The sequence below is a fragment of the Strix uralensis genome, chromosome 5, assembly GCF_047716275.1.
Source record: "Strix uralensis isolate ZFMK-TIS-50842 chromosome 5, bStrUra1, whole genome shotgun sequence".
Taxonomy (NCBI): Eukaryota; Metazoa; Chordata; class Aves; order Strigiformes; family Strigidae; genus Strix; species Strix uralensis.
Window position 1 is genome coordinate 81,640,887 of NC_133976.1, and position 139,440 is coordinate 81,780,326.

General features: G+C 46.0%; 8 protein-coding genes across 17 annotated transcripts; 3 read left to right on the forward strand and 5 right to left on the reverse strand.

Moving 5' to 3' along the window:
• The first annotated feature begins 1,176 nt into the window (after positions 1–1,176).
• NRIP2 (nuclear receptor interacting protein 2) lies at positions 1,177–24,310 on the forward strand. Of its 3 annotated transcripts, none has more exons than XR_012629324.1 (7): positions 1,177–1,644; positions 6,599–6,775; positions 12,855–12,937; positions 13,402–13,529; positions 16,403–16,455; positions 17,260–17,412; positions 18,133–24,310. XR_012629324.1 is itself a non-coding variant. In XM_074871955.1 (6 exons), exons 1-6 carry the CDS (start codon positions 1,414–1,416, stop codon positions 17,350–17,352), a joined length of 765 nt encoding a protein of 254 aa, XP_074728056.1. In that variant the 5' UTR covers positions 1,177–1,413; the 3' UTR covers positions 17,353–24,310. The 3 variants fall into 3 exon arrangements, 1 of the variants encoding a protein (XP_074728056.1); XR_012629325.1 differs by having other exon boundaries at positions 18,155–24,310; XM_074871955.1 differs by having other exon boundaries at positions 17,260–24,310.
• Positions 24,311–24,660: 350 nt separating this feature from the next.
• Positions 24,661–39,645, reverse strand: ITFG2 (integrin alpha FG-GAP repeat containing 2). 2 transcript variants are annotated; one of them, XM_074871953.1, is made up of 12 exons: positions 39,428–39,645; positions 37,983–38,078; positions 37,491–37,532; positions 36,460–36,637; positions 36,012–36,151; positions 35,422–35,570; positions 34,221–34,315; positions 31,674–31,727; positions 29,903–29,994; positions 29,262–29,379; positions 28,536–28,709; positions 24,661–28,376 (listed from the first exon to the last, which is right to left on the reverse strand). In XM_074871953.1, exons 1-12 carry the CDS (start codon positions 39,521–39,523, stop codon positions 28,228–28,230), a joined length of 1,383 nt encoding a protein of 460 aa, XP_074728054.1. In that variant the 5' UTR covers positions 39,524–39,645; the 3' UTR covers positions 24,661–28,227. The 2 variants fall into 2 exon arrangements, with proteins under 2 accessions (XP_074728054.1, XP_074728055.1); XM_074871954.1 differs by lacking the exon at positions 37,491–37,532.
• A 400-nt stretch (positions 39,646–40,045) lies between these two features.
• Positions 40,046–60,236, reverse strand: FKBP4 (FKBP prolyl isomerase 4). Its single transcript, XM_074871956.1, has 10 exons — positions 59,993–60,236; positions 56,257–56,401; positions 54,852–54,994; positions 50,711–50,831; positions 50,015–50,171; positions 48,651–48,741; positions 48,225–48,308; positions 47,303–47,488; positions 46,536–46,775; positions 40,046–42,486 (listed from the first exon to the last, which is right to left on the reverse strand). Exons 1-10 carry the CDS (start codon positions 60,074–60,076, stop codon positions 42,388–42,390), a joined length of 1,350 nt encoding a protein of 449 aa, XP_074728057.1. The 5' UTR covers positions 60,077–60,236; the 3' UTR covers positions 40,046–42,387.
• An 89-nt stretch (positions 60,237–60,325) lies between these two features.
• Positions 60,326–84,937, forward strand: TCAF2 (TRPM8 channel associated factor 2). 5 transcript variants are annotated; one of them, XM_074871962.1, is made up of 10 exons: positions 60,326–60,912; positions 61,329–61,720; positions 66,908–66,983; positions 70,557–71,190; positions 73,516–74,486; positions 76,464–76,558; positions 77,561–77,774; positions 78,603–78,842; positions 80,678–81,015; positions 83,370–83,839. In XM_074871962.1, the coding sequence occupies exons 4-10, from the start codon at positions 70,574–70,576 to the stop codon at positions 83,391–83,393; spliced, it is 2,499 nt and encodes an 832-aa protein (XP_074728063.1). In that variant the 5' UTR covers positions 60,326–60,912; positions 61,329–61,720; positions 66,908–66,983; positions 70,557–70,573; the 3' UTR covers positions 83,394–83,839. The 5 variants fall into 5 exon arrangements, with proteins under 5 accessions (XP_074728063.1, XP_074728059.1, XP_074728060.1 ...); XM_074871958.1 differs by having other exon boundaries at positions 60,327–60,912; positions 83,713–84,937; XM_074871959.1 differs by having other exon boundaries at positions 60,327–60,912; positions 70,561–71,190; positions 83,713–84,937.
• A 3,359-nt stretch (positions 84,938–88,296) lies between these two features.
• On the forward strand, positions 88,297–99,782 carry LOC141944168 (TRPM8 channel-associated factor 2-like). Its single transcript, XM_074870273.1, has 5 exons — positions 88,297–88,423; positions 88,612–88,720; positions 93,052–93,267; positions 98,030–98,366; positions 99,624–99,782. Exons 1-5 carry the CDS (start codon positions 88,297–88,299, stop codon positions 99,780–99,782), a joined length of 948 nt encoding a protein of 315 aa, XP_074726374.1.
• A 12,821-nt stretch (positions 99,783–112,603) lies between these two features.
• LOC141944789 (C-type lectin domain family 6 member A-like) lies at positions 112,604–116,535 on the reverse strand. 2 transcript variants are annotated; one of them, XM_074871964.1, is made up of 7 exons: positions 116,232–116,535; positions 115,468–115,563; positions 115,156–115,248; positions 113,930–114,081; positions 113,584–113,714; positions 113,114–113,310; positions 112,604–112,832 (listed from the first exon to the last, which is right to left on the reverse strand). In XM_074871964.1, exons 1-6 carry the CDS (start codon positions 116,266–116,268, stop codon positions 113,151–113,153), a joined length of 669 nt encoding a protein of 222 aa, XP_074728065.1. In that variant the 5' UTR covers positions 116,269–116,535; the 3' UTR covers positions 112,604–112,832; positions 113,114–113,150. The 2 variants fall into 2 exon arrangements, with proteins under 2 accessions (XP_074728065.1, XP_074728064.1); XM_074871963.1 differs by having other exon boundaries at positions 112,604–113,310.
• Positions 116,536–121,871: 5,336 nt separating this feature from the next.
• LOC141944790 (C-type lectin domain family 4 member E-like) lies at positions 121,872–127,497 on the reverse strand. The gene is made up of 6 exons (XM_074871965.1): positions 127,116–127,497; positions 126,352–126,447; positions 123,710–123,802; positions 123,175–123,326; positions 122,831–122,952; positions 121,872–122,433 (listed from the first exon to the last, which is right to left on the reverse strand). The coding sequence occupies exons 1-6, from the start codon at positions 127,150–127,152 to the stop codon at positions 122,289–122,291; spliced, it is 645 nt and encodes a 214-aa protein (XP_074728066.1). The 5' UTR covers positions 127,153–127,497; the 3' UTR covers positions 121,872–122,288.
• A 3,843-nt stretch (positions 127,498–131,340) lies between these two features.
• LOC141944791 (C-type lectin domain family 4 member D-like) lies at positions 131,341–136,720 on the reverse strand. 2 transcript variants are annotated; one of them, XM_074871967.1, is made up of 7 exons: positions 136,646–136,720; positions 136,082–136,346; positions 135,607–135,702; positions 133,251–133,343; positions 132,550–132,701; positions 132,262–132,383; positions 131,341–131,665 (listed from the first exon to the last, which is right to left on the reverse strand). In XM_074871967.1, exons 3-7 carry the CDS (start codon positions 135,671–135,673, stop codon positions 131,581–131,583), a joined length of 519 nt encoding a protein of 172 aa, XP_074728068.1. In that variant the 5' UTR covers positions 135,674–135,702; positions 136,082–136,346; positions 136,646–136,720; the 3' UTR covers positions 131,341–131,580. The 2 variants fall into 2 exon arrangements, with proteins under 2 accessions (XP_074728068.1, XP_074728067.1); XM_074871966.1 differs by having other exon boundaries at positions 131,341–131,725.
• Between the last annotated feature and the right edge of the window lie 2,720 nt (positions 136,721–139,440).

The window sequence follows — 139,440 nt, forward strand, 5'->3', positions numbered from 1 at the left end:
AGTGTTATATTTTTATATGCAATCTAGAACATAGAAATAATTGGTATTAGTAATGTTGGAATGTTACATGCTACTAAGCTGGGAAAAAAAAAAAAGGAGCAACAGAAAGCTTCCTTTTGCTGTAAATTTTTTAGTCTGTTGTTGCTATTCCTTCTATGTCATACATGAAAGCTCTTTCACCCCCAGGTGATATTTACAGAAAGGTGATGCTGTCCTCAGCTTCACAGCTGAGTAAAACTCTAGTTTCCTCCTCTGTACACGATGTCAGAATGGGTGCTTACTGGGGCAGCGCATTCACCAGCGAACAGGGATCAAAATAAAGCAGCTTCAGTTCAAGTTGAAACTTATAGTTTCAAGCAGGATAACGTGGAGGCAGAAAGTTGAAAAAGTGAGCTCTGCCACGTCCTGTCTCCCCTGAGAAGAGAAATATCTGCCCTGGTCCAGACATCCCACACTGCAGCAATGTCAGCACACTCTTAGTGTAAACAGGGAGTCAAGTCCACTGGTATCAACAAGCCAGTGATTTTAGGCTTCTGCAACTTCAGGGAATTGCTCTAGATGGAGAGGGGTGAAAATGAGGGTGGAGTCAGGCCCAATACATTTGCCCTGGCTGGGAGCAGAAACAAGGCCTTCAGCATTTTGTTCAGGCTACGTGGTAAAGTCCTTCAGTGCAGCCTATTGCAAATGCACGACACTCTGCAGAAGTGAGACTGGGCATGCCTGCCAGCAGCCTTGAGGCGGATGCTCTCTCCCATTTACCAAGGCACTGCATCACCTCCCGGGCTGAACCGTGTTGTTGCCAGTATTTACAGACTCACTGGGATGCATCAAATCCCTGCCAGCAGTGACACCGAACTGCACAGCCTGTCACAGAGAGATTTGCTGTCTGGGAACAGGCAGCGTGTGTGTACGTACACAGACAGACATACACCCCACACACACGCGTGCGCGCACACAGCCCAAGGGAGGTAAGTCCAGCCCACAACAGCGGGGCCATCCTTCTGCTGCTGGATTTTTCCAGCTGGAGCATCTTGCCGGCTCTGCTGTAATTTATGGAAATTGGTTTCTGACGTAGGGCTCTTTCTGTTACAACAGGGACCCACCGACCGGAGGAGGCAGAGCTGCAGGCAGGACAGAAGAAGAGAGGGAGAGGAAGAGGTGGGGAGCAGAGGGACACTGGGGGAGTGGAGAGGACAGAGGGAGAAAAAGGCACAGAGACACTTCAGAAATGGGTGAGTTATAACTAAGAGAGCAGGAAGAAAGGCAGAGAAAGGGAGAGAAAGAGAGCTGTGGGGAAGGGAAAGGGAAAGGAGCTCAGAGACTGAGTCAGCCTCAGGAGAGCAAACACCAGGAAACGAGTTCAGGGAACACACCACCGTACAAAGAAGGACCTGTTCTGTCTGAATTTTCACCATGAGCACAAGGAAGAGCTGCCCCCTGCCACTGGGGCAAGGAGACCAGGAGGAAAAACAGAGTGAAGGTACTCCTGACCTGGAGCGAGAGGAGTGCGAGGTGGAGCTGAGGAACAAAGCTATTCTGCAACAGAAGAGGCGTCTTAAACAGGCCACCCAGTTTGTGCACAAGGACTCTGCTGACCTGCTGCCCCTGGATGGCTTGACAAGGCTTGGCACGTCCAAGGATCTGGTGAGTCCAGCGGGATCCCCTTTGGGAGCGGGTTCTCCTAATAGCCTTCATCCCAGTTGGGAATTGCTGTCAGGGTTTGTGAAAGGGTCATGGGTTCAGCAAAGATGAAACTTCCCTTCAGCATCATCCTAGGAGCAGGTCAGGGTGAGGAGAAGGAATGCATCACCCTTTTTTTTTGCATTCATCTTCTCATGCATCCCCATAGGGACAGAGGCAGGCAGACATGGACTGGAAGAACTCTCCAGCATCCAACTTCCCACTCACCCAGTACAGATATATATGTTCATCTGACATACATGTTTCCATGTGGGATATCTCTGAAAGCTACCTTGTATTCCTGCATGATCCATCTCAAAAGCAGACTCCTCCCTGGATTAAGCAGGGAGGGAAGCACAGTTCATGAAACTCTGAGAGTTATGTTTGACCTTGTCACCTTTTACCATTATTCTCTTTCCCCCTACTCTTTGGATTTCCAGAGGGTCTAGCACAGGGCAGGATGGCTAGCCAGGCGTCCAGGCAGCTGCAGTGGCCAGCACCCATGGATGACACCTCTGGGGACGAGGCATGGGAGTAAGGCCTGTGGGCATCTCCTTGTAGAGACATGGAGAAGGAGGCATCAGGGAAGGGATCTGTTCCAGGAGCCTGGGCAGTCTGTGGTCTGAAGGGACTTTCCCAAGGCTGGGAGCAATTTTCCATAGGATCTCTTGCTGGCTTAACTGCACGCATCTCCCCCTTGCTCTGGCAGTTTTGCTGTCTAACTTCTCTCCACTGTGGAGTTTAACTGCTCAAGGATGGAGAGGTCTAAACCATTTTCCCAAAAGAGGCCCCGGGTCTGGCCAGTGATGGGGGCACAACCACTTATTCCAGCTGTGCCAGGGAGTGTCATAAAAGATCTTGCCCCTCCCTGAAGCCTGTGCTTCCCTCTGTATCCTCAGACCATCACAGCAATACCACAGATGCTCATGCATGAGTTATCTCCTCTGGTTGTTTCCCAACTGCTGTGGCAGGCCCCACCACTGCTGGCAGCGAGGTGCTGGGGCACACAGGGACACATGTGTGCAGGACAGGCAGGGTCCCAGGCACTGGGCCTGGGTGGAAGCTATCCTCCTTGCTAAAACCTTTGGGTGCAGCAGCTCTGCCATGCGCAGATGAGGGGTCAGGACTATGTTCCTGTGCTGGCGCACCCTCCTGCTCCCGCCACCCTCCCTGCAGCTGCTGAGAGTCTCTGGCTCAGCAGGGTCAAGGGTGGCTCCTCAAAGTCACCCTGAGCTGTTGCCTCATGCTCTGCCTGTCCTTTGCAGCCGCACACATGGCTGTCAGCAGGGACTGGTCTTGAGCGTCCCTTTGGCCCTGAACACGGTCGCTGTCTGAAGTACAAGAGGGGAGTCACGTAGGTGTCACGTTAGCAAGGAACAGGGCCTCTTCTCCATGCAGGGAAGGAGGTCTGGCCACACCGGAGCCCAGGGGCTGGCAGCACAGGCAGGCTAGCATTGGACCTTCATGCCCTGCCACACTGCAGCTGAAACATCTCCTCAGGAGGGGATAGCCAGACATACCCCTGGGCTCTTCCTTGTGCAGCTTTTGGCAGAGAACAGGGAGGAGCCACTTTTGAGTCTTTCAGTGCATGTTTGCTGAGCCCATCCACAAAGGCAGAGAGAAACATGTCCACCTGCTTTGCTTTGGAATCGATTCCTGTGACACTATGCCCCAAAATGACAAGTGTGGTGCCAGCCAGAGGCCTCTGCGAGAGTCCTGCACAGTATGGGTGGCAGTCTTGGCCCCCAGAGGCTGGCACTCTGGAGCCCCAAATGTGCTCTAGCAAGACAGGCCTTGTCCAAATTGCTTGCCACGAGCAGCTCTCCTGGTAAAATTAGCCATTCTAGGCAGGACACTTCCTCACACGCAAATGGTGTTCGGTCACTGAAAACTACTAAATAGTTTGTGTTTGGTCCGTAACAGAATGGCTGAAACATTTTTATCGTGGAGCTAGGGAGCACTGAATAAAACATAACATCTTTTCTGCCATGGAAATTTTGTTCTGGTGTTAGAAGGCACAAAATAAAGTGTGGCACCTGTGCAAAGTTCACACGCACAGTGCTATACCTGGGGTCAGTGTGGTACCTGCAGTACCTCTGTTTCTCGTTTACCTTGGAGGAAGAGAAGAACCAGGCCTTAGATTTCCAAGAGCAATTCAACAGTCCCTGCAACTTGACAGGCCGCTGTGATATTGCTGTGATGTTTTGGGGGCTGCAAATTAGAGTTCAAAATATGCTTTCAGGCACTCCTCCAGCCCCGTTTCAAACTCCATCTATGTTTCCTAAATTGACCTGGCTCCCTCCTGGAGGACAGGCATGCAGGGCTGAAAACAAAGCAACATCAGGAAGTGCTGGAGAGGTTCATCTTGGAGAGAGTGCAAAATATCCCAGAGTCCTATAGCACTTACACTGGGAGGAAAGTTTAATTCCCCAGAACATGTCTCCGTTGACAGTGCCAGAGACTTCAGCTGTGGCAGCCCTGCATGTCCTAAAATTAGAGCAAGGCATCATGTCATTTAAATAAACCACAGGTTTTCTTATACAAAGTCAGGCTTTTTGTCACTCTTTTCTGTGTATTCTGTGTGTGCAGCTCATGCAATGCATCCAGCAGCATATGGCATCTGATGGGCCCATCACATCTCCAACAATGAGAAATTATATTTTTCAGTGGGGACTCACATTTCCAGCTTTATAACAACTACAAGAATGACACTTTTTTTTTTTTTTTTTTTTTTTTAAATGGCAAAAACCCCAAAGAAGTAGCTGCATTGACTAAAACATTCTGAAAGTACCAGGAAGATCCAAAGATCTGACTTCTCCACTCCCAAAACCCAAGATTCCCAGCTCATACCACTTCACTAATCATAACAAGGCCTTGAGATTTCACATTGGAGAGCCTGAACATGATGGAACTGGGAATCTGCTCTGATCCTTCTAAGAGTCCTGGAAGGGTCTCCCTTCCAGCTGCTGGCCACAACTCTCTTCAGGTCCTCCCTCACCATCCTCTTCATCTCATTGCTTCTTATCAGCCCAAGGAGTCTGCTCTTGAATCAGATGCCTCCACAGTCCCAGAGCTCAGCTGCTTGTGAGTCCTTATCAACGCTTGGCCTCTTCCCAGCCTGAGTGACAGGAAGGGGACAGAGGTGGCAGCTGCAAAGGGCCTGCTCTTTCTGTGGGAAAGGTTGCAGGGAGAGGGAAAGGTCCTTTGCATGCCAGATTGTGAGAGGAGACAGGAGGGAGGGTGGGAATTTGGAGACCTGCTGTCCGTTCCCTGCCCTTTTCCCATGGCCCAGATGTTAGCTGGCAGCCAAACGGGCACTGTGCTCAGAGTATTTAGGGAGTGAAGTACAACAGCCAGCTGTGCTGTGTGCCTGCACAGTGGGCTGGGAAAAGACCAGGAGCAGAGGGATATTTTTACCTCACCTTTTCAACTACCGCAGTGTGTCTCATGCAGCATGTGAATGATCTGACTCTCGCTGCTGGAGTGACAGGTAAACAGAGGCATGGGGGACTTGGCACCTTGCGAAGAACAATACTGAGTGCAACAGAAGAGCCAACCATTAGGCAAAACTAACAAGTCAGTGTGCTTCGAGTTGCAATCGACACACTTCCCCGGCCTCAGCCCTCTGACCAAGCATAAAGCTAGTCTGAAGCACACACACTCTGTAGGGTTAATACAGCCTGGCGCATTGGCAGGTCTGGTCTGGTTCAGATGTTTGGCCTGCACATTGATAAGATCCTACATCAAACTGCTGCACCATCTGGAAGTAGATTTTTTTTTTTTTTTGAGAAAGACAAAAGCAACGGTTTACACTGTAGCACATGAGCCCCTTTAGATTCATCGCCTTTCTTCACATAGGCAGTCGTTACTGAGAACGCTATTGTCAGCTCTGAACAGCTGCTCTCCTGGAGAAGGGCCATGAGGCTGAGTACATGGAGAAAGGACAAAGCTACCTCCAACGGGCCTACTCCACTGACGCTGCCCATTGTTGATTCAGTAGCTGTGCAGGGATTGGAGGCACTGGATCCACATTGGGCAAAAACCAGAGCATCAAGCTGATGGTGAAGGGAGCTTTCTTTCCAAAGCAACAATTTCCTCTGTGTGTATGCAATGTTGGGACAAGAAGTTTTTCACAATTTTTCTTTCCTTTTGGTGCACCTCCCCTTCTTCTGCCTGGAAGAAAGGAGATAGGAATGAAATAGGAGTACAAGATACATGAGATTGAATAAGATGATAGGAATAAAGGTCCTTCAGCTGTTGATCTGGCTGATGGTGTTCCCTTCTAGCAGTGAACAACAGAGGGCTTCATAGATGCTCCCCCAACTAGGAAGGGAGTCAAAATAGTATCGCTTCTGATGGAGGGAAGCAGAGACAGACTCCAAATAACATTAGAAGCTAGTTTTAGTTTCCTATGCACGGGAAGCTTCTTGCTTCACTATAAATAATTGCTTGTACACCTAAAATTTGTGGAGTCCTGTGTTCTTACCCACATGTACATCACACACATGCTGCGTGCCCCATCCCCTCCCACATTAGAAGGTGGCTGTGCCTGGCTGGATGTCAGCACACACCCACCAGGTAGTGTAGTGCAGTACCTGAACAGGTATGAGGCTGCCAAGTGCATGTTTAGCTGAAGGAACAGATACATGTGGGGAGAGCATGCATCAGGCATGTTCTTCTCCTCCAATAACTGCATCCCAGAGACCTGCCTGTCACAGATATCCCAACATTTTAACGTCACCATAGTGGCTACAGGAAAAATCTTGGTATTTAAAGGAAGTTTTCTGGGATAAGCCTGTCTTTCATCAGGAAAATCAGCTAGGTTATGTATTTACAATCTGTTTTCCTGGGCTAGTACATGTCCTTGTCCTCAGCTCCATACTTAGCTGAGATTTCTCTTTCTTTGTGATGGAGACAGCAGCCACATAGTGTGGTCCAGCGGCGCCTCTTGGAAGGCAATCTGAACAAGCTGCGGGGCGAGACCAGGGTTCAGTCTGCACGGGTTCAATCTCCGCTGGCAAAAGACCAGGATGAAAAGATGGGAAAGGAAAAGGACAGGAGGAAAGAGACTTCATCCCTGCTAATACAGTGCCAGGTAAGGCAACAACATGGTGCTGCTGATTTCACAGTGATGGCAAATGCTCAATGAGTTCCAGCTGCCCCACTCCCAAGGGCCATGATAAGTTATTAATTGCAAAGGCAGCTGCAGCCAGAGAGAGCAGATTTCCTACATGGCCTCTCCTAGAGTTTGGATTCAGCTCTTCCAACAGACAGAGGAAAGCCTTTCTGTCACATGCATTCTAGTTGTCCGTATTTGAAGACAAATTACCTTAATGACATCTCCTTTCTTTGGAGGCCAGCTTTCCCATGATACGAAGTATTTCATAACTGCATACAGAAACAAGGAATGTCTCCTTATCACTTTAAGAGAGGTGTCCCTAGTTGATTTACATTTACTGGATTCAGTCTGGTCTGATTCTCTCAGGTGTCAAAGGACCTCCTAAGAAAATGGCTAACTGTGCTCTGAATTAGCGCTGTTGCATTTCTTGATGGAAGCAGTATTTTTAGCTCCCTTTTCTCCTTATATCCTCCCATACAGCAGAACACACTCCTCCCTGACCCCTGTAGGTAAGAAAGCACATCCAAAAGCTGTGCCCCATAAAAGAAGGCTGCATGGTTAGAGCTGTTCAGTAATACGCAGATATGCGACTCACCAAAGTATAGACTTGGTATACGAAATCCATTTTAAGCTGGGTTTATTTCAGTTACCTGTCCTAAAGAACATCTCACATGTTAGAGTATAAAGTCTACACTTCCAGGAAAAACACATATACCTTTGAAAATTCAGTTGGCAAGTTTCTGAAATGTTTGGAACCAGTGTTTCAGTACCAGGTCTGGTTTGTTTCCCAGCCTTTACTGTTGCAGTTAGGCGTTGCTTACCCTGGATTTTAGACTGATGTAACTAGGTTAACATAACCATACTCGGGAAAACAGACTAATAGGATGAATGGCTCTCAGTGTAATTTCTCCAAATAGCTGGAGTCTTTTTTTTTTAGCAAACGAAGGTGTTTCTTTTTCTTTAGTTGTCAGTCTGTATTGTTCTGTAAGAGGAAACTCACTGATAAAGGGTGGGGTTTTGCCAGGCGTGTACATCAAACAAGGACTGGCATGCATGGGTATCATATCCCATGGGCAGTAAGTAACTCAGCGTCAGAGTCCACTAATTGTTCCCCTTTTGTGTTTCTAATGGACTGTACCCCAGCTATCCCACACATTATATTTTCCTCCATGGAGGAAGGTTAATGAACATCACAGTCAAGGAAATAGGTCTAACACTGCACTTAACTCTCCCTAAACTCAGTACCTTCTGCACAGGCATTTTTCTCTTTTTCTGCCCTTCTTAAGAGACAGTCATTATTTGCCACACTTAATCTTCTTACATCAAAGGAAGGGAAGCTCTCCTCCCATTCTTTTTAGTCTTGCTGCTTTTCATGTTCACATTTGTGAACTTCAAAAAGCCTCACCTGTAAGTAACAGATGTATGGCAGAAATAGCACTCAGGATGCCTGTTCATTTTAACCAGAGGTGAGCTGGTACCTTTTGGAGAGCTGCTTGACTATGGTGCAGTTTTTATTAGAAATAGAACACAACCCCAGTGAAGTCTCTTCTCTCTGACAGCAGTTCCCGAGAAAAGATCATCTGCCACTCAGGGAGGGATGCTGAAGATTTCAAAGTGGTAACAAGTGCATCTCCTGACTAGTAGCTGAATTTGGTTAGGAAATAAATCTGAATATATGTAGACATCAGTGATACAGGGAGATTAAGGCAGTAAGTGTTTTTACTCTAACAGGTTATAATTGCCCTGTGCCTAAGGCTTTTTTAAGTTTCAGAGATCACAGACAGACCCAGTCTATAACAGTTATACTGCAGAGTCACTCACCTTCCTATTTACTTAGATGGGTTGCTCACATGGTACTTTAGCAGAACTGCCCCTTTTTGCACAGTTTTTGCAAAGCACTTTGGAAAGTTTGTCATGACTGGCATCTGCATCATAAAATCAAGCTGTAATTTTTTTGTGGTGGGGATTGCCTCTCATTGACTTGGAAATAGATGCTGAAAGATTCCACTGCTGTCCAAGGCTGCTTTTCCTCTGTGCCAGAGGAACCTGGGATTAATCAACCTTGGTTGGTTAAAGCAGCTTCTTGACTTTGGAACTGACATTATTTCAGGAAACAAAGCTCTTTATAAATGGTGATCCTTACTGATTCCACTCCCCTCTTTCTCTTTCTTGGAAATCCCCATAACTGACTTTTAGATAATGACTAATGGTGACTAGTAGTAACAGACTGAAAATTTGGGGGGGGGGGAGTTGAGAATGGGTAATGTGTAGTCCAAGAAGGCTTGGAGTGCTCATCAGCTGCCTGTGTACTCCTTACCTAATCTGCATTGTGCTTGTGGTATGCTGGACCAGTGACTCTCCTCGGGCTCCTGGGGAGTTCTCTGGGCAAATGGTTAGTGTTAGTGTCTTCTGTTTCTGAAGAGCTGATACAATGCCTCTTCTGTAGCTGGGCAATGAACAGCTGGCTTCTGTGCTGGTTGGTTAACTCTTTCCCAGCAGAATCCATGTCTGTTAATGAGGAAAAGCTGATTCAGCTGGACACTGTTGGCAGGTTGCAGTATGGGGAAATGTGGGAGCATACCTGACCTGATGCTTATGGCTAAGATACCCGCTTAGGTACTGAAGAGGCACAGAGAAGCCTCTTCTGTGAAGCACAGTACAGAGGATGAGGAGGAAGATACTTAGCATGTATCCGCACTTTGTGATTTATTTTGTCTCTCTGCTTATTCTGGCCACAGTCCTTCTAGGCAAGACTGATGTGTCAGTGAGGACCAGACAGCACAGACATTACAGAGCTCTAAAAGCAAAAGGGAAGGCATTTTGTCATAGAATCATAGAATGGTTTGAGTTGGAAGGAACCTTAAAGATTCAACCCCCCTGCCATGGGCAGGGATATAGGACTGTTCTCTGGGTCCAGTCAATTTCTAGGTTATTTCCTCTAGAAGCCTGGACTTTGTAATACCAGCTTTTGCCACAAACTGTTGTTGTCATGAGGTAAGGTGAGATCTCTCCAGTTGGCCTTGGGGACCTCTATGGGCAGGGACTAATCCTAGTCCTGAATGTTTAAACTTGACATGCCAGGCAGCCTGGACCCATGGTGGCAATGCTTTTTCTTGAACAAGCACAAGTATTGCCAAAGCCAGGAGCTTCTAAATAGAGTGCTTTGCAGCTCTCCCCTTTCTGTGAGGCGCTGGCATGCTCCCCCACTTGCTTAAAACAGATTTGTGCCAAGAGGCAGAAAGGCAAGAGAATGGATGTGCGTTCTGGGAGCAGAGAGCAGCACAGCTGGGTCTCCTACCCGCTCTGTCATGTGTGATCTGTATTACCATGGGACCAAGCTGCTCCACAGTGAAAAAGGACTGCTCATTTGTGAAGAAGCTGGGGGAATATTCCTGTATGAATGTGAAAAGAACTGCAGGAGGGCTTCTGGGGGCTGGTTTCTCTGTGGCCTGACTCTGTTTCCTGAATCTTCCAGCTGGTATCAAGTCAGTTAAGTTTTGTGTTCTTCCAACCTGTGACTTCGTAGTTCTGTGGCAATTCCACAGAATCACAGAATCATTCAGGTTGGAAAAGACCCTTGGCATCATCAAGTCCAACCACTCTACAAAGTTCTCCCCTACACCATATCCCCCAACATCTCATCTAAATGACCCTTAAACACATCCAGGGATGGGGACTCCACCACCTCCCTGGGCAGCCTATTCCACTGTCTGACCACTCTTTCTGTGAAAAATTTTTTCCTAATGTTCAGTCTGAACGTTCCCTGCTGAAGTTTAGATTTCCATACCATGTGCTAAAGAACAGCTTTGGATTGAATGTAGATGTTAGTGTGGCTGAGACTCTGAGAAGCACATGATATAATGGGGAAGGCACAGTGCTGATAGCCAGAAGTTTGAGAGATCTGTCTTGGCTTTGGCTTTCTTAAAGTATTTAACATTATATGCCTCACTTGGGTGTTCTAGGAAGCCACAAGTGTTTGCAGTCACACAGGATTGTGAATTAACTGGGCATAACTCTTTATGAATAAGACATGCTTTTTTACATTAAAGAATAAAAGGTATAATAACCAAATCAGGATCTGTTGAAAATATGCATCTGTGCATATTTTCTGTGTAGATACTGCTTGAACACTGTTCTCTTTGTTCCTGGATGAGGCCACACATGGTGAATGTTCTTCCTTCTAAAACCACTCATGTTATTTAAATATACATCATACGTATGAGTCTTACATGATTCTTGGTGAAGTCTGTAAAACCATATAGGTTGAGATCTCTAGCTCCAGTAGCCTTGCAGTTCCTGAGAATTTCTCAACTAAGTGGCCATTCTAGGAACATGGTGTATCTAAATGTTCAGAATGATTAAATTCTCTACACTGAGGTACTGCAGATGCAATTTAGCCCAGAGGAAGAGCTCCAAGACAAAACAGACTTCAAGTTTCCAGTATGCGCTGAGGTTGCCTTGAGTGCAATAAGCACTCAAGCTACTATTGCTGTTGTGTCTGTTGGCAGCATTCCAGTATTTCTCACAGGAGGTGTGTTTTCCTTTCTTTTTATAATAACTCACAAATAACACGTTTGAAAATGAAATCTTGGAAATACTGGATGTAGCTCTCTGTGATGATTAGCCCATGTAATAATCATAAACAAATTTAGCTAAGAAATCAGGAAATTGAGAGATTTTCCTTGACCCTACTGATTCTGCACTGAGTCCCTGATGGTCATGCTGATCTAGTTCAGGTGTTCAAAGCATTTAGGAATGAGCGTAAGGGTAGAGGAGCTGTGGGAGGTCTGTTGCCTCTTCTGAGTGGCTCACGGCACTGAGTGCCATAGTGGATTGAAGAGAAGGAATCGCAGGACAGATACAAATGATAGCAGGAGGAAAATGAGCCTCCCAAAAGGGAAACTCTGTGGATGGGGGTTTTTTTGGGTGTTGGTGTGAGACATAGCCTTGAAGAACTAGGCAATCAAGAATGGGAGTGGTTAGGCACTATAGGTAGATGCAAGCCATATTTTGTAGATGGCAGTTACTCCATCTTTTCCAGCTCGTTTACTAAGTCCTGCTCCTCCTTTTTTTTTCTGAACATAACTCTTACTGATGTCCTTGATGACGCTATTTTTTCAGACCTCTACCATATATGAAACCTGTTGTTTTCAGCACCTCTGTCCTGCCATTAAGGACCTCTGTGCAGAGGGGACACAAAACAGATGGCAACCACACCTCATGTTCCCTTTCAAGTGCAAAGGAGTGAAGAAATGAAATGGGCAAGGTGCTGGGGATTATTCCAGTAAGATCACACAGAGGTGACTTGGGTGCAGGGCATCCAGTCTCTCCCTTTGCTAGATGACACCAGCTGTGAATATTGTAGTTGTAGTGTTCATGTCCTATTTCCCTAAAGAGCTGTCTAGGAACTTAATGTAAGTCCCACACAAAATAGACACCTCTTTATTAGGTTGTTTCTTGGATTCAGGTGTCACTTGGATGTGTCAGTTATCTTGGAAACTGCCTTAAATTCAAGCTCTTCTCAGGGATGCTTGTCCTGCGTGCTCCTGCTTCTCCCACAGACTTCTCCCTCTGGAAACTGTTCAACTGCGAACAGACGTCTAGCCCTGGAACATTGTTCCTTGTGACACTAGAAGAAATGGAGAGAAGAAACCTACAAAGGCTGTAGTACATGCTTGTATTCCTTTAGAAGCATTTGTCATATCAATTATTGCTCTGCTAAGAAAGTCCGTGTGTTTTTTCTGAACAAATTCACTAGTTATTCATCTCTTGACTGGAACATGGCTAAGTTAAAGTAGCTAATAACAGATAAGTGTCTGGGCAATCAAATACAAATTAAAGAAGACAAATTAAAAAAGAAGCATTTGGCAGAGGTTTGCAGAGCACTTGGGAGACCACCATTGTCTTGGATGAGTCTCCTGCCTTCTGACTGCTGCCTAAAACACCACGTCTTTGGCTGTGTTGTTAAGGAAGGCCTAAGGGATTGTCACACTGTTGGAGGAGTGGGTATGCCAATTTTGAGCCCACAGTAATTATCTGTTGTTGTTTTTTCTAGTGCCAAGGTCAGGTATTGAAAGCGACTGTTAACACTGGGTGTCTACCAAATCTCATCTCCAAGAGCTGTTTAAACCAGCTGAGGTAAGTCTTTGCACAGTAGAAAAGGAGGGGTGGCTAAAAGAAAACCTATGGCAAGAACCTAGGCACTCTTGATTCCCAGCCCCAGTGATAATTACTAGCAGCTTTGCATGTGCCATGGCTGTTGAGGAGAAGATGCAGAGGGTGGGCTACAGGGCAAGGCAGCAGGAGCCCTGGCAAAGTTGTGTGCAGACCCCAGACTAGGAGGCAGAGCTGTGTCATTCTGTCTGTGTGTACTGTAGGGCAAAGCTGCCCAGCTGATGTTTAGCCTCAGCGGTGAGGAACCCAAATGGATAACACCTTATGGTTTTGCTGGTGGAATCTGCCTCCAGACATGCTGTATGGAAAAGATTCCTCCTCTTGTGGGCCTGTTCCCAATGAGACCGAGAAGTACTGCCATCAGTGAGAAGTCCTGTTTTTCCTCCTCTTCCCCCACTTGAGGCAATAACACCTCTTGTGTCCCACAGGCTGGAAGAAGTATCTGCCATGGACTGTGGAGACTTCCCTCTTCCCATGCCCAGCGTTGTTGGCCGAGTAGAACATATGGAGTTGCAATTTGGCCAGGAGACAGTGCTGTGTTCAGCACTGGTTGTAGGTGAGAGTGCCAGCCCCTCCTCTCCCCCAGTTTTCCTGTGTCCCTCTTGCCCTGCCAAGGGCATTTAAAAGGATCTCTGGGAAAGTGTAACGCAGTGGGAGGTCGGTGATGTGGTCACCCCCACTGCTGGCCGAGATCATTATGAGCTGTGAATATCCTCCATGTAACCAAAGGCAAAGGGCATAGGAAGAGAACAGAGAAGAGAGAAGACATTGAAAATGGGGAGAAATTAGGTGCTTTTGGGTTTTAACACAGGATGTAGAAAATCCTTCTAAAATGGACCTTTCTTAAAATTATCCAGGCTGCTTGATTAGTCCTCTGGTGCCTTATGTTCTCCTATTGAATGAGCACTTGTGTCTTTGGCTGGATGGAAGTCATCAGAGAAACGGACAGAGGGTACATCTTATTCCCCAGAGTGTTTCTCTGTGTACTCATCTGCCTCTGCTGCACGGAGCACCCTGGAAGAACCTGGTAGCCTCAGAGTGCTGAGTCTCCCTCCGTGTCCTGAGGCAGGACCCTTTGAAGGAAGGAGCCGTAGGAGACAAGGTCAAGTCAGCAGTCACTGGGGCACACCCAGAAAACAACAGAGAGGCTGCATGTTCTGCATTTACATCAAGCTGTGCACATGCTGAAAACAACTTAGTTGTCTTTTTTTCCCCCTGTTCTTTCTCCCTATTAGTCTTCCAGCTTTACCCTCTTGCCTTTATCTGTCTCCTCATCTTCGATGAGTACTGTTCATCTTCCAAGACCTCCTGTGCTCCCTCTTTTCATGTCCATTCTTTCCACTTTCCTAGTCATCTAGAAAGAGCTTCTGCCTCTTCCACACTCCAGCTCACTTTTCTTCCCTGGTTTCCCCTCTGCTTGTTCTTGCCCTTCATGGGGAGTCTGTGTTAGTACCAGTACAGGTGAATTTAGTCCAGTAGCACCTATCCATTTTGCTGGGATGTGGAAATGGCTGCCTGGAAGGAGCAGGATTGCTACATCTGTGCCTCACATCTCCCTGTGCACACAGTGCTCTTGCTTATGTGCTTATAAATAAATTACAAGATACAGCCACTGGTTACGGGGCAAGCAGGCATCCAGGAGGCATGGGAAGTGTTAATGATGTTACTGGTGGGTGCTGAATCCTGCAGACTCCAGGACCTGGGGATTCTTCCTTCCCTGCCACTGAAGTACAGATGGATGACTCTAAGACCCTGGGGATCGCTCTCACCCAGTCCAATGCATGTTCTTAGTGGCAGGTTATACACTGGTAAGGCTGAACATATATTCCAGAGAGACCCGTACAGAGAGCATGCAGACCAGGCCAGCCATACAGATTACCACACATAGAACAGTGCCTTTACCAACACTCACATAAACACCAGCACAAATAGCCCAGTCCCAGTCCTCCTCTCTGGCTGACCAGGATTGAAGTTCACTATCAGAAGCTCATACATCCTCAGTCTCTGGATTCACAAGTGCACTCACATTCACAGAGTCTTCAGATAACAGCACTGCTTCTAGGTCTGTCTTATACTCATGTCTGGACCCTGGGCCCCTTACATAGCCACTGACCCAGACACTGAGTCTTTCCTGATGCAGGTGTCCTCTTACTTACTGGCTAGACCAGACTGAAGTTTTCTAGCTGATTATATATACAAAACCACAAGCATACAAACCTGCGAGATTAAATTCACTGGGGAAATAAAAACACACCCAAGTCTTTCTAGTTAGTGGCATTTACACCTCTGACACATATGCTCTGTCCTCTTCAGTTGCTGGCTTATAAACCTAAGGGCCCTGTGACCCTGGTCAGAGCTGGCACCCAGAGCTCTCTGGCATGTTGATCTCTCCAGTTGCTGGCACCTAGACCTACAAGCTCTGTGACCCATACTCCTTCCCCAGTTACTGGAACTTAGACCTTGCAGCACACACTGCAGTTCCTTCAGTTGCTGGCACCCCGGTGTCTAAGCCCTATGGCCTGTACTCCCTTCCCCAGTTACTGGCACCCAGACTTCTTTTGCACACTGGTCTCTCTAGCTGCTGGCACCTGTGAGCCACATCCCCTCCTCCAGTTGTTGTTACAGATCTATGAGCCCTAGGGCCTGTGGTCCCTTCAGTTATTGGCACCTCTCTTGCATGCCAGTCCCTCTGGCTGCTGACATCTAGAGCTATTTGCCCTTTAACCCGTGGCCACCTTCTACACTTGCCAACACTGAAGACTTGCAGCAGTCACATGTAGGGTAGAGAGGTTACACAGAAAAAAATTACTTAATAAAATTATTTAGTAAGAAGTTCAGATAGCTTGCAGCCATCAGTCGCAGGGTGTGGTCAGACAAGTGAACTGACCAACAGCCTGCTCGCATGTGACTGCCCCCCTTAACCCCTCTCCTCTCCATTTATCCATGCTTGTTCTTCCCTGATGCACCCTGCTGCTTGCCTTCTCCTGCCTTTGGCCTTTCCCCTACACAGCCCATAGTAAGTTTTACACAAGCCCCTTCTGATATCTGATAGCAAGTTCCAATCCCACAACCCCCCTCAAATATCTCATAATACTCATGATAATCATGGTTCCCTCCTCTTACCAGCTACAAAGTTCATTTGGACCCTCTTCAGGGCTGTGCCTGAGTAGCTCCTTTAATGGATCATCAGTCAGTGGCAGAAGAGTGCTGGTCTTTGTTATTATCACTGTTACCACCTGCTTGTTAATGTTTGTGTGTCTAATTCATCACTTTCCTTTGTTATTTGTTATTCACTTTATACTGAATAACCGTCTAACTTTATGACCCAGATGCTCTCATATTCCACATCCTCTTACAGGAGAGACATGCTTTCTTTAGAGGGGCAGTATATATAGTCTTAAGCCTGATCAGTCTCTTCTCTCTTCTCAGATGACGAAATGCTGGAGTTTTGCATTGGTCTCCAGACACTGTTGTCTCTCAAGGTAAGAAACGGGTTCTTGCTTATTGCAGGGTTCCTCTCAAGAAGTTCTCCAAGATTTGGTTGCTGTAAGCAACAGAAATACTTGCATCCAGGTCTTCCAGGGTGCCACTGGCTGGCTGCAGTATGCTCTGTGTCACAGATTCCTTTCCAGTCCTTCTTATAGGTTTTAAGAAAGGAATCACCCGATAGGACACTATCACATCTCCCATTCTTCGTATTCCTGACTATAAGTTGCACACAGGAAGAGGAGATAAGGCAAGGCACACTGTGTCACGAGTTATATCTGTGTTGCCTTTTGAAGGCAGATATGAGCAAGCTCTGCTCTTGCTTTGAGCCACATGAAGCTGTATGATCACATTCAGTGTCCGACACCAGCTGGACACAAGTAGGAACAGTCGTCTCCTTTTGTCAGCTCAGCTCAGGGTTAGTGTTCTGCTGTGCCTGGCTTGTGGGTGGCTCAGAATACGGCTGCAGCAAGCTTGCTTCTGCTTGTCAAATATTTGTAGCTACATGTTGGACTCATAAAGCAGGAAAAGACTGGCCTGAATGGCTGAGTGGTGTGAGGACATCACCTCTGGGGCAGTCATGGGAAGAAGGGAGGGGAATGGCCCTGTGAAGGGTTTGGGGAGGAATTCATTGAAGAGAACAGGAGCAAAGAGCCAGCATGGCAAACAGGGAGGGGAACTGTAAGGTCTTTACAAATCCAAAGTGGGGTGGTTTGATGTTTATACAGGTTTTCCCCATAGACATCGTGAGATTTGCTATCTGGAATGTTCAGCAAGTAACTGGCTCTCCCCTTCTTTAGTGTTGCATCGACCTGGAGGAAGGAGTCCTGAGATTTAAAGCACTGAGTCAAGAGCTGCCTTTTCTACATGCCTCTGAAGAGCCTGGTCAGTGAGTGGCTGCATTCCCCAGGTCTGGGGCTGAGGAGACTTGCTGCCACGAGAGAGAGATGAGGGTGAGGCTCACATGCCCCTAACCTTGCTGAGTTCTAGGCTGAGGCATTCGCTGGGGAGTGAGAAAAAGGCAAATGGGTGCTGGAAGCTGCTATTGCTGGGAGTGCCTCACCTTGAGAGATATCCCTCCTTTCAGTGGACCCTCTTGCTTGTCCCCATGTGCCAAGCGGGCATTTTGTTCTTGTTTTTCTATCGGTCCCTGGTCACTCCAATTTCTGCTTCTGTACTAAATTCACCCTACCCTTTTAATGACTTCACAATAGCCTCTGTTCATGAGACAAGAGGGCCTCCGTGAACAATCTCCAGTTGTTCTGTGGACAGGAGGGCAGCGCTTTCCCCAAAAGCCTCCAAAGATTGCCACGAAGGTTTCCCTTCTCTTTGCCTCGATGCGAGCGGACTTCACTCCGCTTTCTTTGTGGGAAGGGCTCTGTGGCCGGTCCCCTCACCTGTACTCTGGGAAGCTGGATATTGTTACTTTTTGCTGGCTCAGAGCAGAACAGTAGTATTTTCTTGGAAAACACTTGCAGCAACACTTTTAGAGTTCTTAATTCTAAGAAGCGTTTGCAGAAATGCTGAGCATAGACGCCTACAGTACAGTGGACGCTCACAGGGGCTTGGGCTTTGCAACTGCATCCTTGGCCACTAAGCTATATTATATGAATGGCTATGCTTATCATCTCTTGGTGTTATACACAGTAACCAGACTTGCACACTCTGACCAGGCCTCTCCTCTCTGAACTCCAGCTGCTAGAGCTACAATTCCTATCACCTCTGCTGTATCGTCAGAGATCCTGCCACCCAGTTTAAATGCTGCGATGAATTACAGTACCCAGAGTCTTCTGCTCTGTCAGCTCCTTTCTTTCAACTTGAAATCTAGTGATTGGACACAGATACATCATCAGCCTCAAGTCCCAGCATCTCACAGCCCATCAACTTTGCTACTCCTGCATGAAACAAGAACTAGACTTCCTTGCAGTATCAGCTCAGGTCAGAGAACTGTGAACTCATCTGGGATGACCAGGGTGGTTATTAAGTCACTTAGTTGTTGGGTTTTTGGTTTTGGTTGGTTTTTTTTTATTTGCATCCTAGAGCATAGCTGTATGATAAATACATAGTCTATTCTTTACTAGCTCTAGGAAAGATACACCAGATCAGGGCTTGTTCCATGTTTCATGACTACTGATTCACTATCCAAACTCTGCACAACATCCCTTTGTCCACCCTTAGGATGCCATGACATCCCCATTTTGCCTGTCTTCCTGGATTAAACACTACTGGCTCTCTTCCTTTTTTATCAAACCACTCATTGTTTCTGTTGTGCTTCTCAAATAACTTGTGTATGCATTTTTGCTTTTTTCTGTTAGTTCTTTCCTAAATCAGATGCTGTATGCTGTAGTTCAACACATGCTAAGGACAGCAGAGTACAGCCTGGCTGATATGATTTGGGATGCACTTACAGTGTCAGTTGGTGTGATTGGCATCTGCTCCTCCTACAGGCAGCACCAGGCTAGTGACTTTTATTGTTAGTCATCATATCTTGCAGCTTCTGATCTGTTCCTTGTCTTCTTAGCCATTCTTCTACTTGTGCATCTAATTATTTCTGGCTGCATGAACTGTTTTCCATGAATCCCCTGAATGACACCAACAGTTCTCTCATTTATGTCAGGACCCATCTCTACCCGATGAGCCTGTCTTTCAAGGTACCAGTAATTCCTCCTGGATTTGTGTCACTTGCGTGTCTGACTGGCTTCTCAAACCCAGGGGTCTTTAATGACAGTTCAGACTTGTACTCAACCATCCTGTGTGTCAGATGGAATCTATGTGGTACTGGGGTCAACTCTGCTGAAAAAACCCTTGTTTGCGATAGATGAAACACCTGTTCCTATGTGCAGCAACTCACCTGGTTTCCAAATCTCGTTGCCCTCTAGAAATGGCATATGGAACTATGGCAAATAATCTGCTAAAGATGACAGATACAATGTCTGTTACATCTCTTACTATTCATTAACTTTTAAAAAAGTCTATTTAAAAAAAAAAAAGACAAAACCTAAACCCTAATCCTAAACATTAAAGCTAACTCTAGCCCTAACCCAAACCCTAAACCCTAACCCTGACCCTAAATCTAACTGTTGAAGCTAACCCTAACCCTAACCCTAAATTCTAACCCTAACCTCCTAAACCTAACTCTAACACTAACCCTATTACTAACCTTAAGTAACCCTGACCCTAAACCAAACCTCTAACCGTACCACTAGTCCTAACCCCTAAACCATAAACCTAACCCCAACCCTAAACCCCAACACAGACCCTAACTCTAAACCTGAAACCCTAACCATAACCCTTAAACATAACCCCCTAACCATAACCTTAAACCTAATTGCCTGACCCTAGCTCTAACCTCAAAACCCTAATCCTAAATCAACCCCCTAACCATAGATCTATCTCAAACTTTTAAACCTAACTGAAACCCTATTCCTAACCTTATCCCCTAACCCTATCCCTCACACCTAACCCTAACCTTTAATGTAACTCTTAACCCTATGCTAGACTAAACCTAACCCTAATCCCTAACACAAAACCTAACACTAAACCTTAATGTTAACCCTAATGCCTAACCCTGAACATAACCACTAGTCATAACCCCTGGCCCCTAACCCTAAACCCTAACTCCCTAAATCTAACCAGTTAACTCTAACGCATTTATTCTAACCCCTTAAACCAAATTCCAAAACCTAACACTAATCCTAAATGTAATGTTAACTCTAACTCCTAATACTAAACCCTAACCATATTCCTAACCCTAAACAGTAACCCTAAACTTAACCCTATCCCTAACCTCAACCCTAACTGTAAACCTCACCCTAACCCCTAATCCTAACCTCTAGCCCCTAAACCTGAATCCTAACCCTAAACTGCTAAATCTAACCCCCTAACCCCCAAACCTAACCCTAATCCTAAAATTAATGCTAACTCTAATCCCTAAACCCTAACTCTGACCCTAACCCCCAACCTTATTTCTAACTCCTGACCATAACTCTACACCTTAATCCCTAACCCTAACTCTAACCATATCACTAACTGTAACCCTACCCTAACCTCAACCCTAAATTTAACCCTAATCCTAATCCCCTAACCATATAACTAAACCTATTCCTTAACCCTAACCCCCAATCCCTTACCCTAACTCTAAACATAACCCTAACCCTACACCTAACACTAACGCTAAACCCAACCATAACCCCAACAACCTAACCCTAACCCCATCCCTAATCCAAACCCTAACCCTATCTGATGGCTTCTGCCAGTGCCCACAAAGGGCCCTGCTTCCTTCCAGAGTGTCCCAAAGCTTTAGCCAGGCTTTGCTTTGGCCTGCAAGGGGCCCTGTTTCCCTCCAGAGTGACCCAAAGCTTTAGCCAAGCTTTGAGGAAGCCTGCAAGGGGCCCTGCTGCCTTCCAGAGCGCCCCAGGGCTTTTGCCAGGCTTTGACGATGACCAGACAGGTCTCTGCTGCCTTCCAGAGTGTCTAACAGCTTTCCCTGGGCTTTGCTGGTGCCCACAAGCGTCTGCCAAGGAAAGGGGAGGGCCACCAACAGCTTTCAGTCCTGGCCACTTCTGTGTGACAGCCATGCCTGGTGGGTGTCCATTTTGGAGCTGGGCTCTGGCTAGGGTGAGGGTGTAGGTGAGTAGGAGTCTTCCTGAACTCATACTGAAGCCAACAGGAATCTTTCTGACTATTTAAAGGGTGCTGGATGGGATCCTACAGAAAATTGGCATGGTTTTGAGTTGACAATTCTATTTTGACTAGCACCTGTCACTTACAGCCCTGCAGATACTTGCACACTGGCTGCTGTTGGAATTCACCAGATGCTGCTCTTAAATGTCAGTCTTGGGATAACTCTGCTTTTGCTCACCTTCAGAACACCCTCCAGTCCTTCTGAAGCCTTTCTGAGATTCACATGCCTCATTTCTCAAATCACCAATAGTTATGTTCCTCTGCGAATTAATGCGCTACAGTAGATGAAAATCATCAGTCCCATCTGTCCCTCTCTGCATAATGAGCTCTTTGCATCCTCCTTACCTTCCCCCGAGTGAATTATTCATTCTTCCACACTGGTAAGTGACAAATTTGCTTCTTCCAAAAGGGATTCTTTCCTTTTTAGATAATCCTTTTAACGCTTTCCTGTTGCTGATACACTCTCACCTTGCGCCACTATCTTGCCAGCCTTTCCTCTTTGTTGTTAACAATTACATGCATAAATGTAGACTGTGCCACTTGTCAGTCACAGAGAGGATGTTTCTGAACAAGCACTAAACTAGCGTATGAGAGCCCTTCTTTTCAGCTCTGAAATCAGCTCCAGAGGAGACATGCTTTCCACCTTCCTCCTGTCAATGTCAGTTGAACATGCAGGTTCACACGGTAAAGGTCTCTTCCACCCAGACATTGAGGAATCTGTTGCCAACAGTTATCCTGGAACCTCCCCATCAAGCTTTGTTGCAGGCAGAGCTTACAGAAAAAAAAAAAACCCAAACACATTTACATGACTAAATGAGAACTGCAGGTCATAACACCATGGCTGACATCCCACGTCAACTAATTCCCTAAATCACAGTCTAACCCTACAGCATCAGTACCTGGTTTCCTCATCATCAAGCACAATTCCTGGTGGGTTTCCATCTCCCAAAATTCCTTGGAATTAAATGACATGCTATCACTGACCTTAACACATTTATTTGGAATTCTTGCCCAAACTGGTGTTTTCTTCAAAGACCAGTGTTTTTGTGTCATTACATGGGAATCCCAGCTTCCATTGTGAAAGACAGGAATCTTACCTTTAAAAGATGTGATTATAAACCAGGACTGACAACATCTCAAGGAAGCAAACTCAACTCCATCTACAAACATGGTAATTTTTAAAAGTCTTCCTACGTTAGGGAGCCCAGTAAGTAATTTTTAAGAGGGTTGGCAAGGCTGAAGACTGTCTCAATTGTAGTTTCTTTTGGAAAAGGCTATTATACAGATACACTTCCCTACCCCCAATTCCAGTCATCTCTATTGCTTCTGGGGGACAAGGGAAAAGAAGGAGCTATCTAAAGGTTTTTTCCACCAGAGATCAAAAAATGCTAATACTTTCATATGGAAAGTAGAAATTTAGTACAGACTACCACCTCAGAGCAGGACACGGGCACATCCTGCATGTGTCTAACACTGGCTTCCTCATGATGAGGCCCATCCCTTCAATATAGACAATGGAATGTTGCTATTTTAGGGATAATCTCTCTGAACCGCCTTGGTGGTCAGCTCCTACTAGGGCTACTTTCCAGTAGAGTGGACACAGCAGTTGTGAACAGTCTGCAGGGAAGTGTCTGTCACAGCAAGTCTTTGGAACAGAGAAGTGTCACATGGCAGGTGTGAGATATGTATGGCTGAACGTGCCCGGGGATGGGGAGATGGACTTCTGAGGCCCCTTCCAAGGCCTACATGCAAGAGAGAAACCTATCCCGAGAACATGCACTCTGCCGAAGCCATAATCACGACCATTTCCAGGAGCTTGGGGTCACGTGGTTTTAAATGGAATGGGAGCTCCAACCATCCATATTCCCAGAGGCCTGCTCCTTCTTTCACTACCAGCAGGCGAGTTACAGAACTGAAAACCACTGAGCCACCTACATACGTTTGCAGTCAGTCCTCCTTTCAAGAGACTCCACTGGCAAATGCCAGGATATACCTGAAGAGTTACAGAAATAACTACACTCAGCAAAGAGATCATAAAAATGAGGCCAAGGATGGCCAGCGGGTTTATTGTCTCAGGAAAATAAAGCAACCCCCTCCCTTTATTTTCTTGCTAGTAAATTGAGCATCACAACCAAAGCCATGAATCATTTATCTGCAAATACCCCCAGTGTCTGAGAATGCTGTTGGACCCCTCACTTGCTGTGTGCTGGCACTAGGACATACAAACACGTCTTGCAAATCCTGACATTGAAAAGCTTCCTGGCACCAGTGGGTATGCCAATCTGCTGCGGAGTAGGATGCAGCAAACAACATTTTCTGCTGCGTGGGAAGGAACAACTTCTAATTCCAACTCTGTGGCTTGTGTTGGCTGGCAGGAACAGGCAATGAGTTACAATGAAAGTGTCACATAACTCCATTAGACCAGAGACAGAGCCTACGTGACTCCTTCTCTGAGTAGATGTGTACTTCACAGAAAATTGTTGCCAGTGGAAGTAGCCTGAAGGGTTGACTTCAGGAATTATTGACTGTAGCCAGCCTATTAATTGTCACTCTGGAGTTCAGGGCATGAAAAAAGAAGGAAGTTATGTTTTGGCCAAGAACAATACCAAAGTTCCAATTAATTCTTGTGTAGTTTTCATTTTCTTTTGTGCACAAGGGGCACAGAAGCAAAATGCATCTGCAAGTTATTACGTGCTGTAAACAGCATAAAATTGTCAGGGGAAAGTCTCAAACATTAGTGTTTTTCCTCTCAAATAGTTTTAAGAGCTGAAGAGTTTTGGGGAACGGATGATGTGTAGTGTCCGTATCTTCTCACCTGTTTTCCACAGCACAGCATGCGCGGGTCTGCACAGCACACAGCTCTGTCATCCTCAGGCCAACAAGAGGAGGGCTAGGTTGCACAGGTTGCCCTGTCCAACATTTACACTGGTTTTGCCTCATTTTCTTTTAAAGATGGTTCTTCAGAAAATGTCATCTCTCCCCCCTTAATCCTTTCCTGTTCCTTCTCAACAATTAACAGTGCAACAGTGGATCAATTTGACCTTCCTTCCTTGGAAGTCATTTGACCTGTACAGAAAAGTTTGGTTTGCATAAAACAGTTTCAGTCACACAACGATTTGTAGCCCCCTTGCGCTTCTGTTGCTAATAAAGGTTTATATTTGGCATGGACAGACAGCACTGAGCTGTTTTCTGTTATGAGCATAGACGATCCTGTTTTCTTGTTAGGCCTCAAGAAGGAATTACAATATAGGAGCACTGCAATAACCTGTGAGACCCAGCTACCGGGTTAGCTCAGCCTGGCCCAGCTCTCAAGTAAAATGCTCCAGGAACCTCTGGGGTCCCAGCAGCAGACTGTTGTGGTTTGAGCCCAGAGGGCAACTGAGCACAACACAGCCATTCACTCCCCCCCTCCCCCACAGTGCTGGGAAGGAGAAAATAAAGCCAAAGGCTCAGGAATCGAGATAAGGACAGGGAGGGGTGGCTCAGCCATTAACTGTCACAGGCAAAAGACAGGCTCCTTAGCGGAAGAAAAAAGAACATCACTTTAATTCAAAACATTAACAGACAGAATGAGACAGTGAGAAGCATTACCACATCTTAAAAACACTTACCCCCGCCCCTCCCTTCTTCCCAGGCTGTTTTGTTCCTGATATTTCTACCTCCTCCCCCAAGCAGGGCAGGGGCAGGGGGTGGGGGGTGAAGTCAGTCCAAAGCACTCTGCTGCATTCTGCCCCTGCTCCACGTGGTTCCACTCTCACGGGAGACAGTCCTCCACAAACTCTGTGATGAATCCTTCCCACAGGATGAAGCCATTCCCATGCTACTCTGGTGTGGGTCACCCCCACATCACAGAATCACAGAATAATCTAGGTTGGAAAAGACCCTGAAGATCACCTAGTCCAACCATTAACCTAACATTGACAGTTCTCAACTCCACCATATACCTCAGTGCTGTGTCAACTCGAAGCTGAAGTACAACAGCAGGGTCTTCTTCTTCCCCGAGTCCCGGCTTTCTCCAGACACAGCCCCCTGCTCCAGCATGGGGTCCTCCACAGGCCGCAGGGTGACCCTGCTCCACTGGTGACCTCCACGGGTGCAGGGGCACAGCCTGCCCTCTCCCCACGGGCTGCAGGGGGGGTCTCTGCTCCGGGGCACTTCCCCCCCCACCTCCTCCTCCTTTCTTCCACTGACCTCAGTGTTCACATAAGTGTCCTTCTCATAACTCCTCACAAGTCTCAACCCCCTCTCAAGTTTCCCTTCTTAAATATGTTATCAGAGGCATGGCCACTGTCATTAACTGGCTCAGCCTTGGCCAGAGGTGGGTCCACCTTGGAGCTAGAGGAGGTTTCAAGAAGCTTCTCACAGGGGCCACCGCTGTAGCCCCCTCCCCTGCTACCAAACCCGCCCCCCCCCAAACCCAGCACATTTACCAAGAGAGCAATTCTATGGAGAACATCTGCCCCTCCAAAGCCAGACAACGTTGAGTGGGGCCATGGCAGGCACAAGCTGTGGTAGGACTCCGTCTGTTTTTGTCAAAGCACACGCAGCAGGAGAGCCCCTCCTCTGTGCAACAGGACACATGCCCGGTTGTGCCAGCCATGACTGAAAACTCAGGCATTACTATCTTCTGTTGCTTGTAACCATCCTATTTCTGTCCCTGGTGGGGGAGACAGAAGCCACAGAATTGAGGGCCGGGGGGTGGCAGGACAAGAAAATACACAGCCTTAAGCAGAGGAAGAAGAGCAGTCTCTGTTCAGGATGGAAGAACAGCATATGCCAAGACACAGGCCTCTTCAGGGACGTTGCTACAATGTCGTTTCTGTTGTACACTTCTGGAAACTGCTCTGCAGAGTCCTGCTCCACTGTGGTCCCTCTTCCTGCCAGTTCCACTAACTTTGAAGTGCAAGATTAAAATCAGGTAGCGACAGGGCTAGGCGGAAAGTATCCCAGAATACAGTGAAATCAAACTGTTCACCCCACCCGTAGGGACACTGCTTCTCCCCACCTCAGCCAGTCTCCAAGGGGTGGAGACAAGAGTAGCAACAGCTACTACTTCACCTGAAAGGAGAGACGGGAGAATCCTTACTTGTTCTGGTGATCGGAAAGAGTGGCTTTACATTTTGGGAATCAGAAACCTGGAAGTAGCACGAAACCAATAGACTGTGATCTAGTTAATAGCCCCAACAAGACTCATCCTCATTAGGAAAGGACAGTGAGACTGACAAGAACCCAAGGGTTCACACCAACTAATTTGCCAGAAGCAATGGTGATTGCCCACTGGGATGGGTGGCTGTACATCTCAGCCCACAAGCTTCAAGACAACTCCTTGCTTTAGCCCATCAGCAGACGATCAGCTCTCCACAGCTGACAAACTCAAGCCCTGCTGCTCTAAACACCCCTGTTACCAAAGCACTATTAGGACTTGAGAGCTCCTGCCTGAAGGGTCCAGTTGTGCACAAGCACTTAGTATGACAGAGGCACCTTTAAAAATGCTTCTTAGTGAGGTCATTAAAATGGAGAGAAACTTCCACTGCAGTTGCAGAGCAAGAATATAGAGTGGTCTGAGAAGCAAGAAGAGAGCTAGCTGGTACAGAGCAGGCCATATTTCACTCCTCCATGCTTCAATTTTCACAGCTATCAAACACAGAGGACAGAAGCTGTCCTCTACAAAGCTTATATAAATCTACAGATGGAAATTGCAAAGAAAAGCTAGGGCTCATGTAAAGATCTGCCCTTCTACCACACAGGGCTACTTCAATAACAGTCCTTTTGACCCAAGGGCAAGACACTCCTTTCCTCTATACAAAGTTCTTTCTCCCAGTTAGGGCTGCCCTTGGATGTTCTGCAGAGTACAGCACAGCAGGTTTTCAACAGCCTGCAGGATCTTTAAACGCTACCATTTGCTAAAGAGAGCTCACATTTGCTCAGACTCGGATGCAAACCCTCTCAGACTGCCATAAGCGTGCAGGGACAGCTCCACCCATCGTGCGTGTCCAATAAAACATCACACAAGTGAAAGATAATAGATGTAAAACAGCAGGTGAGCCTGCTGCTCCTATCCTAATAAGCAGAGCTAGGCAAGGGGCAAGCGGAGATGGGGAAAAGCGTAACACCAGCAGGAAAGGTTCCTGCCTGGGCCTTTGTGTAGGAACAGCCTGGGTGAGCACCAGCCTTTTCCAGACTCTGTATACCAGCAAGCGGAACGTCACCTCCAGTCCGCCCCTTTCAGCTGTGCAGGACTCAAAATGGCATGGCATTCTCCACAACAAGAGGGGAGCGTGGCATTTCCACTGATTATTATAGAATGGCCAAGCCTTCACAGCACCACAGATTCATAGTTAAGATAGATTCCTCTTATTGCCCAGCTCATATTTGCTTTGCTAAGTCACAGCCATCTCTGGGATCACCCTGCTCAAGAAGATGGAGACAAGCAATGCCTCTTGTATACAGCTGGGGTTCACTGCAGCTGTTAACTCTCAACACCTTATTAGTGCAAGTTGTGGTTCTTCTCACACATGTCTCCAGCTCCTTGGAACGGGAGGTGGTTTGTGAGAAACTGCTTAGTAGAAGAGCAGCAGCAGAGCAAAGGCAAACAATGCCTGGGTCTACTTTAAAAACACACCTAAATAGGACAGAAGGCCCTTGCCTGCCCCCTAACTCAACTCCTCCATCTGCAGTTCCTGCACTGATCCTACTCAGAACTCAGAAATAATCGTTAAAGCAGCTGTACGAATAGGACAAAACAGAGACTGAGCTATTCTCTCCATCTATGTCCTCACTGCGCCTTCAGAGTCACCCACAAAACGCTTTAGCTAGCGGAGAACATGGAAACTGGCAATGGAAGACCAAGGAGCAGGACCCTGGACTCTCGCTGTTCTGATAGCTTCTGATAGCAAATCAACCCACCACTTTCACTCAAGCTACAGCCAAGCACATCCCTCCACAGAACCCAGCCTGTACACCCTTTGCTGTCTGGAAGCTTTGACAGAGATGTCAAAAGAACAGTCTCATCTTCATCAGATGTCCAATTCCAGATGGAGAAGAGTTTGTGCTGGTCTTAAAGTTATCAACCTCCATGTGACTTGTTATAAGGGATCTTGGATTACAGTGTAGTGGGCAGAGGAGTCTGTTCCAGCAGGGTCCTGACACTGCCAGGGGCTGCTCTGCTCTTCTTTCTCTGGAAAATACAGTGTTTTGTGAATCAGGTCTCTGACAGCAGAAACGTCACTTCTTTCTACAGAAAAGAGAGAAAGACAGTTGTTAGGGATTCTCAACAGGCAGTATGAAAGTCCCTCTTCTTCAAGAAGTACCTGGACCTCTAGTTCCTGGCACATCACCTGCCAGCAGCCCTTCCTCTCTTTTCCTGTACGTCTTTCACCCCTCCTGCACTCACCCACACCCAGCTGCTGCAGGAGATTTCCAAACTCTGGGTCACAATCCAGGATTTTCAACAGATTGGTGGACTCCATTCTCTCCAGCTGCACATCCCAGTAGATGTAGATCTTCTGATTGAAGCTGACATAAACCAGGCAGGGGCTGTTGCTTCCTCCTTTGCATGCATAGAGGCCTGCAGAAAGCAAAAGTGTGGAGATCTGACTACTTCCAAAAGGACAGAGAAAGCAAGTAGGTAACTTCTCATGATGAGGTACCAAACCTGTTATCAGAAAGCAAGCACGTGGGGTGAGGGGCACAGATGTGGACTTGGGTTTATGAAATGCCTTTGAGATAATCCAAGAAAGTGTCTCTAAACTGTTATTAACGCATGGAGCTCAGGGATTTTCAAGCTGCTTCTTGCAGGTCCGAGAGAGGGGACTGAGCAAAGCCAAGGCTCAGGATGGTTCCGTGGAGCTTCTTAACTCCACTTGAGAATAGCTTAGAAGTCAGCAAATCAAAAAAGGACAGGAAAAAACCCCAAAATCCTTACAGGGAAAAACCTCAGCATCACCTCCTCTCATCCCTACTTCTCCCAGAGAAAAGACTAGCTGGACCGTCTGCAGTACACACACAGGGAAATTATTTCTCACTACAGACGGACAAAGGATTCCAGATGTCCCGGAGGGGAGTAGTAGCTTTGAGGGAGAAATGCTGCGAGGGCTGGTTTTGCAGTCAGGCTCCCCACCTGCACAGAACGCACTGACATTCTCATCTGCTTGAAATCTGGCAACAGTCCGATTGTGGTCGATGATGTACGTCTGACCATCCCACGCGCAGGCAATCACCTCCTCGTGCCCATTGCCCTGCAGGAACCGTAAGATCATGTATTAGCATGGACATCAACTATTCCCATAGGTAGTCAAGAATCTTTCCTGCTTTAGAGACAGAATGCTAATGTTTGAACAAGATGTCACTTTTGGACATCTTGTCCAGACATTTTGCACTTTTCCCTGTCTTTCTGCACTTGGAGAGCATCTCTCTCTTCTCTATCACAACCCTTAAGTATCATAAGAGCTTGTAGACAACCAGGGTATCAGCAGTGTGCAAAACCATTCAACTTTGCAGTAAAATAAAAGAGCAGCTGGGGGACGAAAAAGTTCATAGCAGGATGCTGGACTTGCTAGGTCAAACACGCTGACACAGCTCAAGCTCTTGCAGGTGGACAGGCCGAGTGCAGAATGCACTGGCACAGACAGATACACTCTGTGTATCATCCTATATAATCCCAGACTTTTTCAGCTGAGTCGTACTCCCTCTGCCCTTCTTAAATTCATATACACAAAGATTTTGTCTTCATCTCTCCCAGCCCTATTCACAGACACTCACAGTAACATCCAGCTTTTCCAAAGCAAACAGCTGGTGATCAACCTGCACAGACCAGAGCAGCTTGTCTGCTCCCTCCATGAGTTTCAGTGTCCCTGGAGGGAAAAAAAAAAATAAAGATTGTCTTGAAAGTATTAAAAGGAAGCAAGATGTTTGCTAACACTGGGCCCTGCACACTTCTTCAACACTTAGGGTTTGCAGGCAGAAGGTTGGGCCCATGGTACAGGCTGTGGTTGATAACAGATACCACAGTCTCAGTTCTGGGAAGGACCACAGTCCATTATCTTGTCATCAGTAACTGGAAACAGAGGGAAAAACGGCAGCAGCCCTGCTAATTGGATTGTGCTCTAAGAGAAGAAGAAAGCTGCCCAAAACAGGCTCCCAAAGTACAGTACATCAACAGATTTCACATGAGACAGTGAGTAAACTAGAAGCTTCTCACTGTGTCCCACAGATCATGTGATCTCAGGACAGCATGTTGACAGGTATCAGCCGAGAGCTGCTGGCTAATAGCATGGCCGTGGCCTCTTGGCTGCTAAAACCATACCGGGCACCTACCTCACACCATTTTTCTATCATCCAGAGATACTGTGATAGTATTGGCAGGGGAGTGGCATTGAGAGAGCAGAACATAAACATGAATCTAACCTCACAGTGCCCTCCAGCCTCAGTAAGGGTCACAAGTGAACCACAGTGAGGCAGGAAGCCTTGCCAGATGCAGAAGCTTCAGAGTTCAGGCCCAGAGAATAATCAGAAATTCCCTAGCAGGACACTATTGGGCAGGTGGACATCTGGCCCAAAGAGGCCAGGCTGCCTATCTGGGAAGGGAGAAGCACAGCATCTTGTCTCCACACTGTTACATTTTGGACAGAAACCCTGTGTTCAGCTCATTAGATTGCAGCCTGTCCTATCACTTCTCAGCCAGGGGCATGGCAGAAGAACCTGGCTCCAGGCCTGTGTGAGGCCAGCTCCCCTCTACCAACACTCAAGGTCCAGCATCCATTTCCTTTACCGCTTCTGGAGACAACCCAAGTCCCTTCAAGTACAAGGACACATCTCTGCTGTGATTTAGAGGCTCCTGTCTACAGGAATGGCACTGCTGAATTGGCATCTCAAACAGTTGTTTGACCACGGGGTAATCTGGCAGTTTAGGAGTCAGCAGATGGAAGTTCTAGTCTCACTCTCCATCTCAAGCTTTCGGTGTGCTTTCGGGCCAATGACCCAGCCTCTTCATTTTCCCAGCTGCTCACTGCTTTAATACTTCCAGCCCCATAGGCCATGGGACCATACAAGTAATTATTGTTTGTAAAATGCTTTCAAATCCACAGATTTCAACAATGAAATCCACAGATAGACTCTACCAGGGAAAGACAGAAAGCCAGATATTAGTAACAGATAGAAAACACAACAGGTTTCCTGGAGAGAGCAAGCCTGTGCGGTATCAGACTCAATTCAGTAAGGAATGGAAGGACAGGCTCAGCTTTAATGTGTTTTATCATATCCTCAGATACAGATCTTATCACATATCTGGCTTAGGGGGGACTTGCTCACAGTGACAACTTTTACTTTGGCTCCTGTCTTAGCTTTCATGCCTTCATATAAAATACGTCAGCAGAAGGAGTCTTGGAGTCAAATTCTCTTGCCTGACCCAGGGAAGCCCACCTCCCACTTCTTTCAAAACCAAAAGCATCGAGCCCCTGATCCCTTGCTTTGAAATAGTGACAGGCCTTGGCCACCCCACAGGCCCTTCTCCCAGGACAGTGGTAGGACTTACCATCCAGAGTACAGAGAGCGAAGAGACCTGAGCCACTATTCTCACTGGAGCAGCCTGTAAGTGCAGAAGAGAGTGACAGTTGATGCCAGTTTAGAAGCATTGTCCCCTCCTTCTCCTGAAAAAAAAGATCCAAACCAAGCTGATCCATCCTGCCTCCTTTTTTTGCCCAGCCTTGACACTTTGCTTAGCAGATATCTGCAGATTCCTGTAACCAATCGTACTCCGTGCTGGCTTTTATTTGTAGGGCACTGGCATCTCAAAACCCAAGACCATGCGGTGCTACAGGCATGTCTGGCTCTGCTGCCTGCTCCTAGGAGTCTGTCTGTACCACACATGCACCTGCAGGCCCATGGCAGTTACGATTTTAGAGGACTGCATCACACCCTCTCCAGGTTCCAGAAATGCATGAGCACAGGAAGACCATCACAAGGGACAAACTGAAGAACAGCTGAAGCTGAACAAGACTATTACAACTGTATCCTCACTGTTTCTTTCAAGGACAGAAACATGGCCTTTGGCTGTTCTGGGAAGGTGCAGGGTTAAAAAAGCAAGATCCCACCAGCAGGACAAAGCATTGGTCGCATCAGCACAAAAGCACCTCCATGGCAACTCCTTAGTGAGTCTGTGGAGATCATACTACCGACGCTATTAGTAGTTTTCACTACAGCAAAACTGCACAGAAGCTGTGATCCTCTCCCAGCAAACACTGGTCAGATGCTACAGAGCCTTCCCTTTATGAGCAGGTTAGACATGTGCCTTCATGCTCCGCCCTGGCTTGCCTGGGCTACGCTTATACAGCTGTGAACTTCCTGAAAGGAGTATCCTCTCCAAAGCCTGTGTATCAGTTACGTGCAGGACAGCACTGACAAATGTGACTAATTCAATCTGAAGAGGAGAGCCCCGCCAACCACCGGGCTGCTTCAACCCCTCAGTACACTCGCTACCTAGCTACCGGTCAGAAAAGACATGCAAGGTCACGTTTTGAAAGTGCTATAACACTTATCAGGGGAGGACTGGAGCTGTATTCAACTACAGCCGCATTTAATCCTTTCAGTGACAATGTAGGAGAGACACTGGCTCCCTGAGGTCTGCAGGAACCCAGGAATCCTGGCAGTCTGGGACAAGCCTGCGGACCTGGAAGTAAATAGGCAGTTTCCCCAGAATGACCTAAGACTGCAATCCTACCTCCACTGTCCGGAGACAGCTCCAAGCCACAACACCCTGCATGCTCCCAGGACACAGAATACTCTATTCCCACAGACCAGCTTCAAGCAAACATTCAGCTGGTTGAGTGTTCTGCTGCTCCTAGCTGACATCCATCCAGACAGGCTCTGACCCAAAAGATCTGCTGTGTCCCCCTCACAAACTGCTCGGCGCAGCACTCTTCAGATGCTTCATTACTGATGGTCCAGCATCCATGGGCTTTTCACAACCTTCTCTTCATCCCTTATTCTGTGTGCCTTCATTTTTCACAGACGCCTCTCATTAGATGCAAGTCTTTGTATGCAGTGAAATAATTGATTTCACGCTCTGTTGACCACGTTGCTCATAGCAGCATCCGAGATGCTGAAAACATGACAAGCTTAGAAACTGGGGAGAAAGGGTACTCTGGGGTAGGGGAAGAGGAGAGGTTTCAGTGGATTGCTCTTCTCCCCCAGCTTTAATCACATTGGACAGCCTAAATCATTCTCAGACAGCACTGCAGGGGGTAATACTTGGACAGAGCAAACGCAGCTGGATTCCAGCCAGCTGCAGACAAGAGAAAGTGATCTGCATTGGGAATTTTCTGCCTTCTTGTGTTACGCCCACACGCTCCCAGGGGGAGTGAAAGCTGCTTACTCTCCATAGGTACTAAAACAGGGCTCAGCAGGTGCACGAGGCACGGGTCAGAGCACAAAGCAGTTACACAAGGGAAGCAGTGGCAGTGTGTAAGAAAAGTCTGGACACAACAGCAGCATGTCAGGGCTGAGAGAAGCCAGCAGCTGTGGAGAGTTTAGATACAACAGCTGAACAGAATACACTGGAAGGAGACAGAGGACAGCGATATAAATGAAATATGGAAGCAGCTCTAGAGGGGTTGGGACTGCATAGGTGAAGGAAGGGCAGGATATAGCTGCCAGGTGTTGGGAAAAGCACAAGAGCAAGAACAAAGATGAGGCTGTGGAAAGGCAGAGATGCATCTAGGGAATAAGAAAAGGGCATAAACTGCAGCCATGCAAAAGCGAAGATCAAGGACATCTGGAGGAGCAAGGCCTGGCAGCCATGCAGGGTGACTGAATGCATGCCAGTGGAGGCTGCAGAGAAACCGCTGCGCTAGGGAAGAGTAAGAGCTACCTAGGGAAGGACAAAGGCTGTAAAAAGTTCAAATGCAAATATCCAGCTGTCTTTGGGAGCTGGCTAACGGAAGCCGAGTTCCCTCTGCTCTTGCAGCTGCCTTCCACTGTTACTTTCCAACCACAGGAAATCTGATTTCATGCTGGACTGATGTACTGAAAAACTGTCGGGGCAAATGTTGGGCCAGAGACCCCCAAGCTCCTAATCTCTCACCTCGGCCAATGCTACCAATTAGATGAGTGGAAACGTTCTTGTTGTGAATCCGTCCAGATGTTTGGTGTAGAATAACATCTCGAACAGGGGCCTCGCTAGGGAAAAAGAGAGACAGACATCAGGGAAAGGTTAGGGAACCATGCCTGGGACTGTGCCAGAACAATCTCAAGAGCAGTGTAGTCCAAAGCTCTACAAATCCAGAGGTTGACAGAGTTTGTGCATAGGTTAGCCCTCTAATGGTAAAGACTAAGGAAAAGAACGCATGCCACCCCAGGTATGAAAGGAACTCACTAATGTTTAAAAAAATTGCAACAGAATGATGTAATGCATCAGAAAACTGGAAAGAGCTCAAAGGAAGAAAAAAAAAAAAGACGTCAGTAAAATATGTCTTCCAATCAAGGTAAAAAAGACCATTTTTATCATTAGTGTCACATCAGCCTGGCTGCTTTTCACTCAGGAAGTGTCTGTCTGGGGTTAAATAGGCTGGTCAGAGATCATGCCTGGGCCTGGCTTCTGGCTAGGAGGGTACCATTCCACTAAGACACCAAGGAGCCTTGCCTAGCTGCCCTCCTGCTGCAGTTTTTTTGGGTCTGCCTTAAAGTCTCACAGAACACCAGAAGCACATGAATTCCCCACAAGGGTCCCTCCAGCACCAAGGACAATAACCTCACTGCTCATCTCGATTGTTCTGGTTGTGATTTACAACACTGGCTGCCAGGGGTCTCATCAGGAAAACCTCCATCTACTTCACATGGAGGAAATGAGTGAACGAACCCAAAGTGTTGCCCTGGGCCTCAGACTAACTGGGCTTGGCCCAGCCTTTCAGCTGCTACCCTTCCCACCACTAGATAGGTCACCAGATTGCTTGCTACTCTTTCTCTGGAAATCTAGGTCACTCATTTCCCAGTATTGCCCCCCTCCGTGGGCTGGTTTTGCCACGCTCCTTGTCCAATCCAAGGAGAACACAGTGGGATACAAAGAAAGTGGTGGGGTTCACCTTTGTGATAAAGACGTAAAGTGTTCATGGAAGTGTGGGTGCAAGTGGGCTTAAGTCATGAACTCCCAGCAGTACCGCAGGTCACTGAAGCAAGGACAGATGACAACACTCCCCCACCCTCAGAAAGTGGTGTGGTGGTACCCCCTTGTGATGGGCATCTACAGCAGAATCTCCTCATCTACCCCACACAGCAATGCCCTTCACCTGCTTGGCGCAGAGTTGTCTCTTCCCTCTGTCGTGGCCTGCTGCTCAGAGTCCCAGGTGCACAGCAGAATGGCGTAACCGCAGCCTGGCTGAGACACCATCATCTCCGGTGAGCCATCGGGGCCTGGGTTCACTGAGAGGCTGTCCACCTGTACCGGCAAAGGAAAAACATGGATAGAGTCAAACTGAGAACTTTAAACACCTCAGAAAGGTTCACTGTGCTCCTTGTACCTAAACTTGAATATGGCAGCTCTTCTGATAGAGCTGAGCAGAGGCTGAACAAATTCAGCTAGAAGCAAAATGTCCAAGTTACAGTAAAAGGTTCAGTTTCCCTACCAAAAGCCACTTAAGAACAACGCTAATATTTTCCACTAATGCTCTCTAGTTGGATGAGAGCAACCGACTGTTTCCCAGACCAACCCACCAGCTGCTCCGTATGTACAGGACAACGACCGAGCAAATCTCCTTTCAAGCCATCAACATGACAACTGCTTTGTTCATAGGCCTGAGATTTTGTGCTTTTTCCCTTGAGACAGCCACCTCTCAAAGACTGTATGACAAGTTCTGCTCTGAACATTCTGTTTCCTTACCTGACCTTCTAGCAGCCATTTCTTCAACAGCAGCAGCTGCCCAGAGACGTGGTCTGAATTCTCCGACAAATCCTCCCAGCGGAAGGCACGTACCACCCTGTCAGTGTAACCCACCACCAACTCACACTTCCCATCTCCATCTGCAGCGAATACAAGGAGAGAGATAGGCTCTCTCAGGCTTTCACAGCCTCAAGAGCCCCAATACTCAGAAGCCACTGTGCTGGTATCCATCAGGTAGCATCCCTGAGGATCCCAATCCTGTAACGAGAACTTGTACTTCAGGAAAATTCCCGAAGTTCTTGCTTCTCTCCTCCTCGACTTGGCTGTGGTTTGTTAGAGCACTTGTTTTAGCACGACAGTAATTTCCTTCTGAGTCCCACACACTTTCCCTCTCTCTCAACACCACCACCTCATACCCACCAACTCCCTCACCAGCTTCCCGGCTCACCAATGTCACTGATCAGCATGACCTTGGTGTTGGCAGGAATGTGCTGCTTGAACACTGGCTTCTGCTCTTCTGCTGCTGCCAACTCATGGTGACCTGAAGGATCTGGGTGTTTTGAAGTTGAAGATGTCAGGTCAAAAAGATGAAACCAGCCTTCTGCACTCACCGCCACCACCAGATTCTAGGAGGGAAGAGAAAAACCTTTTGATTTTTCCTCTTTTAGAAACTACAGAAGCTGTCCTACAGCAGGGCAAGGGAAGATACGAGGGTAGATCCGTCCAGATCAGTGACTGCTACAGAGGGAACAGGAAAAAGGGGTTTGGTCAGCATACAAACTACTCAGGTACTGCAGGGTCCAAACTTCTTTTTCATCCTTGTCAGACTAGGCTATCAAGCTGATATGCGCATGCAATCCCCAATGCGTGGCATTTTCAATGCTCACTTCAGCTCTGCTCCACACTAAAGCACACATTGCTACAGTATTTTAGGCAGGGTGCCTAATCTGGGACTTTTGGACTCAGTGGTCCTGGCTTAAACCCCAGAAATAGCAATCCAGCAAAAGGAGTCATTAGACCCAGTGGAATCTGCTTGGGAGTCTAGACTATTCTGTGGCTCAGTCTTGTTTAGATGACCTTAAATCCACACAGCCAAGTGGCCGAAGGGCCATGGCCCACAGCAGGGACCAGCACAGAGCAGGGCAAAAGCCGCTGAGGAAAAGGAGCAACCCTCAGACCACCAAAGCCTTGTGGTGCTCACACAGGGGGACATGGAAATCAGCAGTCTTTCTGAAGATAGGATGGACTTCCTTGCTCACTAAAACCTGCATATGGCTCACAGAAAGATACAGGTTATATGTAAACAGAAGAACGGTTTTAAAACAGTAGCACTAAAACTCTATGAGCAAGGGCAGATCCTGGAGAGAAAACACCTGCAACATGTTCTCCTCCACACGCAGGGTATGATGTTGCCCTAATCTCCCGAGCACCTCCCACGTGCCCTACAGACTGAGCTGAAGAGAGTTTGGCTGCTCTCACCTTTCCTTTATTGCATACATCTCCCACGCCAACACATGTGAGCTGCAAGAGAAAAGAAGGCCATACATGAAAGAAGGCAGCCCAAAACAGCACTTTGGGATAAGCCTCTGCCCTCCCCTCTCCTCCCCCATAAACTGTCTCTTGAACTCTAAACAGCCTTTTCAAGGACAAAGAGAGCAGAGTCAGGGACAGAAACACACCTGTCACACAACTGCCCAGAGCCCTGAGGCAAAACCCACAGGGCACAGGAGCAGGGTCAAGGTGGGACAGAAGCCCAGTTCCTGTGTTTGTTCAGTGCTTTGCTCACCACTTCCAGCCCATGAGGCTGGCTGTGGGCAAAAGCAGGGTCTTGCATAACTACATGAAAGGCATTAGAACAAGTTCTGGCTGCCATTCCCCTCTGGCTTACATATTCCTAGGCAGCGGTCAAGGATAGCTGGCTGCACATACACCAAAAGGCCCAACCATTTAAAAATTTTGTCAAGAACTGACCATTCCTTGGCAAGATCGCACAGCCCAGGGTTTGCTGTCATCATTCTTGTAAACATAGAGTTTCCCATTGGTGTCTCCCACCACCAGCTCATTCAGCTGTACAAGAGAATTGGGTTAGTAAGAAGAAATTCACAATTACAATAACAGCATTCCTTCCCCACAGCAGTAACAGAATTCAAATCTAAAAATCGCTCTGTGGGAAGAAGCCGCAAGCAAAACAAGAGTTAAAAAGACAGACTCGAATCGACAGAGAAGGTCTGGGAAAAAAATAAAAGCCCTAATTTTACTCTCGCAGATAAAAGACCTGGAGAGTGGCTCCTTAGAGCAACATTCCATTATCCACCGCATCTCTAGCCACTGTTTCAGAGTTATATCACTGACTGTTTTAATATCCTGCTCTGCTAATCATCATCACCATCACCCCATCTTCCACCCTTCAATCTAGATTGACTTGATCTTTAACTACCCGTGGAGAACAATGGCAATGGGGAAAATTTAATCATCCAGGAAGAGGCTGCAAGAACACCTGCAATAGATTTACACTGGGCATTCAATCTCCCTGATGAAGGGGTAAAGGTCTTTCAGAATGGTGATTATTTCTTTAAAGATGACTGCTAAAAATCACCAACCACCCCTGGAGAAGAGCCTACTCCTACTACCCCATCTTCTGCATCATGCCCCTGTGTATCTTAATTGTGTGTATTTCATAACTCCCTGCACACATTACCCTGCATAACACGACTTCTTATGGGAAAATTTGTTTTATTATCTACTGCATTGTTAGCCATGACGCTTTTCAGGATATTAGGATAGCGCTGTAATAAAATTTGACTGTTGAGAAGAAGGGACAGTTTACACGTATCTGGTTAAGCTAACCTCTTGCTAGTTACGGACAAATCAGACCCATCAGAAACCACCATTTGTGGGGCTGATAGCAACATTCCTGATGCGCATCCATCCATCATACAAGTCAAGAGACACTGAAACTTGGCTCTACCCTGTTTGCGATCCACTGTGCCCCAGCAAAGCGTTTCCCCACAGCTCCACAGGAGAGCGTCTCTCTCTGGGACCAGAAGTTAACCTCCCTACCCGTCATCCAGGGCCCGTACCGAGCATGTCTAAGGGCGATGGGAGCACTGACTAGCTGCAGCACAGAATCACTGAACATTCAGCTTGCCTCTGGGGGAATCTGATCCAACCCCTGCGCCCCTCATATCGCTCAAGGGCCCATCAAGCTCTGCGTCCCCCCACGGGTGGGAGCCCCACCACCTCCTCGCCACCCAAACTGGGCCCAGTCCACCTGCGGAAGCACCACCACCTCCCGCGGCCTAGCTGCCACAGGCCCCCCCCGAACCCCGCGGCGGGGCAGGGCCTCGCCCTCAGGGGCCACCGCTGCCACGCCAGGGCGGGACCCGCCCCTCCCCGCCCCTCAGCCGCCACCGGACCGTGTCATTGTCGGCATCCCCCAGGCAAATGGCGTGCGGGAAGAGGCTGCCGCCGAAGTCGAGCGCCACGCACTGCACGTAGCTGACGGACCGCATCCCGCCACCACAGCCCGCTGAGGCGGAGCTCCCGCCGCGGGACACCGGGCCGGCCGCCAGCGGCTCCGCAGGTACAAACGCCACCGGGACGCGCGGGCGCAGAGCGCGGGAAGAAGGCCGGGATCACGTGAGGAGGGAGTCACGTGAGACCGGAAGGGGACGGGGCACCTGAGGGACGGCGGCGCTGAGGGGGCTGGACGGGGGCGCGGCGCCGCCACCCGGCGGCGCCGCGCCCCCGTCCAGCCCCCTCAGCGCCGCCGTCCCCCAGGCGGAAACATCCCGGGTACCGCTTCCCTCCCGCCCGTCTTCTGCTAACGAGCTGTTTTAATTCCTGGTCATTTCCAAGGTCATACATCCGAGCAGTTAGTTCCCTCCCACTTCTGTTGCGTGTCGGGCAAAGAGCGGTTTTTTTTCCCCTTTTTACAGCAAACGTGGACGCTTCTCTTACCTCCAAAGATCCGGTATGACTATTACAAGAACACTGCACAGGATAAGGGATATATAAATTGAGACAGAAGTGTGTGGTTTACAAAGTCAGTATTGTAATTGTTTATTTCAAGCAGTTTTCTGGAAGGACATCATGAATAGTTTATATTTTAAGTTTACATGCATGACCTCACTTATAAACACAAGCATGCCACCTTCTGCTGGCAACTAGACCCCTTTTTCAAGACAGCATGGAACCTCCTTTCAGCTGCCTGAATAGGGCATGTTCAGTGTCCTTAGATTTTCATTCTTAAAACGTTTCACAGTTACGTAGTAATGAGGACAAAATGGTAATTTCAAGATTGCTCGCACGTAACATACCCACCACTGACTCTAGGAATGTTTTTGATGCTCTGTGATCTTTTTGCTTTCAAAAACATGTTGAAGAACCGTCACCCCCACGGGGAGATTTTTTGAGAACTGTGGCTCAAGAATTAAGTTCATCATTAAGACTTGGCCCTATACTTGCTTTCACAGCACCAAGTTTCAGCCACAGGGGCTCATCTTTCCAGTAATAATTCCTAACAAATCAAGGTATTTCCTGGCTGGAGAAAAAGAACTCTTGCTTGGCATTCCTGCTCCCCTCACTGTTCTGGGTCTGGAAATCCCCTCTTGTAACTTCAGTTGACAGGCATTCTTCACACCTTGTTGTAACTTGTCTGTAACATTCCCCTTAGAGGTAACTCTGCTTTGGTACAAGGGAAAAGTTTTCACATATGCAGGGCTGAGCCTATTGAGTCAGAACTCACAAAAAGCAGTACCTGGGAACACTAAGATTTTTCTAAGCAAATCAAATCAGCATTTCCTTAAATGTGATGACCTACCAACCACTTTATTCTGCCTCTTCTCCTATCCCTCCTCCACCCCACTGCAGAGAACAGTGCAGTTTGCAGCACCCTAAGCTAGCTCCAACCCATGATCCAGCTCGTCCTAACAGCAAAACCGCCTCCCTACTGCCTTCTGTGAATGAGCTGTTTAATTCCTGGTTATATCCAAGGCCATGGTCATACATCCAGCATCACAGAGCAGTTCCCTCGGGCTTTTAAGACATCTTTCTCACAGAAAAAAAAATGTGGTTTTGTTTTTTTTTTTTTTTTTTTATCTGAAAGGAAAAAATTATCTACCTTCCTCCCACAGAGCAGGCAGAGAAGTGTCCCTGCTGCTAGAGGGTCTCGGAACAGGACAGTGGAGATGCTGAGTTTAACACTACGTAACAGGATAAACAGAACGTGAATTTGAGCACTATGTTGAGTACTGCAGACAAACAAAAAACCCAACAAAAAGCCCACACAAAACCCCACCCACCCCCAAACAAGACACACAATATACCGCAGAAAGAAGCGGAATATCAAGTAATACCTTTCTTGCAAGATGGGGATAAGCAGACATTAGAATCACTCAGAAGTTTGTAGCTGATTAGGATTTAGAAGTATTTGTATGTGTTAAACCATTATCACTTAGTTTCTCTTCAAAGCCAGTCACTTTCACATATAAGTAAATGGGCGTTTTCTGGACTAGTTTTACAACATGGAGGGTGAAGAGGAAGGTAGAAATAATGAACAGAACATAAGCTCTATGCATAGGTTACAGACTTGTTTTCAGCAATGTATTTTTTCCTTTTGCAAATATATGGGTAAATACTGTATCAATTATTATGGGAATTTTCTATGGCAATGAACAAACAACATAGAAAAATAATCAGATACTGTGGCTACTGTACAGCTATGTGGATGAGAACACTGAATGACCAAAGGACAGTAAATTCTCTTAATGCTGTGCAAATTCCAATAAAAACTCACGAAAAGTTGTTTTTTCTTGAGTTTAACTGGAGCTTTATTACTTAAGCTGTGACTTCACAGTCTTCACCTTCAGCAATTTGCAAAGAGGAGGCATACAGGAAAGGTTACAACACTTAATGGAAGGGACTCCCTACTGAACAGGGGGGAACGGGGCAATCCCAAGGCAGAAGAACTGGGAGCGCCAATTTGTTCTCAAGTCTCACGTGAGGACTCCTGGAAAAGGCTGATTACTTGCAAGAAATCAAGGAAATAAGTTTAGGAAGCAGAACCTGGGATTAGAAGTGAGCTGGAACCAGAAAGAGACAAACACCAATGGCAAAATGCAAATAAACCACACAGAGTAAATCCAGACAGAACCCGAACAGTAACAGAGGCCAAATGAATAAATAGTCCCTAGGATTAAACCAGATTTATGCTGCCACTCAGCTTCTTCAACAGACATGTAAAGCTGTAACTGACTGTGGCATGGTGGCTTTAGCCTCTGCTCCCCTGAAGCCACTGTCCAACCAGGTAGAAAAATAAAGGTCTAATTCACTGGAAATTCTTTCATTTACAAAACTAATGGAATAGGGTTTGTTTTTATGCTTCTGTGTCAACTTCCGATTTATCTTCAACTCCGTTCTGCTCCTCTTTCATTTCCGCATCTTCAGTGTGGCTGGTTTGAAGAGTAGCAGCTGACTAAAGAGAGAGACAAATAAAATACATTCCTTTGTTACACAAAGTTGCTAGCGTTTGCAAACAATACCACAAATATTATTTGATTCTTACCACTAGGATACCTGGTCTCCCTGCAAGACTGAATTCAGATATTAGGCCCTTCAGCCAAGAGAAACCAAAAAGTTCTTTGCATTATTTCTGCATCTAAGAAACCAGAAGCAGTTTAGAGGAGGCTGAGAAATACTACTGGTGTTAGACGGTTCCAATTCATAATGTGGCGTGCACACTCTTGCCACATAACACTTCCTTAAAGTGTTCTCCCACAAACTGAAATTCATTTAGGAAGCTTCTGCACAGACCTGCTTTCATCCTGCTTCAATTTCAACGTGATTCTGTTTCAGCAATTCCCATACCATGCCCCCACCCCAAACCTGGATGAGGCACACTTGGACTGAAGATACCAAGTATCTTTGTCGGGCAACTAGTTTCAGGAAGAGTAACTTCAACTTGACAACAGTCACTCGGATGTCCTCTCTAAGAGTTTAGCTGGAAGAGAATCTAATCTGACAAGGTAGCTGCTCTAAAGGCCCTCTCCTCGCTATATCTTCCAGTCCACATGAAAAGGGGTGGAAAGCAGAGTGCCACTGGTAAGAGTCCGAGGTCAGTTTTTACAATAGGACATAGCCAGCATATCCTGAGCTTACAGTAATTTTCAAACACAGTAAAAGGAGGTAGAAATATCTTTTTCTGCTCATCTCAAAAGACAGTCCAATAAAACTTCTATTCCACTTGTCAGCCTAGCACCCTGAGCCATCTGTTTTATTATGAGGTTAGATGAGAACCAAACAAGAACAAGGATATAAGAATGCACTGTTGGGGGCACAGAACAGGAGGGCAAAAAGGGGTAGACTCCTCAAACTAGAATGTTACATCAACTTAGCTGCCACAAAAAAAACACAGCCAAAGAACATCCAGACATCAAAGGTCAACCTTTCATCCTTAGAAACATTCTGTGAAACACATGAGAGCAAAGTCTCCTCTCCACAGAAAATCTGTTAGCTAGCAATCCTGGGCTTAAGGTAAGGTGATAAACATCCTGACCTTTAAGAAAAAAGAAGGAAAAAAAAAAATATCACACTTTACATATGTGAACTATTCGAATTCATGAAAAGAACTACTGGTGCAAGTGTGGCTGTCAAACTTCAACGGACTGTAAGACATGCAGATGTCAGGAATTTCAGAACTATAGGCAGCTTGAACAGCCTTAGCAATCAGAAGTCATTTGATAAACAAACCTCTACTCCAGAACTCTTAAACTTCTCCCACCACCACAGAGAAGCTGTTGGAGCTACAGTAAAGCAACATGATAAATGAATTAACAGGAAAATATGTTTTCTTGCAAGAAGAATCCCCAAGACTGACCTGGGGAGTAAGTGTCCTTTGTTTATAGTTCCCTGTTCCACCAATCTTTTTTCATATAAAACCACATCAATTTCAAGTAGGCCAGATGGCTCCAAGAAAAAACTATGTAAACACATGCATATTCCCAAGATAATCTAACTATTGAAAAGAATGAACCAGACCAATGGCATCTGGGCCTGTATCAGGAATAGCCATGGCCAGCTGGACTAGGGAAGTGATTGTCCCCCTGTACTCGGCACTGGTGAGGCCACACCTCAATTACTGTGTTCAGTTTTGGGCCCCTCACTGAAAGACAGACATTGAGGTCCTGGAATGTGTCCAAAGAAGGGCAACAAGGCTGGTGAAAAGTCTGGAGCACAGATCTTATGAGGAGCAATTGAGGGAACTGCAGTAGTTTAGTCTGGAGAAAAGCAGGCTCAGGGGAGACCTCATTGCTCTCTACAGCTACCTGACAGCAGGTTGTAGCGAGGTGGGTGTGGGTCTCTTCTCCCAAGTAACAAGCGATAGAACAAGAGGAAACTGCCTCAAGTTGCCCCAGGGGAGGTTTAAATTGGATATTAGGAAAAGTTTCTTCACCAAAAGGGTTGTCAAGCATTGGAACAGGCTGCCCAGGGAAGTGGTTGAGCCACCATCCCTGGAAGTACTTAAAAGACATGTAGATGTGGTGCTCAGGAACATGGTTTAGTGGTGGACTTGGCAGTGCTAGGTTAACGGTTGGACTCCATGATTTTAAAGGTCTTTCCAACCTAAACGATTCTATGACTCTATAAGATGATTCTGTCTGAAGTAGATTGGAAAACTGGAACTATGTGCCATGTCTTTGCAGTGTCCCAGTCTGCAACACAAACACTGTGAGTCTGCCTCTTGCCAAGAATACGGCTCTACCAGCTGTCTGTCTTAGGGGCTGAGGAGTACATTTTGAAAAGCCTGAAGGCAGCCGTTTTGTATTTTTAATGGGTATAGCTTGTTTCAGCAATACACTCTTCCTCTCTCAACAGCAGATCTTGGTGTGTCCCACACTTAGGGGAGGAAGCCAGATTCCTAGCAGCTGTACTAGCTGAAAGGAACCTGCGCAGCAGAACCTGCAATTTCAAAAGTGAAGATGCCCAACAGTGAAATCATTCTAGTTTAGTTGCTGTATCTTCACCTTCCTGAGATTTTTCATTAAAACCTACCAAAAACTAGTGTGCTGCATGGCTATATCTGACAATGTCTAAAAGGACAGAATACTTTCTTCCAGGCTCCAATAAGCAAGGACTGTTGACATCAGGCTGCTTTAGTAAGATACATAAATACATGGACCATGACACTTTCCTTGCAGAATCACTGGGGAATGTCTGCGTTTATGTGTGTGTTTACACTCCTCCCCGAGAAGCAGAACCAAATCCACAGAACTACTGCTACTCTTTGAAGAGAAAAAAACAAACAACAAACCCACAACAGAAAAGCTACGAACAGAACAGCTTGCCCACCCAACCATCCAGTTTGGGGCGATTACCCTATGCTTACTACATGACTACTTTAACAGAGTAAGAGATGAAGGGTTGAATACATCTCCCACTGTCTCTGGAAGATAAATTATTTCAGATATATCTCATTTTGAAAGATTGGGGTGGGAGGAAAAAGAGAGGTTTGCGAAGTGTTTCATGTAGCAAATTGTCAGCTGACAGCTGAGATGTCTGAACTGTCAGGATAGACTCCTCTGAGGACAGTGGGCCCCTGGACAGACTCACTGACAGAGTTAACCGCAGGAAGTTGACATACCAGTATTTGACAATTTTTTCAGATTCTCCATTGCACATTCTGCAAAGGTGGACACAAAGATCAGTCAAAATAACCCCACAAGATGCAAGCTTCTGCACTCCCCAGTGTTACTGAGAAAATCTGAGTCAGATATAAATCTCAGATTTATCTTGGAAGTTACAGGTTTACACAGTCTTTCTGGACCATCAGATTTAAGGAAAACAGAACATTTTCTTAGGGTATGTGATTCTCACCAGCAGTTTCTTGCTAGCTGATACAACCTTGTTATAACCCATTTTCAAATATTGCAGTTAACTGAACTAGTATTTACTAAGATTCTAGTGAAGCTTAGTAGGAAAACCACCCATACAGTAGAATAATGAATCTTCTGACAGTCTCAATTCTGGCACTTCATAATCAATCTGTGACATTTGAGATGGAGAGCATCAACCACATCTTGATGTCTCCATGAGAAGCAAGATGGTGCTCAGCACCATCCGTACAACACGTAAGGTCTCAGTAGCCGGGCCATCCAAGCACCAGAACAGACCCTTTAAAACAATCAGTTCAAGGACAATAGGCAGTTTTTTCAGTTCTTGTACATTATCATGTTTGCATCTCATCACTTCAGGTGCTTTCTGTTTAACACTGGTCTGTTGCAAAATCGGTTGAAGTAAGTAAAAGCATTCTGTGCTATGCTTGGTACTGCTAGTTGTCTTGCTCAAACAAGATGGCCTAATCATTTTGACTGTTGGCCATTTCCATTTCCCCCCAGAGGATGCCACTTAAGAGTGTTCTCCCACTATATTTATCTGTACTAAGTAGTAAGTAGAATACCTAAAGCACGATTCCTTGTCTAACATGTGACACCACCTCTTGTAGTCTTCTGGAGTAGCTTTACTTACCTTTAAGTCTTTGTCTGCAAGCCTTTGGAACATGTTGGCATACATCTTTTTCTCTTTCTCATGCTGCTCCCGTATTTTTTGTTGACAAGTTACCAGTTGCACTTTGGCAGCTTTGTTACTTGGATAAAGTTGTATCACTTTCTGGAAATCTCCACGGGCCAATTCAAAGTCATTGACAGCCAAGTGCGCCTCTCCACGCCGGAAGAGGCCTTTTTCATTGTTGCTATCCAGTTCAAGTGCCTGCATTAAAAAGACAAACAAAACCACATTCAAGAATAATTTTTTTTTTTTAATTAAAGTAAGATGCAGTCAAACACCAGAGACTGCTAGAACTGTACCCCTTCTGATGCAGATCTATGAGTCTTGTCAGGGCTTACTAATAAGGTGAATAGAAGTACAAGAAGAGGACTGAATATCGTAGACTATTTGACAGAGAACCTGCAAGTCTAAGATTTAGTCCGAGCTCTATTCCAGCTTTTAGACAGACCTTTGCCAACATGACTACCTTCATGACATCTCAAGTGTTTCTAATTTCTAAATACTTGAATATTCTCAGTGTAGCAGTGAGTTAGTAAAAGATATTCAGAGGACAATAATTATGAAAATAACCTGTTGGGTATTTTTACATTGTGTATTCAGTACTACCCAACTGCCAGCTGATAAGACAGACCAAACACCACATGGTGTGGTATCCCTCAAATCGTTAAAGCAAGAGATAAACTGTCAAGATTACTTGTGCAGCTTAAGAATAAATAAAGCCTTACTACCTTGTTGCAGTTCTCCAAAGCTTGGGAGTATTCCTTCAGCTTGAGATGGCACATAGCTAGATTAAGGTGGGCAGCAAGCCTCAAGCTTTTGGCTTTTGTATCCTCCTCATCAGAGAGTCCCGATTCATGCTCCAGCCATGACACAATCTTCTTGTACTGTAATGCTGCCCGTTTGTATTTCCCCTCCTGTAAACAAGGCAGGTCAATTATCACACAGCTCACAGTAACTTTTCTCTCTCTCTTGCCCCTTCTGCTTACCTTGAGCAATAGATATGAAAAAAATAATTCAATCAGAAAATAACTTCTATCATCAAAAATACACTACTTCTGAAAGCCATTCCTGCATAGGATCAGCAAATCTTTAGGAATACCTACTAGTTTCCCCACTGAGGCTAGGTGTATAGGCCAGCATTGGTACTTCACTCTCAACTCCCACCTTGTATTCAACTTTTGATAGGAAATAAGGCAGATGGGGCACTTTCAAAACAGCACAACTATTGCTCTGTCATGAAGATAATGGAAATTCTGCCTTAAGCCGGTCAAATTGTTTGAAACACACAAATTGTTTGTCCACACATCCCTACCCAAATGAATGTTGTTCATTCACAGCACTATCCCACAGCAGGAACTGTGACCTCACTGCTATTCAGTGTATGCCCCACGGTTATCTGTAGGTACAGCAAACAGCTCTGACAGAGAGAACTAACTCCCTGTTGAGTTAGTTCTTTGGATATTCCAACTCTGAGGCTTTCTTTTTTAAGACACCCTCCCCTCCAGTTCTCTCTGTAAAAAAAATTAAAAAAAAAAAAAAAAAAATCAGAGAATACCATGACCACCACTCTGAAATGACAGCAGCTGCAATCATCATTATCAGCTCACAACATGGAATAAGAAATGCTATTATTTGGAGACTGTAATTTACCTTGAAGTACTGAGTGCCCCTCTCCTTCACAATGCAGCTTTGTTCCAGCTTCTCATCTGTGTTCATTTCCCAAGACTCCTTAGCCTACCCAAACAGGAACAGTTCAAGTCAGTGATACAATTCCTGGGGAAGCCAAGTGGCTATGCTGCTTCCCACTAACAGTATGGTAGAGACAGGTTTGCAAAGCAGACTTTTGCACTACTGATAACTAGGCTAGAGCAGGAGAGACACTGACAGTAACAGACAGGGATACAGTAAGAACAAGGACAATCTCAGCCAAGAGCTCCCAGCCTGTCATCATCTCTGACAACAGTGGCTTCCCTACTTCAGATCAACGTTCAAGGATTCCATCGTCCTTATTTAAGCTGCACTCATACTTCTTCCCCCACCTCCCAATCTCTTTGGGACTTCATCTCTCGTTCCTACCTTTTCAAAGCTTTTGAGTTTCACTTCATACTGTAGCTCTGCATCTGGAGGGATCTGAAATTTCTCCTTCCCAGCACTTCCAAAACCATAGCTATAAGGGGAAGAAAAGAAGAGTTCCAAAACTATCCAGCCAAACATATTTGCTACATAGGAAACTGGGAGGCAAAAACCCCATGAAAATCTGGGATGCCTACACAGCATTATTACAAGACATAAAGGCTTGAATTCTGGGAACTACCCTAAAATTAGGAGGCACAGGCTAGAAGGAAGCTGGAGAAACCTGGGGTTAATTTTGTTAATCTCTAGGCTATCAGTTCTATTTTTTTTTTTTTTAAGCTTATGTGAAGGAAAAGCAAGTTCTCTCCATCAAAAAAACCCACCCCAAACTTTGAAGTTATACACATCTTGCTTTACATTCATGGTCTTAGACTGACCGGTTCCTTCAGAGCTCCTGTATTTTAGTACTATTCTCAGAAAAGCAAAGATGACAATATATAGAGCAAATAAGTGAACAGCTGTACACTTAACATACCACCTATCAGCTGATAAACAGTAAATGCCTATAGAAAGGTTCTGTGCTGCAACTCCAGTAAGAAGCTGCACATGAGCAGGAAAACCCGCAAGATCAGATTGCTTTGCTTTTCTTCTCCCATCAGGTTCAATTCCAGTTTAAAAGATTTAAAATAAAAATGGAAATGAATTAAAGCTTGATGGAAGCAATCAGTGAAAACTCCCCTTGTTTCAAATGTGTTCGCACTGTAAGAGAAAATTCTACTTATCCAAGACTGTTTAAGCTTACAATATTGTGCAGTCATACATCTCAGTCAGTTGTTCTTAAGTCTCAGGGAGTTCTCATCATGGTCCAAGTTTGGATATAACTTTGCCTAAGAAGGCTTTGAAGGTCTTTTTCCAAAAGGGTTTCAGAACACCAGTGAACATTTTCTACTGACAAAGGATTTCTGATACTCTTTACTAACTATATCACCTAAGGACTAGCTATCTGGTCACACTGGACTGCTCAGAAGGCTCATCAGCTCTTTTCCCATTCTGAGGCTGTTCTTCGGGTATCTTTATATGCACTGCTGTACTGTAAAGTGCTGTTAAGAGGGACCAAAAAATAGTAAGTTAGAGAGCAACAATATTTTTCTTAATATTCACCAAAATCAACACTATAGAGACTTAAGTAAATTTCTCTAGGGAGTGCTACTACTTCACAACCAAATGGCATACATCAAACTTTCAGGGCTTGTGAAGTTTTTACTACAGCACTGATAAAAACTGAAAGGGATTATAACAAAACACTTCATTCTTGTCATATGCTTAGTATAAACCCTTCAAGTATCAAAAGATCTGAAAGAGCATACTTCGGTTTGAGATAGAACACAGATTCCTCCGATTTCTCCATTTTTTGAATTGCTTTCTCCAGACCATGAGGAAGATCATAGTTGTCACCTTCTCCGATCTCAAACCGCAATTCTCGCCTGTCAAAAACACGATCTCCGTATCGCCCTTCAAACTGGACTGGTAACAAAAAACAGAACAACCCAGAGAAAAATCAGAAGGTATCTATGTATGGTACAGGGCAAGTAGCACAGATAACACAGGGAGACAAAGCCTCCTCCTTAAACAGTCTTTTCTCTTTTAACAGTTGCCTACGCATGGCGGCTACTGGCAGCAAATAGAACTTCTGCTGCTAAACTTAATAAACCCTTCTTTGTTCATCTGTTGTTGGAGTGGAAAAAAACCCAACAAAAACCAAACAAGTGCCAGAACTACCTCCCCTCTTCTTCCTCAGTAAATGGAAATACTTTATTCCTCATCTATCTTTTGTGATCAGATAAGCATTTCATCAGATTCAGTATCTCTGGAGAACACAGTTGCTGCTGGACAATGTAAACCTCTCCAGAAATAACCTAGAGTAAACTTTTATTCTGTTAAGTTACTTAGTAAAGGAAGAAGACATGTATTCCCCTCTCTCAGGGCAAGGAGTTGTAGATTGAGGAAAAAGGTTCTGCCCTCCCACATGGTAAACCCATGTACAATTTGTGTAACGTACTTACTCTCTACAAGTGCACCCTCATTGGGCTTGGAGTAGCCTTCCCCCTTTTTACGGATTCTTCGGATGATGCCACCGTCTTCATCATCAGTGAGGTCCTCCCCCTTGAACTCAAAAAGTTCTATCTGTGGAGGGAAGAAAAGCCTCGCATTTATTCTCATCACATCAATTCAGTAACTCACAGAATTTGTTCTCCAGAGATCTTTGAAAATACAGCTGTTCAGGAAGCCACCATCTTAACGTCCTGTAAGATATTAGATAGCCAAGGCTATGAAGGTGCTGTATTCACTAAATACTGGATGGAAACCCACTGAAGAGCTTCAGATTATATTCAGGCCTTTACAGCTTTTTTTGTCCAGCAGTCTTGGTCTCCAATACTACAAATTAAATCCTTTAACTGAAAGGACTGTGAACCTGGCTTCTGAATAAAGCTTACATTAGCCACAATGCTTAGGGACTACTGCAAAAAAAGACTATTGACTTCTTTAACAGTATTTTTGCCAAAGTCTGCAGGCAAAAGCATGGATAGTGGGTTTGGGGCTTGATGTTTTGTTTACTGGGTTTGGGTGGGGTTTTTTTTGTTTTGAGGGAAAATACCTTTTGATTACATTAAGCCAGGAAGAATTTGCTCTCAGCTGCCACTTTGCAGTGCTACCACACTCTTCAGCAGCTGTCACATCCTCTTACTCTACCATCAAGTAGAATCACCAATAGTGTCACTGCATCCAAGGGCCAGAGAGGTTTGTAAGTAATGCAAGGACAGAAGTAGCAGGAAAATTAATTATAAAAATACAATCCTTATCCGATTAAATTGATCTGAATTTGATCATAGGTGGAATGAAGGGTATAAAGTGCTTGGAACGGAGTCCAAAGCGATTCCAAATGCTTGTCCTGCAATATTAAATCTAGAGTACATTTTCAGACTTTGCCTATTCCCCACCTGTTTCTTCAGCCTCCTACTCTTGTGCCACAGGACAAGAGTTTCAAAACTTCTGGGTCACTCTCCTTTCATGCCTGAACAGAGTTAGTGTTGTCTTTTTAGTCTTGTTATGTTTTCCCCTCTAGTCTTGCCTTACTGTTGTGTATTGTGGGATCATTTCAGAAAAAAATTATTTCCAGAAGAATGATAAAACAACAAAACCATGATCTGGCCCACCTTTAATCTAAAATCATTGTTGCAACAAACTGTTTAGAATTTTTAAGAGCTGGTGTTAATGTAGGAGATAACTACCCAGTCTGAATCTTCGCATGCCCTCTCAAGTCTCTAAGGCAAATCATAGTTTGAAATGGGAGTATCATGACCAGATGGAAAAATAACTAGTCACAAAAGAAATTTGTTGTTGCTGCTATGAAATTAAGAAAAAAAAAATTTTGCTATCCTATGTTTGAGTAAAACAATAGTAAAAACAGCATAAAAGAGCAAGCCATTATAATCGTTGTTTAGACTAAATACTTCATTTAAAAAAAAAGTTCAGGGCTAATGCTATGGATGTTCATGACACTGGACTTAAGATACCTGGAATGCAAAAGGAACATACAACGAGTACTTCCACTTTGTATTTTGATGGATACCTAATAACAAATTATATCACGGCCTTTCTCTTCAGTCTGTCTGAAACACGCTAAGTCATTCCAGAACATCCCACTGATGACCATACAGGTTTCACCATTTTTTTTTTATTATTGTTTTTTAACCTTAACAGTATTCTATGGAAGAATCTACTTATTCATATTGCTCAGCAAAAGCAATCATGAGGAAGGAAAAGAAAAAAAAAACACCAAAAAAACAAAAACCCAAACTAGAAGACATTCATTATTTCAGGTCATAACCAAATGCTGATGTGGTAATGACAGAGCTACAAAATCTTTTAACATTTTAGAGGGTCTTTTTTAGAGTCCTTAGTTTTAAAGGGTCCTTTTTTAAGGTAATTCATACAAAATTTTGGTATGGTGATTGTACGTGCAAAGGAACCATGCTGACATTGGTTTAATAAAATGAAACATAGGAGCAAGACTAAAGAAAGTGAAAACTTAAGAGAGCTTACTTATTGTAGCCAGTCATCTGCAGGCCATTTTCTTAGGGAAGCACAAAACCATCATAGGCAGCTTCAGTGCTTTTCCTTCTCCCTTTCCTCCTCTAACATTACTGCTCAGGCAGGCATCAGGGGATATAAAGGGTCATGAATGAAACACTACTTTTATCTAAACAGTACCTAGAAGATGGAGAGGTCAGACTGGCATCATTAAGAAAAACCTAGTGGGAAGTGAATAATCTGGATGACTGTATCAGACTCAGTAGTACTCTGATGAAACAAATCCCATCTTGCAGTTAGTGATTTTATTTATCAAAATTAGGTATTATCTCTTGTTGCAGGACAATGATGTAGCATCCTGTGTACTAGTGCTAAGCCCTTAAGAATGCCTTGTTATGCTGCTGAGGTAGAAGGTCTGAGCACATTGAGACACTGCACATGGACAGTAAAAAGCAGAGAAGCTGAACATCTTCAGTAATTGCTACACTGCAGTTCTGTTTGTTTTTCCTTTCCCTCAAGCAAAATGAAGTGAGTGGGAAAAAGTAGAGGGGTAGGGGGAGAAAAAAAATATAATTGCAGAGTTTGCATTTGAATCATCAGGTCAGAACACCATAAATATGTGTGTTTTCATCTCCCCCTTCAATCCTGCCCTATATTACACTTAGTATCACCTGCATTTGTGCAAAGCACACAGCATTCCAGCATATGTAGTTTGATCAATATAAGCAAGTCATGAGCGTCTTCAAATTTATGTATTAAAAAGTGCTGTTTAAGAACAGTTTTAAAAGATACTATTTTTCAACAGTCAACTGCAGAAATAATGGCATTAATTTTGATGTACTTGAAATGAGTAAGTTCTCGTCCCTTAGTGGCTTGGGATACTACCTCCTGGCAGTATTTTTGGAATCCTTCCGCACAAAATACATCTTTTATGGTATTACAAGTTCCTGGAAAAAAGAAATGCAAATACACTATCCAAACGTAATACAAATACAATATCCAACTATGTTTAATTTACCCTTCTTAACAGATGCTCATTGTTTCCATTAAAATCTAAATAGGCTTTCAGCCCCTACTCCCTGAGAGCTGTTTTTACCTGTTTCAGCATTCTGAGCAACCATTCTCATTACTGAAATAACACACAAGAGACAGCTGCTATTTCCACTACCTTTTGGGAAGGGGAGGGGTGGGGAGATGCCTTAAAGGTCACCAGGAAACAAACTCTGTCCTCTGCTGCTGAGGTTAAGAAATACCCATGCTAATCAGCTCTATGCTCACCAAGACATGCAGTTCACCTCCGAGGAGACCAACTGTCCATGTGAATTGTAAAACTAGCGTTACCCAGACACCAAACTCAAGACTGCTCAATCTGTCACAGGGACCAAGTGTGTACAAATGACTTTCTATGACGGTAAGATTCATCAGTGTAGCCTGGATCCACAGACAGACTTTGGTAATCAACAAGCAACCTGAATCCAAACCGTTCCTGTAGTGCTTTAAGGTTTATTAAAATTCTCAGCTCTACAGAAAACAGAATTTGTAGTTGCAGGGCTGTTCAAATACACTTTATATTCTAGCAGTTTATATGGGGTAATTATCTCTTCTCCTCCAAATAGCTCACAATAGATCATGTTAATGTTGCAAAGAAAACAAAAAAGTATGAAATATGTATTACTGAGGACATTAATTGCTTCTTCTGTTGCTGAAAACTTCATAATGTTTAACAAGTATCATTACTTTTAGTCCTATGAAGTGGAAGGAGGATTAAAGATTTTTTTTCAGCAGCTTCAGAGTCTGCCACTGAGACAGTCCACCCTCCCAACCTGCACCCTCCTACAGTGAATCATTCCCTAACTAAAACTATGAACACTGGAAAACGTTCAAGTGTTTTAAAAACTCCAAAATAAGGGAACCTGAGCCACTGTAGATCAGTAGCAGCCAGACTAGAACGTTATGCTTTGCCAACACTACCCTAATTGACCATATTTTTCTCCTTAGAAAAACCTAACATTCCTGTTTTGGAAGGCTATTACATCACACATTTTCTACAGTGAAATATGATTTTTTGTTTATTTTTCAAGCGTACAGTTTTAGTGACTGTCTCTCACTTACCTCAAAAATCAGTGTAGCGTTGGGAGGTATCTTTGGGGGGCTCCCAGCTGAGCCATATGCATATTCTGGTTTACATGTAATCCGACAGATTTCACCAACCTTCATAGTCGCCACAGCAATGTCCCATGCTTTGATCACCTCACCTATGCAAGTCAAATTTCAATCACATGATTGCGAGGCATACGTGAAAGGCATGACTGGCTGTGAAACTGAGCATCATCATTTTTAGTATACAAAAGCTGAGATGGAACAGAAATACTAGAAGACTTGTGCTCACTCCAATTTATGTACATCAGTTTTAATCCTAATTAAATTATAAAGTTACTTGGGGACCCAAATTTAGCTAAATTTCTTCATTCTAGGTGTAGTGGTTCTTTTTCTCCCCTTACTTCCTCACCTACAGAGAATACAAGTCATCTGAACACAGACACGGGCTGAAGTGCACAATCTCAAGTGCGAGGAAATAACAATAAACTCTTCGAAGAGGAAGGTCTTAGGGTGAGAGATTGCAGGCTCATATTTTGAAAACAATCCAGAACAACAGCCTTTTCTCTCTGTACTTTATCAGTTGGCAAAGACCAGCACGAGTGGTAACTAGAAGTTACATGCACTTGTAACAGAAAGGGGGAGTAAAGCAGCAGAAGTAGTATTCCTTCTAAAGCCAAAACTGAAGTGGGAACCTCAAGTAACAAAATCCTATCTCCTACTCAAGCTCTCCTACTTGCTGCTTCTTTCAACACACTCAAGCAGCCTTTTTATTACTCTTGTATTAATACGTACGCTTCATATCATCTCAAATTTCAGTACACTGCGGAATTTATCTCCCAAATAAAAAAGCAGCAGGTAAGAAACTGCCAGGAAAAGCTCAGACTGAATAACAAGAGTCGCTGAACAAGGATGTTTGGATTCATGCATTCAAAAAATGAAGCTTTTTGATAACGAAGGGATGCACTACTTCAAGACTTCATATTTGGGTTAATTTGGGCACTTAAGGAAAAAGGGAGTACGTTTCATCATGCTGCAGCTGACAGCTGCCCCATGCACCCTGTCCCAGTATCTGGTCACAATTAAGTACTCCTGAATTCGAGTCTGCCAAAAAAACAATCAACAAAATGCTCATTCTGGCTATTTAACTACCCTTTATTACTATGCTTCAGGGCAAACTGGCACCCTGGAGTGCTTTGTCTGAGGCCTGTGAATTCTTGAGCAGGCCTCATCAAGGGGCTACAGAGTTTTCTCATTCACAAGAATCTCAAAGCCGTTCTGGTTCCGATTGGGCCGTTCTACCAGAACAAACCTTAAGCTCCAAACCCAAGTTAAAATAGCAACTTTAACATGCAAAGGAGCCACACAGCAAGGAAATCCCACCTCAATTAAATGATCAATACCAAACACAAAATATTACCTTTCCCCAAGTCAAATGAAAATTTGTCTCTCCTGTCCAGACTGGAGTCGAATTTAGTGCCATCAAGAAGCCATCCTGTGTAATGGACGGTCACTTTATCACCAATCATTGGAGACTCCGTCCCACTGCCTTCTCTCTTGACAACCTGAGAAAAAAAACAGTAAGCAACATTAAGATGATGAAAACGAAGTCTGCCTATTGGACATTAACTCCATTTACTTACATGCATGCATTATCATCTTCAGTAGATAAAGGATTTGCAGGTTTACTTCAGTTACCTGGAAATGAACTGACTGTTCTGTCTACAGATTAGCAGTGTTGCAAATGCAGGAACCTCAAGATGGCTCTGCTGTGATACAAGAACTTAACTGGCAACAGTTGGCACCAGCTGACAAATCTCTGCATCTATAGTTAGCAATGTCACTTACCTTTCCTCAACAAGATTTTAAATGTTCTTGAAACTTCATCAGGTAAAGTATTAGGCACGGCTTTTTTTCCTTTATTGAAGTACCTTCCTCACAACCACTCTATCATTACCCCCGAGTTCAGTGTTTAAGGCAAAGCATTTAAACAAGGTAACAAGCTGGTTCTTTCCATGCCAAGTGTATTCTAACATGTATTCTGAGATTACTCAAGTTAAACCACAGTTTAACAAAGGTTAACAGATTCTCACCCCAATGCAGGTTAGTTCTAGCAGCCAACACAGTAACACTTAAGAATTATTATACTGTATTAATTTTATCACCCCACAACTCTGACACAGATTGCCAGCACCCCGATTTCACATACAGCTGCAAGGATTTGATTTTCTTCTCAAGAGGTTCCCCAGCCTAGCTAGCAATACCAGTATCAACTAAATCTACACTATACAAAAAGCAAGATTGGCCAATCTCTCTGAAAAAATTCACTTGAAATGTATATAGAGAATACTGACATATCTCATAGGGCAAGGATATGAAGCCCTGCCCATAACAGGATTCCAAAGTTCAAATTTGAGTTGTTTCCAGTCCTGATTGGAGTATCTAGCTCCAAGCCAAAGTTCTGCATTATTTTAGCTAGTCAAAAGGGAACCAACAGAGGACCCTATTTGCTTGCACCTACAGACGTGGAAAACGTAGTGAAGCATTTATTCAAGGGCAGTTACACATAACTATGGATTGGTGCTCCTCCTTTAACAAAAAGCTATAAAAATGTCATGCTTCTATACCAATCATGTTTTTCACCGAAGGAAGCAGACCCTTGGAAGTCTCCTTCCCAAATTTTAACTTCTTGCAACCAGCCACTGTCAATCTCCCACTTTGCCTCCCACCATCCCTGCAACTAACTATACCACTGAAATGCCAGCACCCTCCACTCAAAGCTGAGGCAATGCGGACAGCCTCTGTCAGACTCTTAACAAGCTGAAAGCACCTCACTGGATGCATAAAAGAGGGGGGGAAAAAACAGAAAAAAATACTACCTGCTCAGTTTCCTAGGGAGAGAATGCAGAGTGTGAAAAGGGATGCCTGACATCACACAGCACACCATCCCCTTACCCTGCACCACCTCGGTGCTACAGCAGATATTAGCATTACAGAACTAATCTATTGATTTCTCCCCCAAGGAAAGCAAAAATTCAAGCAACCATTCTCACAGAGATCAGGGAATGGAGACATATGAAAATAATGTGAATCTGGTAATCAACCTAAACTACTTCATGCTTAGATAGATAGATATTTACTAAAAAAAGTGGATCCAAACTAGAAATTTCAAAGCAGCTAATCTGAAGTCACTTTGAAATAATAACTGCATTTAATGGAAATTTACTAAGCTTTTCCAAATGCCATATTCTTGTAGTGTCATACCAAATTATCTCACACAAAAATAATTACGATCTCATTTTCAATATTTATACAATATTATTACTATTATTTTGCATTTAAGACACTCGAGTTTCACTTTTTTCATATACTCAATATGGCAACCCTATATTCCGTAAGGTTTACATTTCCCTTTCAGATGGAGAAACCTGATTTTTCTGTTCATAGTGACTGCAAGCATTTCTATTTCTAAACTTAAATACTTACAATAGAAATAGTGCAAGCACATTCAGCAATAACAGGTGAAAACCTCTGGATACTATTCTGATATAAAGCTAATGAACAAATAAAAAACTGCCTCGGATCAGTGCAATGATACCAGTACAAAATTGGTGTAGGTTAGTTCAGAGTTAGACCCTTGATTTCAATTGGGTGTATTCTGCACTGTGACAATTACTAGAAAAATAAAATTCATGAAGGCTGGACTTCCATGACCTTTACAGTCTTTTGCCTTATCAATTCACAATCTCACCTTTTTTGAGGTTTTCACAATGTCAGTTCTTTTGCCAGTATTTCCTCCCCTGCCTTTAAAAAAATTAGAAAAAAAAACAAAAGCAAAAACCACCTACTGCTTCTCCCATCATCAAGAGGTGGGCACTGCATGGAGTGGGCAGACACTCGCTGCCTTTTACCACGCTCAGGGATCTGATGCAGGAGACTGCAGACAGCTTCCATGCGGATGAGAACCCTGACCTGATACCGTGCTACGTGCAAAAAAAAAAAAAAAAAAAAAAAAAATAGAAACTCTCGCCAAAGCACGGTAGCAGGAAATACGGGAAGGCAGAGTATCGAGGCCAACCACACATCTTCGATCTGGTCCCCGATACCCCTCCTGAACTGGAGACACTGCCTCTATGACAAACCCAGAAGGCTCTAAAGGTTAAAACCAAACCCAGAAAGCTCTAAAGGTTAAAACCAGAATTTTGTCTTTGCTGCCGTGCCGCTTTTCTTCTTCCACACACCGTAACTCTGAAATTTCACTGTGATTAAAAAAACGCACCCAGTGATTGTTAAACCTTTTAAGAGAGACTAAAGAAGTTTCTAGAGATGTGGAAATAGGAAATATCTGACAGAGGAAGTCAGCGCAACTCCCCCTCACGGTATAAATTCTGCTCCCCGTATCAACCCACTTCCCAGCACGAGGGAAAGAAGCCAGCAGCCCGGCGCAGCCCGCGGGCGCAGCCCCCCCCCCCGCCCCGCCGCGGCGGAGCCCCCGGGCCGCCTTCCCGGCTGCCGCGCCGGGGCGCGTTCGCACCAGGCCCACGCGTGCAACGGCACCATCTCGGCTCCGAGAGGCTGCTCGCACCAAGATGGAGAAGCCCCGCTCCCAGAGCCTCAAAAGACGGGCAGGAGCAGGCAGCGCGGCACCGCTCCGCGCCACCCACCACCCCCTACGACACGCTCGCACCCCGCCGAGGCACCATCTTTAATTCCCAGCCCCCGAACACGTGCTGAGGGACAGACGCGGACACCCCCCCCCCGCTCCCCCCCAAAACAAGCCGTGCGGGCGGAGAGCCCACCCCAGCCGCGGGGAAGGGCCCGAGGGCGGCGGGAAGCGCCTCTCTCGCCGCAGCCCCCCACCCGCGACCGCGGGGTTCCCGGCGGGGGGAAGGGAGCGGCGAGCTGCCGCCGCGTGGGAGCTCCCGCGGGCGCGCAGCCGCAGCGCCCTCGCCGCCGCTGCTAATATTTAATCGGCCGGGCAGCCCGGTAACGGCCATGTCCCCCTTCCCCTCAGCGGGAAAACCGGGCCCCGGCGGGGGTAAGGCGCCGCGGGGAGCGCCCGCAGGCGAGGAGACACCCCCCACCGCTTCCCCACCACCCTCCCGGTCAGCGCGGGGTGTGCGGGGACGGGGAGCGGCCGCCCTGCCGCCCGGTACCTTGAGGACGCCCTCATCGCGCTTGGGGGTGATGTCCGCCCCTTCCAAGGGAGCCCCGTCCGCTTTCATCTCCTCCGCCGTCATCCCGCCTGCCGCTGCCACCGCTGCGCAGGGAAGAGCCGCCTCACCGGGTCGGGGTCGGCACCAGCCTCCCGCCGGGCTGGGGGTAGCGGCTGGCTGCGCCTCCGGCTCCGAGCAGCGGGGGCGGGCACCGCGCACCTCCTGCCTGCGCTGCAGCGCCGGCCCCCGGGCGGCGGGGAGGAGGGAGGGGAGGGGAGCGGAGAGGGAGGGACCGACCGAGAAGTTTCTAGAGAGGCGGCCGGGCTGCCGCAAAGCGCCCGGCAGTGCCAGGGCCCGGGGTGAAAGTGCGCGTCGCCCCTGGGGGCGGAGAAGACAGCGGTGCCGGGGAGGGGAGAGGCAAAACCGTCTGGCAGCGATAAGCGGCGACGGGGGAGGAAGAGGAGGAAGGAGAGTTTATTCCCGAGAAGAGGGGCAGGTGCGCCCACCTCTCACAGGTGGTGCAGGGGGGCCCGGCCCGGCAGCGAGGAGGAGCTGCCCTGCCCTGCCCTGCCCTGCCCTGCCCAGGGACTGTTTTACTCTAAGCTGTGTTTAGAGGAAAAGTCACCCTCCTGCCACCTCAGTACTAGGAGTCCTTTGCAGATGTGGGGGCTTGTTTTCTTTTTGCCCGCGCTGCGCTTGTGGATGATCACAGGAAAGGTGGTAGAATCGGGCAGGGAAGCGTCGTGCTGACAGCGAGCGTGCGGCCCGAGGAGCTCGGGCATCCCGTGGTTTACTGGGCTGCGGATCCCGTTAGAAACCCTGTGCTTGAAAACGGTTCGTTACCCTGGACCAGGAAAGGTGAAGACATGCTTAGGGCACAGAGCGTAAGCTCTGTGGCTTGCCCATCCATAACCATTGGGGTAAGTAGCACCATTTTGTGCCTCAACCTGCTGCTGGAACGTTTGGGGATGCATAAATAAATAGAGATGAATACTCTGAATATGAAGAGCATTAGTGCAAGTGTAGAGGAATTAGCAGACCAGGCTCTGGCCTTACTCGGCATCTGTGCAACCTCACGGGCTCTATGCTACTTTGGGCCAAATCATCGGCATCTTGCAATGATGTAAAATAAGACCAGGACCTTGTCATCATTTTTGGCATAAATAACTAAAGCAGAAGTGTTAAAACATGTTCAGCCTTCCAGTGCAAGCCATTAACAGCGGCTCCCTGGCCACCCCGTGCTTTGCACGCACCCAGCGTCAGGCGGCATCTTCCCGCAGCACCTTCCCAGCCCTTCTTGAACTTTCCTTTCCGCTCTCTTCTGCTTTCCCAACAGGTCCTGGGCGCTGGGCGGGCAGACTGACACTCAGCAGCCCCTCCTGCCTGCTACGCTTGCTCCTCCGTGCCATCAGCTCCAAAAAAGAGCTGGGACTGCATGACCCCGGCGACATCGTGCGCACCCCATGAGCAGCTGAGGACAGGACAGACGCCTTCTTGTGTGCCTTCTGCTTTTGCATCTTCAGCATGATGTTTGATCCTTCGGTAGCAAAACTAGTCACTGAAGGTAGAAGGAGAGCAGCTCACAGGCTGGTGTTCAGTGTTCTGGAGTTGCTTTTCCAAACTGCACTGCCGTCTCAGAGCATGGGCCTGTGCAATGCAGACCTCTAAGTTCAGCAGGGATCCCTGGAACAGCTGCAGAAGGCTTGCAGCAGTGTGTGGGTTTGCTCTGTGAGTATGCATGTTGCGTCTGTGCTGGCTCTGCATGCAACCTGGAGTTGTTCTGTGCCAGGATAAAGCTGCATCTGTGCACAGTGCACAATGACTCCAGCAGCCTTAGGTTGGCTCTGCCGATGCCAAGGGAAAGTGGTAGCAAAAGAGCCTAAGTAAAGAACCTGTAGTTCTTCCAGCAGATGGGTGAATTCTACAGGTTTCTCCTGGAAAAGAGCATGCTTTTCAACCCCAAACATACGCTTTCGTGCACCTTCAAACTAACTAGAGGGAAGGTGGAGTGGGAAAAGAAACTCCTGTGGTTTCTCAGTGCATTTGGTCTAGAAGGTTCTACCTGTTGTCAATTTGCAATTTAACATGGATGAGTTATTTGGTTGCAGATTAAATCTGTAGGAGGTACAAAGCTGGTTCTGTGCATAGACCCTAGACCCTGGTACACTGAGGAACACAGAGAGAAGCATCTAAGCTGGTTTTGGTCCAGCAGGTCTTGTCAGGGGAGGCACAGCAAAAACATGGGAGATACTATTTCATCTGTCCCCTGCCTAACGAGTCTGTATGGTAGTGAATTTACATTCTCCAGTCAGCACTAACACACAAGTTGCCTGCCCTCCCCATTCATCAGGTCTGACCTCTCTTCTCACCTAGATTTTCTAGTAATAAACCATCTATATGTTGGTTTAAAATAAGTTTTTGCTGGTCATCTGCCTTATGTTTGGCAATGAAGTTGCTGTTTGGGACTAGTACTTTTTCTGCTGTATGCTTAATAATCCAGCATTTGAAAATTGTAGTACGTAGAAATGGTGCCAAATTAGCTACAACTGCCAAACGTGCTAGAACCAAGTTTAGGAAAGTGATAAATAATAAAAAAGAAAGGAGATCTTTTAGTGGAGATCTCTTACAGGTGTTACATATCACATATATGTTCAGCCATTTCCTCGTTTTCAGCATAGCAGTGCAAACTTATGTAATTAATTTAAACCCACTACTGCAGGCTATGTCCCTTAGTAACTTTTCAAAGACTGCTTAAATATTGTTCAAGGGCCTTCCTTAGGGTGCAACAGACAGAAGGTAAAAGTGGACTGTACGTGGAGGGCTTTATGGAAAAGGGGGCAGAGCTACTAGAAAAAAGGCAGTGAGTGTTTCAGGTGATGTCAATGCCATAATGCTTTTGCAAGGGTATGTATGGGTGGAAGGCAGGTCAGAAGAGTCTCCCTTGTTTTTTAAGCCTCATTTTAAGCCTCTCTTAAGGCATGTTTATAGTACCACAGCACTGGAAAGGAGCCTTAGTGTCGTGTCAGGCCTGTTTTCAAGAAGATATGTGGTAGAAACAATTTTGAAATCAAAACCAGTAACTGAGCAAGGTGGGGAGAACACAAAGGAAAGATTTCAGAAGTTGTTGAGTACGCTTAGGGGAGGTGAAAGTGAAAATTTTGGCAATAGCTTCCAGGCAGAGTGAAAGACAAGTGAGATGACTGCCTTAAATAGCAGAGAGTAGCCTGGACAGTAAACTGTCCTGAAAAACAACTAATTTCAGCAAGAGTCTGGAACAGCCTCCCAGGACATGAAGCTGGTCTGCAATGTGCTAGATTTATGAATAGGTTTACATAAAGGCTTGCTAGAGATAACAAGGCTTGGATATAAACCATGAAAGATGGCTTAGGGCAACACAGCTCAGCTGTAGCTTTATTGACAGGTTCTGCACAGGCAAGGGTGAGATTTGGGGTGGCCTAGCCCAGTGAGAAGGAAGGGCCTTTGGGGTGCTGTCAAAGGGTCTAATTCCTGAGTATGTCACAGCGCAAGTGACTGTTGTGACAGGCTGGGGCCTGGGGGTTTAGGGGTTTGCTTGCCCAGTTGTGTGGGTTGGGCTGGGACTGCAGACTCATGTGAGCAGGGGATAAGGAGTGAGGAATGCAGGTCTGTACAAGCTCAGAGATGACAATGAGATAACAGCAAACAGAATAACCGAAAAGGGAACAACCCTGAATATTTATTTGTGATCGGAACGTGAACTGAACCCAAGCTCATCGTGAGCACGGGGTTCACCCTTGATTGGCTTGAAAGGGCCAAGCATGAGGCGTAAGAAAGGAATAAAGGCAGAAGCCACACACTCTGTCAGCTCGGACTCACTGCCAGCTGGCAGGTGGACTGACAGCCCAGCCATGGGCAGGAACACCAGGGAAGACAGTTCGACCCAGCGTGGCTCGAGCAGTGTGAAGACATTCCTGAGGAACCTAATACTGGAGGGATAGCTCAGAGGACACGGGCGAGAGCGAGAATTCATGCACCCATGTTATTTGAAATAAGGCCTTAAAGCATTGATCGATTGTAAGTATCTGTCTAGCTGCAGTAATGAAGAACTAAGTAACTTAGGGTTTTTTTGGCATATATATCTTCAGAGTGATTGCTTGGTTAGTCTCAGAGTCTGAAAGAAACCCCAGATGGTCCTCTGTCACACTGAGTTGGAAAAGAACATGATTTAAGAGATCAGGGATAGCTTGTAATACTTCTGCTTGTTGCATTATAAAATATAATGGTGCATGATGAGGAGGAAGCAAGGTTCAGTTTATGTGAATTTCACTTTTTTTTTTTTTTCTGCAGTAAGCACTGCTACCCTTGAAGTCCACAGTAGGGCACAAACCTTCATCAGTCTAACCCCGGGCTGTTAGTTTGTGTGACATGTCTGTGACAGGCTGTTAAGGATGTCAGTCGCTGCCCACCACCTGAGTTAATATCTGCCTGTTCTTCATTTTCAGCCTCAGGGTGCTGTCCCACTATCCCTGCCTTCCCTTGCTCCCCGGCAGTACATAGCAAACCAAGGCCTGTGCTGTCCTTTTAGTTCAGAAGGGATAAAGTTGTTATTTTTCCTCATCCTTTGCCACATCGCTGCAGACTATAGTAGATTGGCATGGTCCACATGCAAAGAGCATTAAGCCTCTTCTCTGTTCCTTTTCAAATGAAAACAGTGGTGTTACACTTATCCCCTGCTTTAGAACCTAGCAGCATTGAAAGGGAAATGATCTGAGCTGTTCTATAGCAGGCATGCCAATGAGACTCAACCCCTCCAGCGCCTTCATTGGAAAAGGGCCCTGTATCTGCAGTGCCAGAGGTTTCTGAGCTGCTCTGCTCCTTTTCGCCAACAGATGTCAACGCTTTTCTAAAACGACAGGCCGTAGGACTTGCATTTAGGCAAGTTCTCATTTTTTTAAAAATTATTTTCTAGTAAGGTTATGATTTCCTCTGTGCTGCTGCACGTTACTTTCTATTATTTGGTAATTTCATTATGTGGTATGTCCTGTCCTTTTTAGATCACAGATGGAGATTTTTAAAAAGGCTAAACAGCACTATTTTATAGACATCTCTTCTGATTCAGTGTATCCCTGTCTTCACTGATCATAGCCCATCAGCCTGCTTTCAGTTCATGGAAGTTAGTAAAATTAATTTTAATTAAGATGTTAATTACCTTTTGTACTGGGTCTGGCTGAGCCAGAATTGGTTTTCCCCTGTAGCAGCCCTCATGGTGCTGTGTTTTATGTTGGGAGCTGGCAGGGTGTTGATAGCACCCTGGTGTTGTGGCTACTGCTGAGTAGTGCTTACACAGCACCAAGGCTCTTTCTGACATTTTCCCCCCCCAGTGGGACAGGGTGGACAAGATCTTGGGAGGGGACACAACCAGGACAGCTGACCCCAACTGACCAAAGGGATATTCCAGACCATATGACGTCTGCTCAGTATAAAGCTGGGAGAAAGGAGGAAGGGGGTGGGGTCACCCTTGGTCCTCCGAGGCAACCACTAGGTGTATTGGAGCCCTGCTTCCTGAGAAGGCCCGACATCGCCTGTTCATGGGAAGTAGAGAATAATTCTGTTTTCTTTTTTTTGCTTCCGCGTGCGGACCTTTGCTTTGCTTTGCTTATATTAAAACTGCTTTTGGTTTACCCACAAGGGGTGTGTTTTTTTTCCTATCTTATTTTCTTTTCCTCTCTTTGCCCTGTTGAGAAAAAAAGGGGAAAGGGGGGGAAGTGATAGAGCGACTTGGTGGGTACCTGGCATTTAGCCAAGGTCAAACCACCACACCTTTCCAAATGCAAAATTATTTTAAAATACCCAGACAGATGTTAACAGTTGTTTTCATTTTGTTCTTTCCTTGCCTTATCTTTAAAAGCAATCAAGACTGCTGGACAGATGCATGTTTAGACATTCAGATTTTCTATTTCTTTGCATCCTGTTAGCCACTGAGTGTACCCTAATGTGTGCATGTTAACACCACCAGAAAGGATGGGCAATTCCTGGTTTTTTCCTTAAAACACAGCAGCATTTTGCAAGGTTCGGAAATTGTAGTGTTTTGTAATCTACTGCTGTAAAGTGCCGTATGAAATTAACACCAATAACAGTAATTACAGATGGTAATTGCCTGATTGATTCTGCTGCACTTTTACTAAAAAAAATTTCTGGTTGTTTTTATTTGTTTTCAATCTGTTTTCTAATTAAACACTGTAAGTGTAAAAAATAAAAACAAACACAGTAACTTCTTTTGGTAGTTGCTTTCTTGACCTAATTTTAAAGTTGTCATTAATTTACAACTTAGTTCTTCTTTGACTCTTTTTCCCTTTGATGTGTTTAGCTTTGTTTCTTTGGCTTTTGTTACTTTTGTTTCACTTTTGATGCCTTTTTTCCTAACTTTGTCTTTCCCATGCAAGCTTTCTTGCTTGGCTGCCTCCCACTTCTCCATCCCGCTTCTCCAGCAGTGTCAGGGGAAGTTCAGCTTGGACACTAGGAAAAGGTTCTTCACTGGGAGGGTGGTGGGTCACCAGAACAGGCTCCTCAGGGAAGTGCTCACACCACCAAGCCTGTCAGAGTTCAAGCAGCGTCTGAATGATGCTCTTAGTCATATGGTTTAGTTTTAGGTAGTTCTGCGAGGAGCAGGGAGTTGGGCTTGATGATCCTCATGGGTCCCTTCCAACTTGAGATATTTGATTCTATTATCTCCACTAGGTGCCTTCTTTTACCATAGTTTTGAGCAGTTCTTTAAGAAAGGTTGTTGTCCAAGTTTAGGTGTTGTATTCTCTTTTGCATGCAATCCATTGCAGCTGAATTTATTGCTTTATCTTGCCACCCTTCTTGCACATTTCTTGATCTTTACATTCTTTAGCCTACCCTACTGGTGGCTTCATGGTGCTTGTGCTTTCACAGGTGTTGAAAAGGGTGGAGAGGCATGCAGAACATACCCGAGGTGTTCAGTACTGAGAGTTGTCATCTCCATCTTCAGGTTAGTACAAATTTAACCCCATTCTCAGGTGGTTCAGCCTCACAGTTACTCTGGATGTTGTATGTATGTGAGCACACACTGGCTAAGGCCAAGTTCTTGATCCTCCAGCGGGGCAGAACTCGAGCACATTATTCCCCTAACAGCAGCACAGGCTCTCACTTTTATGCTTAAGCCAGTTCTAGAGCCCACTTACTCTTGCAGTGTAGACACTGCCTTTATTTAAAAGAATATGCCATAGAATTTTGAAGTACACTTGCAGTTTTAGTGTATATTAAATTTGCATCTGTTCTATGCAGCACACAAGTCATAGAATCACAAAATCACAGAATGGTTTGGGTTGGAAGGGACTTTCAATGATCATCTAGTTCAAACCTCCTGCCCTGCTGGGACATCTTTCACTAGGTCAGGTTGCTCATAGCCCCGTTCAACCTGACTTTGAACACTTCCACTGATGGGGCATCCACAGCTTCTCTGGGTAACCCGTTCCAGTGTCTCACCACTCTCATCATAAAAAAATTTCTTCCTTACATCCACTCTAAATCTACCCTCGTTCAGTTTAAAACCTTGTTAATGACAAACAGACATAATGAATATAATGAAATTTGTCTCTTCAACAAATGCTGAATGTCAGCATTCCTCTGCTTGCTCAGTTTGTTGGTAAATATGTTAAAAAGCAAGAGCCCGCCTACAGACTTTACTGCCTACAGACTTTGCAGCATACTTGGTGCTTGGTTACTATGCAGACAACTAGACTGTAAATCTGAAAGAGAGGAGAGGCTGGAAACCCCAAAAGTCCCCCCTATTTAGGAAGAGCAGCTGAATCCCTAGAAATTGTCTATCTCACTCACTTAGGCTGCCTGTGTTCTTAACAAGTGATCCACCCCAGTGGCTGTCCTGTGCCTTTTGTCCTGTTCCTCTCAGATATTGCACAATCCTGTACTTTTTACTCATGGAGATCCTCACAGGCTTTACAGGGACCTTAAAGACTCACCCCAAAGTGAGTGAGCGCTTGACACACAAAGTCTGTTCCCTTATTCACCCTTAGAGCCCCCCCATGTCCTCTGTCTCCCAGAAGTATTCTTCCTGAGTAGACCAGGGGTATTCCTTCCTTTGTACCACATCCCTTTTGTCTGCTGTGATGGCTTCTGGACAGCAGATGATGGAATCTTAAGTCTTCATTTAATGAAGCCCCAATACCTTCCCATTGCGTTTTTGTCCCTTTTCCAGAGCCAGAAGAAAGGCTAGGAGAGAATTAGTCATCTGGCAGGATTTATAAATGTATATTCCAATACCTACTCTCAATATTCTCAGCTCTGTGGGGAGTGGGAACTGTCTGGTGGTGAGAGGTAGAAGGGGCAGGAGGAAAGACAAGGAATCGAGAGGCTTTGACTTGTTCAAGACACTGTCACGGAGAATTTGCACTGCCACGTTAAGAAGGGAAGCAGCTAGGAACCAAGATCTCCCCCTTCCCTCTGTGTATGCCCAGATCTAGTAGTTGTTTCCTCCTAATTGACACGACGTACAGCTCTGCAGTTCCTGCAGTTCTTGTTAGACATGAGTGTTCTTTGTCCCTGCTGCGTCTTCTCTAGAAAGAGGAGTTTGCCTGTAGTTGTGTCTGCTCTGGGTCTAATGAGTACTCTTCCTTCCTTCTCTCCATGCTGAAATGGTTAATACAATGGAAATGGAGAAATTGTGATTACATAGAAATTGGGAATTCTGTTATATGGTGATAATTGCATTCAGTTAAGAGAGAGTTAAAATCCTTCCCAAGACAGCCACACCTTGTTCTGGGTTAATGCCAGGGAGCAGCCAACCTTTTATGGGTCCAGAGGATGTTAGCTTTCAAATCCTGTGATCAGAAGAACGGTGCAGGCTAAGAAGTAAGGGTCATTTTTTACTGAATTTACTTCAAACCTAGTCCTGAAGGGTAGTCCTCAGGTAGAATATGAGTTGTTGAAACTGTCCATCTGATTTTTCTCTCCCCTACACCACGGTCAGTGTGTCAGTATAGGTACATTAGTACCAAATCCTCAAAAGCCACCAGAAAAAAACTTTAGTATTTTCCCAAGTTGTTTTACTACTTTGTTGCATGATTCCTGGTAAAACAACCTAAACCACTCAGACCTCGTATTTGCTTTTAAATGTAGGACTTTCTCAAACCTGGGGAAACAAAGCTGGAATTCAGACTAAGCCAGCAAACAAGTGCTAAATTACTGGGAAATATGCTTTTTATCGTATGTTAATCAGCAGCTTTGACTCATAAATCATACAAAACCCAGCAGTGGAGTCTCATGAGAGTTTGGGTGAAAAACAGGAGCTTCCAGGCATGTCTAGAGGATAAGGAATGGGAATGATGCTGTCAATCAGGTTGCTGTTTCTGAGCACCCTGGGGCTTGTGACAAACCCAGATCAAGGATGCTGCTTCTCCAGGATTTCTCCATTTTCCTGTGTTTGCATGCTAAAGATTTGCTTTCAGGGTAGCCAAATATGAAATGTGTGTGAAGACCAGAGAACGCCGCTCAGTGTTGGCACGGGGTACTGGCAAGGAAAGGGCCAGGCCTGCCCCAGAGCAGCTCCTTCCCTTGCTGTAGGCGTTGTGCTCCAAGTCAGCCTTGTGAATCCTGAATGACAGGAACTGGGTGGGACTGGGTCATACTCTCTACCTCAAAACCTTCCTGTTTGAGAAGTCGCAGCTGCTCCACCTCAGCAGAAGATAATTTTTGGTGAAGAGCTAAGCCAAACTTTCAAACTGAGGGAGCCTAAATAGAGCACGTGTCACCCACAGACCTCAAAGAGCTTGGCAATCAAGGTCAGTACCACTCTCCTTACTTCGTAGATGGGAAAACAGGTGAAACAGAGCTGCGGAAAGGGGAAATAATTTCCTTGAGATCATGCGGCAGTTTGGATCAGGAAACTAGGGCATGAATCTCCTGTGCCCAGACCTGCTCTCCTAGGTACTGTGTGACTTTGACAGTTATTCCAGGGGAGCTGGTTGTCTCCATCATTTCTGCTGAATCTACTCCCCCTCACAGCACCTCCTAATACTGAGCAAGGGCTTATAGTGCCTAAACAGAGGTAGAAAAGTACAACTTGGGAATACCATCTTGCAGCAACTGTGTGTAGCTCTGTATGTATCCAGTTAGGAACTAAAATGTGAACTGCATGCTTGAATTGTGCCGTGTGTTGTGTTGATAAGGTCTTTTCATTTTCTGGCTATTTCCATGTAAATCACCTCTACCAGGCAAGTTCCTAGTAGACTTAATGGAGCCTCTGGCACCCTCCCTCTCCAAATAAATTGTTAATGGGAAAGTGAATGCCTTTATTTCCCTGTTCTCCACCATGATGCATAGCAGAATTTGTTGAAACAGTGACTTTCTTCTCCTCCATCATCTTGATATACTTGTCACTTCTGTTTAAATGGTAAATAGTGTGATAACAAAGCCACAAGCTTCCAGTGAATGATTCCTGTTTGGAGTTCCTACTAGACAACAGAGAAATGACTCCACAGGGTTGTTACAGCTGTTCTTTTTTGCTGAGCCATACTGTAATGAATGTTGGTCTTCTTTCCACCAGATAGGAGTGACCTGAAGATGAAACCCTCTGCCACCTATGAGCTGTTGGTGGATGGTGTTGGGCCGTGGGACTTCACTGGCAGTTTTGTTCCTTGTGAGCTGCTGCTTGTTGGAGAAGATGCCTACCCTGTGCTTGTGAGCTCTAAGAAGCAGGTTCTGATTGCTGTTTCACATTATGGGAAGGGCCGGATTGTGGTTGCTTCCCATGAGGGAATCTTGAAGGACTCCAAGTTTTCCCAGTTCCTCAGAAATGCTGTGGCGTGGCTCAAGCCTTCCCCTGAGGCGCTGGTTGGGGTCCATCCTCACCTGGACTCCCTCTCCCAGCTGCTGCTCATGGCTGGTGCCAAAGTGCAGGCTGGGGCAGAGCTCAGCCCCTCCCTGGGGGTGTACTGTATGGATGCCTATGACAGCACGAAGGCGAAAGACCTGGTTGACTTTGTAAAGCGAGGTGGAGGGCTGCTCATTGGTGGCCAGGCCTGGTACTGGGCTAGTCGACATGGCAAGGAGAAGGTGCTGTTTGAATTCCCTGGGAACCAGGTGACCAGCGTGGCTGGTGTGTACTTCACAGGAAACGCTGTGGAGAAAGGCATCTTCAAAGTCGCCAAGAAAATTCCCAAGATCCCATTAATTGTCCCGTGAGTATCTGATTTGCTCTCTGTTTAAACAACTGATGAGGTTATGTAGGTGAGGTTTTTATAGAAGATTCTTGAGGTGAGAGATGAGGATGATGATGAATGCTGGTTCTTTAATAGCCAGGATTGGATGCAACTGTTGTCTTCCAATTTAAGGGGCACCTTAATGCTGTTTGCAGTCAGAAAGAATGGTGTCTTTGACTGCTTCCAGGGCAGCTGAGCCAGGCCCGGGGAATTCATTCAAGGGGAAGGAAATAAGGGAAGCCATCTTTTAGAGCAGTCTGCCTGACCAGGTGTGCCTGAGTGCAACACACAGCAACACGGAACAGGAGGAGGATCTCCTCTCCCTCTCCCCACATGTGTGTACGTTCAGGGCAACTTTCCCACAGTTCAAAACCAGGCTGGAGATGGAGCACCAGGCCAGCCCTCTGGGCCAGGCTCTGGCTGGCAGCTGCTAAACCTGTTTGGCCTGTTACTTGCAGAAATTCACCTTCTGCAAGTGAAACCCTGGGGCTGGCGAGAGCTGAGGAGAGGCGAGTGCCACCCTCCCTTCTCAGCTTCTGTGCCCACAGGCTGTGGGCAGGAAATCTCCATGCTCCCAGTTTGTTTGGGATTCCAGCCTGGCCCTTTGGGTCCTGAAGCAGCAGGTGTAAAACTCAGGGCTGTTGTAACTCACATCGCACAGCTGACCAGGCAGCAAAATCCTAGGTATTGCTCTGCCATCTTCCTCCACCTCCCCTTGCCAGCGGGTGTGCCAGGCTGTGCCTTGCACCACTTTCTGCTGAGTTACACAAGGTGCATCGGGTTTTCTGAGAAGCATGAGTGCTGCTGTGTTTCCTCTGTGTGGCACCTTCATTCCACTGCGGTGAAAGCTGCGACAATTACAACAAAATTCCCTGCAAGTCTTTCCTTCACAGTCTTTTATTTGTGGATAAATAATACTATATTTCTAGCATTTTCAAACAAATAATTACATTTGGTACTTTCTGGATGCTCAGTTTGTTTCCCAATAAACATAGTAGAAATCTCTGCTGTTGAATTCAGTGAAGTGTTTAGGACACAGCTAACAAATGAAGTTACTTAATAAAATTCTCTGACCAATTCTTATTCCCACCTGCATTGCACAGGTATGTTCCCACCGCCTCATGCACAGTGCATGGAAGAGGGAGAGGAATGGAGAATTCAGCAGAGAAAAATTACATAGCAATTAACAAGTTTTTAAATGGTGACTAAGGGTGAATTATACCTTGTTTAGGGTACTTTTGTGGTGGTTTTGATTGGATCCAGAGCCACAGAGAAATTTAGATACGTTATTTCTGTGCAACACAACAGCTTTGTGCATCTGGGCCTTCCTGCTTAACCCACAGAGAATCAGACTGCAGTCTGAGGCAGGTGCTGTGCCATATGCCTGAGCACATACTCTGTGTGACAAAGGGTTACAGTAAATTAATAATCAAAGGAGAGCTGCAGATTTAATTCCTGTCCTATGGGTGTGCAGAAGGGCAGCATCATTTACTCTTACTGAGTTGGCTGCACTGGCCACATAACAACAGATTCTTTCCAGGTGTTGGGGGAAAACTGTGTTTGGCAGAACCAGGAGAAAGTGTAGACAAAGCAAACAAGAGTAATTCAATATGTCTTACTCCACAGTGACATATAGGAGTTATATGGAAATAGCAGAGATAAGAGAGCTTTGCACAGTATAATCTCTTTATACTGTGGAGACTGACTAATGGTAATGTGAGGACCATGTGTTAGGGCTCTGATTCAACTTTTAGTTACTCATTATTGGTCTAGCTGTGTGTCTGCCTGTCCATCTAGCCTATCTGGCCTAGCTACCATTTCTTCAGTTCTCAAGAGTGGCAGAGGCTGGGAGAAGATACAGAGACATCTTTTGGGCTTGCCTAGCTGATAATGACTAGGGTGGGGTAAATGGAGAAAGTTTCTGTTATAGGAGATGTGCTAATTCCCACATCATCTGCAGCTTAAAAAATGTGAAAGGTCTTAATGATTTTTGAGTTTCTGCAATGTATTTAGATTTTCAAGTGGCTTTTCAAAGTCAGAAGTCTAGAAACTTCATTTTGACCATCTTTCTCTCCTTTTGTTTTAAATGGGTCCTGAGATTCTTACAAGATTTGCTTGGCTGCAAAAGCTGAGGCTTTAAAAAGAGAAGAATTAGGTATTGATGGATTTTTTTTTTTAAATTAAAGAACTGACAACATGATGTACTAGAATGAGGGAGGAAGAAGAAGCAGGGATGGACAAAGTGACCTTTTGTGCAAAGGATTCTGGGGTGGGAGCTAACCTGGACCTCTCTTGGTTCTGCAGGCACCAGGCCAACCTCAGTCTTGACGCTGAGTTTCTCCTGCGTGGTGTGTCAGAGCTGGATTTGGTGACAGGGGGCATACCCTCCATCTTACTAGTGCATGGTGTGCTCTCCTTCCCGCTCTGCCTGGACAGCTCGCACCGCTGCCTCTTAGCTGCAGCACGCTACGGCCAGGGCCGTGTTGTGGTGGCAACCCACGAGAGCCAGCTGTTCTCCCCAAAGCTGGCCAGATTCCTGCTCAATGCTGTCCGCTGGCTGGATGCTGGGAGGAAGGGGCTGGTGGGTGTGGATGCCAGCCTGAAGAAACTGTGTAGCCTCCTCTCTCAGGAAGAGGTGAAGTCGCAGGTGTCCCAGCTGACAGGTGACCTCAGCGTGTACTGCTGCTCTTCTTACAGCGACAGAGAGGCAGAGAGGGTTCACGCTTTCGTGGCAGAGGGAGGTGGCCTACTGATTGGAGGACAGGCCTGGTACTGGTCTTCCCAGAACCGTGGCAAAGCTGCTGTGGCAAAATATCCCGGCAACAAAATCCTGAACCGGTTTGGGCTGAGCATTCTGGGGCAGAGCATCCAGGCAGCTAAGCACCTGCCCGTGGGATCTGAGGAGCACTACCACTTCCGCAAGGCGCTCGCTCTTTTCAACAGGCATGTAGACAAGCATGAGGAGCTCAAAGCCCCCTTGAAGGACTGGCTGCAAAGGCTAGCACAAGACTGCGCTGCTTTTCTGCACATCCCAGCCCACGACTGCCCTGCATACGCCTCGCTCCACCGCATCCTGACCAAAGTGCTTCAGAGAAGCGGGATCCCACACGTCAGCAGGCACTGCCCTGTCAAGAGCAACTCCAAAGAGGCAGTTCTTCTCTGCATGGCGACCGAGCTGTCCCTCACCATGACGGACAGTGCAGCCCTAGTGCAAAAATCTGCTGCTGGGGTCTGTGCCCTCCCTGTCACTGTGGAAATTGATGGCACAAACCCAGGTGAGGAGTCTATCTCCCTTCCTCTTGAGGCATCCTGGTGCTGGGATCGCTGGGGCACCCGGCCTCAGTGTGCATGTGTCTGTGTATGTCTGAACGTGGGCACAGATGTGAAATTTCACTGTGGACTTGTGAGGAGGCTCACCTCTGTGTAGTGGCAGACAGGCTCCTTTTGTGGCCAGCCCTGATTTCAGCCCACTGAATCACCCCACAAAAATCCTGCTTCCTTGCTGTTGGCACACAGGGGCTTGGGGAAGAACCACCTAACAGCGGTGCCTGGGGGTACTTGCACAGCACAATGGCTTTGGCAAGAAAGCTTCCTTGAAAAACCCTGGGCTCTACACTGCAGGTGGTTGTTGCCATAGTTGTGCTGATACAATGCCTATTGGGGCCATCCTACTAAGAGGTAGGAGTTAGGCACAAAAGGGTTATATTCTATCTAGATAATTTCAGCCTCAGTGTCAACAACTTGTGTCAGCACAGTTGATGGAGTGAAGGTCTGGTTTTGGGAGTGAAAACAAGAGTCTAGAAGCATGGTGGGAACTTACTGGGCTGACACCACCACTGAAACCAAGGTACTTGGTAATTACACCCTGAATGATTTGGCTAAGATTAGGCCTTGTATCTGTAAAACCTTGTTGAGATTCCTGCTCACAGCTAATATGTTTAAACTCCAGGTTAAATTCTGCTAGTAAGGTGTTATCCCCTGGGCAGATTAATCTTGATTTTTTTGTATTAGAATATGATTGAGAGGAGTTGTTTCCAAAGTCTTCTGTTGAGATAAAGGAGACTGTTCTGGAGCGGTGATGTCTGAGTGCAGAGGATATGCAGAGAGAAAAGTTGTGGAGTAACTGCTCACTGGTTTTAACACTAATGAGTCAGGACAAAAGAGGAAAATTGTTAGGGTTGGCTGAACGGAATGCATTGGATCAAACACAGTATTTTGTTTGACCGGAAATATTCAGAATTTGTGTAATTTCACATAAACAAGAAAGAAATGCTAGCAAATCCTGAACACTAGTTCTAAACTGCCTTTGGTGCATGTTCAGCAAAACTGAGATGAATTGGTGAAACATTGTGATATGGTCTAATTAGCATTTTTCCTTGGATTAGGTTTTGCTTGACAAAACTGACCCTGCTTTCTTGAAGGACAGGAAAGGTTCTAAGTTGGGATGCTTTATGACAGTTCATCTCTTTTAGGACTTTTGCTGGTTGTATTGAAATATGCTTGAGTAAACTTTATGTCAGAGTGGATTTTGCCTGATCAGTACAGTGGAGATGGGTCAGTTTTGCACTGGGTATCACAAGTGTTTAGAGATCTGGGCAGAGGAGACTTGTGTTTCCATGGGAAAACTGTCTAGAAACATGCTGAAGTATAGTGGTGTTTTGGGGTACCCATCTTACAGTTACATCTAGCTGTCTACATCTACATCTAGACTGTGCTTTTAGGCTTTTCATAACTTCAGTCAGCTAGAAATGGGAATTCCTGTGGGCCCCAGCTTGTGCTGGACCAGTCAATAAGGAAAAATCCACTGTCACTCTCAGTCTGTTATTTAGGAAATGTTTTATGACTATTACAATTTCAGCTGCGTTTAATACCGCTACAGTATGCACCTCTTATGAGGGTGTTAGGGTAAGAGGATCTGAGTGGAGGTGGTGTTGGGGGTTTTGGTTTCTTTTTTTTTTTTCTTATTATTTTTAAAAGATACTAGTAAACACATTTAGGCTTGGCATCTCCAGAAGTTCAAATTTGGGTGGGATTGCTTGCTAATGGTGTGATGATCTTGTTCACGCTGCTACCCTACTGCTTTATAACTGTATTTCTGACAGGTTGGGAGAAATGTGAGACAGTTCTGGGAGTGTAGAGCAAGGGAAAAGAACATGATGGAAGATTCTTGTGTTGCAGCTTGAAATCTCCGGAATCTGTATCAGGCCAAAGAAGTGCTTGACTGATTAGGACTGTGTTCTCTTGCCTTTTAGGTGAGACAGCCTGGAGGAGTACAGGACTCTACCTCCCTGAAGGGCACACAGCGGTTATAACATTCCCTTGCCTGGTGGTCGGTGCTGGTCTGAAGGTAAGCTGTCTCTAATTCGGCTTCTGTTTAGTATTTGTCAGGTGAGCACTCAAAAATAGCACGGAGAAGGGTTTTCTCCTTACTGGTTTTGCTGCCTTTTCAGTCCTTTCCTACTGCTGCCACCCTGTGGCACTTCCCATGCATTGTCATAATTTTTCAGCTTGTTTCTCACTCTGTTCTGTTACATTCCTCTTATTTCTGTGTGCTGGCGGGATAACTGAGTGTGGCTGCTGCCTGAAGGCAGCTGTATTTGTTTTGTTATCGTGTAAAGAGAACGGATCAAGGTGATTTTCAGACCCGAGATAAGAACTTGGGACCTTCTATGCTCCAAACTTAGTTCTGTGTCTCCAGATCTCTCATAAGGTACTTTCACAGCCCTATCACTATTGCTCATGTAGATGTATCCAGATCAGATATAAACTAGTTACTTGGGATCCTGTTCTCTGCAAAGTATGAAGCAGGTTACCTGCTTGGATAATTTTTGCAGTGAGCTCCCTGCAACTGAAATCAAAGTTAACTCAGGTGTTTCTGTCTCATCCTGCAGCCACACGCTGTCTGGTTTACTGTACGAGGACCGAGGAAGAGGCACAATAAAAGAAGCCAGGAGTGATCATATCTCTCCAGCTCACATGTAACAGGATGTGACTTTGATGCTGGTGAAAGGTCAAGGAACGATCAATGCAAATACAGTGCAGTGAAAAAAGTCACTGCGGTACCCTGAACTGCTGGTGAAGGATGTAGTTGAGCCAGTCATAATGGGAGTATGGCTGTAAGACTGTGAGACAGGGATAGCACTGAACTTCACCAGCTTTTTTTCACTGTATTTACTGCTTCTGGTCACCACAGACTGAAAACTTGAACTAGGCTGGGGTCAGAAGGCTGCTTCTGTGTGCGAACCCTGCAGGGACAGTGCTGCTGCAGACGGCTCAGGGTGTTGTGGTTGGTCTGCCAGGTCATACTTGGAGCCCTCTGACCAGCTGTTCTCACCCTTCTGTTTGCCAGGTGCAGATTGGGTGTCACACAGATGACCTCTCTCACGCCACAGAGCTGAAGCGGGCCCCAGTGGTAATACGCACCTGTGAGATTGCCTGCCAGAAACAGTCTATTTCCTGCCTCTGGGGTGGCCTCGTTTACATCGTAGTACCAGCAAGGAGTGTCCTGGGAAAAGTGCCCATCACGGTAGAAGGGGCAGTCAGAGCTCCTTTCTTCAAGCTCGGTAGGTTTGTTTACCTTGGTGCCTTTCTCCTCAGTGCTGCTCACAGATGCTGCTATCCCTGTGACAGAAAGAAAAGATGGTCCTGTGCTTAGGAACACCTTAGAAATGGCTCGGTTTAGGAATACCCAGATTTAGTTTCCTTGCTTTGTTGTCCTCGTGGATTCTGGGTAAGTCACTCTGTGCCTGCTATGTGGCAGGAGGTAGGTGAAAGAGCTATCACAAAATGGGCAGGGTTTGTCCAAACCAACATTTCTTGGAGGTTGGAGTTGTCATTTCCGAGGGAAACCGTTGTGTTGGAGGGAGACAAGCTGACAAAGCCTTCCACTCTGCCTGCTTTACTGTGCCCCCCTATGGCCATCTCCAGCCCCTACAGTAAATCGCTGCTGAATTTCCCATCTTTGTCAGTTCCTCTTCTCTTTCTGTATGCAATTTCTTCTTGCTCTTCTGTCAAACTGAACAAAACCTGGGTTGTTACATGAAACAGCAAATCTCTGCTGGAGAAGAAGAAATGAGATCATCAAGAGGTGCTGGAGAAACCCAATGCTTCTTGTTCTCAGATGGAAAACAGGGATCTGTTCTTGCTGTGCTGCTACTCTGGTATATGCTAGTCCTTTTCTGTCTGTTTTCCATCTGTTAAAGAGCGTGAGGAGACTTCCCAAGCACAGGATGAGGACTAACTAGTTAACAGCCACCACCCCCAGTCACACAACTACCACATACTGTTTTCCAAGAGAATTCCATGACTGTGGTCTCTTTCCCCAGCTTGTCCTCTGGGAGTGTGTTCAAAAGTCAGAGCTGTGCTTAACCGATTTTCTGCTGTTGATGTAGGGGAGACCTGTGAAAACCAGTGGAAGGCCTGTATCCGGCACTACCCTGCTCCCTGGGCAGAACTGGCTGTTGAGAATCTCATCCTGACGGTGCCGTCTGACAGCATCCGCCATATGGAGAACCCACAGCCTCTGCTTACCCTGTGGAATGAGATCATGGTGGCAATAAGCAAACTGGCAGCCATACCAACAAAGTTCCCAAGGCCAGAGAGGATTGTAACAGATGTCCAGATCTCATGTGGTAGGTACTTTGCCATATGGCCTTCTCAAGGGCTAAAAGACAAGTGACCTCTAGCAGCAATGTCTGTTCCTTCAAGATTATTTTGCTAAAACCAGGCTGGAAACATATGTAAGGTGTTAAATGACTGCGACCCTTGCATAATTGTGAGCTACTCCAGGATGGAAACACAGTAAAGCAGCGCTTAAAAAAACATATTGACCCTTTCAGATGCCTCCCTGCTCTCAAAACTGGTGTTGTCTCACTCAGCTGTTCTTCTGCCTGGGTGTGTTAAGAGGCAGAGCTGCTGACTGCAGTGGCTTTGGCTCTCACCCTCCCTTCTGAATGCACTGCAGAGTCAGTACAGCTGGGAGACAGTGACCTGATTTCTATTTTTTCCCTGCCTCAGCCACACGACTGTTCTCATGCATTCAGTGACACTTGTTAAACCTGTGTGTGCCTGCCTGCTGGAGATGAGCTCCACAAAGATTATTGTGGGCGAAGCTTAGCCTGAAAAGATGTGTGCCCGAGATGATGGCAATGGAGCAGTAGAACCAGTGTCACTACCAAAGCTCATGAATGTGTAGTTTTGCAGCGGATGCTCTCCCACCTCAGCTTTTCCAGTTTTGGACTGCGTGCATTTGATCTAGAGTCAAATTATATTGTAAATGTGGAGCTTATATACAATTAATACAAGTTTTGTTCAGTTGTTTTTCAAAATAGACTGGTTAAATTCATCATCCCACAATGAGACAAGGGCTTGGCATGAACCCTGATGTCCTAAACCTTTGCTAAGCCACATGGAAAGAATTTGTTGCACATCTTGGGAGTGTTAGACTCTGCTATCCTGAGCAAATGCCAGTTAAAAAGATCATAGTCTGCAGACATAAAATTCCCTTCTGTTATGGGTGGACTAAATGGTTTCACTTGCATTTCTGGACCAGAACTTTCTGGGTGCCAGTGACTGCTAAATGCATGCATCCCTCTTATTAAAAAAGAGAGAGCTCAAGACCTTAAATAGTTCCTGCAGGAAGGGGTTTGCCATTCATGTTCTCCAACTTGAGTAGTCTACAGCCTTAGTGTTCAGTCAAAGCCAGTTGTGTAGGCTCCCTACATAGTGAGTGTAAAGGGCTGCTTATCCCCTGCTACAATAGGTGTTTGAATTCAGGGATGTGACTCTTGCATGAAGTTTTGGGAATCTTCAAGAATAAGGACAAATCAGCGTTGAAGACACCAAGGATACATAAGTAAAATCTCTTGCAGCACAAAATTCTTGCCTAGCATGGTACTGGGAAGTTGTTTATAGAATAGCTATCCTGTGAGGTTAAAAACAGGCTTAAGCATGACAAGCTTTGCAGCCCTTAAGCATGACAAACTGTGACTTCCATTGTGTCTCATCCATACTGCTGGGTGCTGGAGTGCAGACCTGCAGTATCCACACTCTACATAGGAAGACTCCAGCTCTGCCAGGGTGCTGAATCACATTATTGCTGTGCTCGGTTTATGAGAGTTCAGGTGTATTCTGGGTAATGGTCAGGCTTTTTCCCTCATCCTAAAATCTCAACCTCAATCCAACCATCACTGTATGCTTATGCATAAAAAGGGAAAGCAGGCAAAACTGTGCTTAACTGATTGTTCAGTACTACCTTTACACTGCTTATTTGACTATTTCTTAAAGTGAAACTTGTAGTATTTCCTTATCTCACAAAGGGAAATATTTGTCATTCATGGTAATAACAGTGTGGTTTGTGAGATGGAGGAAAGGCACTAGAGAAAGGGAAAAAAAAACCACAGTCACATGTCTAAGAGGCACACAGGTGAGCACTTATGACATGCGTTGGTACCTGTCTTTCCTGCAGGCTGGATGCATGCTGGCTACCCCATCATGGGCCACCTCGATTCTGTGAAGGAGATGTTAGACATGAAGCACATGCGAACTACTGGTCTTTGGGGTCCTGTCCATGAGCTGGGACACAACCAACAGCAGCAAGCATGGGAGTTTCCCCCTCATACCACAGAGGCCACCTGCAACCTCTGGTCTGTCTATGTTCATGAGAAGGTGCTGGGGATTCCCCGGCATAAAGCCCATGAGGCACTTAGGTCACAGTGTCGGGAGGAAAGGATAAGAGAATATCTGAAGAAAGGCGCTCAGCTAAAGGACTGGGAGGTGTGGACTGCTCTGGAGACATACCTACAGGTAACTGGGAAAAGCTGGTGTATTCTTAGTGCAGAAGGATGTCTGCAGCCTGGTGACAGTAGCTGTCATGCTTTGTGAGTGTTTGCTTACAATCTGGGTTCATCTTGGGTCCAGAAAGCACCTGAGAGGTATACAGACAGAGCATCTAATCCTGATGTCTCCTGAAAACCTTCCTTTGTCAGACTTGGGTTTATCCCCCCCGGGGAGAGAGCTTAGTGCAATATCTTTCTCCCTAGGAGAAAAACAGGAACTGCTTCTTGTTACACAGCATGGGAGAAGGGTGATCAAACTTGGGCACAGCTCTTTAATCTGCTGCAGATTTCCTGTGGGACATTGGGCTAGTTGGCAAAAAAAAAAAAGCCCTTGGCATTGTAAAGTGTCTAGAAGAGCCAGAACCCATGAATTACATGGCTCAGCTCCTCTTTACAAAACACAACAGAGAGAGGGGTGTTCGTGTCGGCTAATGCACTGAGTGGAGCCAGTGTAGTCCATCAAGTGGCAAGGGGACGGGTTCAGCTTATCCTCCTGCACATGTAACTGGATCCCTCACTGTGGCCAAGACTCTAAATCATGAACCCTGTCCTAGACTAAAGTGCATTCTCTTGGGAAGCATACGAGAGAGATTCTTCCCTTCCCCCTTTCCCTTAATCCTCATAGCAGCTAGTAGTCTAATGGAGAGAGCACTCAACCTGGTTTTAACTGGGCACTGTAAGGTAAATGTCCATTATGATGGCTTAAGCTACTGACTTGTGAGGTGAGTATCCCTCAACCCGCTTGTTTGTGAACTCTCACATCTTACATGAACAAGAAAATATTTATTGGGGAAGTGTTGATCTTGATTTTTCCACATCCCAGAGAAGTGCCTGTATCATCAAGCTGAAGAATCAACCTGTTTTTGCTGGTGCAACAAATATCAAAATAGTTATACAGAGTGGAACAGTTTCAAAAAGGGAAATTCTCCCACACTACCTTACCAGTTTGGCCACTGCCCCACTGCCTCACCCACACCCTATAGGCTGGGATCACCCACCTCCTGTCTGGCTACTGACAGGACAGCTGAGATAAATCTGACATGAAAGAACAATTACAATTCTGTCTATATACTGTCACTATTACAGCCATAGTGGGTTTTTTTCTCCTATGGAACGGTCTCCACATTCTTTTGAGACCCACATTTGGCTGCCATTTAGACACTTTTCATATTCCTTCAATCCAGGAAGTCTTCAGCCTTCTTCAGGCCTGTTTAGGATCAATTCCTCTCTGGTTCTTACACTTCCATGTCCTGATGGAGCATACCATCTCTCAGAGTCCAGCCTGGATACCCATTTACCTCTCCAGAGTGGTCACTAACGGCCGTATCACAGTTCTTGCAAAAAAAGAGTATAAAACAATTAGAAAATCAGTTAATTGGCTCAAGAGATGTACAGATTTAAATGGAACAACAAAACTCCTGTCTAAACTGTTCTGTCTCCACCTCCTCACTGCTTGCCTTGGAGTAAAGCCAGAGCCCCCAAGGTTCTGTCTAGACTAGGAGAAAGAAGCACTTGCAGTGTGCTCCAGGGTGCTGGTTCCTCCAGTTATCCAGGATGTGCCACAGTTCACCCACACAAGTACCTGTGTTTTCTTCCTATAGGAAACTGGTGGCAGGGGAGAGAACAGACAGTTTTCACTGTGGACGTGTTGTGACAAGGAGTTGGGAAGTGTCTGGGATGGATACTTGAACTCGGGGTTGAGGAGATGCTCCTGCATTCTGCAGTTCAGACATAACCTAACATGGTGTGGAGCCTCCTCCAGTATATGTTGGCTTACTGCTTTTGACCTGGCACAAAACCAGACCCCTTCGCCTCCCACCTTCCACTCAGCCTCCTCATGGCTCTCCAACCCTCTCACAAAAAGATACTGCCTAGTCCATAGCTAGTCTCAGCACCAGGAGTTCCCATATCAGTAGGGGATTATTAAAGGTAGATAATCTGCCTGTTTATTCTGTCTAATGTAGAAGTGCTCTTTCCTGCTTAGCTGTTCCAGCATGATGGAGGATTTGTGGAATGCAATTAATGTCAATCTGTTTAGTATCAGAAAGCGAGATGTAGGTCATGGCTTGGTAAAGAACTATGGATGTTGAGTAGACATTCTGCATCCTGTCATGCTGTTGTTCCAAGTCAGCTCTTCATATTAACCTCATCTTGAGCAACAGCTTAGGTTTCCCATCCCTCTTTAAACTCATTACTCATGCAACAGCAGTTATTCTATCTGATTCCCTTTTGTTCTCATTCCTAGCCAAAGCATGCCCTGCTCACAATCTTTCTTTCCTGTTTTCTTATTATTCCTTGTTCTCCTGTGCTCCTTCTTTCCAGGTTTTCTGTCAGTGTCCTCTCTGAAGCTTTTTCACTGCACAAGAAGCTTTCCTCTGCCCAAAGCAGCAGCTTGTATAGTAGGTTGCTGACATTTCTGGCTGCTCCCAATGCATCTTTCATCTCTGTTTGTTTTGGGAGGCCATTGTAATGGAAATGTGTATTTTCCTGTACTCTAGTGCTGTAAGTTGTGCTCCAAAGCCTGGAAGTTGAATGCCTTCATCTAACCTTATATTCACTCTTAAAAGACACTGCAGAAACCTATGGAATTTTCTATTGCTTGTGACACAGAAATAATGCCAGTGAAATGAGAACTTCATTGTTCTTACACTATATCCTTTATCAGTTACAGGAAGGGTTTGGTTGGGACCCCTTCATCCACCTTTTCTCTGACTACCAGAAAATGTCCACCATCCCAAAAGACAACCCTTCTAAGATGAACTTGTGGGCACGGAAGTTTTCTCAGCAGGTGAATAAGAACTTGGCTCCATTTTTTACAGCCTGGGGATGGCCTATCAAGAAAGAGCTGTCTGGGGAACTGTCCTCTTTACCCAGCTGGGAACAGGACCCAATGAGATCCTATAGACCATGAAGGAAAAATATCTAAACCTTGATTCACATACTAGCTATGGGCTATCTTTTCCTCATTGTGTGCTGCATGGTAGCTCACTGGGTGCTTAGCTTACACTGAATTCTTTAGATTCTTGCTGTCAATGTCGGTCAACCCGAACAGAAATTCCACAGAAACTTGTGTGCAGATCAGCAACCATCTAAGCCAGCTTCTGAAGAGTTAAATAATGAATGAGGTTTGTTCTGGGTTCTTCACCTCAGGAGGAATGTAATGCTGATTGGATTTAGTTCCTGCAGAACCTTTCTCTGATGAAGTAGAACTTTTCAGGGTGGAGCAGTCACTGAAGCCATTTCAAGGACAATACCAATAGAATATGGATCTTTAAAGCAAATAGTAGCCTCCACAATGTTGTATTCTTCAGTTATAATCTCAGTAACATGTCTTTCACTATGGTTTTGGTTACCCTAAAATCCCTAGTTTTTAATCACTCTAAGGATGCAGAACTTCCACACCTGCTCTCATGGAAGTGACCTTATAATGCTTATATAATACATAGCTGATACTGAAATGCTGTAGATTTCTTCCTGCCTTGTAAGACTGTGTGACCCAATGTCCAGCTTTATGTCAATAAGTCAATTATTAGCTGTCACTCTTACCATAGCCTGACAGCAAGATACATGCTATGCAAGATGGGAGAGTAGCAAAGAGGTGACTTGATTGTAGGCAGTAATGGCTTAACTCATGGACTCATCAAAGGTTGAAAAATAGGCACTGTCATGACAGCGTGAGGGAGCAGAGAAGAGGAAGACAACAGTTCATCAAGACAGAGGACCAGCCTTTTCCAAGGAGCAACAGAAGTTAATGTTCCTCCCACCTCATTCATAACTGCTTGGCTATTACGGGGGCTGGCAAGCATGTTAATGCTTAGCCTAATAGCATACCAGTCCCAACCCATTCCTTGTGTATCAGCAATAAATAAAGCAATCATTGTGGAGTTGCAGGTTGTGTATGTGGTCCTACTTTCATATCTCTCTGCCTAGTAAAAAAAAGCCTAAATAGAATGACCCAAAGATTTGTTACAGCCGCCCTTCGTTTTTGTTCTGACTTGGATGTGGTTCTGATTTCCCTGTGATTCATTGGCCCGATATTTTGCTTTGTCTTTTAAACTTTCTTTCCATTCTTATTCACTACTAGTATGAGTTGTTCTTCCAATAAATAAATGCAGAGGCTAACCGTAGCTTAGACAGTGTTTCTGTACTGGTTTGGTCCTGGTTTGGGGATTCAGAAGAAAATTTACATGTTATAAAGATTTAGACCTGACCCTACCAACAGAAGCAGATTTCACCCCTAATAAGTTTATAAATAAAAGTTAAGTTCATGTCCATTAAAAAAATGCTCAAAGTATTATCAGATCTGTAACTTAAGTATGATAGGATCTGTTCTTTTTTTCATGAATGGCACAACAAAATGGATCTTGAAGAAAAACAAGACAAAAAAAAAAAGATGGGGTTGGATTCTGAGCTAGGATGGACTCATCCAACCATAGGGATTCCAATGGAGAAGCTGTAGTTTACACCAGCTCTAAATGCAGCCTGAAATATTTAGGCATATGTAGTAAACCAATTCAAAATTGGACTAACTCAAATTAATGTCATTCTCAGAACGATGTCTGTTCTCCTCCATAAAATAAGGATAAATCAGAGAAAAGATTGGCACACGGCAGGACTGAATTCTGCAGTTGCCTATCCACTAGTTATGGTGCATGCTGGGGTAGTCTGTCAGAGCAGAAAGGCCAAACTGAGACTGTAGCAATAAGACAAGAAAATGTTATCACAGAGACAGACTGCAAAATAACACATGAAACAATAATGTCTGTGAAAATGTAGTTCAAGCAGCAGTCCCAGAGCAATTCAGCGTGCAGTCTGGGAAAATCCTAAGACACACCCGAGAGCAACCTGAGCAGGAGCTAAAGTGGAAAAAAGTGAAATAGATTAGGAGGCCACATTTACCTTAGCAAAAATAAAACCAGAAACAGGATTTTCGTGATGTGATAAACAAAGACTGAATGGGTTCACTGGTGAGGTTTTCAAATTACATACAGACTTACTGGCTTCATTTTTGCAGTCAGCTTGCTTTTAGTGGAAAGTTGCCTGCTATTGCTATATACTCCCTTCTGCTAGCAGGGAGTTGGAAGTCCAACAAAGATCTGATGAAGACTCCTTTTATTATCAGGCTAAGAGAGATTTCACTGATAGGTGAAGTGTCAGATTTGCCAAGACACTTGGAGAAACACACAGAGGCACAATACCTCTTCAAGAGCAAATGTGTAATAAAATATTGATGACTCTGTCAGTTTTATTAACTACTTTTGTATAAGCTTTCTGGCTAGCAGTATATTATTTTTAAACATGGCTTTTCCTTTTTTTGGTAGTAAAGGACTGAGTGGTAGTGAAGGAGCTGCTGTTGTAGTATCAGGTTCCAGTCATTCTGATATCTCAAAAATTAGACAACTAGAGAAATTTGTGCTATATGTATTGATTATTTTAGCCCTTGATTCTCCAGCAGCAGCTTTAGGAAGTAATCCACAAATCAAGCATAGCTACAATGGGATTCACCTGCCCTGGTTTGATCATCAAAAGTTCACCATCTCAATCTGAGCTGCTCACATGAGGCTCCCTTTAGGGCCCGTGTGGAGAAGGAGGCACCTGCAGAGGGAAATTCATCACCTAAGGCAGCACAAAGATGCCCTTTGGAGGTCTCTATTTCTCTAAAGGAGGTTAGATGAATCATCTCCTTAATATGAAAGAAAGTGAACTCTGCGGTATGGCAGTGACATACACGATTTTTTCACCACTTTCCTCAGGTGTTTGGTGCTATGTGCACCTGTCCTGGGGACTTGGAAGGCTCTTCCCACTGAGTCTTGCAGTATGCCAACAATAAGAAAGCTGAATGTGCATAAGAATGGGGAATAATGACTGAAGAGGATGAACGAAAGTGACACTTGAAAACATGCAATATGAGCTGGTTACTTCAAGAGCCGAGCAGAAGTTGGTTTTCCATTGCAGAGCAGTGAGGTACTAGGGGCCCAGGGAGTTCTGTGGGAGTAGGAGCAGGATAAAAAAAACTTCCCGAGTGACTTAATACTTGATAGCCTGAGGCTACACAAGAAAGAAAAGAAGCCTGTTGCAGGTGCAGAGATTTTGGACCGTCAGATGGAACTGTGGAGAGTGCAAGCTGTGTGAGTGAAGTGAAGTTTGAATGGGCCACAATATTCCCTAAATAAAACTTCTGGAATACAGGAGTGGCCCTTTTCTTTGAGGAAATACAGTTCCTTTTGCACAATAATTTATGAAACAAATAATTCTGCTTGGTGTAAACACTGCATCACACAGCAGTTCCCCTTCAGAGAAGTTCTCACCTTCAGTGCCACCTGCCCTGGGATACAAATACAGGATAATGAAGGGAGGAGCCAATGAGAGACTTCAAGGGTTGCCTTTAAAAAAAACTTATCAACAACTTTTAATAAAGTCCTTAGGCATTTTCTATTTGCAACAGCCTTCATATAGGAAGCTGACGTGGTTGAGATGACCCATAAGCAGTGGAAGGCCCAAAGATAAACAGGATGACCAAGGTGTTTAGCAGAGCAGTGTGGGATATGACCAAGAGGACTTGGCAGGTGTGCAGTGTTTGGTATTGGTTAGGGATATGGCCTCACCAAATTGGCTGTGAATAAACAGCCAGTTTGTCTCGGTTTTTTTATAAAAAACCATAAATTGAGTATGGTCCAGCTCATGGTAATGTGTTGAAAAATGTACCTGAAACCTAAGAGATGGCATGCATGGCCTACTGCCATTTCTTACATGGGAAAATACAAGGCCAGGCACAGAATCAGCCAGAAGCTGCTGCTGCTTCTCCAGAATGTAAAAGGTATGTGTGGGATGTACAACATCTAACCCGGGATTCAGCTCCTAACTCCAAGGATTAGACCAGTCCAAGAGCAATCCTATGAGCAGTGTGAGATTAAATAGTATATTTGAATGTGCCATGGTTTGAAATAAACATACATATGTGACCGTGAAACAGAGGAAATTATCCCACAAAAACTGAAGTGTAGCCAGAGGATTAATCTTAAACTACCTCATAAAGGAGCATTTTTCCACACTCCCAACAAACTTGTTTTTGAAACAGACCTCCCTGAAATTCCCACAGCACCTCAAAAACAAGTAACAGGGTCATGAGCTCCATGCTGGATTAAAGTGCTCAGTGGACGAACAGTGTGGAAGTGCAGAAGAACAATTTTATTTATGTTAATATTGTAAAAGAGAGGAAGAAACTTAAGAGACCTCTGTCAATGGAGACATGTATGTTCGGTGGTGCTTTGAGATGTCCCAGAATGCTCACATAGAGAGGTTCAAGGATGTGTCAAATAGCAGCAGGGTCAGAGGGGAGGGACATGACTATCATTGGGCTGTGGAAGGGGACATGGGTAAAAGTCAGGCACCTACCACACCTCTGTGATCTGAGAGGAGAGACAGGCAGGCAATGGAGGCTAAAGTTTAGACTGAAGTCTGCGGTAAAGAGACAAGCAAGAGAGCAATGACTGTGCAACTTTGCAAACAACTATCACAGTTTTAACATTTTACCACCTGTTTTCCATTTGCTCCATGACTGGAGGTCACCACCTTAAAGCTGAACTGTTAGAAGAAAGAGTGTCAGAACCCCTGGACTTCCTGAAAGCAAAATCAGTTGGATTAGTTGAAGCCATTGCTGAGAATGTTTTGAGGTACATGTCTGCCTTTGCACTGAAAAGGATTAGGAAGTGCTTGCCTGATCTCATGGATTCTGTGCCCTGAGGACAGTAACTTCTTCTTGTGAAGGATAGAGCCACTCCCTGTGGGTGGTAACATCTTAGCCCATTGAAGAAAAATCTAACATGAGTCACAAGCACACAGCACCATTCTTGCCTGGAATTCAGTTTATACCATGCTCAAGGAAAGATGGTGATCCCTGTAATTTTAACATTGCTGCCACTTGAGTGGTGGTCCTGAGCTGCAGGGAATGCTGATGAGAATGCCATTGCTAGGTTCCCTGGGAACAAAATACTGCAAAAGTGTGGAGTTGGTATCTTAGGAGATAACATACTAGCATCAAGTCGGCCAGTCTTACATCCCGATCAGTTTTCTCATAGTACCACTTTCACAAGGCATTCTCCCAATTTTGGCAAATCCTTGAGAAAAAAGAAGCTCTAAAGCCACCACATTCCTCCTGACTCAAGAAATTATCACAGGACTCAACAGCGCTCCTGAGGACTCCAGCTCAGACCTCCCTAGCTATCTGCTCTGTTCAGGAGGAGATGGCTGAGATAGTGGTTTCCCAGGGGGTTCCTGATGTCAGTGCTGACAGCCCAGTCAAAGGCAGCTCTGAGGAAATGGTTTTAACCAACATAGCTGCAGAGCTCTATGACAAATTCCCTGATGTACAAAACCAAATATGTACTGCTGTCCTGGTTTTGGCTGGGATAGAGTTAATTTTCTTCCTAGTAGCTGGTACAGTGTTGTGTTTTGTATTTAGTATGAGAATAATTTTGATAACACAGAGATGTTTTTAGTTGTTGCTAAATAGTGTTTATACTAAGTTAAGGGATTTTCAGCTTCTCATGCCCTGCCAGCAAGAAGGCTGGAGGGGCACAAGAATCTGGGAGGGGACACAGCCAGGACAGCTAGCCCAAACTGGCCAAAGGAATTTTCTATACCATATGACATCATGCCCAGTATATAAACTGGGGGGAGTTGGCCGGGTGTGGTGGATCGCTGCTCAGGGACTGGCACCCGGTCAGCAGGTGGTGAGCAGTTGCACTGTGCATCACTTGTCTTTCTTGGGGTTTATTTTGCTCGCTTTTTATTATCTTCCTTTTCATTGTTACTACTACTATTATTATATTTTAATTTTTATTTAAATTATCAAACTGTTCTTATCTCAACCCACAAGTTTTACTTCTCAGTTCTCCATCCCACCAGGGCAAGGGTGGGGAGGCGTGAGCAAGTGGCTGCATGGTGCTTAGTTGCTGTCTGGGGTTAAACCATGGCAAAATCTTCCAGAAATGACTACATTCCCAACTGTAACTGTCCAGACTGATGGAAGAAATGAAGGCAGGGGATATTTTTCTATTTCCTTTCTCAGCATCACCCAAACTGTGGAATGAAATCAGGCTGACCAGAGTGATCTATAAATATAATAGTCTAAATTAATCTGCTTCCTTCCTGCCCCAGCTTTCCACTGGGATTGCACGCTCATCATATAATCAGAAATACCTCGGTCTTATGATGAATGCTGACATAATGATCATTTGATCTCCTATTGGGTACAATTTGGTTGGATGTTGAATTAATTTTTGGTTATGCAGTCGGGGAGCTGTCCAGGCACATGGCCCATAAATGCTTCCAGAGGAAGTGATTTAACTCATTGGTCGATGTGAAGCACCACTACTGCTCTTTGTCAAATTCAGGTGCAATGACATTTCACCTGAAGATACCATTGCATGGAGCTATGTGTTTTGTCTTGCTTGAGGTGAGCTTCTCTGGAAATCAAAAAAACCTACACTGTCCTGGAGTGTTTCTAGTTGGACACATAAAATCACAGGGCACATTTGGAGATTGTCCTGCGTCCTTTTCAGAAACAAGCATCACTTCTGATGTTTGTTGTTGGGGTTTTTTTAGATAAAATTTTACCAGAAAGGTCACCTTGATACCAAGTTTATCTTCCTGAACTAACTTTTATGATATGAGGATGGGGCAGGATTATCTTGATTGATTTTGCAATCTTGATCTTGAAATGTCCTTGGACTTTCTCAGTTCCCCTCATAAATCACTAAGAATTCAAATTTTCAAAAAAGCTTCAACATTAGCTGTTGGTCAGATGGGGAAGGATTCAGCACAAAGGTGAAACTTCAGAAAACTAATTGATTAGAATTAGAATTGAAGCTGCTGTTGAATTTTATCTGAAACTTGAAGACTATCATATGACTTATGTGTTTCTATTTTGATAATGCCTGTGGTTCTTTCTAAGGTCCAGAAGCACGGAGAAGCACTGGGCTTTATATTCCTCCCAGAAGAATAGCCACTCTGCATTTTCCTGCTTCTGCTGTTGCAGCTGACCTGAAGGTGAACATTTGCCTTTGTTTCTCATTACAGTCAGAAGAACTTTTCTTGCTTCCATTCTCATTTCTTTGAAGTTTGTCTTGGCCTTACTGAGACATGAATCACAAACAATTTCTCCCCAAATTTCTCCTACCACAAACCTCTCTCTACATTTCTCAAGTTATACTCTCTCACTTCTGTCCTGAAAAATGACTGCCCTATGCAGCTGTAATGGTCACACTTCTGCTTTTCATCTGCTTCACACTGTGGACATCTCATGTTGGTCTGATACCTCCATTACCCTAGAGGAGGCAGAGGTCAAACAAGACAAATACCTATATTGTTGCTTTCAAGACTGAAGGAATAATCCCTGTATTGACAGTGAATAGGATGAGAAGTGCTAAGGTTGAATGTTGACTATTTGGAGGAGACTACTAGGTATCTCTGCCCACTGTAAAAATATCTTACTTGCCCCGCTTTGCTGTCTTCTGCTATCATCCCGCCTCATTTCAAGGCCTCCAAGATGTTTTCCTTCAAGTTTTATTACCTTTGTCATCATGACAGATGAACATCCACACTATAAAAAAATATTTTTGTGGGGTTTATGTCTTGAATCTGAAACCAGCCTCTAGGTAATTGTAAGTGGAAAGGAATAAACACTATACAGAGGTAGTTATCCAAACAGTACTATCCCATAGCAGGGTGGGTTGGTTTTTTGTCCTTGAAAAGATGTTAGGACGAGCTTTGAGCAGAATTGGACAGAACTAGTCTGGGAACCAGGGATTCCCATGTCTTCAGTCAGTGATGGCTGGCCCATGTGGGCATTACAGTGTTTCAGAGAGTGCGTGGAAAGCATGTGCATTGCTATAAATGGGGACAGTATCCCCTTCCCCGGCTTCCTTTCTCCTCACTCATTTCATATCAGGATAAGCTCTGCTCATGCTCTGCTCTCCATTTATAGCAGCACAGCTCTGTGATGGGAGGCAAGGGTGCTAATGCTGGGGCCAACCAACTTTGAAATTTCTTCAAAACCAGTGAAATCCCGCCTTCTGAGCAGAGCTGTAGAAAGAGAATTTGACTTTTCTTTGGCAACTGATCCAGCATTTCCATTTTCTTCTTCATGGGGCTTAAGTCCCACCTTGATTCTTTTATGCTGCTTTCATCTGATTGATATCTGTGCTGAGGTAAAGCATCGTGTTCCAGATGGTAGGATACTGCTGCCTTTCCCTGCTGACACAAGAGTGTCTTGCTGCCTATGGTAGCTACAGAGCGTATGGAGCTTGGAGTTGAGCTACCCAGGTCTGTCCCAGTTGCAGTGCCTTTTGGTGACCGTTGTTTCCCACCAGGTGCAGATCAGCTGTCACACTGATGACCTCAGCTATGCTGCAGAGCTGAAGTGGCCTTCCCTGGTGGTAAAGAAATTCAAAGTTGAAAAAAAAACCATGGAAGTCTCTAGTCTGTGGGGTGGCCCCATATATATCATAGTGCCGAAGGAGAGCACATTAGGCCAGCTAACTGATCATCTGTATTGATGGCTTGCCTATATTTTCCTGGGTTTTTGTGGTCGTGTATAGAGAAGACCTCAGAACAAGTAGTGCACCAGAAAGCCTTTGCATAAAGCTTCGTATTTCTCAGTGCAGAAAGTATATTGATAGGACTTTCACTTAGGAATTAATCTCTGTCTATGTTCCCAGTGTGAGCATGTCTGAGACACCTTTAAAGTAGCTTGATAATAAAAAGTGAATATCATCAATTCCTTGCAGCAACAGTACACATCAGGTCACCAAAGATGACTGGACCCCTCACCAGAATCTCAGGATCTCTCCCTGATTTGGTAAAACCCAGTTACATCTAGATTAATTTATTGTTTCTGAGCCTATGCAGAGAGTTTTAGCTATGGGGATTCTTCTCTCTCTTCACACCTAAAATTCCTTTTTAAATTGGCTACCTTTTTCCACCTGACATCTCTGCCTGGCAGTCAACCATCTGTCAGTACCCAGCCCCCCAGGGCTGAGCTGGCCACAGGGAACATCATCCTGACAATACCAGCCGCTGATTTATGCCACATGGACAACCAAGAGAGTCTGCTTTCCATCTGGAACAAGATGATGAATGCAATAGCCAGACTGGCAGCCATCCGAGCAACTTTTACAAGACCACAGAGGATGGTGGCAGATGTCCAGACATCTAATGGCAAGTATAATAAGTAGAACATTTTGTCTTTATCTGTGATGGATATTTGTCAGGGAAATACACAAGGCAGTAATATTATCACAAGATCCTGCAGATCCTCAAATGAACAGACTAATCCCACCAAATTCAAGGAGACTACTCATGAGAGTAAGAATCTTCTGTGAATGTCAAGAGCTTGTACACAGAAGTAACACATTCTGCTGCTAAATCTGAGGCTATCCCAGGGTAAAACACAGTGGAGGGAGACAGGCTGGCCACAAAATGATGTGTGTACTGTGTCATGTTATTCTTATTACTGTGGGAGTGAGTTTATGCTAATTACAACAGAAAGAAGGGAAACAGAGCTAGCTGGTTTAGGCAGGATGAATGAGATCTTGAAACTTAAATTAAGGCATGTAACACACACAGGCAGCCTACTATGTAATGAGACCCTGATGTTAGCAGGCATAGGATCACTTACATCAGTGAGGAAGTGAGGGCAGTAGTGGGGGAAAAAGTTTGTTGTAAGCAGTATTTTGCTATCTGTCATTTAAGAAACATGCTGTTTAAAGACACTAAGCCAGTGGAACTGAAGCCTGTTATGGGTGGTAAGGAGACTCCTGAAGGCTAAATCTCACTATTATTTGCAATTAGTTTTTGTTCAAGTGTTGTACTTTTCTCAGTGGGATTGGTGGGTATATTCAGCTCTACTTGATTGCAACACTAGGGGTGTTTTCTACCACTTGAATTGGTAAGTTCATCAGATGCCCAGGCCACCACTCTGTCAATAATCCACAGCTGTAGCAGTTTAACTCACATGGTGTAGCTGCTGTCAGTCAAGTAGGACTAATTCAAGAGAGGCTGGCTCAAGTGTAAACAACTTGCATTTCAGTTATTAATAACAATTTAATTATAATCACTAGTGAAATATAACAAATATAAATAATAAGCCCCCTTTCAATACTTAAAGGAGACTTATAAGAGAAATGGGGAGAGACGTTTTAGTAGAGCCTGTAGCAACAGGACAAGAGGTAGTGGTTTTAAAGTAAAGGAGGGTAGTTTTAGACAAGATGTAAGGCAGACATTTTTTATGATGATGGTGGTGAAACACTGGAACAGGTCGCCCAGAGAGGTGGTAGGTGCCCCATCCCTAGAAACATTCAAGGTCAGGTTGAACGGGGCTCTGAGCAACCTGATCTAGTCAAAGATGCCCCTGCTTATTGAAGGGGAGTTGGACTAGATGACATGTAAAGGTCTCTTCTGACCCAAATCATTCCTTGATTCCATGATAAATAGATGCTATGTTTCCATGCTGCATATGCTCCTCTAAGCATATCCTCACATAGGGAGGATTCTGTCAGAGTAATCAGTCATTACATCTGGCTGCATACAGCTCTGAATTTAACAATTAAGTTGTAATCTGTCAGTGACTCTTCAACAATTGTGTTTAGATTACATGTCAGTTGGTAATTTTTGTAACTGCTAATCCCCCAAGCTCAAGGGGGAACATGGGAGTATTATATTTTTCTCGTTCATTCTTATGATTAGTGACAGTGCTATTTGAAAATATAGACTTGGGACACAGAGATAACATAATTTCCATGGGTAGTTTTGTACAGGTATAAAGGATGAGCAAGCAGTTCATCTGGCAGTGCATGTCAGAGAGCAGAGTCTATCCATTGTGTAGTTGAGAATGGCCAGTGTGAGGTTAATGGTTGGACTAGATGATCTTCAAGATCTTTTCCAACCTAGATGATTCTGTGATTCTGTGATTCATTTCCCTGCTTTGTTTTAGCTGTATTGACTCCATCAGCCTAGTAAGCAAACCAGGGCATGTGTATGAGCCAGGACAATCAGTAGGTTTTGTGCTGACACAAGTGGCTGTTCTGCAGTAATTTTTACTAATGCACAGGAAGAACTGACTTCCAAATGCCAGAGTTTAAAATCCTTGGATATCTACAGATGGAGGTGAACTTTAAGCCACTAGCTGTCCCCTCCCTTGAGCTGTAGAGAAACAGGAGTGTTAAAAACCAGCAAGACCCTGAACACATGCCGACTTGGTTCACAGTTGCTGTGAGTCAGATCTTTGGAATGAGTTTGCACTGACTGAGAAGCCACCCCGAGAAACACTTGTTGTTTAGGTAGCTGCCATTCTCTGAGTGAAGCTGCACTCAGAAACAAAGACTTCTGGATTATTGATTTGTGTGGCTCCTTCTCTTAATGCATCCCAGCCCTCTGCAGATACTCACCATGTGATAGACAGCTGTGTCCACCAGAGGCCACACTGGTAGAACCCAACATATAAAACTCTTCCAGCTTCTATCATGCCTGCCAAAATAAGTGGAGAATAACACCATTTCAGAGATGTGAATGGCTCTGTATCCTCCTTGCGCTATTCTGGAGCTGTAAGAAACCAGTGAAGGATCCATTGAGCCTATTGAATTGTCACTGAAGGAAAAAACCCTAAAGATAGTAAATTCCTATGAAAAGCTACTGAAACGTGATTTTTAAAGCTGGTTGTGGTAGTCAGCAATACTCATGGGAGATATTAAGGAGTATGTTAAGTCTGTCTTTTCTGCAAAAGATTTTTACAATCAGCATGAGAAACAGTAAAACTGGAATCGAAGTGATGACAACTATAGAGAAGTAGTAACTGTGTCCATCAACAGCAAGTTCTACCCAAAGCTGAAGTGAACTATGGAATATTTTTCAATAGTAGAGAGCTGCTTTACTAAAAACACTGACAAGAATCCGCCTTCACCAAAAAAAAAAAAAAAAAAATCCCAGTTCAAGTTTTGCTTTCTAGTACAATAGACATTGTCAGAGCACAGTGGAGGCTGGCTGTTCCCGAGAGACGGGGAGCCAGGAGCCAACCGCAGTGACACAGCCAGCAGGACGGTGTCTCGCCAGCCTGGGGCCATCCCACAACACCCGCGGGAGGCAAGCGGGGCAGACCTGGCACAACACCGAGTGTCCGCTGAGAGTCCAGATTGCTAGACAAGTCTTTAGGGATGAGGAAGATCTGAGGCCAAGCAAGGAAATCAATCTGCAGGTCAAGGTCAGGTCCAGCGATAGTAACCAGGGTCAGACATAGTCCAGTGATTACTAGGCAGGCCCACCATGATGAGGTGTGTCTGAATTCAAGTGAGGAAGTCAGATCACGGATTGGGCTCTGGATCAACAGGGTCCTTGGCCAGACACAGGCACAGCTGTGACAGGGCTGGAGACGGGCACACCTACAACATAGCTCAGGCAGGGACTGACAGCCCAGGGCAGAGCTGAAATGTGGCCCTGTGGAATCCCCAGGTGGTGGGGCTGTTCAAGGCCATTAGAGCTTTTTGATGCACTCAAGGCCTGACATAAATTTTTGCAATGAAACATTTTAGTCGCCTGCCTTCAAAATGAAAATCTGCTTCTTCTTTGGGAGCACTTCAGGAAAAATAATCCATTTTTCTACTTTATTTTTGTCTGCTGTTTATCATGAGGTTTTTCCCCCAAGCATTTCCTCCAGAGCAAGAGCTTATATTACAGAGTTTCTAGGGAGAGCTGGGGAGGGTGCTGTGGTCATTTTCATCAACAAAAACCATACAGTTATTTGGCTATACAAGGATACAAACTGTCCTGTGATTTGCGGAAAAAAGACTCTACAACTCGAAATAGAGTTATAAAGCAGGTATGTTTTACTCCGGCTGGGGTGCAAGGGGATTTCTCCACAAAGCTTGCACACCAACAGCACTTTTTACCAAAAACTTATAAGGTGTGGATATACATATTCATTGATTACATAACACAACATACATATGCATGAGTAAGGCTGGGTTAGTTTTGGAGGCTGGTGTCAGCAGTTTACGTTCTCTTTGCACCTGCACATGGCCTCCTGGTGGTTGTCTTCGGGGTCTTTGGGAGGAAGGCTCACAGTCTTTCTCACCTTGTTTTTTCCCCCGGAGCATGCGCAGATTCTCTTAAACAATTTCTTGAACAACAAAAATGTTTTTCAGCTGGTTTACTCATCCTATCTTATTTAAGGGAACCAATGAAACTTCTACAATCCGTATATGGCTATCTTTATTCATTACTGAGGCCCAGCTAGTTAGAGCACACCTGTTCCTCAAGGACAAAAACATATTTTGCTGAACACTGCAGTTCTTGGTAGATTTTCACAGTAAACTGCTTTGTTTTGATGGACACAGTAGTCCTTGGTAAAATTCCACAGAACAGTCTGGGCAAGCACGATTCTTAGCAATATTAAAAATACTGTAAGTAATACTATAACTTGCTATAAGTAAGGAAATAAGTTGCTAAGCAGTTTTCTATAAGTAAATAAGTCTTAAAACAAGTAATCATTTCTCTGTATCACCTGACAATACCATCTTCCTTACCAGACCTGAAAATAAGAAAACACCAGTGTCAACAGAAAGTTCTTCTACAGTCAGAATTAGATATCCACACCTCCTCTCCACTCCTGTAGCTGGGAGTACGGTCATCTGCAATGTCTGTAGCTCCGGCAAAAGGCATTTGGCCTCTTTGCTCTTGCGTTGGGTAGTGCTGAGGAGTGCAAGTGGAGCAGAAGAGCATACAATATGCACATTAAACTTTTGCTTGTGGTTGATACTCCAGCACAGGGGGTGGAAGCACATCATGAGCAGCATTCACTCGTGACAGACAACTTAAAGAATGAGTTAACATAAAGATAATTAATTGTATTTTTCTCACTGTGGTGTTCCATTCCATGAGCTTTCCCAGACAGATTGCCAAGATTGTTTGTGGTTTACCTTCCCTGCTGATTGGATGCATGCTGGCTACCTTGTCATGCATCATTTGGAGTCAATGACAGAGATGATAGATGTGCAGTCCCTCCAAGACAATGGCCTTTGTGGTGCCATTCATGATCTGGGTCTCAGGCAGCATCAATCTGAACGGGAGTTTCCCCCTCACACCACCAAAACCAACCACAGTCGCTGGTCTGTTTATGTGAATGAGACTGTGTTGGGCATCCCAAGAGATAAGGGCCACAATGCACTTTCACTAGGACTTAGAAAGAAGAGGATTCGAGATTATATTGAAAATAGAGCACAGCTGAAGGACTGGGAAGTATTTACTTCCCTGGAGACATACCTGCAGGTAATCTGCAGGCAAATGAAGCTTGCAACAGGTTTACAAACTGGTCATTTTAATCCAGGGCTGCTTCTTTCCTTTTCCTCACTTTCTGCAACCACTTAATCCCTACTCCAGATTATCTCTCTCTGTTGACTATTAGTCTCCAACAGTGTCTTTGTGTGCCAGTTCATAGGATTCCACAGGCAGTCCTGATCTTTCTCTGAGTAACACACTTCAGCAGGAGACCCAGGGCTGCAGGGAAAAGTTTTTGAAGAAGTCCTCAAAAAATGTATTCGTTTTGAGTCATTTGTGATCTCAGCACTGTGGAATGTACCAGTTTGGGATGTAATGGTAAACCACAGCCTTTGGGCGTTACCAAAGATGACCTGATCATTGCTAATGCTTTTCTTCTTTTCTTTTCTTTTCTTTTCTTTTCTTTTCTTTTCTTTTCTTTTCTTTTCTTTTCTTTTCTTTTCTTTTCTTTTCTTTTCTTTTCTTTTCTTTTCTTTTCTTTTCTTTTCTTTTCTTTTCTTTTCTTTTCTTTTCTTTTCTTTTCTTTTCTTTTCTTTTCTTTTCTTTTCTTTTCTTTTCTTTTCTTTTCTTTTCTTTTCTTTTCTTTTCTTTTCTTTTCTTTTCTTTTCTTTTCTTTTCTTTTCTTTTCTTTTCTTTTCTTTTCTTTTCTTTTCTTTTCTTTTCTTTTCTTTTCTTTTCTTTTCTTTTCTTTTCTTTTCTTCCAGTCTTTCACTTTTGTTGGTGCAATACTTCATTCAGCAGCATCCAGGATTAATTGTTGGTATAAACATCAAGCGCAGTGGCCAATCAGGCAGCCTGTATTTTGTGCTGAGAGAAGAGAGTCTTATGTATTATAAGTATTCAGAGATATTATACATATGCATACTTATAAGCATGCAGAGGTGGGTTGATATTTATATCAATCTTGTTTGGAACAATTATAACAAACATAAAAAAAAGTAGCAATTAAGCTTGTAAGCACAGCCATGCCCTTCAGGATGAAAAGCACTTATATAAAAGTACTTGATTTTTGGTTTTGTGTGAATATTAGAAATATAGATGTGTTGAATAGTCTGATGGTATTAAAGGGCTACTCTGATTCTTCAGTAGGCATTTAGAAGTTGTTGGGTAGCTACACTTACAAAAAAGAAATGTACTCTGTAAAAAGATCAGTAACTGAATTTAGTAAAAGATTTTGTAAAGAATGCAGGTAGAGTAATTCTGAACTTCCATACATCTGTTTTGTACTGTTTCTTTTATGATTCATAGCTGCAAGAGGCCTTTGGATGGAAAGCCTTCACTGAAATCTTTTCTGAATACCAAAATATGTCTGAGCTCCCAGATGATAATGACTCAAAAATGAATCTGTTGGCAGAAACCTTTTCTCATCTGGTGAAGAAGAATGTGACTCCTTTCTCTAAGGCCTGAAGATGGCAAATCAAGGAGAGACTTTCTCAGCAGATGGCTGTTTCTTTCTCTGGTGGGTCAGATGAGCCAATGAAGCATTATATCTCCTAAGCAGGTATTTGCTCATGAAAATGAAAATGTGATTGTCTGTGATAAAGTCAGTGCTCTGCAATAGATTTAAATAGTGTCTGAACGGTATGGGTATTACAATGAATCTGAGAAGCAGCTCTACATTGTACATGTGCTAGAGGAGTTTGTTCTTGGCTACGTCCCAAGCCTGCCTTTGTGTGTTAAGGTCCCACTACTTCCTTTCTCAACAGGAGTAATTTTAACCACAGAAGGGGATATATTTGCTGTCTTAATACCTATGAAACAAAGCAACCACTTCCCATTTTTTTCCTCCTCAGTTTCCTTGTCTCTAAAAGATTTTCTGTTCCAGACTTACTCTTGTTACAGGTATGCAAAGTTTGTTAATTAAGATCATTAGAAGAGTAGAAACAGAGGAAAAAAGTCACTTTAAAAATAGACATGTTAGGACATAAAGCTAGAAATAAATAGAAGAACACAGGTGGAATTATGGTTACAACAATGAGAAATGAGAATGATTATTCCAAGGAAAACCTTGATGGACAGCATAGAATCTTTGTTTAATGTTTTGAAAGGGATTGCCTTCATGCTCTGCTTTCAGAGCTAGGTGTGTAGTGAGAAACTGCTGCTTGAGCTCATGTCAGAAGCAAAACAGTGCTGCGGCAGTGAAATGACCACCCTGATCCTCAGCTAGAATCAATCCGTAGACAACTAGTGAATGTAAAATTGTGGCAACTCGCTGCCTAAGGATCTAAGACAGCAGGTGCCTCACCTCACAGGATTGAATGTGTTGACAGGAAAGCAGCACTGGAATGTGTTTTCAATGGTCTATTTTGATCTCCAATATAAATAATCAGATCAATGGCCCATTCTTAAATGCTACACCTGAATTTTCCCTATGTTAAAACATGGACTATAGCACAGGCCAATTTTTATGGTGTGTTTTGAGATCCTGAGCCAAGTATTTGCTTGTCTTGTGGCTGTAGTTTCTTTTTCTAGTTAAGGGTACAGAATTCTTGATCTTGCTGTTAAGGCCACTGACACGCATCACAGGGGACAGCAGCAACAGAGTCAGAGGCTCTCTGCAGCTCCTCCAGATCTCATGGGCCATAGCTGAGCAGATTCTTCAGCAAAAGAGCTGAGAAGTAAGGGATACAAAGATCAATCATTTCTTTTCACTGTGCCCAGGTAAACATATGTCAAACCTATGAATAATCCAAAGGCAATGAAGTGACCTGCACTAATAGTACTACAAAACATTTACATCTACATCCAATAACACGTATTGTCCAGAAAGACCCCCAAATCCTTCAACCATCCTGAATTTGAAAATCTTTATTCTATACTTTGAAGCCAAATGTTCAAATGCTACAGCTTTTTTCTTCTGGTGAAGTCATACAACTGTTCTGTTTTTAAGTTTTGGGAATTCTAAGCTGAGAAAGAGCTGAAGACATTATGATTTGATTCTCCAGAATTAAAACCTAATAGTGGATGATTATCTCCTCAACCCCAAAGTCTGAAAAACTTCCACAAAGCTAGTTTTAAATATCCCAGAAAATGGAACTTGCTCCCTTTTCTATGGTAGAGGATATTCTTCCAAATTTGGTACTTTTAACATTGATAGTTGACGTTTCTGTAGAACCTCTTTTTGCCTCCAGTGTTTTGTGGTGTCTTTAAAAAAGGCTTTTTGATTGTTCCTATCAGTTTGTACACCATACACAATATGATAACATACTGTTAACATATCTGGGATTCAGTGGTTATATCCAAGGTGTTAGAAATGTTTCCTTCATAATGTACCAGCAGAGCATGAAGAATAAATAGCACAAATTTCATTTAGCATTTTCATCATGATCTCATGCTACAAATACATTGTTGGTACAGAGTGGATGAATGTTATCTGAAAATAATCAGATGTCACTGAAGACTATAGTATGGAAAATAGGATGACATTTTAAAGTGCAGAAGCATTTTGAACTCCTTGAGAGTTTCTTTTCTAGGATAAGAATTTATTAATGGGAAATGGCAGAGAGGAAAAAACATGGGCATATTAGTGGGTCACTGAATAGCTTATGATATAGAGAAACTGAAATAAATGCAGAACATAGTGGGGAGGGGGAGTGAGGAACCAGCCTTAAGACTGGTTTTATTAAACACAGTTTGCTTAAGCCTTGAAAAATTAAAGCCTGGGAGATGTTCTGTGATTATTCTGTATGAATGCATTGGAGGGCTAAACTCCAGAAATGAGGATGAAACCTACCTCAGATATCTCCAACAGCAGTAACTGCATGGAACCCCATCTACAAGATATAGTCAGGGATCTGCCTGTGCTCTCAGATGCTGGCCTGGAGCTAGGGAAGATCTTCAGGTTTCCCCAACTTGGCATTATCAACATAAAAGACATCTGCTCAGTGCCTGTTTCCCTGGCTTCTCCCCTGGGAAGGAATCTGAGTAGTATGGCATTTTATTTTAAAATAGTAGCACACCGTCGTGTCTTCAGGCATGGGTAGGTACTTGTTACTGCTTCTTTACATTAAAAGGGGGAAGGAAGGTAAGGAATTGTGCTTTCCACCCTGGGCAGAAGATTCATGATGACTCAGAGAATCTGTCTGACAGTCTGGGACAGGCTCCTGAGAGCTGTTTCCTATCTCAGGAATGCATTGTTGATCACGGCCATGAGCCCACAGCTTTATCTGATCTTTCAGGTCCTCTAAGCATGGGGTATCTTAAGAACCAAGGCCTAGAAGTCAGTTGCTTCTTTTATGAAAGCCAGTGTAGGATCTGGAGCATAGTGCTTGGTGTGCTTGCAGTAGCCAAGGCTGAGAAGACATACTGCAGTGTTCTGCCTCTGCTTGGGTCTCCTAAGAGCTGCAGACTTCTTCCCTGGGTATACTGCACTGCTGTAGTGCCTCTGAGTGGTGGTGAGGACATGAACTATTGGTTTGGAGTTTGCCAGCTTAGGCCTGAAACTGCCCACCAAGTACAAACAGCTACTGTTACAGAAGATCTCACTTTTGTGAGGAACCCATCAGTGAGTGTAATCTCCTGAAATGAATCAGCCCATTTATCATGGGTTATTATTTTCGCAATGAACCCTAGTTTCTGCAAAGTAGTGAATAAACAGGAAAGCTGTGACAGCAGCAAGAGGTGAGAAAGAGCAGTGCTATTTAAGGCTGAGGGCATCTCACTTCAGCCTCTCTGCTCATGTTTTACAAACACTGGTGCCATGAAAGGTCTCATGTCTTCTTGGATCCAACCTAATACAGCACATACATGTGTATATCCACCCCATTACTGCTAGCGGACCCCCACTCTCAGCAACTCACATGCTATGTTCACACACTGCTGTCCAGTGGGACTCTGCCTTCCAGTAGACTTCAACTGGCTCCACATCTTCAGTGCTTTCCAGTGGTTCCCCTCCTTCCTGAGTTTTATCTTCCCTCTCGCCTCTAACTCCCAGAGACCCCACCTCACAGGAGCTCCTCTCCTCCTTGCTGTGAGGATTCTCCACAGAATCATAGAATGGTTGAAGTTGGAAAGGATCTCTGGAGGCCACCTTATTCAAACCCCTGCTCAGCCAGGGCCAGTTGCCCAGGATCATGTCCAGATGGCTTTTGAATATCTCCAAGGATGGAGACTCCACAACTTCTCAGGGCAACCTGTAAAAGTGCTTGGCCACCCTCACAATAAAAAGGTGTTTCCTGATATTCAGGGTAAGCCTCCTGTTTCTCAGTTTGTGCCCATTGCCTCCTGTTACTGGGCAACACTGAAAAGAGCCTGGATCTGTCTTCTTTCCACCATCCCTTCAGGTATTTATACACATAGATAAGATCCTCCCACGTCTTCTCTTTTTCCAGGCTGAACAGTTCCACCTCTCTCAGCTTTACCTTGTAGGAGAGATGGTCCAGTTCCTTCATCATCTTAGTGACCCTTTGTTGGACACTCTCCACTATGTCCATATCTCTCGTGTACTGAGGAGCCCAGAACTGGACACAATACTACAGGTGTGGCTTCACCAGTGCTGAGTAGAGGGGAAGGATCACCTCCCTTGGCCTGCTGACACTACTCCTCCAATGTATCCCAGGATACCATCAGCATTCTGTGCAGCAAGAGCACATCATTGGCTCATGTTCAAGTTGGTGTTCACTAGGACCCCAGGTCCTTTTCTGCCAAGCTGCTTTCCAGCTAAGTGACCCCCAGCATGTACTGGTGCATGGGGCTGTTCCTGACCAAGCACAGGGCTTTGCTCTTCCCCTTGTTGAATTTCATGAGGTTCCTGTCAGCCCATTTCTCCAGCCTATCGAGGTCCCTCTGGATGGAACATGACCCTCTGGTGTATCAACCACTCCTCCCAGTTTTGTATCATCATCAGATTTTCTGAGGGTACACTCTGTTCCATCATCCAAGCCACTAGTGAAGTTGTTAAATGGGACTGGATCCAGTTTAGACCCCTGGGGTACACTGATAGTTACTGGCCTCCAACTAGGCTTTGTGTTACTGATTGCCACTCTCTGGGCCCACTGATCACCACCCTCTTCTTACCAGCTTGGCCAGCCTGTTGGCAAATATGGTTTTGCCCCACTTAATCAGGTGGATGCCATCTCTTCAAAGCATCTCTTCCAAGCAGTTGTCGATCCTCAAAGAGGGTCCCATGGTCCTGGAAACCAAAACCCTTTTGCCAACGGTAGTGATCCTGACCAGAAGACCATTGTGCAGTGAGTGATCCACATGACAGTTAACCTGAGTAGGAGCAGGTCTGTCTTGTGCTGCGCTGTGATGTGTGTGCAGTGTGGCCTTCAGGCTGTGTTGTGCTGCCCATATCCTTTGTCCACAGGATAAACTTAGCTGGTTGCTTGTAATAGGAGCCTGCAGGCAACTCCCACTCAGTACCAGCAATTACACCATGTATACTCGTCTTTACCTAAGGCTGCAACAGGAAGTACCCATGTCAATATCCTTTTGTTGGACAGAAGAAATGATGAATAGAATTGTTTTCCTTGTAATAAAATCCGATGAGAGTTCAGAGGAGCAAAATGAGGTAACTCTTGCAAAGATGGGATCTTCTCGGTGTCCTGTGACCTGATCATAGGACCATTCAGTACTGCACAAATCAGGGGTTCCACCATCCGAAGGGACATAAGATTATCTGTATTATCCACTCTTTCTTTATAGTGTGATCTCTGATAAATAGTATTTTAGCTGGTACTTTACAGAGTCTGGGTGCCTTTCTTACTGAGATTATAATGAAACAGCATTTCTTGGTGCAAAACACTGATACCAGCTGCACAACTAGTTGTTGACCCCCAGGATCCATCCATTCCTCCTCAAGCCCTTCCCCCTCACTGGCAGGATCAAGGAGAACATCACTGCCCCTTGGCCTCTGAGCCATGCTCCAGGTCTCCCTTGGCAGTATCATTGTGGCTCACATGGAGGTGCAGCAGCGAGTAATAGTCTGAGGGCTGGACAAGTGTTGGCAGTCTTTCCACAACATCATGAATGCCTGGCAAAGAGCAAACCTGCCTAGATAATGTATTGGGTTGGCAGATGGGGGTCTCAGTTCCCTAGAGCAGAGAATTGTACACTGGGGCAGAGGTGGCCCAAAAGAGAATATCCAACCTTTTCTGATCCAAAGACCACTTTTAAGAAACTTCCCACTTACCTTGAGTCTGTCTAGGAGATCCTAAAGGGAACCACAGCAGCAGGTTAGCACCTCAGCTCTGTACTACTTTGGTAGATGGGCATTAACAATGCAGCTGTCCTGGGACACCACCAGGATGGCTGAAGATCTAGCTCCCCTGTGCTCTACAACACACCAGCACTGTTGCACCTGCATGGAGTCAGCAGTGTTCTACCACCACTCAACCCACACGCCTAGCTGAAATATGGAATATTCTCCTGCTACCCATATGGCTGTGCCAGAAGAAAAATAAATGGCAGTGGCAGCTCTGTGGTTGCCTTGCAGGTGAGCTAGAACTGCACAGGGTGCCTTGTTGAAGCAATATATGCTGTGCCTCTCTGCCTGCTTCCTGCCAGAACTGCCCAAACTGCTAGTTTTGTTCACAGACATGAGTAGGCATTTGGGCAGAATGGGGTTGCAACAACAGTACAGGCACTGTTTTGGCACAGACAGAGCCTCCCTCATGGAGTTATGTTTGTTTTGTTGTATGGTACTTGAATGTTTGTGCAGGAAACGCAGTTGCTTGTTCTCATGTGGCTACAAGTCATCAATAACTTAATTGTTTGGAACTACCTAAATCAGGGAGATACGCTCCCATTAACAGGTGTGACAGTGTTTGTTACTTGCACAGTTTTCATCCACCACTTTCATTTGCTTTAATAAATTTTTGGTGAGTTCAGTAGCTGTGGAGGGATGGGTGGAAACCTCAGCACTCCAGGAGCAAAACCAGCAGCACTCTGGCAACAGGAAGCCACCACTTCTTGCTTTTCAGAACTGCAAAACAGTCTCACAATTTCGAAAATGACTCATAATGTTTCGGGTCTGGGGTGCAGCCACACTATATGGCCTCCACATCAGCTACTCTTCAGGCAGGGGGAAAGTACAACATTAATCTGTGCCACAGCATGCTCATCCTCACCTGACCCATACTCCTCTCAGTCTTCCTTTCTTCTTTGGCTACGTGAACGGTGTCATGCAGTAGAATAGCTTCTCAACACCCAGCATGGAAAGAAGGGAAGATGAACCAGCAAGGGTCCTCTTGAGGGAAGTGACCAATAGCACTTTTGTATGTAACATTGTCAGAGGAGATTGGGTTAACTACAAAAGTTAACAGAAAATAAGTTTTTTTCCCTTTTACTTTTCTTCTCCTTGTCCTCTTCCATATCTTCTGGATGGACATCAAACTGCAAAGAGCACAAAGCTTTGCTGCAGTACCTTAGAACAGAAGACTGTGTCTGTAAGATATGTGGTGGCAAAAATTGCTTACCAGGAATGATGTAGATCACCTCTTCCGTGAGTCAGATGGTTAACTTGCCCCCAATTGTCCTCACTCAAAATTGTTATTCTTAAAAACAGAGGGAGAGTCTATTATGAGGTAGAACACAGGGACAAAGGAAAGCAACAGACTTCTTTTCAAGTCAGGGAGTGGAGAAATAGTGACAAAGGTGATTCTGATGACACTGAGATACTACTATTTTTCTCCAGGCGCAGATTTCCATGAGTGGTTAGATCCTCAATAATCAGCTTATTGATGTAGCTAGAGCTGCTAAATGTATTAGGGAGGTCTTCTCATAACCCATATTTTATCCCAGTCTCAGCAAAGGCCTAAACACAAGATGGCAAATCCTTAGACATAGGGAGGAAATGATCCTATATGGTTCCCAGGGACTGTGGGATATTGCATGGAAATCATTAGTGCTTCCTCTGTTCTTGTCTGCCACACACAGGGAGAGTCAGGATCTGCTTTCCCATGGGCTGGAGAGGTCTTCAAGTCAGTTAGTTAATCCTGCATATTGTCTGATACAATGTCCCAGCAATAGGAACTGCAATGGGATGGGCTCTCACTCGATCTGTACAGGTGCTGAGAAGGTAACTACAGAGCTCAGCAATTCTGGAGAGATCCTACACCTCCCACCTTGCTCCTGAGTTGGACCTTCTCTCTTTGGGCTGCCTCCACCCTCAGTCCCACAGTCAACCCACAAAGACTCTTGTCTGCTCAAGTCCTGCCTCTAGTGAAAAATTAATTTTATGTTTTAGCAGGATTTCCTTTTCTGTTTGGCTCTAAGTACTTGTCACAGGCAGCAAAGAAGTAAACTTCTGCAACAGTCTAGGTGTGGAGAAGGCAGAAGACTAAAGCCACTGGGCACACCACATTGTAATGTGTGTATGCTCTATGATAGAAACCATTTGTCAGACTACACCAGAGATAAGCGGGGCTGAAGATGATGTCAGGCACGTGTGCGTGCAGCTGGGTGCTGATGCATGTGTGAAAAAGATCGTTCTCCTTACTTGGAATGAAGTCTTTCTGCTGTAACAGCAAAAACTGTTGTGAGAAACTCCTCTTAGGGCAAAGAGAAACCTTTCTGTGTGATTCTGAGACTTCCCAGTCCTCCAGCTCAGGCTCCAGCTTTGCAGTATCATGTTCATAATAATTCCCTTCTGATGCAAGGGCATTTCCCTCTTGCAGAGGCTGGTACCTGGAGGTACTTAATCATACAGACAGGGAGGATTTCTTGTGTTCGTGAAAGTATTAACATACCAGAATGGAAACAGGAATTGCCTGCTTTTGCTTGAGAGCCTGTCACATTTGTGGCACTCCAGGAAAACACCTGTGAAGGATTTGTTGGGTCTCCTGGATGTGGACCTACAGCAAGAGACCACTCTGGGTCTCTTGAGGGGATGTGATGAGAGAGGACTTGGGGAAACCGTGAATCATGGCTCTTATTATACCAAAAGTGGAGAGGCTCAGGTGGCCTTGCTCACCAGCTTGAAATCAAGAAACAAATTTGATTCTTTAAGCAAATTTCAAACATTTAAGATGTAGCAGTGTAGGGTAGCCTACTGTGTAAAGACTTCTTATGTTCTGGAAGAGGTTGCTTGGTCACAGGTTTTCCTGAGAAGTGATCCAGGACAAATGAGATGAACACTGGTAAACTTTGCAGCTTCTGTGTGAATGCTGTGGATCCAACAGGTTTGTCCAAACAGGAATGAGGAAGCACCTCCTCTTGTCTGCAAACTTTCTGTGACAGCAAAGATCCAGCTTTCAGGCAATGAAGGGCCAAACTTCTAACTGTTAATTGCTTTGGACCCAGTGGAGATGTAGCTGTTTCCAGCTGGGGACAGTGGTAGTTTCTAGTATCTTATAATGAATCTGAAAAGTGTCAACAGGGAAGCAAAGGCCTACCTCATAGCCTCTACTCAGGAGCTTTGTCCAGCCTTCCTTCCTTTAAGCCAGCTCAAACTGTGTCTCAGTTTGCCATGTGCAAAAGGTCTCACAGTGTCTCTCAGCCAGCCTAACCCTGTGGGCAGCTGATCCACAGGCACTGCACACACTGAAACCCTCCAAGGCATATGTGTCTGCTGCAGGTGTAGTCATGCAAGACCTGACCATGCAAACTTGTAATCGCTGTGCACATTTCTGTGTGGGATAGGTGTACCTTTCTGAGCAGAATAACCAAAATTTCTGCTGAGCAGGTGAGACTGCTTTGGAGTAACCTGGTGATGTGAAGCAGCTTTGAAAATGGGGCAGATAACCGCACAGCAGAGGTGGGAATGAGATGCCAGGGTGGAAATAGGAAACTCTTAAACCAATATTACAACCAGAGTTATAACAATGCCCGTGCAAGAACTTGTAAGTGCATCAACAGTATACTGCCCCTTGGCTCTCTCCTCCACCCATCTTCTTTGGTTGCAATGCAAACATTGGAACTTAAAGCTTTTACTAGTCTAGTCCTACTTTGTACCAGATGGTGAACCTTTCAAGATAAGGAACATATGCAAACATTCCATGTAGCAGAAATCCCCAGTAATTCCCAGGCAGTGTGGTCAGTCCCCTGTCATGATAACATCCGTATTAGCTCATCCAATCCTGACTTTAGCTGAAGAACCATTAAGTTGAACAGCAAACACGGCCAGCCTGCCACAAGTGAGCTCACACACCTACTCTACAAGAAGGATTTTTACAGCCAGTGGGAGGTTCCAAATCAACTCACTACTCAATTCAAGCTACCAAGAAAGGAACCAGCAGGGATGCACTCTTCAGCTGGAAAAACATCAGAAGAGCCATACTGGAAGGGCAAGAGTAAGAACTCTTTTGCACAGCAAAAACAGACACAAAGGGCGTCAAAACAGACAGGCCTCCAGCTGGGCACTGCTACCCAGCATTGTGTGGAGATCCTATTCCCTGACCTGGAATGTGCTCAGAAAGCATCAGTGGCTCAGGAGGGTGATTTATCAGAGTGCTGGTTACTTTTAGTAACGTACTGCAGGATGGTACCACTCACGATGCCTGGCGTAGCAAATTCAGTTCAGTAGGAATCTCATCCTACCTAATGAAACTCTTTTACAGAAGAGTGGTTCCCTTATGCCACTCTAATTTACAGCTCAGAAATAGCAGTTTCAGTTCATTTGTCTGTTATTATTCTTCTCCTTTACTTTTTCTGTTGCATTTAGACTGCAAGCTCTTTGGGGTAGGAACTGCCTTGTTACTTCTGTTAAGGCTATATCTAGTAACTGATTCTGTGGGAACTTATCCAGGCCTCTAAGAGCTATAAGAGTGAATTGGAGAAAAGGAAAAATTATTAAATCCCATGTACCATCAAAGCAAATCACTGCAGAATAAAGTTTTTGGTTGAGTGTTACTTCTCATTATCAGTATATCTAGCAATAGCAAGTTTCACATATTCAATAATCTCCCATTTCCTCTTTGTTATAAACTTTTAAAAGCCAGAACAAGTGTGTTTCCAGTGTCAGAACTCATTTAAATTCAATTTCTCTCTTTTATTTCCCAAAACAAGATTGTATGCTCTTCACCTGTGGTCTAGCAAGAAAAATTAAAAGGAAACCAAATTTAAAAGAAAAAAAAAAAGGAATAAAGGGGGAAACAGAATGAGAGACAGCAGGATTGCAAAGAAACATAAAGAAGTAGAGGAATAAATGTAAGAGAAGTAAGGGAACATGGAAGAATTTGAGGTGGGATAAAAGAGGAAATGTGAGAAAGAGTAGGGGGAAAAATCTCTGCTTTGTCAAAAAGAAGATCAGAGACCTGTGGAGGAAATTTTTATAGAAAAGTCAATAAGAGAAAGACAGTGGCTGTCATGAAAAACATGTATATTTCACTTTATTTCTTCACTTGGCTTGGCAAGGGTCATCATTTATTAGAGACAGTCAGGTGTATCCTATAAAGAAGAATCAGCTGTCAGAACTAAACATAAAGAGAGCAGCATGGACTGTACAGGTGTAATTAATAAGTCTGACCAGAGAATGATGAACACTGACTGCTTTACATGCCCACTGCCCAGCTGATGTCAGTACTAACTGCTGGGATCTCACAGAGGTTTTGGTGTCACTCCTCTAAGCAAGGGAGAAGGAAGGTAAGCCAGCATGTCCCAGTGCTCTCCAAGGCAATAGGGAATTTTTTTAAGAGGGTGAATACACTGCTACTGTGATAGACCCCACACCACCACTCCTCTCCCATGTGATCCTACAAGCTAAATGTTGGTACCTGCACCAGTCTTGCCTTCTCTTGCCTAATGCCACCCATGGACACAATTAATGTCTGCTTTAATACCTGCACCAGCTCACACAGGACACACATTTTTAAGAGACATTTTCTGTAAAGAGAATGCAATGTTGTTTCTTTCCCACTGTTTCTTCTCTCTCTCTCCCCAGTAATGTCTGGCGTTTTCTTTCCCTCTTTTGCTGATGATGCCATCAATGGACATAGTGCTTGTCAGCAGCAAAAAGGAAATCAACCTCCCTTTCTACCTGGGCTGCTATCTGAGCAGGTGGGACAAAACCAGCAGGGTACACCACCGCCTCCTCCCCAACAAGATTCCCACTAGGAAATTTCTAAGACTTGCAGAGTAGGAATGAAAGAGTAGGGAGAACTGGCTGTATGTTCCTCTGCAAAAAGAAACAATATGCAGGGGAATGAGGTGTATTCCCAGTCTGTCCTTCCAGTATGGCTCTTCTGATGTTTTTCCAGCTGAAGAGAGCATCTCAAAGACTGGGCTTCAGAGGGTTTCTTCAGGAAAACCAGAAGCTAGCTCAAGTTTGAACCATGACAGAATTTTTTTTGCTGCAGTCAGACCATGTCTTCAGTGTATGTATCCTCAGAAGTGAATGTCACTGTGGCTCTTTCCCTATCCTCAGACCTGAGTTCTTTTCCAAAGGAAAAGTTAACGTGCCAAGGAGTGGTGAGCATCCAGGTCTTGTTCTGATGGGCAGTTGGGATGTGGCCAGGATGTCCACCTGAAAACAAAGACTGCGGATGTCATCATGAACTATGCTGATAAACTTTTTGTCCTTTCCACCCAACCTCCTGGTTCAATATGCAGGGATTGTCCTTCTGAAGCTTCCCAGAAGTGCTCTACCTGACTGTTTCTCTTTACCTCTGCCTCTTGCTATGACATCTGCTGCCTCCTGAATCAAGACAGACTTGAGACATGATGCCTGTTTCTCATATGTTGGAGAAAGGTACCTCTTTCAGATAAATCCATATCAAAGAGGAATACATTAGGAGGAAGGCTTTTGCGGTCACTGAGGTAAGCAGCTCTGGTGCCGGCACGACCCACAGCAGAACACTCTAGCGTGGTGCACAGTGGGGTTTCCCAAATCAGTGAACCTCAGGGGAGACAAGAGAGTGGCCAGGAGCCCGCAGCTCAGCCACAGTGGCTGACGGGGCCTGGATGAGGCAAGGAGCAACAGTGCCTGGGGAGACTCTGGCTTTTGTCCTTCATGTGATATTTGATTGCTTTCACCCTGCTTCATTGTCATGCTTAATCCTGCCACATGTCTCAGCAGGATCTCCAAAATCTATCTCCTTTCTGCTATATCCTGGGCAAACAGCTGACTACTACACAGCCTGCTTTGTTGCTTCCCTCACACCTGATTCAGAGCCTTTTTCACATGTTCTACAGGTGAACACTAGGTTGTTCCTGCTCCTGGCCAGCCCAGCACACTCACAGTAAAATTCTCACCTGCAGGTGCCAAACACTCTGAAAAATTAAAACCTCCATGCAGGGAGGCTGGGTTGGCGGGGTGCCGGGACTTGTCACTCAGAAGACAGCCTCATGCAAAGAGCAAATTAACATTTATTGATTTTTTTTTTTGTTATCTTATCAACACAGAATACACTGAAGGAAGAAGGAAACATTAAAGATAAGCCATGAACAATTGTTCCCTTCAGGGGTTAGTCACGTACACTCCACTGAATGCTCTTCTTTCAAATTCTGCTCCAGTGATTTGTAGGACCAGTACCCTTTCATGAAACAGAGAGGGCCTTTTTCACATCATTGAGATATTGACTGGACAAGGAGTCAAGGAAAATACTGGAGGATCAGGGCATCTGTGAAGGAGGAGAGTGAAAAGGGGCACAGTAGGTCCTTGACATTAGCTTGAGTGATTTCATCCAGGACTGAACTCCAGCTTGGAAAGAGATGCAGGGGCACAGGCTGGGAACTGAGGTCCGTCAGAGCTGGGATTCTGTGGCAGGCTTGCTCATCCTACATCACAAGATAAAGCATTTGTGAGAGCTCAGGCCAGCTTTTCATCAGTTCTTTCATGAGCTGCTCTTTCTCAAGGATACTCCTTCATGTCCTTCATCCAAAGTGGAGTTTCCTTCCTTAGACAAATTTGACTGCCAGTTCACAAATTCGATAGCAACTTGTGAAGCAAAGGATGTTATTCCAATTACTGTAAGTGTTGGGGTCTGTGTTTCCCTTGACATGAATTGCAGCACATCTTTCTGCAAAGAGTAAATTGGGTTCCCCGGGTTTCCAGAACCTGTAAAAGAAAGTTCCTCTATTGGGAATGCATTGGCATGCATGACAGTGGGGGTGAAGTCACCTCAAACAGTTGTGGAAGAGAAAGGGAAAGGTTACTGTGACAGATCTAGAATCATAGTTTTAACTAGAAAACTAGTCAAGTTTTCTGACTTATAGGGCATTTTGAGACAGAAATCCCACTCTGACACATACCTACTTTACACAGCGTATTAGTCACCTGGACTGAGGGGTGTGAATTACAGGACCTTCCTCTCTCCCCCGGTATACTCACGTGTCTGCCTTCTTATATGGAGTCTGATCCACCCACTGCCATTGCCCATTTTTATAAGCAGATAAGCCTATGTAGTATTTTGTTTCATAGTCGTTAGTAAATACTCCTTTTGCCAAGTTGAAGAGGAACTCCTAGAAAAAGCACAATGCCCATGAGGTGCAGGACTGAGCAGAGAGAGGCATCAAGAGTCCCCATGGGGTGGGGCTGGTGGCAGAGGGAAGTGGATGCTGCAGGGACACAGAAAGGACATTCCCCTCCCTTGCAGGAGAAGGAGGGCTCTGAGTCCCCTCCAGGGCCTGGCACTGTGTCTCTGGCCGCTGTGCCCCTCTCTCGGCCATGCACCTACCTGCTCTGCTTCGCTGTTGATCACCACCAGATGGGAGCCCATCCCAGTGCAGTTCTGCACACTCTCAGCCCAGGACATCTTATCATCTGAGATATAATAGCAGCTTTTTTGAAAGCGTTTCCAGCCCTTCGGGCAGCACATCCAGCCCTCCTCTGTGGGGGGAAAAAATCCTGCTTTTGAACAAGATGTGCTGTCCTTCATCTCTGTGAATACAAGGTAGGTGTTAGGGAAGGGGTCTGAACCACACTTGTAATCTGGACAGAGGCAAATGCTCTCTTCCATGCTCCGCAAGTAAAGCTGTCGACAGCCTGACAGGGTCCTGTCACAAGGCCCCTGCCTGAAGTGCCTTTCCCTTTCTCTGTCTGTTCTGCCATGTCCATGCAACTTCTGCTTGGCAAGAGACACAGTTTCTGCCTTACCCTTCCCAAGAAAGCAAGATGGCTCACGCTCCTCTGGGAACGCTTCCGTCAGAGAAGTGTTGTCCAAGTGTTTAGCTCTCAGCTCATGCAGAGTGACAGACATGTCCATCTGACAGCCTTGCTGCCACCACAGGCAGTTCCTTACACTAGCCAGGTTTTCCCAGAGATCTGCCTTATAGCCTGAAAGTCACATGATGGATAAAAAAACCCCCATAGATACATTCTCTCAAAGGCTACATGACAACAGATCTCTGAGCTGAGTTTGGGAATTTGCACTGCAGGAATTCTAGCACTTGCCATTGCCATCACTTCATGTGTGATTGCAGCCCAGCTCTCCAGATACTCTAAACTACATGACAACATCCTTCTACCACTCCTACCTCTGACCCTCACACTGACCGTGATGCTTGTGTGAACAGGCAGTGAGCCAGCACAGGGAGTGGAGCTGGATTGAACCAGCCCTTACAAAAGGATGAAAAACTTTCAATAAGATTAGTAAACTGGACTAGCAGTTGAGGGGTTGTGTGAGGGCCAGTGAGAGGGGAAGAGCAGGAAGGGTGGTCCAAGATAGGTCTGGAACAATCCACCCTCTTCCATTGCACTGGCCTGGCCCAGAACATAGTTTCATGGTGTCCTAAGTAAAATTGTGCAATATATAATTTTCTTTCCTCAGTTTTCCGACTTCCTTCCTTAAAACAATCCAGCTCTGGCTGGCAATCACATTCCCAAACTCGAAGGCTGACTGACACCGGAGTAAATTTTGGTAAGGTTCTTAGTGCTGCTTATGAGGCTCTTAGCATCACTTACTTTTGCCTGCAGATACGCTGGGGACGCAGCACCACTCTGTAGCGTTCTGGAGCAGAGTCTTGTACTGGCCATAGCTTCCATGAAGGAAAATAACTGGGTAGAGGGGAAAGAGAAAGAAAGTGTTACTTAACTGTGGAAGGGACCCTACTCCCTGACTAAGAGGGCAGAGGCAGAAGAGGGGAAGCAGAACAGCTGTTTTGACAAAAGGCATTTGCCTGCTGTCAGAGAGAGTAGGATATTGTCCCTCCATCTGACCAAAGGCAGTCAGGTGCTCCCTTCATCCCAGGGGAATTAAGAGACCCTGCAACCCACCAAGGTAGATGGTGACAAAGGCAGTTTTGATGGCAAGGGCAGAAACAAGGAAGACCCAGGGCTTCATCCAGGAGCAGCTTCTCTCTTCTGCTGGAGCTGAAAAACACAAGGCAAGAGTGGGAATCCCTCAAGCCAGAGTCAGGGGCAGGATCACCCAGGTGGCTCCGTACCCCAACCACCTGCTGGTGCCCTTGTTCCAAGGACTGGGGAGACCCACAGATGCTGTAACCAGGTCCTGCTGTAAACAGGTCCTGCCACCCGTCATTAGCAGTGGGTCAGACCCACAGAGTAGGGCAACACAGGGGCTGCCCTGAAGCTGCTCTTTGGTTTCACTTTCGATCAATCACAAGCCCTGCCTGTACTCTTCCCAAACTGCACTCCTCCTTTCTTTGTCCCATCGCACCTCCTTTCTCCTCAGCACAGAGGAGCAGTGACTTGTGCTGAGCTTGATGCAGATAGTTTCACCTGGATAATGATAGTAGGATAGCACTCTTCAGTCCCATCACTTACAGAAAGAACTCACTGAAGGGGATGGCAGACCATAGTCTGCCTGGACTTTCACTGCCCCGGCTCTGGGAAGAAGGTCATTCTCCCAGTCCAGGCACTCCCCAGTTCCCTCATCTGTTGCTTTGCTCTTGTCCCAAGCCCCTTCTCCTGGTACGAGGCCAGCCACCGTACCATGCCCATTGTCTATCCCAGCTCTGTATTTAACCCCACCTCCCCCTTCTTCTGCAGGAGGACAGAAAGGAAGGCTTTGGGGTTACCTGCAGTTCCAGGACTGACACTCCCTCGGCGATTCATTATCTCTACTGCCGTAACCCTCTTCTCCAAGAGTCCACGTTACCAGTGTCTTTCTCCTGCACCAGACACTGCACTCGGGCAGCTCCCACACTGCTGAGGAGCCTTCAGGGTCTCTAACCTGGTGTTCGGAAAAAGCCGTATCCTGGGTGTTCCCCACAGCACATGGTGATGGGGGAATTTTCATCATTTCTCTGCCAGGACATTTCACAAGATGTTTGTTGCAACACGGAAATCCACAGAGGCAAATGAAAACAGATGCAGAGTACTATCCTTCAAGGCCTAACAACTGCCTTTTGCACAGTGTCAAGCAGTTTCATAGGACATACTACTGGCCTTACTGGTGTTTGTTCTTTCCTGGTGAGTGAGTATGTGTGTGAAAATGCCTGCGCTGTTGGTATTTGCGAGCACAGGGCTAAACCCACTCACAGTGTCCTGCAAAAGGGAGTCAAAAAATGGCAGGAAAGCATCTCTGTGAGTCAGTCCGGGCAAGTCCCATGTGAAGCCAGAGCCCAGCACCCCAGAGCACAACAAAGAATTTGTCAACACTCTTTGTAACTACATGCTCAGGAAAAGAGGATGGAGCTTGGAGTGGAGGGATTGCATATGACCTGTCATCATGGAGCTGGAGGCCGGAAGGGATCACTGGATGTTGCCAGAATCTCTGCGCATTACAGATCATGAGGTTTCACTCGGTCACAACTACAAAAGGCACAGACATGCGTGGTGCTTCAGGTGCTCTTCAAGGTGACTTGATTCAAAACCCCACAGGCTAAAGTGTCCCTAAGGATACCCCTAACCTGACTGGATCTCGTTGCACTCTGAATGGACTGGGGTGGGTACGCAGCCTTTGCTCTTCCCTGTTCCATCAGCTAGTTTCTCCCTGTGAAGAGGCATGCGTGGATGCACTGAGGACGGAATGGGGTAGTCAACGCAAAGCACAAGCATATCAGTAGAAGTCTTAAAAGAGCAGGGCACAAAACGGGTTACAAATGAGGACAAGCCTAAACTGTATGTAGAAAATATCCTCTGAGTATGTTTCTTTGTGCACAACAGGCTGCGGGCAGGGTCGAACCATCCAACAGCTCTGTTGCATTGGAAGGATGGTCCCTACCCGTGCTTGCTGGTATTGTTGTAGAAGGTATGAGCTACTAGGAGGCACTAGCTACTGGACTCACAGCGCAGTGAGAGATTCTCCAGTGACTTTTATAAAAGTTCCCAGCCGTCATGCTGGCAAACAGAACTGAATTGCACCACAGATGTCCCCAAAGGAGAATGCATTGTATTTGTTATTGCTCTAAAATATACCTGCTATAAAATATACCAGGGAGGCAGGAAAATCCTCTCCCAACCTCCCTCACCTTCCTTGGTGCCCCTTCACAATAGATACAGGTCTCTGAAACTTTTGAATGAAGGAGAGAAGGATGAAGAAAATGAGTCATACAAGGGGGAAGACCAAGATCCAACGAGGCTGGGTTGCTCTAGACCAGGTGTTAAAACCAGTTCTAAATAGAACCCCAGAAGAGTCATTGTAGTGGGTGACTCCATTCTGAGGGGTGTCGAAGGCCCAATATGCAGACCAGACCCGCTTCATAGGGAAGTCTGCTGCCTCCCTGGGGCCCGGGTGAAGGACTTCACGGCAAAACTCCCCACTCTAGTGAGACCCAAGGACTACTACCCTCTCTTGGTTTTTCAGGTAGGTAGTGACGATATTACCAGGAGAAGTCCTAAATCAATGAAGAGAGATTTCAGGACCTTGGGGAAACTGGTTAAGGGGTTGGGGGCACAAACTGTGTTCTCCTCCATCCCTTCAGTTGCGGGGATGGATGAAGAAGAATACAGGAGAACTCAACAGATGAACTTGTGGCTCCAGGACTGGTGTTACTGTCAGGGCTTCAGATTTTTCAATCATGGGTTAGTATACAGGACGCCAGACCTTTTGGCATCATATGGGATGCAGCTGTCCCAGAGGGGGAAAAGGATATTGGGGCAGGAGTTAGCTGGACTCATTGAGAGAGCTTTAAACTGGATTTGAAGGGGGAAGGGGGCAAAACATCAGCCCATCTGAAGTGCATGTATACCAATGCACACAGCATGGGTAACAAACAGGAGGAGCTTGAAGCCATGATGAAACAGGAAAATTATGATGTTGTGGCTATTACAGAAACATGGTGGGATGTCTCCCATGACTGGAGTGTGCCAGCTGACGGCTACAAGCTCTTTAGGAGAGATAGACAGGGAAGGAGAGGTGGTGGGGTGGCGCTGTATGTTAGGGACTGTTATGATTGCTTTGAGTACAAGTGTAGTGAAGACAGGGTGGAGTTTCTTTGCGTTAGAATCAGGGGGAAGGCCAACAGGGCAGATGTTGTAGCAGGAGTCTACTACAGGCCACCCACCCAGGACAGAGAGGTGGATGAAATATTCTATAGGCACTTAGGAGAAATCTCACGATCGTTTGCCCTTGTTCTTGGGGGAGACTTTAACTTCCCAGACGTCTGCTGAAAATACAACACAGCAGAGCAGGACCAGCCCTGGAGATTCCTGGAATGTGTGGCAGATAACTTCCTGCCGCAGCTGATGAGTGAACCGACCAGCGAAGGTGCCCTGCTGGACCTCCTCTTTGTGAACAGAGAAGGACTAGTGGATGATGCGCCGGTTGGAGGCCGACTAGGGCACAGTGATCATGAAATAATAGAGTTCTCTATTCTTAGAGAGGCCAGGAGAGGGGGCAGGAGAACTGACATCCTGGACTTCCACAGGGCTGACTTTGTCTTGTTTAGGTACCTGCTGGACAGGATCCCTTGGGAGATGGTCCTAAAGGGTATAGGGGTCCAGGAAGGCTGGACACCCTTTAAGAAGAAAGTCTTAATGGCACAGGAGCAGGCTGTCCCCAGGTGCTGTAAGAGTAGCCAGTGGCAGAGAAGACCACCCTGGCTAAACAGGGAGCTTTGGCTGCAACTCAGGGAGAAAAGGAGAGTTTACAGCTTTTGGAAGAAGGGGCTAGCGACTCACAATGACTACAAAGATGCTGTGAGGCTATGCAGGGTGGAAATCAGGAGGTCTAAAGCCCAGCTAGAAGTTAATCTGGCTTCAGCAATCAAGGACAACAAGAAATGTTTCTATAAGTATGTCAACAGCAAACGAAAGACCAGGGAGAGCCTCCATCTCCTGCTAGACGCAGGAGGAAACATGGTAACAAGTGATGAGGAAAAGGCTGAGGTGCTTAATGCCTTCTTTGCCTCAGTCTTTAATAACAAGACTAGTTATACGGAGGGAATCCAGCCTCCTCAGCCAGAAGACAGAGACTGGGAGAAAGACCCCCCCACATTCCAGAAGGAGATAGTCAGTGACCTCCTGAACAGGAGCCAGCAGTGTGCCCAGGTGGCCAAGAAGGCCAATGGCATCCTGGCTTGTATCAGCAATAGCATGGCCAGCAGGGACAGGGAAGTGATCTTACCCCTGTACTCGACACTGGTGAGGCCGCACCTCGATTCCTGTGTTCAGTTTTGGGCCCCTCACCACACAAGAAGGATATTGAATGACTCGAGCGTGTCCAGAGAAGGGCAACGAAGCTGGTGCAGGGTCTGGAGGACAGGTCTTATGAGGAGCGGCTGAGGGAACTGGGGTTGTTTAGTCTGGAGAAGAGGAGGCTGAGGGGAGACCTCATCGCCCTCTACAACTGCCTGAAAGGAGGGTGCAGAGAGCTGGGGATGAGTCTCTTTAACCAAGTAACAAGCAATAGGACAAGAGGTAATGGCCTTAAGTTGCGCCAGGGAAGGTTTAGACTGGATATTAGGAAGTATTTCTTTCCAGAAGGGGTTGTTAGGCATTGGAATGGGCTGCCCAGGGAGGTGGTGGAGTCCCCATCCCTGGAGGGGTTTAAGAGTTGGATTGGCATAGCGCTGAGGGATAGGGTGGAGTTGGGAACGGTCAGTGTGAGGTTAATGGTTGGACTGGATGATCTTCAAGGTCTTTTCCAACCTTGATGATTCTGTGATTCTGCTTTTGCTCATATGGGCAGGGAGTTGAATTCAGCTGACCAGGATGGAGAATGCCAAGAGTGCAAAACTGGGAAAGGAAAATGTGCTCAGTTCATGTAGTTTAAATCTAATTAAGGATGGATCTAAGCAGTTTACCAATTCATTCATTACATGAATAACTGAAAAAGCATGAAGGCTTCCCCTATTCTCACACGCTTCCTGCTGGAGGTGTAGGGTTCGTGTGCATCCATGCCACTTCCTACAGCCTGCTAACCCACAGGTCAGTGACAAAGCACGAGGTCACGTATGCACACTGAAGCTGTGGGTCTGTACATGTTGCCCCCCTCACTGCCAGGAACGCGGCTACCCATGGCACCCAACAGGGAGGATGCTCTGTGACAGACAGAGGGTGCAAAGCTGTGGGGCAGCTATCAAACCTGGCATCAATGGCCACTTCCTTCCCACTTCTCTCTGTTCTCTCTGATAAAAATGTTCTTGCTTCTTCTAAACTTTGTTTTCAGACTGACTCTGGTCCGTCTCCAAAGCCTTTTCCTAGTTCCCTGTTTACTATTAAGCTGGTGGTGATGTTCTGCTTGAAGAGCAGTGGGTTTGGGGCAAATGCCGTCTCAGATAGTTTCAGGTCTGTTCAGAAAGAGACAAAGCATGTCCCCTTCAGTCCACTAGTGCAAAATCAAAAGCATGAGCTGAGTTGGGAAGAGGACTTCTTCCTCGAGGTGACACTGAAGGCGCCAGTCATTTTGCCTCTGGAGACAGCTCCAGGTCAAGCACGGCCTGACAAATACTCACGATATCCCTAGAAGTGGTTTCCTGTGCCCAGTCCCCTCCAGAGATTTGGCTGTGTGCAAGGGAACAGTGTAGGCAGGTTGTCTCTGAGTGATTTACTCTCACTGGGCGGATGCAACCTCTGCTGCAGTCGTTGTGTGGTAAGGCTGTATCCTGGCACAGCAACATCTTTTGATCCTGGTCCTGCCCAGACAAAACCCCTACATACTGTGGGAGGAGGTAAGGGCCCCGTAGTGCATACAGGGAAGTGGCTGAGGAAGGTGGTGTGGATTGTTCCTCCCATGGGAGCAGGTCCAGAGGAAGCCACAAAGATGGTCAGGGGGCTGGAGCACCTCCCTTATGAGGACAGGCTGAGAGAGTTGGAGGTATTTAGCCTGGAGAAGAGAAGGTCCCAGAGAGACCTTATAGGGACCTTCTAGTACTTAAAGGGGGACTACAGAGAAGCTGTGGAGGGTCTTTTTACAAGGGCATGTAGTGACAGGACAAGGGATAATGGCTTTAAACTGAAATAGGGTGGATTTAGACTGGATAGAAGGAAGAAATTCTTCACTGTGAGGGTGGTGAGACGCTGGAACAGATTGCTCAGAGAAGCTGTGTCTGCCCCCTCCCTGGCAGTGTTCAAGGCCAGGTTGGACGGGGCTTTGAGCAACCTGGGCTAGTGGAAGGTGTCCCTGCTCATGGCAGGGGGGGTGGAACTAGATGAAATTTAAGGTCTGTTCCAACTCAAACCATTCTGTGATTCTATGATTCCATAAAACACCTGCAGCTTAGAGAGGAAAAGAGAAACATACACACACAGCACAGAGCCTTTTTCATCGGTCTAATGTTGTATTTTCTCTTATATAAAAATTTAGCATTTGTTCAGCAAAACCAGTGCAACTAGAGGATATTCTCTGTGTGACTCAACAGAAAGCAGACACCTCTGCTCAAGGAGACAAAAGAAATTGCAGCTCTGAACATCTGTCTTCCTTTCCTGTGTCTTCTTCCTGGAGAACTCAGAGAGAAGAGGACACAAGAGCCCAGGACCTGCTTTGATAAGCCTGAGCCTTCTTGTGGTCCCTGAACCATTACGTGCACTGGGGATGCTGGACACCGAGTCATATCACTTCCACTCACATCGTCCCACCCAGCACAGTGAAGATGCAGGCTCCAGGGCCCCCCACCCCTCCCAACACAGCCCTGCACTGTTCCCAGCTCACTGCTCATCTCTCAGTTTTACTCAGGGTGAGGGTATCTCCATCACACAGTTACTGCAGCAGCCTCACAAACTCGATAATGATGCTCGCATGTGAGATCATTCCAATTGTTGGGTGGTTCTGAAGCCTTCTGGATTGCTACACACTTCTGATCATCCTTATTACTTGGTTCGCCTTTCCTCCAGAACCTGAGATAGAGACAGACGTGTAACTCGCCAGTGTACTCTGTAAAGCACTGCTGGGGAAGGCCACAGCGGGATGCAAAGCTTGGAGAGGAGACAGAAAAATTCTGGATGTCTAATCATGGACAGTAGTTCTACCACCTTCCTCCAATTTTGATATCCCACTGGCACCAGTCTTCTGTAGAAACCTGCTACTTCATTAACTGCACAGGTAGTTAATTAATAACAGGGATAGAGCCATGTGACCCTGGTGTCCCACACAGCCCTCTCCTGCTCCATCATTGACCTCTCACAAGGGTTTGTCTCACCTCCCTCTCATGCACCAACAGACACCCTCACATCTCCCCTACTGTCTCACACTACCAGCAGCCGCAGCAAACACTCTCCATCCAGGGATACTCACGCTGCTGACACATTAAATGGAGTCTGGTCCACCCATTGCCACTGGCCCACCTTCTCTGCACTCAGACCAATGAAATAATGTAATCCTTTTGAAGATTGTTGTATCTTCTCAGAGATGAAAAGCTGCAAATCACGGAGAGTGCAATGCCTATGAGGTGCAGGACTGAGCAGAGAGAGGCATCAAGAGTCCCCATGGGGTGGGGCTGGTGGCAGAGGGAAGCGGGTGCTGCAGGGACACAGAAAGGACATTCCCCTCCCTTGCAGGACAAGGAGGGCTCTGAGTCCCCTCCAGGGCCTGGCACTGTGTCTCTGGCCGCTGTGCCCCTCTCTCGGCCATGCACCTACCTGCTCTGCTTCGCTGTTGATCACCACCAGATGGGAGCCCATCCCAGTGCAGTTCTGCACACTCTCAGCCCAGGGCATTACATTACCCGAGATATAATAGCAGCTTTTTTGAAAGAGCTTCCATCCCCTCGGGCAGCACATCCAGCCTCGCTCTGTGCAGGGAGAGACCGCAGAGGTGAATGCTAAGTCCATGGTAATCCTTGTAACACGACCTCAGGTCTTGACAAAGTTATTCTGGTGATCTGGTTTGACTTCTCCTTGTACAGTCTCCTTTAGGCCCTTAGCCCCAGGGAACAGGGGATATTGCCCCTTTTCCTGACTAGAGCTGCACTTCACAGCCACCCTGCCCTCCAGCACACCATTAACAGGGCCCTCTCCTCCCCCTAAGCTGATAGCAGGAAATCTTTTCTCCCCCCACCTCTCTCCTCTGCACTCTGCCTCTCCAGAGTCTGCTCCCACTGCTGCTGGCTGTCACAGCAGACCCCAGCATTCACTGTCCCCATCCCAAAGACCTCCTGCACCCCTGCCAGCTGACCTTTGCCTTGTGGCTCCGCTGAGCTGCACCGCCACTCCGTGAATGCCTGCTGCAGGGCTGTGGGCTGGTCACCCTTCTGGGACAAGAGGGCAACTGGAAAGGGAGAGGAAAGGCAGCAGGATTACCCCTTCCTCCCAGCTCCTCACACACCATCTCTGGGCTTCACTCTTGTTTCCCCAGGTCCCAACCAAGCACTGTCCCAGCATCGCCTCTCCTGGGGCTGTCTCTTTCCATTTCACAACTGGTAACTGCCATCCTCTCAGCGAAGGGAACAGGCATTTCTGCTCCCAGCAGCCCACAGCTGCCCACAAGGACTCCTCTGCCCACTGACTGACAAGATCTAGACAGGATGACATGGCCAACAAAGCTAGAGAAGCCTGTGACCCACCCAAACAGTGCCTGGTGGCCATAGCTGGCCTCTGGTTTGTCAACAGAGTCTGTCCCAGCACCGAGCAGCTGACATCAGGCCCCCTTGGGTGCTGTGGAGCTGAAGGGGTGGGCTTGGTGGATCCCCGGTCCACGGCTCTGAGAAAATTGCCCTGAATAAGTGGTGTGGCTGCCTTCCAGCCAGAAAGAGACAATCTTCCATGTCAGAGAGCAGAAGGACCAGTGGAAGGGCATCACACCGAGGACATGCCAGAAGGGCTGGGATTGATGCCACCCAACCATAGGCTTTTGCCATGGAGATACCTACAGCCAAGCTGCCTGTCTAAATCTCTTTACAGTCAGTGAATAAAAAGCAGCACTTCAGTGGCACTGATAATCTCTAAATGATGTCTTGTTTTATCAAACGTTGCATTTAGAAAAATCATTCTAGTGAGGATGACAGAGTAATCACAGTGGCCTCTGTGCCTGATGAGTGAACTCCTATAACGGAGGAGGAGATGGGCAAGGCTGATGCGTGACTGGCCACACCTGTTGCAAAGAAAGGCGACCTCTTCTCAACACAAAGGAGACCAGATGGATGGACTTTGATCTATATAGTTCTATTGAGTGAATCAACCAGTTGCATCAGCTGAGTGAATTGACCAGCTGTGTACCTGTTCATCCCTCTAAAGATCAAAAAGAGGGCAGTGTCTTCATAAGTTAGCCGGAGGAGCATGAAGCCAATGTATTAGTAACAAAATCATCCCTCCAGATATCAATGGGCCTGAGCTGGCTTTAACCCACATATTCCTCCTTGGTCATTGGGGATACCCAGTGTCTTGATGTTGAGCATACTGCAGAGACTGACAATGGGAACCACATTTGTATTGTAATTCAAACGTGCATTGCAATCGCTATGCTCTGCTAAGTGCCATTGTGATTTCATTTAAATACATTGCTGTATCACTCTGCTAAATCCTACACAACATCAATTAACTTGGATAAGTAAATTTGCCATTAAAGATTAAAACTTCCATGTATGAAATATCTAAAAACACCCAGGACATCCCATCAGTGGACAGATAATAGCACTCTTCTTGGAAGTGTCTCCCTCCCTTTGGGCAGCACATCCAGCCCTCCTCTGTGGTGGGAAAAAAAGTCCTGCTTTTGAACAAGATGTGCTGTCCTTCATCTCCGTGAGCACAATGTAGGGTCCCAGGTGCTATGGGAGGAGTCTGAACCACACTTGTAATCTGGACAGAGGTAAACGCTCTCTTCCATGCTCCGCAAGTAAAGCTGTCAACAGCCTGACAGGCTCCTGTCACAAGGACCCTGCCTGAAGTGCCTTTCCCTTTCTCTCTCTGTTCTGCCATGTCCATGCAACTTCTGCTTGGCGAGAGACACAGTTTCTGCCTTACCCTTCCCGAGAAAGCAAGATGGCTCACGCTCCTCTGGGAACGCTTCCGTCAGAGAAGTGTTGTCCAAGTGTTTAGCTCTAAGCTCATGCAGACTGACAGACATGTCCATCTGACAGCCTTGCCGCCACCACAGGCAGTTCCTTACACTAGCCAGGTTTTCCCAGAGATCTGCCTTATAGCCAGAAAGTCACATGATGGATAAAAAAAACCCCATAGATACATTCTCTCTTGATCTTCCCAGGCATTGCAGCTTTAGAGCAACACTTTTACCCTCTTCAAGAAGGGGTAGAACAGTTGAGTATTGAGGCCTCACACAAGGGAGTTAAGAAGAAGCACACAAGAGTCATCACAGAGCAATAGGATATTCCAGGACAGCATTTTGATGGATTCACCCCCACCCTGCTAAAATATGGGCAGCCTGGTAGCAGTATTTCCAAGGACATCACACTGGCCCCTTGCCTGCAACATTGTCACAGGAGAGAGACCAGATCAGGAGAACCAACATCCAACAGGCAGCCTGTGGGGAACCTCCTCAGATGCCCTCTGACACTAAAGAGACTTCTCAGCTCTTGGTGGGAGGGGAGAAACTGACTGGTTTTATCCAGGCCTGGCTTTACTCAGGCAGGTGGGAAAGTGAGAGGAGCAGTGGGAAGCCCTGCAGGGAACAAACCTTAACGGTGGAAGGGACCCTACTCCCTGACTAAGAGGGCAGAGGCAGAAGAGGGGAAGCAGAACAGGCTGTTTTGGCGAAAGGCATTTGCCTGCTGTCAGAGAGAGTAGGATATTGTCCCTCCATCTGACCAAAGGCAGTCAGGTGCTCCCTTCATCCCAGGGGAATTAAGAGACCCTGCAACCCACCAAGGTAGATGGTGACAAAGGCAGTTTTGATGGCAAGGGCAGAAACAAGGAAGACCCAGGGCTTCATCCAGGAGCAGCTTCTCTCTTCTGCTGGAGCTGAAAAACACAAGGCAAGAGTGGGAATCCCTCAAGCCAGAGTCAGGGGCAGGATCACCCAGGTGGCTCCGTACCCCAACCACCTGCTGGTGCCCTTGTTCCAAGGACTGGGGAGACCCACAGATGCTGTAACCAGGTCCTGCTGTAAACAGGTCCTGCCACCCGTCATTAGCAGTGGGTCAGACCCACAGAGTAGGGCAACACAGGGGCTGCCCTGAAGCTGCTCTTTGGTTTCACTTTCGATCAATCACAAGCCCTGCCTGTACTCTTCCCAAACTGCACTCCTCCTTTCTTTGTCCCATCGCACCTCCTTTCTCCTCAGCACAGAGGAGCAGTGACTTGTGCTGAGCTTGATGCAGATAGTTTCACCTGGATAATGATAGTAGGATAGCACTCTTCAGTCCCATCACTTACAGAAAGAACTCACTGAAGGGGATGGCAGACCATAGTCTGCCTGGACTTTCACTGCCCCGGCTCTGGGAAGAAGGTCATTCTCCCAGTCCAGGCACTCCCCAGTTCCCTCATCTGTTGCTTTGCTCTTGTCCCAAGCCCCTTCTCCTGGTACGAGGCCAGCCACCGTACCATGCCCATTGTCTATCCCAGCTCTGTATTTAACCCCACCTCCCCCTTCTTCTGCAGGAGGACAGAAAGGAAGGCTTTGGGGTTACCTGCAGTTCCAGGACTGACACTCCCTCGGCGATTCATTATCTCTACTGCCGTATCCCTCTTCTCCAAGAGTCCACGTTACCAGTGTCTTTCTCCTGCACCAGACACTGCACTCGGGCAGCTCCCACACTGCTGAGGAGCCTTCAGGGTCTCTAACCTGGTGTTCAGAAAAAGCCGTATCCTGGGTGTTCCCCACAGCACATCATCTCTCTGATAGCACATTTCGCAAGATGTTTGTTGTGACACGGAAATCCACAGAGGCAAATGAAAACAGATGCAGAGTACTATCCTTCAAGGCCTAACAACTGCCTTTTGCACAGTGTCAAGCAGTTTCATAGGACATACTACTGGCCTTACTGGTGTTTGTTCTTTCCTGGTGAGTGAGTATGTGTGTGAAAATGCCTGCGCTGTTGGTATTTGCGAGCACAGGGCTAAACCCACTCACAGTGTCCTGCAAAAGGGAGTCAAAAAACGGCAGGAAAGCATCTCTGTGAGTCAGTCCGGGCAAGTCCCATGTGAAGCCAGAGCCCAGCACCCCAGAGCACAACAAAGAATTTGTCAACACTCTTTGTAACTACATGCTCAGGAAAAGAGGATGGAGCTTGGAGTGGAGGGATTGCATATGACCTGTCATCATGGAGCTGGAGGCCGGAAGGGATCACTGGATGGTGCCAGAATCTCTGCGCATTACAGATCATGAGGTTTCACTCGGTCACAACTACAAAAGGTACAGACATGCGTGGTGCTTCAGGTGCTCTTCAAGGTGACTTGATTCAAAACCCCACAGGCTAAAGTGTCCCTAAGGATAAAGAATCCTGACTGGATCTCGTTGCACTCTGAATGGACTGGGGTGGGTACGCAGCCTTTGCTCTTCCCTGTTCCATCAGCTAGTTTCTCCCTGTGAAGAGGCATGCGTGGATGCACTGAGGACGGAATGGGGTAGTCAACGCAAAGCACAAGCATATCAGTAGAAGTCTTAAAAGAGCAGGGCACAAAACGGGTTACAAATGAGGACAAGCCTAAATTGCATGTAGAAAATACCCTCTGAGTATGTTTCTTTGTGCACAACAGGCTGCGGGCAGGGTCGAACCATCCAACAGCTCTATTGCATTGGAAGGATGGTCCCTACCCGTGCTTGCTGGTATTGTTGTAGAAGGTATGAGCTACTAGGAGGCACTAGCTACTGGACTCACAGCGCAGTGAGAGATTCTCCAGTGACTTTTATAAAAGTTCCCAGCCGTCATGCTGGCAAACAGAACTGAATTGCACCACAGATGTCCCCAAAGGAGAATGCATTGTATTTGTTATTGCTCTAAAATATACCTGCTTTTGCTCCTATGGGCAGGGAGCTGACTTCAGCTGACCAGGACAGAGAATGCATAGGGTACAAAACTGTCAGAAGGAAAATGTGCTCAGTTCATGTCATTTAAATCTAATCAGGATGCATCTCAGCAGTTTACCAATTCATTCATGACATGAATAACTGACAAACCATGGCCTGTATATTCAGGGTCAGGATCAGCAATCCAACACATAAAGCACAATACCAGACACAAAATATTAATAAACACCTACAAAGATCTAGACGTCTTTACATAACTAATCCCCAAAAGCTCTAACTCCCACATACACACAGATAGTCACATGATTACTTGTGCAACCTCCCACTCCTGCCACAGGAAGTGCAGGATGCAAGAACACATCCCCTTTTCTGGGAGGAAGGGTTCCCCTATTCTTACACGCTACCTGCTGGAGTCTAGAGTTCGTGTGCATCCACGCCACTTCCTACAGCCTGCTAACCCACAGGTCAGTGACAAAGCACGAGGTCACGTATGCACACTGAAGCTGTGGGTCTGTACATGTTGCCCCCCTCACTGCCAGGAACGCGGCTACCCACGGCACCCAACAGGGAGGATGCTCTGTGACAGACAGAGGGTGCAAAGCTGTGGGGCAGCTATCAAACCTGGCATCAATGGCCACTTCCTTCCCACTTCTCTCTTCTCGCTGATAAAAATGTTCTTGCTTCTTCTAAACTTTGTTTTCAGACTGACTCTTGTCTGTCTCCAAAGCCTTTTGCTAGTTCCCTGGTTATTGTTAAGCTGGTGGTGATGTTCTGCTTGAAGAGTAGTGGGTTTGGGGCAAATGCCATCTCAGATAGTTTCAGGTATTCAATTCCCACAGCAGTTTTCATTCACATTCCTGTTTTATCAGTTGTTGCTATCCAGGCTGCCTGTTTCAGACCAGCCAGGATTGGGGTGATGCTTTGAATCGTGACAAACTCAGTCCTGTTTGTTGAAGGGGGAGCATTGCCAAGAGCAAATGCCACCACATCGTATGCAAGCTCCCAGTTTATTACCACTTGTTTACATAGGTTCATTTCTACTTGTACATCCTACTGACCTTCAGGTTTTGTCTGTTTACTGCTCACACACTCACCATGTGCTCTGCCGGTGGTGTTCCAACCTGCTGTTTCTCATGCTCACAACATGGTGTTCTGTAATGTTGCCTCATTTATCTACACCCATTTTTCTCACCTCAAGGACAGTTTACATTTTGCTAACCACAATTCTTAATTCCCTCACCAGGCCACTTGACCAAGATGACGGTCTGTGCCAGCACCCTCACATGAATTCACTTTGGTGTGTGCACAGGGTCTAAAGCACTTTGAGAGAAAGCAAACTACTTTCTTTTCAGCACCACAAACTGAGCTACTGTTCCCAGCAAACCAACAGCTGACCTCACAACATTCAGGTGACTAACAGCTCTGCCCCACTCCGGGATGAAGGGTCTCAAAGTGATGACGGTAGCCAAACTCTGCACTGGCCTGCACAGAAACTCCTTTGCAGTCCTGGTGCCAGGCAGCTGGGACCAGTGATGGGAGAGGTTACCTCCTCAGCAGAAGGCTCTGGAACCATTGCAAATATCTTTCCAAAATGGCAGGAACTTATTTCTCTTTCCTACTCCATAAACACCAGCAGCATGCTTGCGGAGAGCATGTATCAATGACCTCAGTCTTTCTGTACGTCTTTCCACAGTGCTGTAAGTATCCTCAGATACTTACTACTAATCCTCAGATGCTTTGTACCCACTCCAGTCATGAAAAGCTTCACAAGTGACCCTTGATTATTTTACTTCACAAATATATGTGTCAGATCAGTATGCTGGGACAATATGGTGGCGCTTGGCAGTGCAGAACCGTCAGGGACTCCTGCCCCTGAACTGCTGAAGACAGTGGTACTTGATTATAACAAGTTCACTCCTGGAGGAGGCACTGCAGAACCTTGAAGCTACTTTCACAGACCCTTGCAGTATAGACAAGAGCCAAGAGGGATGGCATGGATACAGGCAAGACTAATGGAACATGAACTAAGGAAAATATTGTAGTTACAGGGTGTCTTGCAGGACTCAAGGTTGCAGCAGAAGCCCCAGAACGCAAGTTCCCTCAGAGGTACTCAGGGTCTGAGAAGTTGAAAGCCAGAATCTGGAAGATAAAACTTAATCAGCTTTTCTGCAGAATTATACCACATAAAAAACTCGTTGCAGCTCCTGTTTAAGAGGTGGAAACACAGCGAACCACACGTTGGGAGCGCTGAAAGTGCCTGGGTTTGAAGCAACCAGCCACCTGTAGCAGGATGGAGAATACGTGAGAGCACCAACAAAGCAATATTAAGTGTGCTTATGTTCAGAAATGAACTTGTTGAAGTAAACCCAGTACTTAAAGGGGCTTTCAACTGAAAGAGGGTGGATTTAGACTAGACAGAAGGAAGAAATTCTTCACTGTGAGGGTGGTGAGACACTGGCACAGGTTGCCCAGAGAAGCTGTGTCTGCCCCCTCCCTGGCAGTGTTCAAGGCCAGGTTGGACGGGGCTTTGAGCAACCTGGGCTAGTGGAAAGTGTCCCTGCCCATCACAGGGGGGTTGGAACTAGGTGATCTTTAAGATCCCTTCCAACTCAAACCGTTCTGTGAATCTATGATTCCACAAAACACCTGCAGCTTAGAGAGGAAAAGAAAAACATACACACACAGCACAGAGCCTTTTTCATTGGTCTAATATTGTATTTTCTCATATATAAGAATTTAGCATTTGTTCAGCAAAACCAGTGCAACTAGAGGATATTCTCTGTGTGACTCAACAGAAAGCAGACACCTCTGCTCAAGGAGACAAAAGAAATTGCAGCTCTGAGCATCTGTCTTCCTTTCCCGTGTCTTCTTCCTGGAGAACTCAGAGAGAAGAGGACACAAGAGCCCAGGACCTGCTTTGATGAGCCTGAGCCTTCTTGTGGTCCCTGAACCATTACGTGCACTGGGAATGCTGGACACCAAGTCATATCACTTCCACTCACATCGTCCCACCCAGCACAGTGAAGATGCAGGCTCCAGGGCTCCCCACCCCTCCCAACACAGCCCTGCACTGTTCCCAGCTCACTGCTCATCTCTCAGTTTTACTCAGGGTGAGGGTATCTCCATCACACAGTTACTGCAGCAGCCTCACAAACTCGATAATGATGCTCGCATCTGACATCATTCCAGTTGTTGAGTGTTGTTTCAGGCCTATGGATTACAACGCACTTCTCAGTATCTGTATTACTTGGTTCGCCTTTCCTCCAGAACCTGAGATAGAGACAGACGTGTAACTTGCCAGTGTACTCTGTAAAGCACTGCTGGGGAAGGCCACAGCGGGATGCAAGGCTTGGAGAGGAGACAGAAAAATTCCAGATGCCCAATCATGGACAGTAGTTCTACCACCTTCCTCCCACTCTGATATTCCACTGGAACCACTCTTACATGGAAACCTGCCTTCTTCCTACGGGCAACACCACAGGGCCCTGCTCAGTGCACAGAGGCATGGTGGGGGCCCTATGGAGGTCAGGCAAGGCTGGTCATCTCTGAAGGGTTCTTCCTGCTGGTGAGATGCAGCTTCTTCTGTGCCTACAGCATTGATGGCCACGTCACAGGTAGTTAATTAATAACAGGGATAGGGCCATGTGACCCTGGTGTCCCACACAGCCCTCTCCTGCTCCATCATTGACCTCTCACAAGGGTTTGTCTCACCTCCCTCTCATGCACTAACAGACACCCTCACATCTCCCCTACTTTCTCACACTACCAGCAGCCGCAGCAAACATTCTCCATCCAGGGATACTCACGCTGCTGACACATTAAATGGAGTCCGGTCCACCCATTGCCACTGGCCCACCTTCTCTGCACTCAGACCAATGTAGAAATTTGGTCCTCTTGAAGATTGTTGTATCTCCTCAGAGACGAAAACCTGGAAATCAGGGAGAGTGCAATGCCCATGAGGTACAGGACTGAGCAGAGAGACGACACAGAAAGGACATTCCCCTCCCTTGCAGGACAAGGAGGGCTCTGAGTCCCCTCCAGGGCCTGGCACTGTGTCTCTGGCCGCTGTGCCCCACTCTCGGCCATGCACCTACCTGCTCTGCTTTGCTGTTGATCACCACCAGATGGGAGCCCATCCCAGTGCAGTTCTGCACACTCTCAGCCCAGGACATTGTATCATCTGAGATATAATAGCATTTTTTTTGAAAGCGTTTCCAGCCCTTCGGGCAGCACATCCAGCCTCGCTCTGTGCAGGGAGAGACCGCAGAGGTGAATGCTAATAACAAGAGACATGGTGATTGCAAGGACCCCTGTGCTCCAGGGATGATGCTCATGTTCTCCTTGGATCACTTTTCCTGACAGAAAGCACTTGAAAAAACAAGGATAGTACAGATATTGTACCATCCCACTGCTTTGCAGTATGACCAGAGAGCTTCGTGTACACAAGTCCATGGTAATCCTTGTAACACGACCTCAGGTCTTGACAAAGTTATTCTGGTGATCTGGTTTGACTTCTCCTTGTACAGTCTCCTTTAGGCCCTTAGCCCCAGGGAACAGGGGATATTGCCCCTTTTCCTGACTAGAGCTGCACTTCACAGCCACCCTGCCCTCCAGCACACCATTAACAGGGCCCTCTCCTCCCCCTAAGCTGATAGCAGGAAATCTTTTCTCCCCCCACCTCTCTCCTCTGCACTCTGCCTCTCCAGAGTCTGCTCCCACTGCTGCTGGCTGTCACAGCAGACCCCAGCATTCACTGTCCCCATCCCAAAGACCTCCTGCACCCCTGCCAGCTGACCTTTGCCTTGTGGCTCCGCTGAGCTGCACCGCCACTCCGTGAATGCCTGCTGCAGGGCTGTGGGCTGGTCACCCTTCTGGGACAAGAGGGCAACTGGAAAGGGAGAGGAAAGGCAGCAGGATTACCCCTTCCTCCCAGCTCCTCACACACCATCTCTGGGCTTCACTCTTGTTTCCCCAGGTCCCAACCAAGCACTGTCCCAGCATCGCCTCTCCTGGGGCTGTCTCTTTCCATTTCACAACTGGTAACTGCCATCCTCTCAGCGAAGGGAACAGGCATTTCTGCTCCCAGCAGCCCACAGCTGCCCACAAGGACTCCTCTGCCCACTGACTGACAAGATCTAGACAGGATGACATGGCCAACAAAGCTAGAGAAGCCTGTGACCCACCCAAACAGTGCCTGGTGGCCATAGCTGGCCTCTGGTTTGTCAACAGAGTCTGTCCCAGCACCGAGCAGCTGACATCAGGCCCCCTTGGGTGCTGTGGAGCTGAAGGGGTGGGCTTGGTGGATCCCCGGTCCACGGCTCTGAGAAAATTGCCCTGAATAAGTGGTGTGGCTGCCTTCCAGCCAGAAAGAGACAATCTTCCATGTCAGAGAGCAGAAGGACCAGTGGAAGGGCATCACACCGAGGACATGCCAGAAGGGCTGGGATTGATGCCACCCAACCATAGGCTTTTGCCATGGAGATACCTACAGCCAAGCTGCCTGTCTAAATCTCTTTACAGTCAGTGAATAAAAAGCAGCACTTCAGTGGCACTGATAATCTCTAAATGATGTCTTGTTTTATCAAACGTTGCATTTAGAAAAATCATTCTAGTGAGGATGACAGAGTAATCACAGTGGCCTCTGTGCCTGATGAGTGAACTCCTATAACGGAGGAGGAGATGGGCAAGGCTGATGCGTGACTGGCCACACCTGTTGCAAAGAAAGGCGACCTCTTCTCAACACAAAGGAGACCAGATGGATGGACTTTGTTCTATCTAGTTCTGTTGACTGAATCAAACATTTGTATAAGCTGTGTTTTCATTTAAATACATTGCTGTATCACTCTGCTAAATCCTACACAACATCAATTAACTTGGATAAGTAAATTTGCCATTAAAGATTAAAACTTCCATGTATGAAATATCTAAAAACACCCAGGACATCCCATCAGTGGACAGATAATAGCACTCTTCTTGGAAGTGTCTCCCTCCCTTTGGGCAGCACATCCAGCCCTCCTCTGTGGTGGGAAAAAAAGTCCTGCTTTTGAACAAGATGTGCTGTCCTTCATCTCCGTGAGCACAATGTAGGGTCCCAGGTGCTATGGGAGGAGTCTGAACCACACTTGTAATCTGGACAGAGGTAAACGCTCTCTTCCATGCTCCGCAAGTAAAGCTGTCAACAGCCTGACAGGCTCCTGTCACAAGGACCCTGCCTGAAGTGCCTTTCCCTTTCTCTCTCTGTTCTGCCATGTCCATGCAACTTCTGCTTGGCGAGAGACACAGTTTCTGCCTTACCCTTCCCGAGAAAGCAAGATGGCTCACGCTCCTCTGGGAACGCTTCCGTCAGAGAAGTGTTGTCCAAGTGTTTAGCTCTCAGCTCATGCAGACTGACAGACATGTCCATCTGACAGCCTTGCCGCCACCACAGGCAGTTCCTTACACTAGCCAGGTTTTCCCAGAGATCTGCCTTATAGCCAGAAAGTCACATGATGGATAAAAAAACCCCATAGATACATTCTCTCTTGATCTTCCCAGGCATTGCAGCTTTAGAGCAACACTTTTACCCTCTTCAAGAAGGGGTAGAACAGTTGAGTATTGAGGCCTCACACAAGGGAGTTAAGAAGAAGCACACAAGAGTCATCACAGAGCAATAGGATATTCCAGGACAGCATTTTGATGGATTCACCCCCACCCTGCTAAAATATGGGCAGCCTGGTAGCAGTATTTCCAAGGACATCACACTGGCCCCTTGCCTGCAACATTGTCACAGGAGAGAGACCAGATCAGGAGAACCAACATCCAACAGGCAGCCTGTGGGGAACCTCCTCAGATGCCCTCTGACACTAAAGAGACTTCTCAGCTCTTGGTGGGAGGGGAGAAACTGACTGGTTTTATCCAGGCCTGGCTTTACTCAGGCAGGTGGGAAAGTGAGAGGAGCAGTGGGAAGTCCTGCAGGGAACAAACCTTAACGGTGGAAGGGACCCTACTCCCTGACTAAGAGGGCAGAGGCGGGAGAGGGGATGCAGAACAGGCTGTTTTGGCGAAAGGCATTTGCCTGCTGTCAGAGAGAGTAGGATATTGTCCCTCCATCTGACCAAAGGCAGTCAGGTGCTCCCTTCATCCCAGGGGAATTAAGAGACCCTGCAACCCACCAAGGTAGATGGTGACAAAGGCAGTTTTGATGGCAAGGGCAGAAACAAGGAAGACCCAGGGCTTCATCCAGGAGCAGCTTCTCTCTTCTGCTGGAGCTGAAAAACACAAGGCAAGAGTGGGAATCCCTCAAGCCAGAGTCAGGGGCAGGATCACCCAGGTGGCTCCGTACCCCAACCACCTGCTGGTGCCCTTGTTCCAAGGACTGGGGAGACCCACAGATGCTGTAACCAGGTCCTGCTGTAAACAGGTCCTGCCACCCGTCATTAGCAGTGGGTCAGACCCACAGAGTAGGGCAACACAGGGGCTGCCCTGAAGCTGCTCTTTGGTTTCACTTTCGATCAATCACAAGCCCTGCCTGTACTCTTCCCAAACTGCACTCCTCCTTTCTTTGTCCCATCCCACCTCCTTTCTCCTCAGCACATCTTCCTTGTTGCCCTTGTTACCCCTGTCTTTCACTGAACGTTCTGTCCTTACCTCCCTCCTCTTCATCTCTCCTTAGAACTTCTTTCTCTTAGCTCCCTTTATTTTGGCTCTCTTCCCCAAGCCCCTTTATGCAATAGCGTGTAGTCACTCAAAGGAGTGACGGTGCAGCTCAGTGTTTGCAGAGGCAGACGCACAGAAGAGATTGTTTCCACAGGGAGAACGGGCACTTTGGAGCTCTTGGGAGAGCTTGGTTCTCCTTAGAGACACCGGAGATGGGAGCAGTGACTTGTGCTGAGCTTGATGCAGATAGTTTCACCTGGATAATGATAGTAGGATAGCACTCTTCAGTCCCATCACTTACAGAAAGAACTCACTGAAGGGGATGGCAGACCATAGTCTGCCTGGACTTTCACTGCCCCGGCTCTGGGAAGAAGGTCATTCTCCCAGTCCAGGCACTCCCCAGTTCCCTCATCTGTTGCTTTGCTCTTGTCCCAAGCCCCTTCTCCTGGTATGAGGCCAGCCACCGTACCATGCCCATTGTCTATCCCAGCTCTGTATTTAACCCCACCTCCCCCTTCTTCTGCAGGAGGACAGAAAGGAAGGCTTTGGGGTTACCTGCAGTTCCAGGACTGACACTCCTTCGGCGATTCATTGTCTCTACTGCCGTATCCCTCTTCTCCAAGAGTCCACGTTACCAGTGTCTTTCTCCTGCACCAGACACTGCACTCGGGCAGCTCCCACACTGCTGAGGAGCCTTCAGGTTCTCTAAACCAGTCTGTAGAAAAAGCCATATCCTGGGTATTCCCCACCCCATGTGGTGATTGTGTCATCATTTCTCTGTCAGGACATTTCACACGTTGTTTGTTGTGACACGGAAATCCACAGAGGCAAATGAAAACAGATGCAGAGTACTATCCTTCAAGGCCTAACAACTGCCTTTTGCACAGTGTCAAGCAGTTTCATAGGACATACTACTGGCCTTACTGGTGTTTGTTCCTTCCTGGTGAGTGAGCATGTGTGTGAAAATGCCTGCGCTGTTGATATTTGCGAGCACAGGGCTAAACCCACTCACAGTGTCCTGCAAAAGGGAGTCAAAAAACGGCAGGAAAACATCTCTGTGAGTCAGTCCGGGCAAGTCCCATGTGAAGCTGCAGCCCAGTACCCCAGAGCACAACAAAGAATTTTCCCACACTCTTTGTAACTACATGCTCAGGAAAAGAGGATGGAGCTTGGAGTGGAGGGATTGCATATGACCTGTCATCATGGAGCTGGAGGCCAGAAGGGATCACAGAATCACAGAATCGTCTAGGTTGGAAAAGACCTTGAAGATCATCTAGTCCAACCATTAACCTCACACTGACCGTTCCCAACTCCACCCTATCCCTCAGCGCTATGTCAATCCAACTCTTAAACCCCTCCAGGGATGGGGACTCCACCACCTCCCTGGGCAGCCCATTCCAATGCCTAACAACCCGTTTTGTAAAGAAATACTTCCGAATATCTGGTCTAAACCTTCCCTGGTGCAACTTGAGGCCATTCCCTCTTGTCCTATCACTTGTTACTTGGTTAAAGAGGCTCATCCCCAGCTCTCTGCACCCTCCTTTCAGGGAGTTGTAGAGGGTGATGAGGTCTCCCCTCAGCCTCCTCTTCTCCAGACTAAATAACCCCAGTTCCCTCAGCCGCTCCTCGTACGACATGTGCTCCAGACCCTGCACCAGCTTCGTTGCCCTTCTCTGGACACGCTCGAGTCATTCAATATCCTTCTTGTGTGGTGAGGGGCCCAAAACTGAACACAGAAATCGACTTGCGGCCTCACCAGTAAGATCACTTCCCTGTCCCTGCTGGCCACGCTATTTCTGATACAAGCCAGGATGCCATTGGTCTTCTTGGCCACCTGGGCACACTGCTGGCTCCTGTTCAGCCGGCTGTCAATCAACACCCCCAGGTCCCTCTCTGACTGGCAGCTCTCCAGCCACTCCTCCCGAAGCCTGTAGCGCTGCTGGGGGTTGTTGTGGCCCAAGTGCAGCACCCGGCATTTGGTCTTATTGAAGCTCATACAGTTGGCCTTAGCCCATCACTCCAGCCTGTCCAGATCTCTCTGCAGAGCCTCCCTACCCTCGAGCAGATCAACACTCCCACCCAACTTGGTGTCATCTGCAAACTCACTGGGGGTGCACTCGATCCCCTCATCTAGATCATCCATAAAGATGTTAAACAGGAGTGGCCCCAAAACCAAGCCCTGGGGGACACCACTCATGACCAGCCGCCAACTGAATTTAGTTCCATTCACCACAACTCTTTGGGCCCGGTCATCCAGCCAGTTTTTTACCCAGCGAAGCGTGTGCCCATCCAAGCCACGAGCAGCCAGTTTCACCGGGAGAGTGCTGTGGGAAACAGTGTCAAGGGCCTCACTAAAGTCAAGGTAGACAACATCCACAGCCTTTCCCTCATCCAATAAGCAGGATCACTGGATGGTGCCAGAATCCCTGTGCATTACAGATCATGAGGTTTCACTCGGTCACAACTACAAAAGGTACAGACATGCGTGGTGCTTCAGGTGCTCTTCAAGGTGACTTGATTCAAAACCCCACAGGCTAAAGTGTCCCTAAGGATACCCCTAACCTGACTGGATCTCGTTGCACTCTGAATGGACTGGGGTGGGTACGCAGCCTTTGCTCTTCCCTGTTCCATCAGCTAGTTTCTCCCTGTGAAGAGGCATGCGTGGATGCACTGAGGACGGAATGGGGTAGTCAACGCAAAGCACAAGCGTATCAGTAGAAGTCTTAAAAGAGCAGGGCACAAAACGGGTTACAAATGAGGACAAGCCTAAATTGCATGTAGAAAATACCCTCTGAGTATGTTTCTTTGTGCACAACAGGCTGTGGGCAGGGTCGAACCATCCAACAGCTCTGTTGCATTGGAAGGATGGTCCCTACCCGTGCTTGCTGGTATTGTTGTAGAAGGTATGAGCTACTAGGAGGCACTAGCTACTGGACTCACAGCGCAGTGAGAGATTCTCCAGTGACTTTTATAAAAGTTCCCAGCCGTCATGCTGGCAAACAGAACTGAATTGCACCACAGATGTCCCCAAAGGAGAATGCATTGTATTTGTTATTGCTCTAAAATATACCTGCTTTTGCTCCTATGGGCAGGGAGCTGACTTCAGCTGACCAGGACAGAGAATGCATAGGGTACAAAACTGTCAGAAGGAAAATGTGCTCAGTTCATGTCATTTAAATCTAATCAGGATGCATCTCAGCAGTTTACCAATTCATTCATGACATGAATAACTGACAAACCATGGCCTGTATATTCAGGGTCAGGATCAGCAATCCAACACATAAAGCACAATACCAGACACAAAATATTAATAAACACCTACAAAGATCTAGACGTCTTTACATAACTAA

Coding starts and splice junctions, on each gene's coding strand:
- NRIP2 (XM_074871955.1), top strand. CDS start 1,414: ATGAGCACAAGGAAGAGCTGCCCCCTGCCACTGGGGCAAGGAGACCAG. Junction 13,530..16,402: donor GTGTTCAGCACTGGTTGTAG/GTGAGAGTGCCA, acceptor CTCTCTTCTCAG/ATGACGAAATGCTGGAGTTT. Junction 16,456..17,259: donor AGACACTGTTGTCTCTCAAG/GTAAGAAACGGG, acceptor CCCCTTCTTTAG/TGTTGCATCGACCTGGAGGA.
- ITFG2 (XM_074871953.1), bottom strand. CDS start 39,523: ATGCGGTCCGTCAGCTACGTGCAGTGCGTGGCGCTCGACTTCGGCGGC. Junction 34,316..35,421: donor GACAACTCTGCGCCAAGCAG/GTGAAGGGCATT, acceptor CTTTTTCCCTAG/CGAGGCCCCTGTTCGAGATG. Junction 28,377..28,535: donor CCTGCAGCAGCTGGGTGTGG/GTGAGTGCAGGA, acceptor TCTTTTCTGTAG/AAAGAAGTGACGTTTCTGCT.
- FKBP4 (XM_074871956.1), bottom strand. CDS start 60,076: ATGACGGCGGAGGAGATGAAAGCGGACGGGGCTCCCTTGGAAGGGGCG. Junction 50,172..50,710: donor TGAGGGTGCACTTGTAGAGA/GTAAGTACGTTA, acceptor TTTTGTTACCAG/TCCAGTTTGAAGGGCGATAC. Junction 48,742..50,014: donor GTGTTCTATCTCAAACCGAA/GTATGCTCTTTC, acceptor TTCCCCTTATAG/CTATGGTTTTGGAAGTGCTG.
- TCAF2 (XM_074871958.1), top strand. CDS start 70,574: ATGAAACCCTCTGCCACCTATGAGCTGTTGGTGGATGGTGTTGGGCCG. Junction 76,559..77,560: donor TGGTCGGTGCTGGTCTGAAG/GTAAGCTGTCTC, acceptor TCTGTTTGCCAG/GTGCAGATTGGGTGTCACAC. Junction 78,843..80,677: donor AGATGTCCAGATCTCATGTG/GTAGGTACTTTG, acceptor TCTTTCCTGCAG/GCTGGATGCATGCTGGCTAC.
- LOC141944168 (XM_074870273.1), top strand. CDS start 88,297: ATGTATGTTCGGTGGTGCTTTGAGATGTCCCAGAATGCTCACATAGAG. Junction 93,268..98,029: donor GATGTCCAGACATCTAATGG/CAAGTATAATAA, acceptor CTTCCCTGCTGA/TTGGATGCATGCTGGCTACC. Junction 98,367..99,623: donor CCCTGGAGACATACCTGCAG/GTAATCTGCAGG, acceptor TATGATTCATAG/CTGCAAGAGGCCTTTGGATG.
- LOC141944789 (XM_074871964.1), bottom strand. CDS start 116,268: ATGAATCGCCGAGGGAGTGTCAGTCCTGGAACTGCAG. Junction 115,249..115,467: donor CTTTGTCACCATCTACCTTG/GTGGGTTGCAGG, acceptor CCCTCTACCCAG/TTATTTTCCTTCATGGAAGC. Junction 114,082..115,155: donor CAGCGTATCTGCAGGCAAAA/GTAAGTGATGCT, acceptor TTCCCCCCACAG/AGGAGGGCTGGATGTGCTGC.
- LOC141944790 (XM_074871965.1), bottom strand. CDS start 127,152: ATGAATCGCCGAGGGAGTGTCAGTCCTGGAACTGCAG. Junction 126,448..127,115: donor TGTCAGTCCTGGAACTGCAG/GTAACCCCAAAG, acceptor TGTGTTTTTCAG/CTCCAGCAGAAGAGAGAAGC. Junction 122,953..123,174: donor TCAACAGCGAAGCAGAGCAG/GTAGGTGCATGG, acceptor CGTGATTTGCAG/CTTTTCATCTCTGAGAAGAT.
- LOC141944791 (XM_074871966.1), bottom strand. CDS start 135,673: ATGAAGCCCTGGGTCTTCCTTGTTTCTGCCCTTGCCATCAAAACTGCC. Junction 133,344..135,606: donor CTTTGTCACCATCTACCTTG/GTGGGTTGCAGG, acceptor CTCCCTTTCCAG/TTGCCCTCTTGTCCCAGAAG. Junction 132,702..133,250: donor AGCGGAGCCACAAGGCAAAG/GTCAGCTGGCAG, acceptor CTCCCTGCACAG/AGCGAGGCTGGATGTGCTGC.